The sequence below is a fragment of the Pelodiscus sinensis genome, chromosome 18 (genome assembly GCF_052426305.1).
Source record: "Pelodiscus sinensis isolate ZL-2025 chromosome 18, ASM5242630v1, whole genome shotgun sequence".
Taxonomy (NCBI): Eukaryota; Metazoa; Chordata; order Testudines; family Trionychidae; genus Pelodiscus; species Pelodiscus sinensis.
The window spans coordinates 519,394-639,704 of NC_143069.1; the positions used below are offsets into that span (position 1 = coordinate 519,394).

Here is a 120,311-nt window from a genome sequence, read left to right on the forward strand (position 1 = left end):
CTCTCCGGGGTAACACACAGCACTGGTTAACACACACACCGCCCCTCTCCGGGGTAACACACAGCACTGGTTAACACACACACCGCCCCTCTCTCTCCAGGAGTAGCACAAAGCGTGTCTGCGTTCCCTGGCTTCATTCCTACGATGAGCTCCGCAGGCCTGGTCCCTCAGGGGCCCGGCCCCTCCCACGCCTGGCGGCTCAGGCTTTCACTCTGAGTTTTTGCTGATTTCTCCTTGCTCTGCACCCGCGCTACCAATTCAAGCGGGGGGGCCTCCCCTCCCCTCCCCTCCCCAGTGGCTGAGGCAGAGTTGCTGATGCCTGTAGCTGCTTGGTGACCTGGTCTCTCAGGTGTTGGGTGGGGGGATCGTTTGGTTTTTTTAACCCCAGTGGTTGTGGCACAATAAAGCAAGATGAAAACGAGTCTGCACCCCTGGCTGCCTGCGAGTGTTGTGTCTGTTGCCTCCAGGCGGTGGTCTTGATCCTGCAAAGGGGCAGGGGGCATCACCCCCCCCCCATCACCTCTGCTTTTATTCCCGTAATGTAGCCTACCAAAATGTAGCCATCAGGGTTTCCAGGGGCCCGAGGCAGCGGAGCCTGGCCCCTCTCAAGCACGTGGGGGTGGAGCCAGGGGACTTCCCGTTTTGAAGGATTCGCCATTGACACAGCACGTTTGGGAGCCAGCAGTGGGATTTGTTTCGGTTCGATGGCCATTCTAAACAAACATCATTTGGGTAACAAACCCCATTTTCAAAACTGTCAGCAAGTTCAAACCCCCCCCCCCCCCCAAAGGTGTTTTGGGCTAAAGGGAATGTTTGGATTTTGAATGTTTGAAAGGGTTTGCATTTCCCCAAGGGAAAAACTCGTTCACCCTGCGGCACGGAGATGTTTCAGCACAAAAGGAGCCAGTTCGGTTCCATTTTTTTTCCCAGTGGGTAAAATGGGTTCAGATGCTGCAGCTGTTTTGGGGTTCCTGTATCTGCACTTTTCTCCAGCAATAGGCGATGGCTGGGGAAGGGCTTGCCCCCTTGCGGGAGGAGGCACGGTGAGGGTCTCCGCAGGGCACAGAGCTGTGGTGGAAAACGCACCAGGAAACCTTTACATCTCTCTGCTGGGTCCATGCCAGCTAGATCTGGGCTGCTCGGCTGCAGCCGTGGAGGTTGGTTGCTTGTCTACACCTGAATCCTATTCCTGGTGCTGAGATGGTGTGAAATTAAAGTGGAGTAATTAATTAACCCGCTTAATGCCTCAAGTAGACACACTGCATCTGGACTAAGAATACCTTGCTCTGGTTTCGCTGCCTGGCTGCCAAAGTGGAGCAAGCAAACGCAGAACATGACAGGCTGTGATGGAGACTGGTAGAGCTGGTACTGAGGAAAAGAGCTGATTGGCCAGATGGGCTGTCAGTTGCCCAGAGACTAGGGAAGGCATCCCTTCCCAGCAAAGGATTGTGGGTAGGGAATCCCTCTATAAAACTGGCAGCCACTGAGCTGGAGGAAGGAAGGTCTGTGAGGAACTCTGGCTGGTGACATCACAGTCGGGACGCTCCATTTTTTTTAAAAATAAATCTTAATTTTTTTTTTTTGGCACTGAAGCGTCACAGGGCAGCTTTGACCCCCCCCTCCCCCGCCCCCACAGTCTGCAAGAAAATGTCTCCCACTCAGCATTGGGCCTTCCAGATGCCTCCGGGAGGCTGAGCCACCCCATAGCCCAAGGCCCAGGCCAGGAAACCCAGGGTGGGGAGCGCTGGGAACCAGCCGCAGCCGCAATTCAGTGCTGAGACGGCCCAGTCCCTCGGCCCCAGCATGCGGCATGGCCAAGAGCACCACGTCCTTACACCGGGGCGGGAATGGGCGTGGCCGTCAAGCTCTTGTGCACCACCTCCCTGGGCGTGCCAACCCCTTTGTGTGTTTAGAATTAACGGGGGGGTGGGGGGCTGGAGGCTACCACAGCTTTGCCCTCTTGCTGCTGGCCCGGGGACAGTCCATGCTCCCTGAGGCAGGGCCAAGGGCTACCTAGAGCTGGAGCCGAAGAGGCAGAGCTACACGGCCCCATGGTGTCTGCGCCGATGAGATCCCAGTGCTCAGAGCCGGTCCAGGCAATGTGGTGCGCTACTGGACTGTACACACTGGTGAGCTGACCTGGTCCAGGCAGGACGGGTCAGCGCTGCATGATATGGACCAGAACTGAGCCGGTCCCTGCACAAAGCGAGGTGCAATACTAGGTTGTATGGCCCGGGGCTCTGGCCTGGTCCAGGCAGGACGGGTCAGCGCTGCATGATATGGACCAGAACTGAGCCAGTCCATGCACAAAGCGAGGTGCAATACTAGGTTGTATGGCCCAGGGCTCTGGCCTGGTCCAAGCAGGACGGGTCAGCGCTGCATGATCTGGACCAGAACTGAGCCGGTCCCTGCACAAAGCGAGGTGCAATACTAGGTTGTATGGCCCGGGGCTCTGGCCTGGTCCAGGCAGGGAGGGTCAGCGCTGCATGATCTGGACCAGAACTGAGCCAGTCCATGCAGAAAGCGAGGTGCAATACTAGGTTGTATGGCCCGGGGCTCTGGCCTGGTCCAGGCAGGGAGGGTCAGCGCTGCATGATCTGGACCAGAACTGAGCCGGTCCCTGCACAAAGCGAGGTGCAATACTAGGTTGTATGGCCCGAGGCCTTAGCCTGGTCCAAGCTGGGAGTGAGGGACCGCATTATATGGACTGACTGGCTGGTCCACACTGCAGGGGCTGAGGATGCCACAGGATAAGGGCCAGTGCTCTGATCTCATGGGCTGGTGATGGGAGCCAGGGAGATCCTGCTGGGTCTGGCTGTTGGCTGTTTGGGACTATTCCCTGCGGAGACTGGCAACATCCCTCCTGCTCTCTTGGACACCCAGGCGAGCACAGCGCCCCTCAGTGCTGGGACAGCACGGCAGGCCGGACGGCAAAGGTGAAGAAGCTGCTGTCCCCTGGGGCCTCCAGGGAACTGGCCATCCAAGGGGCCCTCGGGTCGGTGTCGTGGGTGCTCCCTTGGGCTGTGTCCAGGTGCGGAGCCCGCTGGTGCAGGGAATACTCAGCCATGAGCACCCTGGCCCTGGCCGCCTGCGCGTGGCTCTCCAGCAGCGTCTCAATGTGGTTCAGGAGGGCTGAGAAGAACTCCGGGACACCCTCGTAACCTGTGGAGGCCACTAGAGTGTCAGCCAGGCTGTCCCAGGGTGCCCCGGGACTCGTCCAAACGCTACGTGCTAAACAGCTGCCCTGCCCCATCCCAGAGGTGGCTGCATCTTGGTGCCGGGTGAGGGAGCCCTGTATAAACAGCTGCCCTGCCCCATCCCAGAGGTGGCTGCATCTTGGTGCCGGGTGAGGGAGCCCTGTATAAACAGCTGCCCTGCCCCATCCCAGAGGTGGCTGCATCTTGGTGCCGGGTGAGGGAGCCCTGTATAAACAGCTGCTCTGCCCCACCCCAGAGGTGGCTGCAGCTCTCTGTGCACTCTCTGTTGAAACATCGCTTGTGCCCTGCTCATTTCGACTCCTTGCAATGCAGTGCCCCCGGGCGCACCACTGGGAGACAGAGGCCTGTATCGACAGAGGGACAAGCACCCATTGCTGGGCCCCTCCCCCACTCGTAGCCACTCACCTGGGAAGGTGTTGACGTCTATGGCCGCACACCGCCCCGACTGCTTGTCCACAATCAGATCCACCCCAAAGAGCGAGAGCCCCAGGCTGGTGCGCAGGCCCCGCACAGCCCGGCTCACAACACTGTCGGAAGGGGGGGGGGGCTCCAGCGTCACATCATCTGGCTGAGAAAGGGGCAGAGAACAGCCTGGGATTGGGGGAGTCACGGGGAAGGGGCCCCAGGGCGTTCCCGGGAATGACGCTGAGGGAGGAAAGGTCTGGGCGAGGGACACGTGCCTGCTGCTAGGACGGATGAAAAAGCAGCCCCTGGCCTGCTCCCTGTAGCACAGCGCCCCCTGCTGAGCCCCATGTCTGCTCCCTGTAGCACAGCGCCCCCTGCTGAGCCCCTGGCCTGCTCCCTGTAGCACAGCGCCCCCTGCTGAGCCCCTAGCCTGCTCCCTGTAGCACAGCGCCCCCTGCTGAGCCCCATGTCTGCTCCCTGTAGCACAGCGCCCCCTGCTGAGCCCCATGTCTGCTCCCTGTAGCACAGCGCCCCCTGCTGAGCCCCTGGCCTGCTCCCTGTAGCACAGCGCCCCCTGCTGAGCCCCATGTCTGCTCCCTGTAGCACAGCGCCCCCTGCTGAGCCCCTGGCCTGCTCCCTGTAGCACAGCGCCCCCTGCTGAGCCCCTGGCCTGCTCCCTGTAGCACAGCGCCCCCTGCTGAGCCCCATGTCTGCTCCCTGTAGCACAGCGCCCCCTGCTGAGCCCCTGGCCTGCTCCCTGTAGCACAGCGCCCCCTGCTGAGCCCCATGTCTGCTCCCTGTAGCACAGCACCCTCTGCTGAGCCCCTGGCCTGCTCCCTGTAGCACAGCGCCCCCTGCTGAGCCCCTGGCCTGCTCCCTGTAGCACAGCGCCCCCTAGTGAGCCCCTGGCCTGCTCCCTGTAGCACAGCGCCCCCTGCTGAGCCCCTGGCCTGCTCCCTGTAGCACAGCGCCCCCTAGTGAGCCCCTGGCCTGCTCCCTGTAGCACAGCGCCCCCTGCTGAGCCCCTGGCCTGCTCCCTCTAGCACAGTGCCCCCTGCTGAGCCCCATGTCTGCTCCCTGTAGCACAGCGCCCCCTAGTGAGCCCCTGGCCTGCTCCCTGTAGCACAGCGCCCCCTGCTGAGCCCCATGTCTGCTCCCTGTAGCACAGCGCCCCCTAGTGAGCCCCTGGCCTGCTCCCTGTAGCACAGCGCCCCCTAGTGAGCCCCTGGCCTGCTCCCTGTAGCACAGCGCCCCCTGCTGAGCCCCTGGCCTGCTCCCTGTAGCACAGCGCCCCCTGCTGAGCCCCATGTCTGCTCCCTGTAGCACAGCGCCCCCTGCTGAGCCCCTGGCCTGCTCCCTGTAGCACAGCGCCCCCTGCTGAGCCCCATGTCTGCTCCCTGTAGCACAGCGCCCCCTGCTGAGCCCCTGGTCTGCTCCCTGTAGCACAGTGCCCCCTGCTGAGCCCCTGGCCTGCTCCCTGTAGCACAGCGCCCCCTGCTGAGCCCCTGGCCTGCTCCCTGTAGCACAGCGCCCCCTGCTGAGCCCCTGGCCTGCTCCCTGTAGCACAGCGCCCCCTAGTGAGCCCCTGGCCCCACTCCCTGTAGCACAGCGCCCCCTAGTGAGCCCCTGGCCCCACTCCCTGTAGCACAGCGCCCCCTGCTGAGCCCCTGGCCTGCTCCCTGTAGCACAGCGCCCCCTAGTGAGCCCCTGACCCACTCCCTGTAGCACAGCGCCCCCTAGTGAGCCCCTGGCCCCACTCCCTGTAGCTCAGCGCCCCCTAGTGAGCCCCTGGCCCCACTCCCTGTAGCACAGCGCCCCCTAGTGAGCCCCTGGCCCCACTCCCTGTAGCTCAGCGCCCCCTAGTGAGCCCCTGGCCCCACTCCCTGTAGCACAGCGCCCCCTAGAGCCGCAGTGGGCTCTGGTTGGGCCTGTCCAAGCTGCACCCCAGAACCAGTCATGAGCGTTCTACTGGGGCCAGTGGTTCAATCCATCCAGCCAAGAGCCATGATGGAGGCTCAGTCTCCTGCCTCCGCAGCCTCTGCTCCCTTCACTAGGGTTCCTTTGAGGCTGCCCCTGTGTCCCCTCTCAGCAGGAGATCACGGGGGGGAGGAAGTGCCCAGACACCAATGATGGGGGCCACGTCAGGCCCCTCCGCTCGGGGCTGCTGCATTGCTCTCTCCCGCTGCATGTTGAGTGGGATGGATTTGCTGCCCGCTCCTGCACCATCCTCCCTGCTGTGCTCACTCCCCCTCCTTTCCCCACCTTGGCTCTGGTACCGCGACCCAGCCGGCAGCCTCCCGGTGTCACCCGCACGCCCGTACTCACTGCAGTCAGGCGGGAGCAGGACTCCGGCTTGGAGACGCTGTGGCTGTTGAAGAAGATGCTTTTCCGGGCTGTAAGGAACAGAGCGAGGTCGTGAGTCCAGCTCAGGTGAGCTGGGGCCTTGCCGGGGCAATTCTCCTGCACGGGGGCTCAGAGACGCTGGGCTCAGTTGCGACCAGCTCAGAGCTGTGCAGTCTGTCGCTGATGGGCTCTGGTGATGCCCGTGGCGTTGACCCCGAGCTGGCCTCCCTTGACCCCAGTGTGGCGATGGAGGATTGACCCTGGCTGAGGACCTGGCTCTGACTCTGAGGGGTGAGGGCATATGAACCAAAGTTCCCTCTAATCTTTCCCAGGCATGTGCAGAATAAGTTTTTTATGTGCACCAAGGCATGTGTGAATGTGCACCCGGGCTGTCCTTACTCATATGCAGAATACACAATGGTGTAGGGCACCCGAAAATCTGGGGCACCCCCCGGGTCTCCTGCTCCCACCCGCCTCTTCCTCTCCCTGCTCTGTAGCTCTTCCTTAACGTCCAAGTCACCAAGCCTGCCAGAGCCATGCGCAGCGCATGGAGCCTGTGACAGAGCCACTGGAGTGCTAATGGGTGTTGGCCAAGCCCAGGCACAGATGGGCCGTCTCTGACGGTCCTGTGCTAGTCGACAGGCGGCGGTTTGAAATCACACCGCTGAGCACTGGGCACCGGTTTGCAGGACTGTGCAGGGCCCCTGCCTGCGCCGCCAGTCGAAACCCAGGCCCTAGCTGGGGGTGCTGGAATCCCTCCGGAGCGGCCGCACAAGCCTGGTCGCACAGCTGGGCTCCAGCTGCCTGCGGAGCAACCCCACTGCCACCCGTGCAGTGAGTGTGCTGGGGCTCAGCCCTGTTTCTCTGGTAGGATAGGAGCAGGTGGCACTGAACTCTCCACCCCAGGCCTGGCGCTAGTGGCTCCCCCACCACGCCTGAGGGCTGGAGGACCCCAGCCTGTCAATTCCCGCCCCGGGGCCCCCACGCACCTGACTGCCCTGGCGGGAAGTTCCTCAGGGACGGCCGGCGCACCACGAAGTGGGAGGAGCCCACCACGAAGACCTTGAAGAGGGTGGCGTCGTGGCTGACGAAGCTCTGCAGCAAGCAGGGGGCGCTCACCTCCTCCAGCCCCGCCTCGTTGAAGATCAGCGCCATCTGGGGGGCGGGGAGGGCAGAGAAGAGCCGGGGGATGGGCAGGGACCTGTCTGGAGGGGGCCTCTCGCGGGAGGAGAAAAGGGGAGGGGCTTCCTTAGCTCCACCCCTTCTAGCCTCCCGCCAGCCCTGGCTGCCATGGCAGCTTGCCAGCAGCCGATTACAGCTAGGGCCAGAGGTGTGGCCTGTGAGAGGGCACAGCTCCCAGCATGCAATGCTCCATGTTGGGCTCACAGCATGCAGGGAGGCATGGTCTCCCCCGACGCACCCCTGGGGCTGCAGAACAATGACTGGGAGGGGCAGAGAATGGGTGGGGAGGAGGGGCTCAAACACAGTCCTGGTGCCTCATGGGAATTGTAGTTCAGGTGCCTCATACCTCAACAGGTGGGGGGGGGCTCCTAGCTGGACTACATCTCCCATGATGAACCCAGCTCTCCCCTCCTGAGCCACAGTGGTGCATCATGGGCAATGTAGTCCACAGAATGAAAAAGAGGCCCAAAGTAGCTGAAGGAGAGCGCCCACGGTATATCCTGGTGTATCCCGGGAGAAGGAAGAAAGGTCCCAGCTGCAGCTCCCCTGTTTCCAAATAGCAGTGTGCTCCTTTTCTCCTGAGGACATTGGATTTTTCCAGTGGGAAGCAGACACATTTTGTGTGCTCGAAAACCCACATTTTCTGGCAAAAACTAATGAAATGGGAAACTTCCCAGCGGCCCCAGTGCTGACCCCACCCAGATCTCTGGCACCGCCACTCGGTGGGTTGACAGGTCTCTTCCCCCTCTTTTCTGACCCCCCAACCTCAAAGTCTCCTATTGCTTTTATACCAACCTCCCCCCCCCTGCAATTGTGGTGGGATCTGAACCCACAAACTCCCATGCCGCCATGCAGGCCTCCACTGCGTGAGCTAAATGAGCCATTCCATTAACAAGCAGCAGTAATAGGCCATTATCCTCCACAGGGGCTAGCTGCTGTGGGAAGGAGCTACAGCTGACCCTTTAAAGGCAACTTCTGGGACGCGCTGCTACTGACCTCATGGGAGCGGGGTCCGTGAGCCACCCGGGTTTTGCAGACTGAGGGAGGAAGAGGAGGAGACAACTGAGTGTGACATGACATCACCCTGCCCCTCGTTCCAGCCCTCCACGAAAGAGCCAATCGGGGCTTCCTGGACGCGTAACTTTTGACTCAAATCCCTCCCTCCTGAGCTGCTGGGGTGTGACTGAGGCCGGGCCCCCTGTGACCAGTTCTCCCTCAGGGCTGGGCATGGACACGGACTAGCCAGAGCGCAGGTTTGCCCTGCACACTGCCCCTCCAGCCCTGAGGTCCACTGTGACCCGGTACCCGCCCTGTACCCGCCACAGGCAATAAGGCCCTGACTCTGCCGTTTATCTGGCCAGAGTTGCCTTAGGGGGAAATGTAAGAACCAGCCCCGCCTAGGTGACCCCCAAGATTTGAACCCAGATCCCTGTGGCACACAAGCTGCTACTGCCAGGGCCGTCCTTACCCACATGCAGGACATGCAGCACCTGAAAATTTGGGGCACCCCTGGGTCTTAATGTCCACCCACCCACCTTGTCCCCTGCCTGGTCTGCGGCTCTGCCTCCTCTGGAGAGGGTCTAGTGAACTGAAGAGTGAGCAAGCCTGGCAGAGCCGTGAGCAGCACCCTCACCCTGTGGCAGAGCCATTCATGTGGCAATGAAGCCATTTCACAACACTGGCCAAGCCCAGGGACAGATGGGCTCTTTCTGGATTTACTCTGCCAGTCAGCAGGGCCGGAGCTGAACATTTGCTTTAAAACTATTTCATTGGTGCGTGGCTGAAGATGATAAAATCACAGACACCCACAACACACACCCACACCCACAAACACCCCCTCCCCCCGTGTGTCGGGTATCAGGGCACCAGTTTCATAGTACTGCTTAGGGCCCCATACACCCTAAGGCTGCGTCTACACTGCAGGCTTTTTGTGCAAGAACGTCTGTTCTTGTGCAAAAACTTGCAGAGCGTCTCCACTGCACGTGTGTTCTTGCGCAAGTAAATGTACAGGAAAGCGTCAGAACAGAGGGCTTCTTGCGCAAGAGTTATTCCCTCCCCACAAGGAATAAGCCCTCTTGTGCAAGAGGACAGTGTGGACGGGCAACAGTGGCTTCTTGCACAAGAGTTATTCCCTCCCCACAAGGAATAAGCCCTCTTGTGCAAGAGGACAGTGTGGACGGGCAACAGTGGCTTCTTGCACAAGAGTTATTCCCTCCCCACAAGGAATAAGCCCTCTTGTGCAAGAGGACAGTGTGGACGGGCAACAGTGGCTTCTTGCGCAAGAGTTATTCCCTCCCCACAAGGAATAAGCCCTCTTGCGCAAGAGGACAGTGTGGACGGGCAATAGTGGCTTCTTGCACAAGAGTTATTCCCTCCCCACAAGGAATAAGCCCTCTTGCGCATGAGGACAGTGTGGACGGGCAACAGGGGCTTCTTGCGCAAGAGTTATTCCCTCCCCACAAGGAATAAGCCCTCTTGTGCAAGAGGACAGTGTGGACGGGCAACAGGGGCTTCTTGTGCAAGAGTTATTCTCTCCCCACAAGGAATAAGCCCTCTTGTGCAAGAGGACAGTGTGGACGGGCAACAGGGGCTTCTTGCACAAGAGTTATTCCCTCCCCACAAGGAATAAGCCCTCTTGCGCAAGAGGACAGTGTGGACGGGCAACAGGGGCTTCTTGCACAAGAGTTATTCCCTCCCCACAAGGAATAAGCCCTCTTGTGCAAGAGGACAGTGTGGACGGGCAATAGTGGCTTCTTGCACAAGAGTTATTCCCTCCCCACAAGGAATAAGCCCTCTTGCGCATGAGGACAGTGTGGACGGGCAACAGGGGCTTCTTGTGCAAGAGTTATTCCCTCCCCACAAGGAATAAGCCCTCTTGTGCAAGAGGACAGTGTGGACGGGCAACAGGGGCTTCTTGCGCAAGAGTTATTCCCTCCCCACAAGGAATAAGCCCTCTTGCGCATGAGGACAGTGTGGACGGGCAACAGGGGCTTCTTGCGCAAGAGTTATTCTCTCCCCACAAGGAATAAGCCCTCTTGTGCAAGAGGACAGTGTGGACGGGCAACAGGGGCTTCTTGTGCAAGAGTTATTCTCTCCCCACAAGGAATAAGCCCTCTTGTGCAAGAGGACAGTGTGGACGGGCAACAGGGGCTTCTTGTGCAAGAATCCTCTGTGGCTAAAATGGCCATCGGAGCTTTCTCGCACAAGAGCGTGTCCACACTGCCATGGGTGCCCTTGCGCAAGAAGCCTGCAGTGTAGACATAGCCTTGGGGAGAGCCTGGCTACTAACTGAGCCAAAGGAACAAGCCAGCAGCAGGCTGTTCTCCCACTCCAGCCCTGCTTTGCCCTGGCTGAGCACGGCAGGGCAGGCTGGTGCACCAAGGCCTGGAAACTCATTGCAAGCCCAGCACGACGGGTGCACAGCAACTTCCTGGGTGTCAGGGCTGGGGGGGAGGCATTTTGATTGGCTTGCGCTGGTCTGGTTCAGCAGCGGCACTGAGCGCCCATGGCCTGCCCCCCCAGGTATTAAGGAGGTGCTGGGTCACTCACTTAAGGGGAAGGGGAGGCCCTGCTCCCGGATCCGTGCCACCGCGTCGTGCCCCGTCCCGCTGGGCAGCTCCACATAGGGTGGGGAGAAGATGCAGTTGTCTGCAGAGCAGGGGGGAGGAAATAAGGGAGAAGACCAAGGAAATTTGCCCCCCTGGGGCTCTTCCCCCCTGCCCATGGGGCTGGAACCCCTGGCTCCCAGTGCGCACGTTGCTGCTGCTCCATGGGCCCAGCCCTGCTAGCAGGCCAAGGGTCGATGCTTTCACAGTGGCCACCTCTCCTTAGCCGGGCCCTCAGGCCTCGGGCGCTGGGCGTGCCTCCCTCAGTCCGACAGCGCCCCCTTCTGGATGCGAGGGAGCTGCCGCCGTCAGTGATGGGGACACTTGCAGCTGGAGGTCAGAGAACCAGAGGGACCCAGCGTCGCCTACCTTGATCCTGAAGGCCCTGAAGGAGGCGATAGGATTCGAAGCGGTCCAGGAGCGGCCGGACAGCTGGCAATGGGTCGAGGAGGAGGGTGCTGGGGCAGGTTTCCACATAGGTCTGAACGGTGAAAGATAACATGTGACATTAGCATGGGGTGATGGGAGGGGTTAAAGTGATGGAGCCATTGGGGGGTTGTGTTGATCCGCTCCCTGCTCACGAGCCACTGGAGGCACATCTGAGTGCTTTGTGAAGCAGTCTGGGCGACGGAGCCCAAGAGGCCAGTCAAGCAGTCCGGGCGATGGAGCCCAAGAGGCACGTCAAGCAGTCCTGGCGACGGAGCCCAAGAGGCACGTCAAGCAGTCCTGGCGACGGAGCCCAAGAGGCACGTCAAGCAGTCCTGGCGACGGAGCCCAAGAGGCACGTCAAGCAGTCCAGGCGACGGAGCCCAAGAGGCACGTCAAGCAGTCCTGGCGACGGAGCCCAAGAGGCACGTCAAGCAGTCCAGGCGACGGAGCCCAAGAGGCCAGTCAAGCAGTCCGGGCGACGGAGCCCAAGAGGCCAGTCAAGCAGTCCGGGCAACGGAGCCCAAGAGGCCAGTCAAGCAGTCCGGGCAACGGAGCCCAAGAGGCCAGTCAAGCAGTCTGGGCGACGGAGCCCAAGAGGCATGTTAAGCAGTCCAGGCGACGGAGCCCAAGAGGCCAGTCAAGCAGTCTGGGCGATGGAGCCCAAGAGGCATGTTAAGCAATCCAGGCGACGGAGCCCAAGAGGCACGTCAAGCAGTCTGGGCGATGGAGCCCAAGAGGCATGTTAAGCAGTCCGAGCGACGGAGCCTAAGGAGCACTGTATCCTGAGCTACAGTGGGAGACAAAGACACCATGTGCTCCTACACCCCGGACACTCAAGCGTCTCTCAAGAGCTTATTTTCCCCCTGTGTTTGGCCTGGACCTCTGGGATCCTGCGTCTGGGGCTGGTGTCCTGTGATGGGTCGTACAAACCCCACAGTGGCGACATGGGATTATTCGGGGCTCAGCCAGCCCCACCCTACACACTAACTCTAAGCAATGCTCCGTCGGCGGGAATTACAGAGCTGGAGGTGAGCAGCCCCCACGCCGGCCGCACAGAGCAGCAGGACGCCTCAGGCTGTGGCACAGCTTCCCAAGGGAAGGGGGTCCCAGCCCAGAGACAGCCAGAGAGGGACCTTGGACATTGGTAACCGCCTCTGACCTCTGGGGCTTGGGGAAGGGCCCTAAGGAAAGGCCCCGGGAGGCTGTGCTTGCCAGATTACTGGTCGCCCAAAGGGCCCTGGGTTGGAGCCAGGTGCAGTGGGAGGGCCTGAGTTCCCCTCTCCACAGTCCCCTTGTCAGTCCGGGATTGGGGCTGTGACCACTAGGCCACGCTCCCCAGCTGGACCCTGCGTGAGGCTCCCGACAGACCCACTGGGCGCGGAGGATGCTGGTGAATTGGAGAAGGGCCCAGGAGAGTCACGGGAAGGAGCGAAGGGTGAGAAACCCTGCCTGGTGGAGACACGCCAAGAGCGCCGTCCATTTCGCTCACCAGAGAACCTGGCTTGAGCCGTCTCTTAGGACCTACACGGGGGCAGAGTCCTAGAGTCCTGGGGCTGGCAGGGACCTCGAGAGTCATCGAGTCCGGTCCCCTGCGCCCATGGCAGGACCCAGCACCATCTCGCCCGACCCTGGCAGGCGTGTGTCCAACCTGCTCTGCCATATCGCCAGGGATGGAGATTCCACAACCTCCCCAGGCAACTTATCCCAGTGTTTGACCCTCCCGACAGGCAGGTTTTCCTCATGTCCAACCTCAACCTCCCTTGCTGCAGTTTAAGCCCGTTGCTGCTTGTCCTGTCCTCAGCGGCCAACGGGAACAATTTTTCTCCCTCCTCCTTGTCACACCCTTTTAGACACTTGGAAGCTGCTCTCACGTCCCCTCTCAGTCTTCTCTTTTCCAGACTAAATAAGCCCAATTCAAACCCAAGACATTTGTCCGAGCTTGGCAGCTCTCAGAGGACAGTCTAACAAGACCCCGTAGCTGGAAATTGAAGCTAGAAAAATTCCGACTAGAACTAGGGCGTCTGTTTCTAACAGGGGAATTGCCCTGCTACAGCTACCAGTGGCTGTGGTGCATTGGCCGTCACGGGCCATTTTAAAAATCAAGACGGGATTTCTTAAAATCTGCTCCCGTAGCAGCAGGAGTTGTGGAGGGGAAGGTCAGGATGGCCTGGCGGGGCCAGGAGTCAGATGAGTGATCCCCATGGACCCAGCCGTCCTTACCTGGAAGTCGTGGATGAGCTGGTGGGACTGGCTGTCGTACTCAGCCTCTAGGAGCAGGTCGGAGAGTTTGTGGATGATGACGTCAAAAGGACCCTGCTCGCAGAGGGGCTTGGTCAGGTCAATCTGGAAGGGGAGGAAAAGCAGAAACTAAATCCCTTGTCTGCAGGGGGCTGGCGTGAGGCCGGGGCCCAAGGGGCCCACGAGAACGGTCAGGGTCTCCCGACATCCCCCAGCCTCACCGGGACAAAACGCAGAGAAAGGCGTCCCCTGGCCGGACAGCCCCAGCCCCTGCCCCGGAACAGGGATGTAGGATGAGAAGCGGCGAGATTTGCTCTATTTCCCCCTCTGCTCTGTGCTGCGGCCAGTCCCGTGAGACACCGAGGGCCCTGCTTGTGGGTTCGGACTCCTTTCTAAAAGCCAAGCAAAGCGGCCTGGGAGAGCGGGGAAAGACTCGCCTTCAGCCCTGGCTTTGAATATTCAGACCTTGGCCCGGTGGGCCAGCCCAGCCCCGGGAAGTGTGGCAGACGTGCTAGGCCCATAAATGGCTGGGTGGTTCTGAACAGACACGTGCCCGGGTCCGAGCTGTTCACGCTCAGAGTGGGTCTGAGAAGGAGGCAGCTGCACAGCTCCCTGCCTCAGTAGCGGCTTTAGCTGTTGGGTCCAGTGACAGCTCGGCAGAGCTCTGCGGGGAGACTTCAGCATCACCCAGCTGGCCTGCTGGCAGACTGACGTGCTGAGCCCTCGGTGGGATTTCTCAGCCAGCTCCGGCCGCGCAGGGACAGGAGCCCCGGTAAGGCTGGCAGGTGAAGGCAGATGCCTGCGGATGGGGCACAGAGGCTGCAGTTTGAACAGGGAGGGGCTCTAGCCTGGCGGATTCTCCGGTGCCCGCAATTTCAAACAGGATCCAGGGAGAGGGGTGCAGGAGGTCACACTGCAGAGCCGTGCCTGCCAGCATCACACCCCCATCTCCCCGGCTGGCTGCTTGCTGCCTCTGGCCTGACCTGAAATGCCTTACTCAGGGTACATCTCCATTTGGACAAATCAGCGTTTTGTGGGGAGAAAACTCCCCCCCCCCTCCTGAGAGCATCCTTTGACGGTCAGCCTTTGGCCCCCGCCACCAGCCTGGGCACTGCCCGGTAGCCAACACAGCTGGCTCCAAGCCACAAAGACATTCTAGCACCCGGTTCACCTCCAGGGCGGAGCACTAGTGCAGCAGAGCAGGCAAAGCGAGCAGTACGTCCCTCCCCAGAAGTGGTTGCATCTCAGGGCGAGGAACTGCCCCTTCTCAGAGGTCAATGCTCCCAAGTGTGGTCAAGTGATCCCTTTATCATCAGCTGCTCTGCCCCACCCCAGAGGTGGATGCCTTTTGGTGGCAAGGAGGAGCCCTTTGTGCTATCTGCAAGCTAGGATGATTCATCACCCCGGGAGGAGGGGGAACGGCCACACACCAGCGAACAAAGCGCCAGGCTCTTTCACGCCCACCCGCCTGGACGCCTTCTTGGATCAGCTCCAGCTAGCTCATCGTTGCCCGGTGCCAGCCGGTAACGACTCTCGCCTTATCTCTGTGGACTTTGCCAGTGCCTGTCAGTTGAAACCAGTTCTTATTGACACACGGGGCCGATCCCGGCTCCAGCAAACAAAGACGGGCACTTAAAGCCTCAGCCCTTCCGCAGAGGGAGGTGACGGGTTCCTGCCTGCTCCGACTCGGGAGCCCATCACCCTGGTGTCCAGGCAGCCTGGTCGTTGACCTGAGTTCCCCCCAGTCGTCTATCAGCGTCCTCCAGCCGGATTTGCGTTGCTCTGAGCACTGCCGCAGCGAGGAGACCGGCACAGTCGAACCGGGGGGCACCTCAGTGCTGATCCCAGTGCAGCACGATGGGGTGCAGTAGGGAGCAGATGCGGGGGCTCTCCTCTCTGGGTCCCAACCTCAGTGGAGGCAGCTTCCTCATAAGATCTGCTTCTCCATCATGCTCCTGCCCCCCTCGCCCCACATCCCCCACTCCTCCTGGGCAGCCTGTCTGGCTCAGACTCACCTCGATGACTTCATAGCCTTGCTTCCTGGGCAAACAAAAAGAAAGAAAAACAGAGTCAGGGATTTGAACCCAGGCACCTGGCTGAGAGAGGAAACTTGGTCAGCATTAGTCAGCGTACAGGATGGGGGTGCAGGTGTCACAGGATCAACCTCCTCTGCCTTTGCCACAGCCTTCCCATGCAGACTTGAGCCAGTCACTTCTTAGTCGCTCCCTGCCTCAGTTTCCCCACAGTAATTCTGTCCTTGCCTACTGAAAAAGCTGAAGTACTTTGCGTTCTTTGCCTCTGTCTTCACAGACAAGGTCAGCTCTCAGACTACTGCACTAGGCAACGCAGTATGGGGAAGAGGTGGGCAGCCTTTGGTGGGGGAAGAACAGGTTAAGAACTATTTAGAAAAGCTAGACATACACAAATCCATGGGGCCAGATTTAATGCATCCGAGGGAGTTGGCAAATGTCATTGCAGAGCCTTTGGCCATTATCTTTGAAAACTCGTGGAGCTCGGGAGAGGTCCTGGGTGGCTGGAAAAAGGCAGATGTAGTGCCCATCTTTTAAAAAGGGGAGAAGGACAATCCAGGTATGTCTACACTGCAGAGTTCTTTCGAAAAAACTTCACTTACATTCACACTGCAATCGCGTTCCTTTGAAAAAAACTCAAAAGAACAGCAGGGTTTTTCCGACATTGGTAACTCTCTTTCTACGAGGAAGAAGCCTTTTTCCGAAAGAGCTCTTTTGCAAAAAGGCGTGTGGACGGGGAAGGAGGAGTTCTTTCGAAAGAAGAGGGAAGAGGAAAAAGCACAGGTGCTCTGGTGGTCACTCCGTTCATAGCAATCACAGATACATGCGAGAGAGTGTCCATTCAATGTGGACGCTAGCTTTCGGAAAAGCAGATCACTTTTTCGATGCACTTTTGCTGTGTAGATGCTCTCTTTTGGAAGAAGTTTTTTCAGATGATCTCTTCCAGAAAAGCTTCTTCCAAAAGAAGCCTGCAGTCTAGACATAGCCCCAGGGAACTACAGATCAGTCAGCCTTACCTCAGGCCCTGGAAAAATCATGGAGGGGATCCTCAAGGAATCCCTTCTGAAGCACTTGGAAGAGGGGAAAGTGATCGGCAATAGCCAACACGGACTCACCAAGGGCAAGTCCTGCCTGACCAATCTGATTAGCTTCTATGATGAGGTAACTGGCTCTGTGGACATGGGGAAGGCAGGGGATGGGATATACCTAAGCTTTTGATACGGCCTCCCATAATATTCTAGCCAGCAAGTTAAGGGAGTATGGATTGGATACATGGACGGTAAGGTGGGTAGAAAGCTGGCTGGAAGGTCGGGCCCAACAGGTCGTGATCACTCCCTTGATGTCAGGATGGCGGTCGGTTTCTAGCGGAGTGCCCCAAGAATCGGTTCTAGGGCCGGTTTTGTTCAATATCTTTATTAATGACCTGGATGAGGGGATGGATTGCACCCTCAGCAAGTTTGCGGATGACACTAAGCTGGGGGAGAGGTAGATACGCTGGAGGGCAGGGAGAGGGTCCAGAGTGACCTGGACAAATTAAAGGATTGAGCTAAAAGAAATCTGATGAGGTTCAACAAGGACAAGTGCAGGGTCCTGCCCTTGGGATGGAAGGATCCCAAGCATTGTTACAGGCTGGGGACCGACTGGCTAAGCAGCCGTTCTGCAGAAAAGGACCTGGGGGTTCCAGTGGATGAGAAGCTGGATATGAGTCAGCAGGGGGCTCTTGTAGCCAAGAAGGCTAATGGCATATGAGGGTTGCATTAGGAGGAGTATTGCCAGCAGATCCAGAGAAGTTATTAGGCCCCTTTATTTGGCTCTGGTGAGGCCACATCTGGAGTATTGTGCCCAGTTCTGGGTCCCCCACTACAGACGGGATGTGGACACATTGGCGAGGGTTCAGCGGAGGGCAACCAAAATGATTAAGGGGTTGGAGCACATGACCTCTGAGGAGAGGCTGAGGGACTTGGGTCTGTTTAGTCTGCAGAAGAGAAGAGTGAGGGGGGATTTGAGAGCAGCCTGCAACTCCCTGAAGGGAGGTTCCAGAGAGGATGGAGAGGGGCTGTTCTCAGGGGTGGGGGATAGCAGAATGAGGACCGATAGTCTCAAGTTGCAGTGGGGGAGGTCTAGGTTGGATATTAGGAAAAACGATTTCCCGAGGTGGGTGGGGAGGCACTGGGCTGGGTTCCCTAGGGAGGGGGTGGAATCTCTGTCCCTGGAGGTGTTTAGATCCTGGCTTGACAAATCTGGGACAATTGCGTTGGGGTTGGTCCTGCTTTGGGCAGGGAGCTGGGCTTGACTCCAGATGTCTCTTCCAGCCCTGGGACTCTAGGATTGTACTCAGATCTGTAGGCTAACCAGGCTCCATTTTATCCTAAGGAGGGTCATGCTGAAAGGTCCAAGTTCCTTTGTCTGGGGTTGGTCTTGCACTGAGCAGGGGGTTGGACTAGATGATCTCAGCCCTAATCATCTCTACTCCAAAGCCAATCACAGGCCTCTCTGGGCTGAGCTCCCTGCTGCAGGCTCAATGGGAGGAGCAATGAAGCCCCTTTTCGGGCTCAAGGAAGCTGCAGACACTGGGGACTTACCACCCAAAGCACAGCAGGCCAGAGTTAAGCCGAGCCTGGTGTGGTGTTTTCTCTGGGCTGTGGATTGCTGGAAGGACGCAGAGGGATGGTTTCTTGGGCACAGGGCCTACTGGAGGGGCAGGCATGGGAATTTCTGCACAAGGCAGCTGCCTGCTGCTCTTCTGACCAGGATGCGGCTGCATTGTCGCATCCCTTTCTCCTCCCAACAGAAGTGACGTTGCAAAGGCCTGGAGCCCCAGCAAAACTGGGCAGCTTTCAAGGGGTGCAACGGCCCATGTTGAAATGTATTTCTGCCTCACCCAGGCTTCTGTCACCTCAGCTTTCATGGGGCCAGACGGAAGCTAAATCGAACAGCTTCTCCTCTCTTGGAATTCACACCTCCAGACCAGCTGCTAGAAGTGGGCCTCATGCTCCCTGATTGGATCCACCTCGTCATCCCCAGCCTGATCCTGGCCTGCATATTTCTACCTGCCTCTGGAATTTCCACTGCCTGCATCTGACGAAGTGGGTCTTTGCCAACGAAAGCTTATGCTCCTACACTTCTGTTAGTCTCTAAGGTACCACAGGACTCCTCGCCGCTTTTGCAAATCGAGCCTATGTGGCTCTTGTACAGAAATCGGTGATGTCGCCCTGGGGTTCGCCCTGCTCTCCCCGGGGCTGCTCCTGTGGATAAATCCCTGTAATGTTGTCACTCTCATATAACTTTGTATTAAGAGCTCGTCCTTTTAGATCTGTCTTTGTTCAGTGTCTTAGAGAATCTCTGGAACTTTTCTCCTAGAACTCTGCATTAAGAGAAACTTTCCTTTTTATATAGATAGATCTTGTAAGAAAAAACTGTCTTTTGAGCTCCCCCCTTTCCTTGATTGTCCTGTTGAAATGAACGAGGTGTGAATGGAGAATGGAAGGGGAGCCCCTCCAGCAGCAGTTGCCAGGGTGGAGAAGGTCTGGGAGCCAGATCCAAGCCAATACCTGTGCAGTGAGCTCATTAAGAAGACTGGACAGACAGACGCCTTGGGAGTCAAGCAGCAAGTGCTGCCCTTGGAAGAACACTCTTCGAAGCAGCATTAGGAAAGGCCAGGTGACGACTAATTGGCTGCATGAGAGGGATAAATAGGAGGCATCTTGCAGAGGGACCCCGGGTTTTCATCTTGTCAACATGGGAGCATCGATCCGGATCCGCAGAAGCCCGGCTCCACCCCTCCCCCATCTAACTCACCTGGCTAGTGTAGTTAGGGGGAGCAACTTTTGGTAACAAGATGGAGTGTGCGTGTGTGTGTGTGTGTGTGAGTGTGTGTGTGAGTGTGTGAGTGCGTGAGTGTGATGTGTCCTATGCATATGATAAGTATTGATTGATCTATGTATGTTCAATAAATGTGGCGTGTTGCCTTAGCCCTCTGAAAAAGATCCCGGGTGCTTCTTTTAAGCACAACACTCCAACGTGGATTTAAACCTTCCACATGAAGGCAAGAACCACGGCCATTAGCCTGGTGGATCTACCCAAGCTTGGTCCAAAGTATCCACAGCAGTTTCAATTCACACTGCCTCTTGTTACTTGGGCGGGTGTGTGCGAGGACAGTCATTCTGGAATAAACCTTCCGTGGCCAGCTGGGAGACTTGTATTGGGACATCAGTGGCTATATGGCCTCGCGTGAACCGACACTAGTGTAAGTTACACCTGATTTTGTTATGTCAGTGCCTAGGGTTACCAGATGGTTTAAAAAAAATACCGGATACACTTGATCTCAGATGCGGGGGGGACCGGCCAGGAGGGGAGTGGGGCTGGCTGGAGGAGATTGGAGGGCAGGAGGCAGCTGGCCGGCAGGAAGCAGGCCTGGCTGGGAGGGGGTTGGGGGGAGTGGGGCTGGCCGGGGGGGAATCGGTCAGCCGGGAGGGGAGCAGGGGGAGCGGGGCTGGCCAGAGGAGATCAGAGTAGGGGGGAACCGGCCAGCAGGAAGCAGGCCTGGCTGGGAGGGGGTTGGGGGGAGTGGGGCTGGCTGGGGGGAATCGGTCAGCTGGGAGGGGAGCAGGGGGAGCGGGGCTGGCCAGAGGAGATCAGAGTAGGGGGGAACCGGCCAGCAGGAAGCAGGGCTGGCCAGGAGGGGGTTGGGGGGAGTGGGGCTGGCCGGGGGGGAATCGGTCAGCTGGGAGGGGAGCAGGGGGAGCGGGGCTGGCCAGAGGAGATCAGAGTAGGGGGAACCGGCCAGCAGGAAGCAGGGCTGGCCAGGAGGGGGTTGGGGGGAACAGAGCTAGCGGGGCTGGCCCGGGTGCACACAGATCCCAGGGTGCTGACTGTCCCGCTCACGGTCCTGGCAGGGCGCATGGGTGAATCTGGCCCCACGGATTCCATCCCACCCCAGCCCCGCCCCTCTTGTCTCTACTGCGTCGTTGTGTGCTGCCTGGCTGGTAGACACGCAACTACGTACAGATACTCCTGATAATAATAACAACTTAATTAGAAAATACCCCACATTTCTATGTCCGGTATTTTCTCAATTTGTTTTCCGGACAGAAAGCTCAAATACTGGACTGTCCGGCTCAAAACCAGACACCTGGCAACTCTACCAGTGCCAGCTGGGGTGTAGCACGCGCTTGTGCAAAGCTCTGCACAACGGGCCCTGATCTCGGCCGGGGTCTGGGCGGCGCCTTGATACCTTCTGTGGCAACCGGGGATACACATACTAAAGAGGGACTTTCATTCGCTGTGTGTCGAAGGCCACAAGGCGATGCCCTGGGACCGGCAGAGTCAGTGTGAGGGACACAGGCAGGGAGGGAGAAGGAAAGCTGGAGATAAGGGAAGTGGAGAGATAAGATAAGGCGGGGGGGGGGAGAGCTGATCTATTCTGTGGGCCTTCATGTACCAGCCCTGAGAGACTTTAATCTCTGCACACAGGGGGGTGCTCCATGGGGTGATGCCATGAGTCACGCTGCTGTGAGCTTGAAATCACCTCACTCAAACTATCTTACCCATTACCAAGATAGCTTCCCCAATTATCACCTCTAATACCATTAGCTCACAGACATCCCACTCTCCCCACCTCTAATATCAATTCACAGACACTTACCTTCCTCCCCCCCCCCCCCCCCCCGCATCCCCCTCCGGTTCTGAAATGTGATTTGTCCTTTTCATATGTGTTCATTTTTTTAATTGTATCCTTTGGTATCTATGGTTGTGACTACTTTCTTCCACTATTTGATCTGAGGAAGTGGGTCTGGCCCACGAAAGCTCATCATCTAATAAACCATCTTGTTAGTCTGTAAAGTGCTACATTGTCCTGCATTTTGCTTCACCTCACTCTGTGCCTCAGTTTCCCATCTGTAAAATGGGGCATCAAATCCTCCCTTTGCCTGTTTAGACACTGAGTGCTTTGTACAGGGATTGCCTCTCACTCTGTGTCCGGGCAGCACCCGGCCCGACGGGCCCTGATCTCGGCCGGGGTCTGGGGGCGCCCAGCCCCACGGGGCCCTGATCTCGGCCGGGGTCTGGGGGCGCCCGGCCCGACGGGCCCTGATCTCGGGGGGGTCTGGGGGCGCCCGGCCCGACGGGCCCTGATCTCAGGAGGGTCTGGGGGGATCTCAGGGGGGTCTGGGGGCACCCTGCCTGACGGGCCCTGATCTCGGCCGGGGTCTGGGGGCGCCCGGCCTGACGGGCCCTGATCTCGGCCGGGGTCTGGGGGCGCCCGGCCTGACGGTCCCTGATCTCGGGGGGGTCTGGGGGCACCCGGCCCGACGGGCCCTGATCTCGGCCAGGGTCTGGGGGCGCCCGGCCCGACGGGCCCTGATCTCGGCCGGGGTCTGGGGGCGCCCGGCCCGACGGGCCCTGATCTCGGCCGGGGTCTGGGGGCGCCCGGCCTGACGGGCCCTGATCTCAGGAGTGTCTGGGGGCGCCCGGCCTGACGGGCCCTGATCTCAGGGGGGTCTGGGGGCGCCCTGCCTGACGGGCCCTGATCTCGGCCGGGGTCTGGGGGCGCCCGGCCCGACGGGCCCTGATCTTGGCCGGGGTCTGGGGGCGCCCGGCCCGACGGGCCCTGATCTCGGACAGGGTCTGGGGGCGCCCGGCCCGACGGGCCCTGATCTCGGCCGGGGTCTGGGGGCGCCCGGCCCGACGGGCCCTGATCTCGGCCGGGGTCTGGGGGCGCCTGGCCCGACGGGCCCTGATCTCGGCCAGGGTCTGGGGGCGCCCGGCCCGACGGGCCCTGATCTCGGCCGGGGTCTGGGGGCGCCCGGCCCGACGGGCCCTGATCTCGGCCAGGGTCTGGGGGCGCCCGGCCCGACGGGCCCTGATCTCGGCCGGGGTCTGGGGGCGCCCGGCCCGACGGGCCCTGATCTCGGCCAGGGTCTGGGGGCGCCCGGCCCGACGGGCCCTGATCTCGGCCGGGGTCTGGGGGCGCCCGGCCCGACGGGCCCTGATCTCGGCCGGGGTCTGGGGGCGCCCGGCCCGACGGGCCCTGATCTCGGCCGGGGTCTGGGGGCGCCCGGCCCGACGGGCCCTGATCTCGGCCGGGGTCTGGGGGCGCCCGGCCCGACGGGCCCTGATCTCGGGGGGGTCTGGGGGCGCCCGGCACAATCTCAGCTGAACCTCCCTAAACTCTGGCAAGTCACGTGATGAAGGAGGTTCCTGTCGTGCTTTGCAAACCAGGGGCCCAATCGGTGTCAGGGAAAGGATCCCAGCATCCCTGGCTCAGTCCCTAGGGCCGACCCCCACGCTCTGAGGCAGCTGGGGTCGGGGGAGCAGGCTCCGCAGGGAGGCGAAGGCTCCAAGCCGTCTGCCCCACGGTGAATGAGCCCTGGGGTGGGGGGAGTGACGGATGCAGAAGCAGACCTGCGAGCTGGGGGACTACGAGGGCAGCTGGTGCTTGGGGGCGAGGGCCGGGGCTGAGTCTGGGGTGGAGAGAGCTAGCGCTGCAGCCCACAGATCTGTGTTGTTTGGAGCTGTCCAGCCCCCCGGTAATGGATGTAGAGCAGGGCCATGGCCCGTCTCACAGATACACAAACACTGGTCATGACTAGGAGAAAGTCCCTTTGCTTCCTAAAGGCTAGGATGCCAGAGGCAGCGTAGCCTAGTGGATGGAGGCAGGAGCCCCTGGCTCTGTGAGTGGGGGCCAGTCATGTCCCCTTGTGCCTCAGTTTCCCCAGGTGTAAAATGAGGCTGATTATACCAACGTCCTGGGTAAAATACCTCGAGCTCTCCGGGCTGGCTGGGGCTCAGGGCAGAGAGTGCTGGCTAGGTCCAGATCCCCGTCTCCTTCAGGCCGAAGGACCCGCTGGTGTTGCAAAGAACCACACAAGCCAGAGCTGGCCTGAACCAAAGGGAAGCCGGCTCCAGCCCGCAGAGCTTGGGCCCTTTGCTTGCTGCCTGCTGTACAAACCCGCATGGGGCTGGTTTAATGCTCGGAGCTGCAATGTTGGGGAGGGGAAGCCCGGAGGAAAGTCGGAGGGAAATTGACCCGTGTTGACAGCCCAGTGCAAGATGTAAGTGGCACACCTCCAAGCCCGGGCTTCTCCCCAGCTGCGAGTAGGGGTGTGGCCAGGGTTCCCTGTGCGCTGGGAGCTTGTGTGGCTGCTCAGGAGCTGATTGGTGCCCACAGCCAGGTTTGTATTTCTCCTGGTGGTGCACATTCACTCGTGCCTCAGTGCACAGAACAAAATTTATTCCACATATGGATGCGAAACATTGCGTGTGGCCTCTGAGTTAGGAAAGCAGGCTGGAAGTCAGGGCTCCTGGGCTGTATTCCCAGCTCAGGGAAGGGAGTGGTGTCTAATGGTCAGAGCAGAGAGGGGCTGGGACCTGGGAGTCAGCACTCCTGGATCCGTTTTCTCCAGTTTAGGAAGGGCATTGTGGCCTAACAGTTTAGAATTGGGGTCTCAGCCCCCAGCTCTGCTGCTGACGCACTGTATCCCCTGTTGGGGCAAAGGGGAGCGTGTGCCTCCATGCCTCAGTTTCCCCATATGCCAGACGTGGGTAACCCTACCGACCCAGTGCCATGGAAAGGCCAAGGATCTTAGCAACTGAGTTTCTGTCTGCTGTGTTCCTCTCTCAGATCCCGGGGGGGTGGGGCAGAGATTTTCCACAGGGCCCTCAGCCAACTGTCCCATCTTCTTCCCCCAGCTAGGACATTCGTTACTGCTCACTTCTTAGGTTTCAATAGAAGCAGGAGGCTGTGGGACCTAGTTCCCCTATGGAGGTCCTGGGATGGTTACAATTAGCCGGTGTGGTGCTCCGCTCCAGAGGAGGCTGACTTTGGGTGATGCTGTGCATTTGTAAGTTGGGGGCTCATTTGGGACAACATGCCGAGGGAGGAGGCTATGGACTACGCAGTGGGCACAGAACCTGTAGCTAACATGGCTTGTGTAGGCAGCAGCAGGGCTACCCACCTAGGCTGTGGGAAAGTGGGTTTCAAGTCCCCTGTTGAGTCCATAGCCTCAGCCACATTGAGGCTGCATGGGTAGGACTGCAAGTTAGGAGTCTCCATTCCTCTGAGGGTCTGGGCCTCAGCCACACGGTGCCTCAGTTTCCCCAATGATACAATGGGGATGAATACATGAAAGGGGCGAGCTCAGCCCCTGGGGGTGGCCAGTCGACCCCTCGGCAGGCTGAGGAGGCAGAGCAGGGAGGCTGCCCAAGACAGAAGCAGCCAGGGCGGCTGCTTTTCCCAATCCATTGTGTGCACCCGGGCTCCTTTCTGAACGGCTCCCAGCCACCCCCGAGGCGAGGGCCGGAGGGCCAGCCGCCTACCTGCAGAGCTCCTCAAACCCCTGCACGTTCAGCTTCTTTTTCTTCTTGCCGTTCAGGCAGTAGCCGATTCGCTTCCCTTTGCCCCAGCTCGGCATCCTCTGGCATCCGGCGCACGCCTCAGAACTAAAGTCCCAACTCACACGCCCGGGGCGGCGATCTCCTGCCGTGTGCAGTGTGCAAATAGCGTCCCTCCAGCTCCCGGCCTCTTAGCTCCGCCAGCACCAGCCCCTCCCCGGGTGGCAAAGTCCTTGGCCAGCAGGAACTGGGCAGGGTGAAGGAGGGTGGCAGCGGCTATCTGCCTCCGATCAGCTGATGGGCCGTAAATATCGATCCGGGTTGTCTCAGAACGCGCAGCCCGGAGCCTGTTACCTGAGCTCGCAGCTGATCCTTGGCTGTGATAAACGCCGCGCCGGGGCCTCTGGCCGGGGAGGCCGCTGGCTGCGTGCGCCCCGTCCAGCTCAGCGCCTGGCAAGTGCTGAAGCTGCGGTTTCTGCTGCCCCCCCAGCATCCCTCATTCACATGCGTACCACAGGGGTCCGGCTCGCTGAGCATCACCCGGGCAGGGGCTAGGATCATATTGCTGGGGGTAGGAGCCAGGGGTTCCAGCTCCCCGCCCTCAAGCCACTGTACCGCACGCCCCGCCCACAGCTGGGGGTAGAAGCCAGGAGTCCGGACGTGCAGCAGGTCGACACTGCTTGCCCACTCATGCAGCATGCTCTGGGGAGGAACAATGCAGGCTTACACAGAGCAGCTGAAAGAGCCAGAGAGGAGGAGAGCGAGTTGATGGCAGAGACCTCAGGAATCATCCGGTCCAGCCCCCTACCCACAGCAGGGCCAGCCCCAGGGCTTTGTCAAGCAGGGACTTAAAAACCTCTCGGGACGGAGCGTCCACCCCCCCCCCCCCCCGGGAACCCTCCCTGCGCTTCCCACCGCCTAGGGAAATCGTTCTCTCTAATATCCAGCCTTCATGTGCAGTTCACCCTGGAAGGAGACAGATGGCAGGGCGGATGGTGACTCCCTGCACCTCCCTCCAAAACGCCCACCCCAGTGCCCGGCCCCCCCAGCCCCCGCGAGTGCACCGCCCTGTCCCTTCCCAGCACCCCGCTGCAGCTCCAGTTCTGCCCAATGAGCGCGGGAGTGGAAAGGGACTTTCCACGGGTGAAGTGAAAGCGAAAGGGAAAGAGGCAGGTGTCCCTGGCTCTGTGGAGGGCCCTGGTCGGTCTGTCTCCCTCCACCGCCCCCCACGGCAAAATGTCCCGCGGCTCCAGCGCTGGCTTCGACCGCCACATCACCATCTTCTCCCCCGAGGGGCGTCTCTACCAAGTGGGTCAGTCCATGGGGCCCGGGTGCAGGCCAGAGCAGGATTGGGGCCCCCAAGCGCCAGGCCTGGAATCAGCCACGGGCTGGGCTGTGTGGGGGAGGGGTAATGGCGGTCAAGACTCCTGGGGAGTGGGGTCTAGTGGTTAGAGCAGGGGGAGCGGGCTGGCAGCCAGGATTCCTGGGTTCAGTGCCTGGATCGGGGAAGGAATGTGGTTGACTGTTTTTAGAGCAGGACGGGGAGCCAGGACACCTGGGTTCTGCCCGAGTTCTGAGAGGGGAGTGAGGTTTAGTGGTTAGAGCAGGGGTGGAGAGCCGGAATACCTGGGTTCTGAGAGGGGAGTGGGATCTAGTGATTAGAGGAGGGCAGGGAGCTAGGACACCTGGGCTCTGTCCGAGTTCTGAGAGGGGAGTGGGGTTTAGTGGTTAGAGCGGGGCAAGGCACCAGGACATGTGGGTTCTATCCCCAGCTCTGATAGAGTGGGGGCTAGTGATTAGAGAAGGGTGGAGCTAAGAGTCAGAACTCCTGGGCTCATTTCCCAACACCATACTGATTTGCAGCAGAGCCTGAGACAAGTCCCTTCTGGCCCCTTATGCCTCAGTTTCCCCACCGGTAAAAGGAGGGCGGGGTGGCTGCCTGGCAGGAGCAAGCAGGTTTTTGTCTGGGAAGCTCCTGAGAAGGGCCACCCCCACCCGCTTTCTTCCCCTCCCCCCTTGCATTTACTGAGCGTTGTCTGGTTGCAGAATACGCTTTCAGAGCCATCAGCCAGGGGGGGCTGACCACCGTGGCTGTGAGAGGGGAGGAGTCTGTGGCCGTGGTCACCCAGAAAAAAGTGCCGGTAGGAGCCCAGCATGGGGGGCAGAGGCAGGAGATCGGGAGGGCTAAGGGGGGCCCATGGTGCCCAGCATTAAGGATGGCAGCCTTGGCTCTTTGCTGGCACCGACCACGGCCCCATCCTGGTGCCAGCCGATCCCATTGAGCGGGGACCCTTGGGAAGGCAGAACACGTGCACCTGAGCTGGGGTTGGGCCAGGATCCCGGGGTTCACGCCCGGGCTCTCATGCCCCGTTGTGCCATGACCAGCTGGGGTCAGGCTGAGGGCTGACTGCGTGGGGAGAGCACCCCCTAGTGCCCCCTGTGTGGTATCGGCACCCCCTAGTGTCAACACTGACTGAGGGGGAAAGCGCCCCCTGCTGAGCGTTCCGCCCCACTTCCTGCCCCACAGCACCCCCTAGTGCCCCCGGTGCCAGCACTGTGTGGTATCGGGAGAGCGCCCCCTGCTGAGCCTTCCACCCCACAGCACCCCCTAGTGCCCCCTGTGTGGTATCGGCACCCCCTAGTGTCAACACTGACTGAGGGGGAAAGCGCCCCCTGCTGAGCGTTCCGCCCCACTTCCTGCCCCACAGCACCCCCTAGTGCCCCCGGTGTCAGCACTGTGTGGTATCGGGAGAGCGCCCCCTGCTGAGCATTCCACCCCACTTCCTGCCCCACAGCACCCCCTAGTGCCCCCGGTGTCAGCACTGTGTGGTATCGGGAGAGCGCCCCCTGCTGAGCCTTCCACCCCACTTCCTGCCCCACAGCACCCCCTAGTGCCCCCGGTGTCAGCACTGTGTGGTATCGGGAGAGCACCCCCTGCTGAGCCTTCCACCCCACTTCCTGCCCCACAGCACCCCCTAGTGCCCCCGGTGTCAGCACTGTGTGGTAACAGGAGAGCACCCCCTGCTGAGCCTTCCACCCCACTTCCTGCCCCACAGCACCCCCTAGTGCCCCCAGTGTCAGCACTGTGTGGTATCAGGAGAGCACCCCCTGCTGAGCCTTCCACCCCACTTCCTGCCCCACAGCACCCTCTAGTGCCCCCGGTGTCAGCACTGTGTGGTATCGGGAGAGCGCCCCCTGCTGAGCCTCCTGCCCCACTTCCTGCCCCACAGCACCCCCTAGCGCCCCTGGTGTCAACACTCACAGCGAGGGGACAGTGCTCCCTGCTGAGCCTTCCGCCCCACTTCCTGCCCCACAGCACCCCCTAGTGCTCCCGGTGTCAGCACTGTGTGGTATCAGGAGAGCGCCCCCTGCTGAGCCTCCTGCCCCACTTCCTGCCCCACAGCACCCTCTAGTGCCCCCGGTGTCAGCACTGTGTGGTATCAGGAGAGCGCCCCCTGCTGAGCCTTCCACCCCACTTCCTGCCCCACAGCACCCTCTAGTGCCCCCGGTGTCAGCACTGTGTGGTATCGGGAGAGCGCCCCCTGCTGAGCCTTCCACCCCACTTCCTGCCCCACAGCACCCCCTAGCGCCCCTGGTGTCAACACTCACAGCGAGGGGACAGTGCTCCCTGCTGAGCCTTCTGCCCCACTTCCTGCCCCAAAACACCACCTAGGGTCAACACTGACGGCGTGGGGACAGTGGCCCCTGCTGCGACTTCTGCACCACATCCTGCAGCAGAGCGCCTCCTAGTGGTAACATCCCGCAGCACAGCGCCCCAATGGCAGGCTGAGGCTCTTGCACTGCAGAGGGAAGCGACTCAGCAGGCTCCGGTGTCTTTGCCCCCCTCCCCAGGACACGCTTCTGGATCCCAGCACGGTCACCAACCTGTATCGCCTGACAGAGACCATCGGCTGCGCCATGACCGGCATGAGCGGTGAGCGGGGCTCCGAGCACCTCCCAGGCTGAGCCCTGGCCTGGTCCTCGCGATGCCTGGGGAGCCCAGCCCACATGGGGACTGAGTCTGCGACAGCCCCAGGAACAGGGCCTGGGCTCTGCCCCCAACCTTTTCGCTCTGGAGTTCACTGGTCCAACCGCCCTGCTCCCTCCGTGTGGCAGCCTGACACCAGGTCCAGACGTGACCCCGCGGCGCTTCCAGAGGCTGCCCCACAGCCCTGGTCTAGAGCGCGGGGGTGAGCGAGGCAGGCTGCACGGCGATGTCGCTCCTCTAGCAATCCCCCAGCCTGGACGCACGGGAACACACCGCTACGGTAGCACCTGGGAGCCACAAACTGAGCTCAGGCTCCGGGCCCTGTCCAGCCCCCGCTCGGCTGAGCTCAGGGCCAAACCTCCCCCATAGTACGGTGCCAGCTGTTGCCCAGACCCCCATTCTGACCAAAATCGGGGCTTCCCCTTGAGCTGGGGGCTGCCCAGACCCCTGCAAACCCCAACCCGAGACCAGGGCCCCCTTACGCCAGGCGCTGCCCACACAAGGGCAAGCAGCCCCTGCCCTGAGAGGGTCACTCGCTAAACAGCCCTACTTTGCGGATGGGGACCCTGGGGTGCAGAGGGAGGGGGCGGCTCGCCCCAGGTGTGCAGCCCCAGAAGTGTTAGGGCTTCTGTCCTGTTTGAGAGAGCCGGTCGGTCGGGTGCAATGGAGCCACTGAACCGTGCAGTTCTGGTTCCCTCCAGCGGGGGGCAGCAGGTAGGCGTGCGCACACACACACGCACACACACACCAGGGCTCACTCCCCCCAGCAGGGGGTGACAGGAGCGCACATACACACACACACACACACACACACACACACAGAGCAGGGCTCAGCCCCTCCAGCAGGGGGCGACACACACACACCCACCCACACACACACAGAGCAGGGCTCAGCCCCTCCAGCAGGGGGCGACACACACACACACACACACACAGCAGGGCTCAGCCCCTCCAGCAGGGGGCGACACACACACACACACACACACACACACACACAGAGCAGGGCTCAGCCCCTCCAGCAGGGGGCGACACACACACACACACACACACACACACACACACAGGGCAGGGCTCAGCCCCTCCAGCAGGGGGCGACACACACACACACACACACACACACACACACACAGCAGGGCTCAGCCCCTCCAGCAGCGGGCGACACACACACACACACACACACACGCACGCAGGGGGCGGCAGGAGGGAGCAGTGCCGCGTGTACCTCGTTTGACGGGGGCTCCTTTCCCACCCAGCCGACGGCCGGTCCCAGGTGCAGCGCGCCCGGCACGAGGCCGCCGAGTGGAAGTACAAGAAGGGCTACGAGATCCCGGCGGCGATGCTGTGCCGGCGTATGGCTGACATCTCACAGGTCTACACCCAGAACGCCGAGATGAGACCCCTGGGCTGCTGTGAGTGATGGGGGCTGGGGAGAGCCACCCCGCTAGCACCCCTCTGCTACGTACCTACCCAGTCACCTCTCTTTTACCCACTGAGCCCTGCTGATCACCCCCATCCCGTGCCCCGCCCTTAACCCCTGCCTGCCCCTTTACTTAGTGCTGCCCCCTACGGCTACCCCAGCAACCCCCCAGCTTTTCCCCATTCTCCTGCCTGGGGTCCCCTTTGAGCCCCTTACCCTGGCTCTGCTCCACACATGGGTTAGCAGCTCAAGTGTGGCAACGAGCCAGATTCCAGACGGGGGGGCCAGAGCCATGGGCCTTTGCAGCATCAGCTGTTAGGGACATTCCTTTCGCTCTGGAAGTTCCCGGGGGAATTGGAGTCCGCTTTGCGCCCTGGGATCACGCTCCCTGCCGCCAGGGACTGACAGACACACGGGCTCCTGCCCCTTCCCGGATCTCCTGGCAGGTATGATTTTGATTGGGATCGACCCTGAACTGGGCCCCCAGCTGTTCAAGTGTGACCCGGCCGGCTACTACTGCGGCTACAAAGCAACCACTGCTGGGGCGAAGCAGACTGAGGCTAACAGCTTCCTGGAAAAGACTTTGAAGAAGAAACGGGACTCACCTGTGGATCCTGTAGAGGTCAGTGTGTGCCCGTGTGCGTGCCCATGTGTCTACATGCATGCCAGTGCATGTGACTCTACCTGGACACATGTCTGCTGGGTGGGACCATACACCTCTGTATCATTGCATGTCTGAGCTGACTGGGTGGATGCCTCCTCTTCCCAAAGCACCATAAGCCCTGTGCTGGCATAGATCTATCAGTCTGGTGCCGGAGTGGATGCACATGCGTACGCAGTCCTCCACCAGCTGTTCCACAGCGCAACCACTCCCAGCAGCAGCAACCGGTCTGGTGAAAGTTTGGAACTTTGCTGTCCAGCAGTCACGTTTCATTTAAAATATTAGCATAGGGAGAAGAGTGGTCCCGATTCTTCCAATGTTATGTGTCTTGGTAACATCATGTAGCAGGGAGTTCCGCAGGCTAACCACCTGTTGCCTAGATCAGTGGTGTGCAACCCGTGGGTCGCGACCCCCAAGGGGATCGTGTATGTCTTCCCGGGGAGTCACGGTGCTTAGATCCGGCCAGCCAGGGGCTGGGCCTGGCCGTTGGCGGCCCCTGCGGTACAGGAGTCGCAGATCAAAAAAGGTTACGCACCAGTGGCCTGGAACAAGCTTTTTCCTTTTCTTCCTTTGCTGCCAGCTGGCGATTACTTGCTTGTCAACAGTCCTCTCCCAGGACTTCAAGGCCAGCGAGATCGAAGTGGGGATAGTGACAATGGAGCAGCCCAGATTCCGGTAAGACCTCTTGGGCTGCACGTTCCGACTGCCCATTTCCAGAGCCACCTCCAGTTAACAGCAGCTTGTCTTGGTGGCTTGCAGGATGCTGACCGAGGAAGAGATCGAGCGGCACCTGGTTGCCATCGCGGAAAGGGAGTGAGCTCAGTGACCACTGTGGAGTCCTTCAGGTTACGGGCGTGGACAAGAACCCACTTCTGAACAGGACCCCTCGAAAGCCTGGACCTGCGTTATCCTGTTAGCAGGGGGATTTGCCCAGAGCAATGGGCTGAAGTAACACTGGCCTGCAGTACTTTTAAAAACGTTTAATTACAACCCTCCTAATCCAGGTCCTTCCTGACCCCCGTGACAGCCGAGAGCCTGGAGCATGAGATTTCGGTCTCCCTCTCGGGCCTTGTCTTTGTGAAGAAAAGAAGCAGCATTTAGACTGACATGCTTAATCTCTATGGGACGAGTGTAAAATTAAGCCCGGGCATAGGTCTTCACAGCAGTGGCCAGCCTGGTAAAACCTCACCCTGCGTCCAGTTCTAGTACCCACAACTCAGGAAGGATGCTGACAAATTGGAGGGGTCAGAGAAGAGCTATGGAAAGGATTAAAGGTTAGAAAACCGCCGTAAAGTGACAGACTCAATGAGCCCCATTGATTTAGCTTAACGAGAAGGGGAAGCGTAACTCGATCCCCGTCGATCAGTACCTGCATTAGGGATGTGAAATTGCAAGTAATTGACTAATCGAATAGTTGATGCATTTTGCCTCAACTATTCGATTAGTCGAGAGGGCGCCTCCAGCTTCCACGTGTAGCACCAGCTCTAGGGCTGTTGCTACACTTCAAGGGCGAAAACACTGCGGGGAGCCCCAGGTCAGCTGGGGGTTCCCCGCTGACCCCAGGCTCCACGTGGAGCTGTCGGTTTGAAAAGCCGCAGGGAGCTCGGTGCCAGGCTCCTCGTGGCGTTTCAAAGCGGCACTCCGCACGGAGCCTGCGGCGGAATCCCCAGTTGATCCCAGGCTCCACGGGACTCTGCCGCTTTGAAATGCTGCGTGCAGCTGGGGGACACCCCAGCTAGCCCCGAAAGCAGCAGAGCCGCATGGAGCCCAGGGTCTGGCCCCAGACTCCATACGGCACCGCTGCTTGGAAGTACCCACTCTTCCCACCCCACTTGCTGCCTCTTTCTGATAGAAGCAGCGGGGGGTGGGGGCGCGAGGGTGGAGAAACGACTAGTCCTTCACGTCCCTAGCCTGCATGGGGGCAAATCTTTACTAACTGGCTCTTTGGTCTGAGAGAGAAAGGTCTGGTTCAGTCCAAGGGCTGGAAGTGGAAACTAGACCAATTCAGACTGAAAAGGAGGTGTGAAATGGAGCAATTTACCAGCCTCATGAGGGATTCCCCTCGCTGGCTGTTTGTAAATCCAGATGGGCTGTTTACCTCCTCTGGAAATTATTTGAGGGCAGGTGTCTGGTCTGTGCTCTGTGCTCATCAGGCAATTTCCTATCTCCTCCCCCTTAGCAAAACAGAGCCAGGAAAGGGAATGATCCGTTCGCAGGTCTCCAATGGGCCCATGTGGCCTTTTACATCAGAGGCTAACTTTAATCAGCACGGCTGCGGGTGTGGGCAAGCCTGTAAAACTGTGCTTCATTTGTATGGGAGTGGTGCGTGCAGGAATTCAGTGCGTGCAGGAATGGAGCGTGAGACAGGATCCGTTACTAGGAGATCTCAGGCCTTGTCCATACACTACAGATGACACTGGTTTAGCTAGTGCCGGTGGCTAAACACCCCGTGTAAACGTGCTCAGGCCAGGGGAATAGCTTAAGCAATATGACTGCATCTTCCTCGGGAGCTTTCCCTGTACCATATGGGCTGCTGGACTGTAGCTGTACCAGCAACACAGGATTAACCTAGTGCTGTACCGAGGTTCAAGAGCTCCGGGTTAAATTTCTTGGGTTGGTTGAGTTTGGAAAGGGGAAGACCGAGAGGGGACATGGTAGCGGCTTTCAAGTACCTAAAAGGGTGTTACAGGGGGGGAAGGAGAAAAATGGTTCTTCTTGGCCTCTGAGGGTAGGACAAGCAGCGATGGGCTTAAATTGCAGCAAGGGAGGTTTAGGTTGGACATTAGGAAAACTGTCAGGGTGGTTAAACACTGATAAATGGCCTAGGGAGGTTGTGGAATCTCCACTATTGAAGATTTTTAAGAGCAAGTTAGACAGACACCTGTCAGGGATGCTCCAGATGGCGCTTGGTCCTGCTGTAAGATCTGGGACGGGTCACGCTGACCGCTCCTTCCTAGTTCATATCCCAGGACAAAATCTTATCCTACCTGATCCAGGAACGTGAACTAGTTTTGTAAGGCCCAGACACTCTGGCACCTAACTGGTTACAAAGCACACACCTGTGCTGGAACAATGTGATTCTCGCCTCTTTCTCCTCCCGCGCCTCTTCTCTGTGCGGGCTGCCGGACCGGTTTGTTGTGATGGCAACAGGGAAAGACGCGGGTGTGTTTATAAAGGAGAGGCACTCTGGTTGTGAAAACCGCACGACTCAGGGCTGTGTAGAACCCAGAGGCACGTTTACTCACTGCTAGAAACAAACTGGATTGTTAGCTAGTTTCCAAACACCAGCTATTTCACGTTGATCGTGTCCCTTTCGAACCCTGCCCCACCCATGCGAGACAGGCCTTTCCTTCTTGTGCTAAAAGCTCTGCCCCGTTGGATTTGCCACCAGCAAAGTCCCAGAGGGTTGAGACAGGGCTCCCAGCCCACTTGCAAAGGGAGAACTTTAATCTGTTAAACACCGAGCTGCACGAACTGCTCCCCGGCTTCATGAATCCACTGCGTAACCCCGTGGTGCCAACTAGCTTAGCTTTCCCCTCTGAAAACCAGGAAGGGAAGGGTTAGCGCACATGACCCCCCTGCACACACATCTGGCAGCTTGGCTCAAACCACACTGGAGAGCCAACTTTTACCCTGGGTAACTACACTGCTGCCCTGCAGGGACAGCTAGACACTAGGGGCTGAACCTTGATCCAGCGCTTTCTGCTCCAGCAAGGTCTGCGGTCTGGCCTGATCTGAGTGAACCGGGTGGCCACGTCCCCCGCGGTCCAGTAAAGTTTGTTTGCAGCCCCCAGTCAGACTCCCAGGGTTCTGGGCTGCTGTTAGCTCTAATTGACCCCTCAGAGCCCAGGAAGCAGTGGGGACGTTGCTCGACAATACTGGCCTCCCACGGGTCGGCATCGGTCAGGTGCGGAGGGTGCCGGATTAGAGAGGTTCAACCTGTAGAGCTCAGCTCGAGGAGGGTGATCTCACTCTGGGGCCATGGTGTGACCCTTTGGGGTGTCCCAGATCTGGGGTGGGGATTGCGTCTCAGGAACCCCGAATGTGGAGTAGCGGCCCTGCCCTTCTGGCAGCTCCACAATTTAAGAAAACTGAGATGCTGGCTTGTTTTGCAAACCAGGAGAAAGCCAGAGCCCCTTCCCCCTGAATTCCAGTGGTCTTTAGGAACATGCTGACTCCCCCCAGCACGTGGGTGATCTAGTCATTTCATGCTGGCGTCCAGCACTGCAGCATCTGGGCCCTGCCGTGTAAACGCAAGAGGAAATCAGGCCTGGAGGGTCTGACCCGTCTCCCGTTTGTGGCAGGGGGTCTCTGTGAAGTGGACGGCGGAACTCATTGCCACAGAACAGCACCAAGGCCAGGAGTGTGGTATGGTTCAAAGAGGGACTAGAGCTAAAGGGTGGGTCTGCCAGAACGGCTCCCAGGGGGATGCTTGTGGATCAGCCGCAGCTACTTCAATGCACCTTGTGCTGGAATGATTCCCCCAGAGGTAAGGCCTTGGATCAAACTGCTGGAACAATTAGTGAAGAGAGGCCTCACGGGCAGAGCTCAAGCTTAGCCCTAAGGAGCCAGCAGCTCCAGTCCTAGCTCTGCCACTGGCCTGGTGGGTGACCTTTGGGCCAGTCACTTCCCCTTCCCATCCCTGATCTGTAAAATGGGGATAAAATGCTGCTCACCTGGGGTGTGTCTACAGGGTTTTGTCAGCAAAACTATACCTGTGTCTACACTGCCGCTGAGTGCTAGTGACATAACATCGACAGAACGCGGCAGTTTTGTCGACAGCTGTAAACCTCATTCTACGAGGAAGAACACCTTTTGTCGACAGAGTTCTGTGGCCAGAAGCCATTTCAGCTTCTTGCTTCTGCACGTAGACCAGAGTGAACTTTGTTACCCCAGCACAGAGGTCTGCACGATGAGCTATTGAAATGTGTTAACTGAGCTGGTTGAGAAAGGAGCCTCACTCCCTAGTACCTGCCCTCTATCTTGCTGAGAATAGTTCTGCTTTCTGAGTTTAATTGGTGATTTCTGTAATTGGATGCCCTGATGTCAGACTTGTTTGGTTAAAGGTATAAGGATACTAGGATTGATTGTATTAGCCAGCCGTACTGGGCCTGGCTCTGCTGGGACCATGTTTGGCTCACTCTGTGCCTTATTGATCAATAAAGCTGTATATTAGCCGCCAAAACAGAGAGGAGCGTTTGCTTCAACAGTGTTATTGCATCTACACTGTCCTGTCAACAAAGCGGCTTGCTTTGTCGACAGAACTGGATGTAGTCTAGACGCTCTTTGTCGTCTGTCGACAAAAGCCTGTCGTCTAGACGTACCCCTGGTGTATCCAGCACTCTGAACTCTATGGCTGGGAAGCGCCACGTAGGAACCAAGTATTATGAGAGCTGGACTCTGGCTGTGATCTGCCCTCCATACAGACACGTGGTTATTACTGTCAGCCACTAACTTTAATCTCATTTCTACTCACTGGTCAGAAGAGACACAATACAGAGCATGAGCAAAGACCAGCAGGGAGAAAGACAACTACACAGAACTGTACAAAGTTAGACAGCAGCTTGTACAACACTCCCGACATAGCTTAAAACCCACGTGCTGGACGAGTAACGTGGTGTGTCCCCCGAGATACGGCCCTAGCTGGGACACGGGGACGAGCTTACGTGGAAAGAACCATCTCCCTGTCCCTGGGAGAGGAATGCTACAGGGTTTTGCCCTCGCTGCATGGTACTGGAAACTGATCAGCCAGTCCCAGTCACTTGCAGCTGCCAAACTGGGAGGCATGTGGTGAACAAAGCTGACAAAGAAGGGTCCCCTGCCCAAAGCCCCTTTGTGGGGCTGAGCATCCAAGTATGTTCAAGCCCAGAATGCCAAGTTTTGAGACCTGCCCCGTGCAGAGATGTACGTCACAGGAGGGGGATTTCTCCGTTAGTGTGGGCACAGTCAGACTGGTCTGAAGGTGCCTTCTACTGGTGCAGCCAAAGAAACTGCTTTACCTAGGGAGAGACAGCATTGCCTAGTGTGCAGAGCACGGGACCGTACCTGTTCCCCCGTCTGTAAAACAGACAAACCTCCATCATCTCGATGCACAGAGCCAAGCTTACCGAAGTGCTGCAGCGTGAGTGCCTAGACAGGCCCTTTAACGACACGGGCCTGGAGGAATCAAGCCTGGTCTGCTCGAGGGCGGGGAAGAGGATTGCCAATCCCGGAACTTCAGCCCTTCGCACCGGGGCAGGTGAACCCCCTGCGAATCTCCCTGTCCCTCCCCTACGCTGTGGCAGAGGCCGCTGCTGTCAGCCTCAGAGAATTAACCCTGCCCCCTACACACCTGAAGCCCCCAAGCTGCTGTGGCCGGGGGATTTATTGGCCAGGAGCGGGAGAACACAGAGGAGGAAACAGCAGCCTTGTGGAACAAGAGGGTTTGTTTCAAATTCAATCTTCTCCCCCTTCACCCTTCAACCCCTCCGATGGAAGGAGGGGAGGTATCCTGCACCTAATGCAGCAACGCTGCTTGGACAAGCTGAGCTCCAAACCCCTGGGGCGAAGCCAGGGTCTACTTTGTATCTACGCGGGAACAGCAGGAAGGACCCCCGGCTGCGCAAGGGACAACGGGAGCCCTGCCTCTCGGCCTCGCGAGCAGCTGGTTTGCACAAGTACCAGGCCAGCTCAGGGCATCTCTTCCCACATCACCTCACGGAAGCAATGCCACTGCTCAGCACAGGGGGGCTGAACTTGTCACATGGCCTGTTTGAATCAGGAAAGTTTCCAGTTTGGGAGTCAAAACAGCTTTGGGGTTTGCCATTTTTAATACAGCCAGCCCCAGACAATCAGGGTCTAAATCATGCAACTGACGTCGTTTTGACCTGCCACTTGTGAAAGGCTCAGATGGAGTTTTCAGCCCAATCTAGTACAGGCAAATTTTCTGCTTTCCAAGAACACTATGGGATGGGCATACTGGTTCCCACAGCTCTGGAAGAAACAACCAGGGCCAAGCAGTGTGAACAGGGCTTTGCAGCCAGTCAACGGGCAAAGAAAAAAAACCAGACTCCTCAGGTGGGGGGGACGGAAGGGGGAAGACAAAGCTGGTCCCACCGGTACTGGCAGAGAAGCAGCGGCCAGTGCGGATACGGACACAGCTTGGCCCCTATGCACAGATCCGACTCAGGACACAGCCTGTCCCTCTTTCTCCATCTCTGACCCAAATCGAACAGGTCCAGCCACATCACTCACATCTCAACTCTTTCCAGCATCTTGCTCCGCCCCCTTTGGGACGTTGAAGACCGCTCTCCCCCTCTGCTCATAACAGGCCATCCCAGTCTTTCCACCAGCCTCGTCTCCCCTCAGCTCCTCCTGCGGATTCCTCCCCGCCCCACCTGTTTCAATCCAGCAACCCCACACTCCAGCTATTCCCTCTCTGGGCTGCTGGGTCTTCTGCCAGTGCTTCGGGTCTGATTTCCAGGTGCACTCACGCACCTTTGTCCTTACAGCTAGCTGAGCAGACCACGTCTGCAGGGCACTTGCAAAACTCCTCCCGTCTCATTCAGGTGCTAGGATGGGAGCAGCTAAAAGGAATTTGGCCCCAACTACTCTGCTAGCAGCAGTTCGGCGGTGCTCAGTGCTTCTCAACATAAAAGAGGTAAACAGGCCGAGGTCTTTGAAAGGCCGCGCAAACCCTGCCAGAAACGCAGCTCGGTGCAGCTCCGCAGGGAGCTGAACTGCTTAGTTACATGAGCAACATCTGTGGGGCCCAGTGACACCCCTCATGTGGGCAGGGATACCGCTCCCGCTCCGAAAGCAAATGGCAAGCGGCTCCGCAGGGCAATCGGCCGACGCTCTAGCCCAGCTGCCGAAATGCCTGTTCTACTGTAAGGGAATCAAGGTAACTGGCTGCGACTGCCTACGTGGAGAGAGAAGGAAACGAACACGGCATTCAGCTACCGCTTCCAGGGAGCAGCTCTGTGCTGCCACAGAACTCGGCTCCTGGAGAGCCCGATCCAGCTGAGAACAAGCTTCTGCGGAGCTGCTTCCCACAAGGGCAGGGCAGGCTGCGAGTCTCTTCTGGAGGGGCTCCTCGGCCGCCAGCTCACGCTGCAGGCGCCGCAGGGCCGGCCCCATTAATTCTGATAGCGTCCACGGTTGATGACGATGTCGTCGTATTCTTCCTGAGAAACAGGAGAGCTTTGCTGATGACCTCCGAGATACGGCAAGGGCCTGTTTAGGGATCATTACGGAGCAGGTGGGGAGGGCCAGGATCAAACGGCTTCATCGGTTAAAGCCAGAAGAGACAACAGCGATCAACCGACCTCCTGTGTGACACAGGCCACACAACTGGCCTGCGTTCGCTCCTGTGGGAGCTACAGCAGATATTGGGGGGGGCTCCGATTTGGATTTGGACATTGCCAGCGATGGAGAATACACCACAGCCCTGGGAAAGTTAAGGACTAATTACTCTGTTCAGATTAACCCCTTAGAGCTAGACACATCTGCCTGTACGTAGCTTCAACTTCCAGCAACTGGATCACGGAAAACCTTTGAGAGCCAGCTACTGTCAAATTTCTCTCTGCCAGCTCGCCGGGCTTGATTTGCGCCAGGCCTCAGTCCCAGCTCCCTAGGCTCAGCAGTACCTCTGAGTCTCCTGCGTCAACTCCAGACGCAAATCACCACAGAGCCCCGGCACCCCCCCCCCCCGCAGCATAGGTACGTACAGACCGACCCAGGCAGAGCGCACCCTGCTCTGCATTAATCTACGTAGACCAGAGACTCAGGGAACTCGACCCATTTGAAAAGAGAATCTCTTGCTGGGGAAAAGATCCCTTTGGCTTCTCTGCTGTCAAACCCAATGGCAGCTTCTCCACCCATTGTGTGTCAGAGGGGAGGGGCCTGCCAGGAGCGGAGGGGGGCTGGTGGCACAGAGGACTAGGAACCAGGCTGAGACCTGCCAATTCCTACACATGGGGGACGTTGCAATGGCTTTTCAGCACTGCCCTCTAGGCCTCCTACAGGGGGAGGGGTGGCTCTAGAGCAGAGATGAGGCCACTTGCAAGCTTGGCCTGGCTTTGCCGAGGGGGTGCCTGCACTCCTCCCTCCTGCACCGCTAGGCCAGCGCACACGCCCAACCCCACTCACGTCGCTGCTGTCATCTGAACTGTCCTCTGAATCCCAGTCCGGCTCCTCCGAGCCAAACTCCCGGAGCAGCTGCAAGATCTTTTGGTTGGGCCTGTGCATGGCGCTGTAGATGGGGGTGTAACCAACATACATCCGGGCCCCCGGATCTGCTCCAGCATGCAGCAGGTACTCCACCACCTCCGGGCTCTGAGACTCCACTGCCAAGTGGAGGGGACTCCGGCCACAGCTCAGCTCCTGCCAGTGGTGGACAGACCAGTCAGCAAGAAAGAGACTTCTGAGAAGGGTAAATACCTTCTGATCCCTGGCCACCCCTCTCCATAGACGATCCGCCCTTGCACTAACCGCCTTGTTGAGACTGGCTCCGGCGCTCACCAGGAGCTTGACTGCTTCAAGATCCTTCCGCAGGACAGCCACATGCAGCGGCGTGTAACCTATGGGAACCGAGAGCAGACAATCCTGATCAACCCAAGAAGTAACTCTCTGACCAGGCCCCTCTCAGCTGGCTGTTGTCAAGGCAGTGTCAGAGGATTGGTATAGAATACACCGCACACTACGTATCTCTCCAGCATGCTGCCTTTTGGTTTTTTCACCCCCAAAGTAGTAGGCCACGCCCTAAGTTAAGCCACTTCCATATGCAAAGAAATGGGCATTGAAACTACTTCGGCAGTGGCCAAGTTCTGGGGTTCTCTGGGGCTGTTCTATTCATATTCAGCCCTTCACAGCCTTGAGGGAAATGGAGGGTAACTGGGCCACAGAGAGCTCTGGCCATGCTGGCTGGGGAAGGACACAGCATGCTCAGGACAAAGGTCCCACGTGTAACACTCCCAGGTGGGTGACGAGAGGCTCCATACCATCATAATTGGTGCAGTCCAACTGAGCCCTGGCGTCACTCCCTTCACAGGATCTGCGCATGCTCAACGATGCCAAGAGCCACTGTGCACAGTCCCGCCAGCCCTCCCGGCATGCCAGGTGCAGCGCCGTGTGGCCGCCTTTCTCCTGCACGCAGAGCCCTGCCCCGGCTGCCATCAGCTTGCGGACAAAGTTGGAGGCACCGAGGATGACTGCAATGTGCAATGCCGTCTGGGGAAGGTCAGCGAGATAGACAGGTCAGAAAGCTCTGTGGCTGATCTTCCCTAAAAAGTGCCCGGCCTACTAACACCACTACAGATCGCTTCTTTCCATGGGCTGTCACTCTAATAGCGTCACACCCCATATTCCAGACGCAGCGCTGAAAAGCAGCCACCTCTGGGCAGGCAGGCAGTGGCCAATTGCACAAGCAGGTCAGAAATTTTAGTCAAGGACACGACTATTCACACAAAAGCTGTCTCTACTACCCAGGCACAGGAGCCGACACGGTCTTGTCCTTCCTCTGCACCGTGAGCTACATGGAAGGCAGCTGATTTGCCTGGCATGAGCGCGACCACCTTACACCCTTTAAACAAAGCCCTCCCTGGCCCCGTTTACTTTGGTCCACTGCCACTGTCAATTCCCCAGCCTTCCTTACATTCCCCGGCCATATATTGGAGCAGACCAAAGCTCCAGTTAGTCCAACACCCTGTCTTCCGACAGTGGCCAGCGCCAGAGAGAAGGAACAGGTAGCCATCAGGGGATCCAGGGGAAGATGTGTTTGGATATTAGTGTCTCATTTATCAGTTGCTTGCAGGAGCATCTCCAGCATGCTAGATGCTATACAGACACAAAGCGAGGGATAGCTCCCTGCTCCAGAAAGACTGCTGTGCTCCGTAACACTCTTCCCTGCTCCCCCAACTCATTTATGATGCAGAGGAATTAATATGTGGTTGTGTTTCATCTTCCTGCCAGCAACCCAATCACTCCCTACAGGAGGTGGCATGGGCGATATCGTGTAGGAAGCTGACTAGGAGCCACTACTCCCGAGTTTTGTCCCCAACTGGCTGTACAATGTTCAGGCAAACCAATGTGGCTCTTTGTGCCTCAGTTTCCCCACTGCAATTGCCAGAGACTACAGACAGAAAAAGCTCCAGTCTTGGCCCAACCTGGCTCAGGTCATTCTGCAGATCCAAGTACTCCGTCCCGGCCGTGTACTGCAGGATAGAATCCAGAAAGGCTTCGTGTTCATGAATCACAGCCAAGTGGAGGGCTCTGGGGATGGAAGAACAGACACCACTCCAAGCAAAATAAATAAGTACCCTGCAACTGGCTGGAAATGCCACCCATGAAAGGGAAGCAATAGCAAGAAGAGGAATCGATCTAGTCAGCAAAGAGCAAGTAGCAAGGAGCTGGGGGTGCAGCAGGGAAACCAGGTGGGTGTAAAACTCCTGGGAGTGTGGGCAATAGAATAGCTGCCAACAGTGACTGAATTCCTACAGTTAATGCCTAAAGCATCCCAGAAACTGGACACCAGGGACTGCAGGCCGCGGCCGATGGAGACAGCACTGAGATATCAAGGCAGCCGGGCGGGGGGGGAAGGGGGGGGGTGTTAGGACAGGGGCACAAGCCAAGCGCCCGGAGTCCAGGATGGGGGGGGGGGGGGGTTGGACGGGGCACAAGCCAAGTGCCTGGAGTCCAGGATGGGGGGGGGGGGGGGTTGGACGGGGCACAGGCCTGGGGGGGGGGGGGCTAGGGGGCCGGGGGGGGGCCCACGGGGGCCCGGGGGGGCGGGGGGGGGGGCTCGGACGGGGGCCCAGGCCCGGGGGGGCGGGGGGCTCGGGGGGCGGGGGCCCAGGCCCGGGGGGGCGGGGGGCTCGGACGGGGGCCCAGGCCCGGGGGGGGGGGGGCTAGGAGGGGGCCCAGGCCCGGGGGGGCGGGGGCTCGGAGGGGGGCCCAGGCCCGGGGGGGGGGCGGGGCTCGGGGGGGGCCCAGGAGGGGGGGCGGGGGGGGGGGGCCCAGGCCCGGGGGGGCGGGGCTCGGAGGGGGGCACAGGCCCGGGGGGGGGGGCGGGGGGGGGGCGGAGGGGGCCCAGGGGGGGGGGGGGCCCGGAGGGGGCCCCCGGGGGGGGGGCCCAGGCCCGGGGGGGCGGGGCTCGGAGGGGGGCCCAGGCCCGGGGGGGCGGGGCTCGGAGGGGGCACAGGCCCGGGGGGGGCTGGTCCCCCACTTACGTGTCCCCGTCCTCGGTGACGAAGCGCAGCACGTGGCGCAGCCAGGCCTCGGGGGGGCCCTGGCCGGGCGGGGGGTCCGCGACTCGCACGGAGCCCAGGCCCCGCGTCACCGCCCCCAGCGCCCCGCCCCCCTCCTCCTCCGCCGCCCCCAGCGCCGAGTCCGGCCGCTCCGGGCCGCCCGCGGGGTCGGGGGTCGGGGGGCAGGGGTCAGAGGTCACGGCCAGGCCCTCCTGGATTAGGCTGAGCTGCCCCTCCCCCAGCGAGCCCAGGCCGCTGTCGCACCAGTCCCCGTCCTCGCCCGCCTCGGCCCGCGTGGCCCCGCCCGCCGGCTCCGCCATGGCCCCCCCAGCGCCCGCCGCGGGGCACGCCGGGAAGCGGGGCGGGGCGCGGGGCAGGCCGGGAGGCGCGGGGCACGCTGGGAGGAGGGGCGGGGCAGGGGCGCGGGGCACGCTGGGAGGGGGAGGCGCGGGGCACGCCGGGAGGAGTGGAGGCGCGGGGCAGGCTGGGAGCGGAGGCAGGGGCGCGGGGCAGGCCGGGAGGGGGGGGGGGCGGGGCGGGGGCAGGGGCGCGGGGCACGCCGGGAGGAGGGGCGGGGCGGGGCAGGGGCGCGGGGCACGCCGGGAGGAGCGGAGGCGCGGGGCAGGCTGGGAGCGGAGGCAGGGGCGCGGGGCAGGCCGGGAGGGGGGGCGGGGCGGGGGGCAGGGGCGCGGGGCACGCCGGGAGGAGGGGCGGGGCGGGGGCGCGGGGCAGGCCGGGAGGAGGGGCGGGGCGGGGGCGCGGGGCACGCCGGGAGATGTAGTTCTGCCGAGCGGGCGGCCCGTTTCCCTGCCGCAGTCGGGTCCGGCGGAGCCGAGCGGGGCGGGCGCCGGGGTCCATGGCCGAGCGGGACGGTGACTAGCGGGATAGCCCCGCCCCCGGGACAGCCCCCCATCCCCCAACGCCCCCCCCGCGGGCTCAGCCCCCCATCCCCCAACGCCCCCCCCCGCGGGCTCAGCCCCCCCCATCCCCCAACTGCCCCCCAGCCCCCCATCCCCCAACGCCCCCCCCGCGGGCTCAGCCCCCCCCCCCAACCCCCCCCCGCCCCCCCCCCATCCCCCAACGCCCCCCCCCGCGGGCTCAGCCCCCCCCATCCCCCAACGCCCCCCAGCCCCCCATCCCCCAACGCCCCCCCCGCGGGCTCAGCCCCCCCCATCCCCCAACGCCCCCCCCCCCCGCGGGGCTCAGCCCCCCCCATCCCCCAACGCCCCCCCCGCGGGCTCAGCCCCCCCATCCCCCAACGCCCCCCCCCGCGGGCTCAGCCCCCCCCATCCCCCAATGCCCCCCCCCCACAGCAGCGCGCCTCCCTCCCCCTTTTCGCCAGCAACTCGGGTCTCTTCTCTCCCTGCTGTCCCAGCTGCGGGGCCCGGCGGGCGCGAGGCGGAGCGGGGCGCGGACTCTCCCGTGAGTAGGGGGCGCAGCTCGGGTTCCCTTTGCAGTGCGGGGGCTCTCTGCTAACCCCTTCCCTTCTTCTCGAGCGGCCACCCACCACAGCCTGCCTGCAAAAGAACCAGGAGTCCTGGCCCCCAGCCCGCTGCTCTAACCTGCTCCACCCCATTCGCCTCCAGGGCCAGGGACAGACCCCGAGAGCCCCCACCCCACTTCCCTCCCAGTGCTGGGGCTAAAACCCAGGAGGCCTGGCTCCTCTACCATCTCCCTGCTGTATCTGGAGACCAGGCCCCTTTCCTGCAGCACAACCCAGGAGTCCTGGTTTGCCTTTGTCCCAGTCCTCAGAGGATCCTGCCACAGACACAGATGCTTCTAACACTAGCCAGTAAAACACAGAAGACGGCTTAACGGGCTGCGTTACCGGTGAACTTAACCTGCTATATTGACGCTGGCTAACTTAACCCGCTGCATTAACGTTGGCTCACGTAACCGGTGAACTTAACCAGCTACATTAACGCTGGCTTATTTAACCGACTGCGTTATCTCTGGCTTACTTAACCTATGAACTTAACCAGCTACATTAACACTGGCTTATTTAACCGACTGCATAAACGCTGGCTTACGTAACCGGTGAACTTAACCGGCTGCGTTAATGCTGACTTACGTAACCTGTGAACTTAACCGGCTGCGTTAACGCTGGCTTACTTAACCGGCTGCGTTAACGCTGGCTTACTTAACCTGCTGCGTTAACGCTGGCTTACTTAACCGGCTGCGTTAACGCTGGCTTACTTAACCTATGAACTTAACCGGCTGCGTTAACGCTGGCTTACTTAACCTATGAACTTAACCGGCTGCGTTAATGCTGGCTTACTTAACCGGCTACATTAACGTTGGCTTACGTAACCGGTGAACTTAACCAGCTACATTAACGCTGGCTTATTTAACCGACTGCGTTATCTCTGGCTTACTTAACCTATGAACTTAACCAGCTACATTAACACTGGCTTATTTAACCGACTGCGTTAACGCTGGCTTACTTAACCTGTGAACTTAACTTGCTACATTAACGCTGGCTTACTTAACCTATGAACTTAACCGGCTGCGTTAACGCTGGCTTACTTAACTGGCTGCATTAACGCTGGCTTACTTAACCTATGAACTTAACCGGCTGCGTTAACGCTGGCTTACGTAACCGGTGAACTTAACCGGCTGCGTTAATGCTGACTTACGTAACCTGTGAACTTAACCGGCTGCGTTAACGCTGGCTTACTTAACCTATGAACTTAACTGGCTGCGTTAACGCTGGCTTACTTAACTGGCTGCATTAACGCTGGCTTACTTACCCTATGAACTTAACCGGCTGCGTTAATGCTGGCTTACTTACCCTATGAACTTAACCGGCTGCGTTAACGCTGGCTTACTTAACCTATGAACTTAACCAGCTGCGTTAATGCTGGCTTACTTAACCTATGAACTTAACCGGCTGCGTTAACACTGGCTTACTTAACCTATGAACTTAACCGGCTGCGTTAACACTGGCTTACTTAACTGGCTACATTAACGCTGGCTTACTTAACCTATGAACTTAACCAGCTGCGTTAATGCTGGCTTACTTAACCTGTGAACTTAACCAGCTGCGTTAACGCTGGCTTACTTAACCTATGAACTTAACCGGCTGCGTTAACACTGGCTTACTTAACTGGCTGCATTAACACTGGCTTACTTAACCTATGAACTTAACTGTCTGATCTTTGTGTGTTTTTTCTGTTATTCAGGACTCTGATTCTGACTCGGAAAACGGTGGTGCTTCTGGAGAGTCTGAAAGTAGGTAACTTGTGCTGTATTGTAGGGGAAGGGATGGGGAGCATGGGGCGGCCGAGTAGCATGATACACAGGGGAGAGCCTGGGAGAGCCTGCTGGGTCTGTCAATCTATCCCTGTTCCTTCCTCTCAGGGGGGCCTAATGCCTCAGGTGATTAACGTGAATAGGGGTAAATCATCTGTCGTTAAACCAGCTCTTTCTGTCCGGGCTTCGAGGCAAAAATTGGTCTGTGGCTGGAATTGGGATTGAATAATCTTTCTCAATTATCTTCAGGCCCCTGTCGCTGTAGTTTCTGAAAGCCTCTGTTTCTGACATATTTGTTCCCATAACTCCCTGGGAGGCAGGGCAGTGCCACAGAAGGGGAAACTGAGGCCAGTCCGGTGACACCACCTTTGCAAAAGACGTTATTTAAACAGACAGGCACACTTTTCTGCTGTCTGCACTGCGGGTTCTGCTAAGCACGGCTGTGTCAACTAGCGGGTGTGAACACCCCCAGCCAACTGAAGCGTGTAACATACGCCAGGCCCCAGCGACTCCTCGCACGAGTAGTCAGTTGCAGAGCTGTGCCTTGAACCTAAACAATGGGCCCTTCCGTCCATGCCGGGTTCTCCTGTCGTTCCCAGTGCACTCACACACCCTCTTTTCCCTTTTAAGTCTTCAAGGCACTTTCTAAATATTAACTAACCTTCAAAACGACCTCCTTCTGTGACATTGGGAAATGGAGTCCTGAGGGGGAAACTGAGGCTCGAGGACGAGAACTGCCGTGCCCAAGGCTGCTCAGCAAATCCGTGGAGCTAGGATTAGAAACCAGGCCTCCTGGCTCTCAGTCCCCTTGCTCTAACTATTAGACCCTACTCCCTTCCCAGAGCTGGGACCAGAGCCCAGGAATACACAGCTAACTTTGCTTGTCCTCTCCCTTTCAGTGGATTTCCTGCGAAATCTCCTGTCCCGGACGCTGGGCCTGGGCAGTGAGAAACCGGAGAAGGTGCTGGATGAGCTGACACTAGATGGTGTGAGCCGCTTCATGCTGAGTGAGAAGTGTAAGCTGGGTCCCCTCTTGGGAGGCAGCTGCTCTGAGACTGAACCAGAGCGACTCTCATCCTGATTTCCCCCCTCACAGTGGGAAGGGAAAGGGGTTGAGGGAGAGGCTGTGGGCTAGCGGGGCTGTCTAGGGGCAGGCCTGGAGCAGACCAAGGGATGTGGCAGGGACTCCATGTTGGTGTAACTTACAAGCAGGGGCACAGGTGTCACTTACACATTCGTACACCCCACCCCTTCTGAGCTGCTGGGAGGGATCCAGTCTCCATGGGCTCCCTCTTGGTGCTGGGGGCAGGTTTGACAGGGGCTTGGGGGTGGCTTTAAACCTCCCTTGTGCTACTTGTATTATGGGCCCTGGTATAAGTTAGAGCGGGGCTACTCAATACGTGGCCTACGGGCGGCGGGCGGCCCATAGCCCATTTGTTTGCAGCCCGCCCCCGAGTGGGATCCTTTGAACATGGCCTCCACTGGGAACACGCTCCACAACGGCGAGTCCATAGAACGCTCGTCTGCTGAGCTGCGTTTTAGTAGTTCAATTCCTGGACTGTCGTTGCTTAGTACAAGTGCTGTCATATGGGTGGAGATCGGGTAAACGTTGCCTTTTATTAATAGCAGCAGAGCTGACTTAGATGGGGGGGGGTGTTGTGTAGTCTTGCCTTAAGCTTTGTATTCATGCCCCTCAGTGCGAAAGAAGCTATTTGCATGTATATTTGCACGTCTATGCAGCCACTCTTAAGCTGCAGCCCTCCGCATGTGCTGAGTATCATTTTGGCTCCTGGGGCTTCCAAAGTTGAGTGGCCCAGAGTCCGAGCAACCTCAAGGCTGTTCTGGGGAGTATCTGCTTCCCAAGGTGCTTGTGAAGCAGAGAATTGCCATACGTCTGGTCCCCGAGTTACGACCAAAGCTGTCGTAAATGGCGGACCCCGCGCTTACAAACGGGACCCAAGTTACGACCAAAGCTGTTGTAAATGGTGGACCCCGCGCTTACGAACGGGACCCCGCGCTTACGAACGGGACCCAAGTTACGACCAAAGCTGTTGTAAATGGTGGACCCCGCGCTTACGAACGGGACCCAAGTTACGACCAAAGCTGTTGTAAATGGCGGACCCCGCGCTTACGAACGGGACCCCGCGCTTACGAACAGGACCCAAGTTACGACCAAAGCTGTTGTAAATGGCGGACCCCGCGCTTACGAACAGGACCCCGCACTTACGAACGGGATCCATGTTAGGAACAGCGTGGTCGTGTGTAACTCTGTGGGGTCCGAATTACAAACAAACCAAGTTACGACTGATTGTTTGGTCCGTCACCGGTTCGTAAGTTGGGGAGAGGCTGTACTGCAGCGCCTGCTGCGGGCTGGGAGTGGGGCCTCGATGCCAGCTTGAGAGGCCCCCTGCTCCGCTCAGGGATATGCTGAGTCCAGAGGGGCCTGCGTGACACTGCAGGTCAGGTTCTAGCCCAGCAGGGGTCAGGAGTGCAGGGACACGTGGCTTTGCTCTTAGAGGGATAAGCTCTGGGCCGTGGGCTGCGGTGATGTCTGCCAAGAACCTGCACCGAGAGCGTGGGGCTGGTTCCCACGTGGCTTTCAGCACTCTGATCCGATGCCTCCCTCTCTGATCTTGCAGGCAGGAACATCGTCTGCATGGTGGGCGCTGGGATTTCAACCTGTGAGTACAGCTGCAGGCGTGGCGGAGCTAGGCCGTCCACGCTACAGAGAGACCAGCCTAGAGCAGTTCCCGGAGGGGCTCTGATAGTGTGTCTATCGCCCCTTCCATCCCAGAGCTGTTTGCGAGCCACGGCTGACCTGCAGCCACCTCTGGGGTGGAAGGTGGCAGCTGTTTGTACAGGCACCACTCACTCCTACACTCGTGAGTCTGGCAGATGCTTGTGTGTGCTGGGGCGGGGGAGAGTCCTTCGTCCAGTCCTGAGACACAGCCGGCTTCAGTATATGCAGGGATCGAGGCTATACTGAGGGGCCTCTGCGTCTGGGGTGGGGCGTGACGGCAGGGAAGAGGAGTCCTGTATTGCATTGGCTGCAGGAGGATGGTAGGGAGCCAGGGAGGAATAATGGTGGCTGTAATTTGACCAGAACACTTGGCCCTGGTGGGCGGAAGGGAGAGGACGTTGCCATGGGACCACGAACCCTAATTTCAGTGTTGTTTGAAAGACAGTGCCGCTGGTATCCCAGTGCCGAGCAGTCACTGGGGTTCTACTGCAGGCCCGGGGGTGCGCCTGTTCCTGGTGCGAAGACCCCGCACCCAGGCACATGGGGAAGAGCTTTCTGAAGTGTCTGCGGCCGGTGGGCACCCACCCAGTGCTGATCAGGCGCCTAGCAGACCTGTCCGAACCTGAAGAAGTGGGTGGTGCCCCCGAAAGCTCCTGCTGCCATCAGCATGTTTCCCTAGCCTGAAAGGTGCTGCAGAACTAGTCCTTGTTTCAGCTTTTCCGGGTACAGCCACCCCTCTGAAGCTGTCCTAACCTGGACTGGGCTCACTGTAAATCCTGGGACGGATTCTGTGGGGAGCTGGGGGACTTTGGGCTGATCCAAAGTCCTGGTCAGGAATCTGGAAGGGGATGTCCTTAGCGCATAATAGCTCTGTCTCCTGCTGATTGCAACATCCTTGTGGCACCCCAGAATGGGAGTGACCCTAGAAAACTGCTCCCCTGCTAGGCTGAGGGACAAAGAGGTGACCAGCCCCTTGCTAGAGGCCCCCCCACGCCTCACCGACGCATCCTCGTGAGTTTCCTAACGAGCTTGCCGTGTGTCCCTCAGCCGCGGGGATCCCAGACTTCCGTTCGCCCGGCACCGGGCTCTACGCCAACCTGCAGAGCTACAACCTGCCATACCCGGAAGCCATCTTCGAAATCAGCTACTTCAAGGTAGCACCTGGGGTTCCTCCTGCCATAGTTATCGGTCGCTTCCAAAATGTCCCCCCTCCCCCACACGTCCTAAAGAATCCCTAAAGCGGGTGCTGAGTTCAAATACTGGAGCACAGGGAAAATGGGGGGTGGCCGAAAAACTCCCCCTCCTTGCCTGAGGGCCTCATCCTGAGAAGCATCTGCCAGCCCCCCAAACTGCAGGGGCTGCTCTGAGAGGAATAGTTTTGGGGGGACCCAGGATCTGTAAGGCAAACCTAACCCCTCCCCTAACGTTGGTCTATTTCCCTTCGCACAGCAACACCCGGAGCCGTTCTTTGCCCTCGCCAGGGAGCTGTACCCAGGGCAGTTCAAGGTGAATCCGGTCGGCTGTCGCTCCGGGAGCCAGGGCTCCGGGGTTTATTCCTGGCAGCTAGCGCGGGGGCGTGGGAGCCAGGACAGCGGCGTGTCTGGAAGCAGAAGGGGCAGTACCCTGGCTCCGACGCAAAGGCCCCACTATCTTGGTATCCACACGCCCCCAGACACTTGCATCCTGTTGCAGATCAGACCGGTGGGTAGCTGGCCTGGGGGCTGCTCCCCTCTCCCCGCAAACACAAGCACACGCCTCGTTCAGGTCACAGCGCTCTCCCTCTGGAGCACGGAGCCTCGTCTGGCAGCCCCCCATGCTGGGTCAGACCTGGAGTCCTCTCCCCCTTTCCCCGCTGGGTCACGCCAACAGCCTCCTGGGCAGCCCTAAGCCTCCCCCACCCCCACTCAACCTGGGGACCAGCTGGTGTAAACACAAGGCAGGGCCGGTGGCTGTTGGCCTGCCCGGGATCCTCAGCGTTGTGCCCTGCTCCGTTCTAGCCCACCGTGTGCCACTACTTCATCCGGCTGCTGAAGGAGAAGGGCTTGCTGCTGCGCTGTTACACACAGGTGGGAGACCCGGGGGGCTACTGCATGTAACAAGCTGGGACTCTCAGCCCCTGGGTGGGGGCACCACCCCTGCTCATTCCAGCAACAGACCCCTCCCATCCCTTCTCCTGCTCCTGGAGCCTTCCTGCCCCTCTCCAGCTGAGCTACTTACTGACTTCCTGCTCTCCAGCTAATGGGTCCCGCCCCCTTTCAAGGGCCAGGCATGCTGTGATTTGGGGGGGCGGGCATTCGGGAGCCTCAGCTCAGCCTGGGGGCAGTGACATTGGCTGGCTGGCTTCACTTCCCGGGCATGGGTCCCAGCGCGCCAACGGGCAGGCGGGATGGGGGCGTGTCTGCCTTTCAGAACATTGACACGCTGGAGCGGGTGGCCGGATTGGACCAGGACGATTTGGTGGAGGCTCACGGCACCTTCTTCACCTCTCACTGCCTCGGCCCCTCCTGCAAGAAGCAGTACAGCCTGGACTGGATGAAAGGTGCCTCCGCCCCCCGCTCTTCTTAGTGACCTCCATCAGCGACCGGCCCACCTAGAGGGGCGTGAAATCCGTCAGGCCGCTAATCCCCGTCTGTTCTGGGAGCTGCCACCCCCCGGCAGGGGAAGAGGCGTGGGCTCCCCCAGCCCCAGGGGAGAGGCTCGTCCGGAGGTACGAGCTCCTGGGGGCAGCCAACCCCAGACTCTGCGGGGCTGACGATGCCTGCAGGCGGGGACGCGGGGGTGTTTGAGGTTAGTGATCTCTGGGGCTGCTTAGCAGACTCGAGGGTCAGGCTGTCGTTTGCTTTCCCTTGGGTCTCTGCCGGAAGTCGAGGCCTGAGCCAGCCCAGAGGCCCGTTCAGTTCGTCTTCCGTCTCTGAGGGCGGCCCGGTGCTGCAGAGGAAGCTGTGATCTGCCCTCAGGCTGGGTGGTTCCCTGCCCCGTGAAGCCTTAGGAATCTGCTGGGCGCTTTCAGATCTCTCCCCGAGCTTGTGGGCCCCTCTCCAGCGCATGTGGGTCCCGCCCGAGCGGTCTGCTCCCGCCCCTCCCAGGCCGAGCTGAAAATCCCGCCTCTGACTCCCGTGTTCCTTCTTTCAGAAAAGATTTTCTCGTCTCTGACGCCCAAGTGCGACAAATGTCAGAGTCTGGTGAAGCCGGGTGAGCATCTGGCCGCTGGCGATTCCTTCCTGGGGGTGGGGTGAGACTCACCTGGTCTGCACTCAGCATTTACATCGGTATAGACACGTCTCTTGGGCACGAAAAGCCCACGCTCCTGCAGAATCCACCCGCCCTCCCCTCAGCGCCCGGTTGTCAGGAGAGTTCTCCTGTCGGATTGCTGTGCAGGGGAGAACCCCTCCCATTGGTGCAGGTCATGCCTACACGGAAGCTGCTGTAACGTTTTAAGTGTCAGCCCGCGGTGTCCAACCGGTTCTGAAGCTGTAGCCACTAGAGTGTTCCTGCTGTAGCGAACTAGCCACGCTCAACCAGGCAAATCGCCATGTGTAGCTAGGGGCTAGTGTGTTGGACACCACGGGTGTAGATGTACCCTAAGAACAGGAGTCTGGATCTCTGTGTCCCGCTGGCTGTGTCAAGACTGCAGACTTCTTTTGGAAGAGAGCATCTACACAGCAAAAGCACAACAAAAAGGCGATGTGCTTTTTCCAAAGATAGTGTCCACATTCATTGGATGCTATCTCGCATTTAAGTGCTGATCGCTGTGGACGGAGTGGCCACCAGGGCACCTGTGCTTTTTCCTGGAGGCCTCCTCTTTCAAACGAAAACCCTCTTCCCCATCCATACGAGCTCTTTTGGCTTCCTCGTAGAATGAGGTTTACCCTGCGCTCTTTGACTGTCTGCCAAAAGAACACCATTTCACTGTTGACATAAGTGTCTTGTTTCCGGAAAAACTCTGCAGTGTAGACATAGCCTCTGCATGTACGTCTCTGCTCCAGCAGCGCGTTCTGAAGGAGCAGCTTAGAAGGTACTGGCGCTAGCAGAGCTCGTCTCTTCTCCCTTCGGCTCCGGGGAGCTCTGCGCAAATGCAAATGAAGTCTGGCAGCTCCCCTGCAAAGCCACAAGGAGTGTGCTCGCTGTGTCCCTGAAAATGCAGCTGTCTCTAGAGCAGAGCACTGCAGGTGTGCAGCTGTGGCTTAGGACAGGCAGGGAAGACGCACGTGTCCAGTTGAAATGATGGAGGTGTGGGGGAAGGACAGGAGGTTGATGTGAGCGAGATTCACCCAAGTATTGTACGTGTCTGGGGCTTTTCATTTCAAAAGCGATTTACAGACACAGCACAGAGCATGGCTGAAATGCAGCCACCTTGGGAGCGAGGGCAGCAGCTGTTGCAAACTGACCACCGCACGGTGCAGGGAAGGGCTCTGGGCCAATCGCCTGCTTCGGGGATACGTTCCCAATGGACAGCGTTTCATTATTTGTCTTGGGGTCACTGGGGGGGGCTCCTTTGGGCAAGGTGCCAGACGTTTCTGGTGCTGTTCGATGTATTGCGGGAGCACCTTACGGCCCTAGGCTGTGTCCTTGCCCCAAGAGCCGTGTTCACACTGAGCAGGCGGGCTGAGTGTGCTGGCGTCTCTTCTCCCTAGATATCGTCTTCTTCGGGGAGAGCCTGCCCCCCCGCTTCTTCGCACTCATGCAGTCGGTAAGTGCCCCGGCTGGACGCGCCCCTGCTTGCCTCCCGGCCTCGGGTGCACGATGGGGATGGGCAGGCTGCCCTGAAGCAGTGAGGGGACTCTCCCATGCATGCGAGAGGCCGTGTTAAATGGGCCTCTGGCTCGGAGTTCGGACAGCAGCGGGGCAGGGACCCTGGGTTGGGATGTTGAGCCGAGTGGGGGCTGGGATGGGGAAGGAGTTGCAGTGACCCCTTGGTTTGATTTGGGAGGAGGTTCTGTAGGGCCAGGTGGGCCCATTGGCCTGATCAGGATATATAGGGCTGGGAATATGGGACTGGATGGAATTGCCCAGGGGGTGGAATATATGGGGGTGGGTGGGTCCATTGGTCTGATGGGGGGGAAATGCAAGGCTGGATGGGAACATGGGTCCATAGCTGGGCTGGTCCATTGGTCTGACGGGGGGACGGGTGGGTCCACTGGTTTGATGAGGGGCATACAGGGACGGGTGGGCCCATTGGTCTGATGGGGGGGAAATGCAAGGCTGGATGGGAACATGGGTCCATAGCTGGGCTGGTCCATTGGTCTGACGGGGGGACGGGTGGGTCCACTGGTTTGATGAGGGGCATACAGGGACGGGTGGGCCCATGGGTCTGATGGCAGGGGTTGGATTTCCAGTCCCGTGGTGGCAGCCGGCAGCACAGGGTGAATGCTGCGTACAGATGTGGTCTTATCTCGGAAGAGATCTACTGCCATTAGAAAAGGTTCAGAGAAGGGCAACTGAAATGCTGAGGGGGTTGGAACAGGTCCCACATGAGGAGAGGCTAAAGAGACTGGGACTTTTCAGCTTAGAAAAGAGGAGACTGAGGGGGGATATGAGAGAGGTCTATAAAATCATGAGTGGTGTGGAGAAAGTGAACAAGGAAAAGTTATTTACTTGTTCCCATAACATGAAACTAAGGGGCAGCAGGTTTAAAACAAATAAAAGGATGTTCTTCATACAGCGCAGAGTCAATCTGTGGAACTCCTTGCCGGAGGAGGCTGTGAAGGCTAGGACTATGACAGGGTTTAAAAGAGAACTAGATGAATCCATGGAGGTTACGTCCATGAATGGCTATTGTTAGCCAGGCTGGGTAAGGAATGGCGTCCCTAGCTCTGTTTGCCAGAGGGTGGAGATGGATGGCAGGAGAGAGATCGCTTATGTTAACCGCCTGCCCCCCCTCGCTCTCCACAGGATTTCCAGAAGGTGGATTTGCTTATCATCCTGGGCACGTCGCTGCAGGTGCAGCCCTTCGCCTCCCTCGTCAGCAGGTGGGTGGGCTTTCAGGGCGGCCTGCGAGGCCCCTGGCTGTGGGTCGCCTCCCTTCCATAACCCCCCTCTCCTTGTCTGATGCAGGGTGCCCACAAACACCCCCAGGCTCCTGATTAACAAGGAGAAGACAGGGCAGGTAAGCCCGCGCCTGGGAGCCGTGGGTGTGGGTTGCTTGTGCGGGTACCGACTGCCAGGCTCCCGTGCCAGCCAGGACAGCGCCACCCTGCCCACCTTCCGTGTGGCTGCCTCCTGCAAGGGGAAGGGGGTGAAACCTGCACTGGGAGGGAGGGAGGGACGGGGTTGTGATTTGCCCCTGCCCAGTGATCTCCCAAAATCTTGGGCATCTGCCTGTGGAGCCCCGGGAGAGGAGTGGGCAGGGAACAGGATGCAAGGGTTATATAATCCACCAGGGGCCACCGAGAAACGCCCCCCTGTCCTCACCGTGGTCTGTCTGGTCTGCAGAGCGATCCCTTCATGTCGCTGATGGGTCTCGGCAGCGGCATGGACTTCGACTCAGAAAAGGCCTACAGGCAAGTTGCCAAGGGGCCAGGGCAAGTCATACAGCCCACAGGAGAGTGGGGGCTAGTGGTCAGAGCAGGGGGCTGGGAATCGGGACTCCATCTCAGGGCCATGTGTGCGGAGGGGGAGGGGTGCTGTTTAGCGGTTAGAACTGGGCATGGCTGAAACTGTATTACTTACCTTCCTGCCCTGGCTTTGATGCTGAATAAGTCATCGGAGCGCTCCGTGCCTCAGTTTCCCCTCTAGCAAAGAGGATGAGCGATCCTTTGCAGAGGGTAGATCCGTGAATGCCAGCTGTACCCTTTAGCATCCGCCAGCTCAGGATGTGAGGGACAGGCAATGAGTGGTCGGGAGGCCTGGGGGAAGACTGTCCCCTGTCCCAAAGCTATTTAACACCGGCTTGTTGGCTTCTTCCCCTGCGGGTCCTCCTTCCTCGCCCAGGGACGTGGCCTGGCTGGGGGACTGTGATGGAGGCTGCACCGCACTGGCAGAGCTGCTGGGATGGAAGGTAGTGACTCCTCTCCTGCGCGACCCTGCCACCCTGAGTCCATCCCAAGTCCCGGGTGCCCCAGCCAAAGTGGAGCTCTGGGGGCCCCACACAGCCGCCTGCGCTGTCTGTCCTGGCCCTTGTCCTGGGTCTGTGGAGAGGTGCCACGGTGCGCCCCAGAGGATGCTGCCCCGGGGAGGCTGCATCTCCTAGTGGGAGTTTAGGGTTCTGATACGAACAGCCAGCGCGCCCCACCCCGGAACTGGCTCCATCCCCACGTTGGGAGAGATCCCTGAGTCACGGCTGTCAGGTCGCGCCCAGGCTCAGCCCTTCCGTCCCAGGCAGGACCCCTCTCCAACACGGCAGCTCCTTCTCGGGGAGCCCGCTCCGGTCCAGCGACCCTCTCTTGGGGGGCCCCTCTCACCTGGGGGGTCCGCCCCTCTGCCTCCGGGACGGCGCCTCTCAGGGCCTCCAGCCTGTCTCCGCCGTGAGCCCCTCGGGGGGTCCCCTCCCAGGGGGAATAGCACCCCCCTGCTCCCCAGCGACTCCCAGACAGCCCCAAACAGGAGGGTTATGGAGCTTTGAACAGCAACGGATCCCTCAGGCCAGTCGCCTGGACCCCTCAGTCCACACGTCAGCCTCCCCTGCGGCCAGCTGAGTCCTGCCTGCCCTGCCCTCAGTCCTGAACAGCCCCCGGCTCCCAGCAGAGCCTCCAGTACCCCAGCAACAGCCCCTCCCCCGCCAGTGTCTCTCCCCAGGTAACAGGGTCACCTGGCCCCTCTTCTCCCCTCCCCTTCCCCATCCAGCTGGGTCCCCCTCTGCAGCCCGTTGTCTATTGTCTGGCCGGAGCTGGCCCTGTCCTCTGAGCAGGGCCGGGGGCACCAGGGCACCAGATGCCGGCTCCAGTTCTGGGCTGTTCTCTGCAACAACAAACTCCCCCCTTGTCACATTAACCAGTAACTTCTGGGCACTGAGCCCCCCGCATGTAACCCCCTTTGAACCCCAAACTCCCCAGTTCCTCACAGCCTGTCCAAAGCCCTGCCCCAGAGGTGGCTGCATGTCAGGGCTGGGTGAAGGCTCCCTGTGCAGGGGGCTGCATGTCAGGGCTGGGTGAAGGCTCCCTGTGCAGGGGGCTGCATGTCAGGGCTGGGTGAAGGCTCCCTGTGCAGGGGGCTGCATGTCAGGGCTGGGTGAAGGCTCCCTGTGCAGGGGCTGCATGTCAGGGCTGGGTGAAGGCTCCCTGTGCAGGGGGCTGCATGTCAGGGCTGGGTGAAGGCTCCCTGTGCAGGGGGCTGCATGTCAGGGCAGGGTGAAGGCTCCCTGTGCAGGGGGCTGCATGTCAGGGCTGGGTGAAGGCTCCCTGTGCAGGGGCTGCATGTCAGGGCTGGGTGAAGGCTCCCTGTGCAGGGGGCTGCATGTCAGGGCTGGGTGAAGGCTCCCTGTGCAGGGGGCTGCATGTCAGGGCTGGGTAAAGGCTCCCTGTGCAGGGGGCTGCATGTCAGGGCTGGGTGAAGGCTCCCTGTGCAGGGGGCTGCATGTCAGGGCTGGGTGAAGGCTCCCTGTGCAGGGGGCTGCATGTCAGGGCTGGGTGAAGGCTCCCTGTGCAGGGGGCTGCCCTGCCCCAGAGGTGGCTGCGCCTTGGGGCTGGCTATAGGCAGAGGGGCAAAGATGCTGGAGGATGAAAGTGCCCGTCCCCAAGGTAGTAGGGTGCAAACGGTGCCACTGGAGATCTTTGCTTTAGCCCCTTTCTTATCCACGGAGGCGGCTTTCCCCCTCCAGGGCAGCTCGCCGGCTTCTCCCTGCTCTGCCCCGGCTCTCTGGCCTCACTGCCCTCTGTCCTTGCGCAGAAGGAGCTGGAGGAGCTGGTGAGAAAGGAGCATGCTGCCATTGATGCTGGATCAGGGCAGGCCAGCGAGGCTGGAGCGAGCCCCTCCCCTCCCCCAGTGAAGACGGCGGGGCCCTTGCCCGAGAAGGAGGGCGGCGCTGGAAGCAAAGCAGAATGATGGAGCTGGGTGCGGCTGGAGCGGATTTCGATTTGCCGCTGCCTGGACGCGGGCGAGAGCCATCTCTGATGAAACGGGGCTGGGGGCTCGGCCCCCCCAAGGCTGCAGCTCAGGGAGGAAGGCGAGAGGCGGGGAGGGGCTGCGATTCGGGGGCCTGGCTGCGCCCTCGCCTGCCCCGTGAGCTGTGGGTTCTTGGGATGCTTTGCACTAGCCCTGTGGTTTGTTATTTCCCCACAAGGAAGTGCCGGAAGGGAGAATTGCGTTTCCTCCCTGGTGCGTTCCCCCTGCCGGGTTCAGTTTCACCCGAGTCCCGTTGGGGCCCCCCAGCCAGCGTCCCTCGATGGGCCGCCAGCGGGGTCCCGCCTGGGTAGTTGGTGCGGTGTGTGAAGTGTCTCTTGGCTATTAAACTGTAGCGTCTTGGAAGCAGGTTTGTGTTGGCCTGTGGGTCTCTCTCCCCCTGGAACGAAGGCCCCTTCATTACGGGGAATCTAATTTTGTCCCAAGGAGTAAATGGCCCTGGTGCTGCAGAGAGATTCTGTCTAAACCCAAAGCCCCCTGCCTGGCTTCAGAGAAGCCCTGTATGACCAGCTGCCCCACCCCAGAAGTGGCTGCATTTCAGGGATCCCTGTATGGAGTTACTGCTGCACCTGAGGGGTGATCCCAACTCGGTGCGCCCCAGAGGGGAAGGTGAGGGTCCCGGGGCCAGGCAATGGCAGTGACGAGACCCCATCTCTGTGGTGGCCCGTCCCTCGGCCGCTCCCTGCCTCCGTGAGATGAGGCTGAGCCGGGTTGGCGGGAGAGAGGCCGGCGGGGCTCGGCTGATGGCCGGCGCTACAGAGAAATGGTTGCGATGGTTATTCCCGGACGCCGCCCTTGTGTTCTCTGGGGGTCTGTCTACACTACCCGGCTAGTGCGCACTAGGGGGTAATGTAGGCATACCGCACTTGCAAATGAAGCCCGGGATTTGAATTTCCCAGGCTTCATTTGCATAAACTGGGCACCGCCATTTTTAAATCCCCGCTCGTTTGAACCCCGTGCAGCGCGGTTACGCGCGGCACGAAGTAGGTAGTTCGGACTGGGCTTCCTATCCGAACTACCGTTACTCCTCATTCCACGAGGGGCAGGGATTTAAAAATGGCGGCGCCCAGTTTATGCAAATGAAGCCCGGGAAATTCAAATCCTGGGCTTCATTTGCAAGTGCGGTTGCCTACATTACCCCCTAGTGCGCACTGGCGGGGTAGTGTAGACAGGCCCTGGAGCCCCTCTGCACTTACACTGAATCCAGCCTGAGTCTCCTTCCCCTTGTGGGACTCGTCCCACTGGCCGCTGGGCAGCAGGATCAGGCCCCAAGTTGGAGGTTGCAGGTTGGCAGGTAGGGCCCTTAGCTCTCAGTGCGCATCGCCTGAGCAGGGCACGCCAGGGGTGGGGAAACTGAGGCATGCCGTGAGCAGAAGGCCCTGGGTCAGAGATTGTGGCAGATTTAGGATGGGAACCACAAGTCCCAGTTTTCCGCCATGCCCCGCTCTGAACACTAGACCCCGCTCTCCCCAAGTGGGGAGGCCGATGCCGGAGCAGCCGGGCGAGCTCCTGTCAGAGGCAGCAAGTCTGGGCGAGCAGCAGGGTTACGAAAGCCTTCGGCTGCAAGACCGGAACAACGCAAACCCAAGGGCCGCCTGGCCTGGCCTGCAGGGAGGGGCCGGAGGGCTCCAGCACCCTTCTCAGCCGCGCAGCAGAACAGCTCCGGTGGCCGCGTCTGAGCAGGTAGGCGCCGAGCGGGGCCAAGCTGAGCCGCAGAAGGGAAGTGCAGCTGTCAGCAGCAGCGGGGGACAGGGGTCCCGTGGCCAGCTCCGGGGGGAGGGGGGCTGGGAGCCAGGGCAGTGGGGGCTGTGGCTGGAGCAGACCCGGGTTCTCCAGTTCCAGCTGACAGGGGGATGAGCCATCCGGCTTCTGTGAGTACCTGCATTGGGGGGCTCTGCTGCTTGGAAGGAAGAGCCCCCGCCCCACCTACTGCCGTGGGCCCCCCTTGCTTAGCCTGCGGGGCATCGCTTGGGGGGCAGCTGTATGCCGTGGGGCGAGCAGCTGGGCTGGGCCCTAGCTGGCTCCAGTTGTGCCCCCCAAGCGATGCCCCGGTGGAGGTGACGGGAAAGGTGTGCTCCCCCTCTGGATGGCACTAAGGGGGGGGGCCAGAACGTGCCAGGCCCCCATGGCCCAACCCGCGGCCGGAGGTCGTTTTTAGCCCGGGGGGGGGGGGGGGGAATGGCCTTTCTCGTCGCAGGCCAAGGGCGGGAGGAGGCGGAAAGTTACCGAGACGCAGGGGTCGGGGGCCAGGGAGAGGGGTTGGGTCGAATGGGCCCGTGGCGCTGCTGGGGGAGGGGAAGGGGGTTGTGGGGAAAGCGCAGCAATAGTCCCCCCCCCCCCAGCGAGCGCGCCCTGGGCCTGCCCCACCTGCACTTCGCTGAGCGATCGGAGCTGCGATAACGTAGGCGCGAGAGGAAACGTTCAACCTGCTCCCTGTGTGGGCCTCACAGGCGGGGCCCCGTCCCCAGCATCCCAGCAGGGCTGTGCACCTGCCCGTGCGACCGCAGGCTCCGTGCCCCCCAGCTCCGCTCTGGGCGCCCCCCGCTGTGCCGGCGCCCCCCGCTCCCGCCCCGCAGCCCCTGCCCCGCAGCCCTGCCAGGGCCCCCCGCTCCCGCCCCGCAGCCCCCCGCTCCTGCCCCCCGCTCCCGCCCCGCAGCCCTGCCAGGGCCCCCCGCTCCCGCCCCTCAGCCCCTGCCCCGCAGCCCTGCCAGGGCCCCCCGCTCCCGCCCCGCAGCCCCTGCCCCGCAGCCCTGCCAGGGCCCCCCGCTCCCGCCCCGCAGCCCCTGCCCCGCAGCCCTGCCAGGGCCCCCCGCTCCCGCCCCGCAGCCCCTGCCCCACAGCCCTGCCAGGGCCCCCCGCTCCCGCCCCGCAGCCCCTGCCCCGCAGCCCTGCCAGGGCCCCCCGCTCCCGCCCCGCAGCCCCTGCCCCGCAGCCCTGCCAGGGCCCCCTGCTCCCGCCCCGCAGCCCCTGCCCCGCAGCCCTGCCAGGGCCCCCCGCTCCCGCCCCGCAGCCCCTGCCCCACAGCCCTGCCAGGGCCCCCCGCTCCCGCCCCGCAGCCCCCCGCTCCTGCCCCCCGCTCCCGCCCCGCAGCCCTGCCAGGGCCCCCTGCTCCCGCCCCGCAGCCCCTGCCCCGCAGCCCTGCCAGGGCCCCCCGCTCCCGCCCCGCAGCCCCCCGCTCCTGCCCCCCGCTTCCGCCCCGCAGCCCTGCCAGGGCCCCCTGCTCCCGCCCCGCAGCCCCTGCCCCGCAGCCCTGCCAGGGCCCCCTGCTCCCGCCCCGCAGCCCCTGCCCCACAGCCCTGCCAGGGCCCCCTGCTCCCGCCCCGCAGCCCTGCCCGGGCCCCCCGCTCCCGCCCCGCAGCCCCCGCCCCACAGCCCTGCCAGGGCCCCCTGCTCCCGCCCCGCAGCCCCTGCCCCACAGCCCTGCTGGTGCCCCCCGCTCCCGCCCCACAGCCCTGCCAGGGCCCCCCGCTCCCGCCCCTCAGCCCCTGCCCCGCAGCCCTGCTGGCGCCCCCCGCTCCCACCCCGCAGCCCCCGCCCCACAGCCCTGCCAGGGCCCCCTGCTCCTGCCCCGCAGCCCTGCCAGGGCCCCCCGCTCCCGCCCCTCAGCCCCTGCCCCACAGCCCTGCCAGGGCCCCCCGCTCCCGCCCCTCAGCCCCTGCCCCACAGCCCTGCCAGGGCCCCCCGCTCCCAACCTGCAGCTCCGCTCCCAACCTGCAGCCCCTGCCCCACAGCCCTGCCGGCGCCCCCCAGCCCCACCGCTCTGCCAGGGCCGGTCTCTGAGCAAGGGATGCCAAAGAACCTGGCCTTTTGCCCCGCTGTCCTGGGGCGAGTCGCCCGCAGGCTCCCTGCCGGTGTCCCTGGCGCTCCTGGGCCCCGGCGGGTGCTACAAGTGAGACACCCGGACCCGCTGGTCCCTCCCCCTCCTCTCGCCTGCACACTGCGCCCCGTGGCCTTCCCCTGCGCCCGGCGTGGCTCGGGGCCACGTGATGGCTGCCGGAGGTAGAACCACAGCCCTGGCATCGGGTCTCACTCCGCCGCCGCCTCCCTCCGGCTCCCTGTGGTGCTCCGCCTGGCCAGAGATCTGCCCCCGCCCCAGGTAAGAGCCCCTGCTGGGCTCCTTCCTTGCCTGTCCCCCCCCACCCCACGCTGGCGAGGGCCTGGCTGGGCCCAGGGCAGGGAGGGCTGCATGAAGCGGGCACGTTGGGTGGCAGGAGGCTCGAATCGCCGGAGAGAAGTTCAAAGCACCTGGAGCCCGCCCCAGCAGGGCCCATGGCACGAGGTGCAGCCCCATCTGGGAGCTGGATGCCTGGCAGTGCCTGCGGGCCTCCGGCTGCTGGTGGCGAGGCCCAGGGGCTGGGGTATGAGACTGCGGGGTTCCCCCCTTGGGGAAAAGTCTCTGTGCCTCAGTTTCCCCTCCCACCCTCTGTCGGAGTCTGGAAGCTCTTTGGGACAAAGACTTCTCTCACACTGAGCGTGCCCAGAAACCAGTGCAATGGGGCCCTGATCTCGGCTGGGGGCTGGGCAGCGCCCGGCACTGGTGGGACGGGGCCCTGATCTCGGCTGGGGGTCTGGGCAGTGATGTGGGTGGAGGGCTGTGTGGTGCTACCGTAATACCCCTAAGAAATGGGGCGGGGCCCTGATCTCGGCTGGGGGTCTGGGCAGCGCCCGGCACTGGTGGGGCGGGGCCCTGATCTCGGCTGGGGTCTGGGCAGCGCCCGGCACTGGTGGGACGGGGCCCTGATCTCGGCTGGGGGGCTGGGCAGCGCCCGGCACTGGTGGGGCGGGGCCCTGATCTCGGCTGGGGATCTGGGCAGCGCCCGGCACTGGGGGGGCGGGGCCCTGATCTCGGCTGGGGGTCTGGGCAGCGCCCGGCACTGGGGGGGCGGGGCCCTGATCTCAGCTGGGGGTCTGGGCAGCGCCCGGCACTGGGGGGGCGGGGCCCTGATCTCGGCTGGGGGTCTGGGCAGTGATGTGGGTGGAGGGCTGTGTGGTGCTACCGTAATACCCCTAAGAAATGGGACGGGGCCCTGATCTCGGCTGGGGGCTGGGCAGTGATGTGGGTGGAGGGCTGTGTGGTGCTACCGTAATACCCCTAAGAAATGGGGCGGACGCGTGATCCCAACACCCCCGAGTCTCGGGGGAGCGACGCTGGGACACCCCCGGGTGCGCTTCGGGCTAGGCAGACAGGTTGCACTTACCCTGTAACTGAGCCTGGGGGTTATTTCCCCTCCCCCGGCACCCGACCGAGGCCCTGGGCGGGTGGAAACCAGGCCTGGCAGCCCCCTTTGGGAGGCAGCAGTGCCTGGGCCCTGATCCAGAGAGGGGTACACAGGCCATGGGGCTGGGCCTTAGGGCTCTGGGAAGGTCTGGGGGAGTCTCGCCCTCCTGTTCCACCAATCTCCAGAGACGTCCAGCCCCGATGCGAAGTGCGTACCTGTGCCGCTTGTGGGCCCCAAAGAACAGCTGGGCCCTGCCCGGAAGCCCTCCCACTCCAAACAGCCAGTGCCTAGGACTGGAAATATGCTGGCTCCAGTCCTACGAGCCTGTTGCCCCTCCTGAGAGCTTTAGTCGTGGAGGGTCCTCCAGAACCAGGAGGCCTGCGTGGAGAACTGCCCCCAGTGAGGTTCTCCTGCACAGCTCGCACTCCTGCTGTGTCTCACTTGTTTACCAGGGGACAGGCCCCTGCTGTGCAGAGACCCCCTAGAAACTGAAGGGAGACCTGCGAGTAACACTGCAACACGCCCCTGCTACAGAGTTGTCTCCTGCTTGCTCCCACTGCAGAGGGATCAGGTGCCTAAATGCACCCTGGGACGTGGGTTTCCAAGCAAGTGGCCTCTTCTGATGGGTTAGTTACAGCTGCTGGGTTGTGAAGGATGCCTCACATTTCTGCTGAAGAAGATGATCCTTCGGGGGCTGGGGATGACGGTAGCAGGTAAGCAAACCTCTAGGCAGGAGCAAGTCTGTGTACCCAGCCAAGTGTGGCACAGTGTGTGGGCATTGCCATGTGGCTGCAACCACTGTCCTCTGCTGGATAGCACCAAGGCTGCTTGTGTGTCATATGCCCCATACTGCTCCCAGTTAATGGGGAGTCCCCGTTGGCTCAAGAGCCAGAGGGCCTGAGCCTTTGGAGCAAGAGGAGCTGCATTGTAGCCACTTGCTAGGACAGCTGGGTGTTGGTTAGCTCCCATTGGGGGTTGTGATGAGCTTTGCTGTCTGGGATATCCTGTCTTGGGGTCATTGCTTCTCCTCTGGGTGTGAATGAGGAAACTGAGTCCCAGGACTGGGACTCCAGCTGCCCCGCTGGGACTGCCACGAATGTTCCCGTGATTCGCGGTTCTGCTTTTCCCCATGCACAAGGCTGGGTGCTCACCAGTGGAGCCGGGGGTGCGGGTTGGGATTCCCAGGTTTAGGGGCCTGCGGGAGATGCTGGCCCCTGCTTGTAGGGCTCTTGAGAGCCCGCGCAATGGGGCTCCTGGACGCTGGGGAGGCTTTCTCGGCAGGGCGCGTGGGCGGAGGGAGGTGGAGCGAGCAGGCTGCAGTCACACTGAGCTCCGCTCGCAGTGCGGGGGTGAGGCGTCGCACGCAGGAGGCCGGGGCGCGCGCGCGCGCGCGCGTGTGTGTGTGTGTGTGTGTCCCCGTCCCACACGCCGTGCGCTGCCAGGAGAAGCGATTCTCTAGTGTCTGGGGCCGTTTGGCGCCTTGGGGCACCCAAGGCAGGGGCGGAGCAGCCCTGGAAAAGGGGGCGACGCTGTGGTGATGGGGTGCAGAGACATGGAGCCCTGGTACCTCACGTTTGCTGAGGCTCCAACCCCTCCTGTTTCCCCAATTACAGACTTGGGGGCCCTGCTTGGCAGTCCCAGTGGGGTGCAATACAAACCAGGAATGTAGCACATGAGCGGGGGACCCCGAATGCCAGGCACTGCACAGACCCCCAAAGATGATCTCCTGTCATGCCAGCGCCTGCACTGAACCCCCCTTTTGATCAGGGCCCCCGCCCTGCTGGGCACAGCACAGACCCTCCCCAGGCGAGAGGGGGACCCTGCCAGGCTGTCTCACTGGACTGGGGTGGAGCGGCCCTGGGGGGCCCACCTGTCCCAGCCCTGCCTCTGCTCCCGCCACAGCGCAGGACTTTGCCCCTTCCTGCCCCGTGCCCTGCTCCGCTGCTGCTGATGGGGAGCAGAGTTGGGGGCTTGCACCCACCACCCCATGCCCCAGCCTGACTCACCTGCTGGGAGCTGGTAGGCTGAGCAGTGCAAGCCCCAAGTCCCATTCCTGGCAGGGGCACGAGGGGGCGCAGGTTTTTCTGGGGTCTCCCATACAAGGGGAGCTGGGGGCTGATCCCCCCCAGACATTGTCCACCTGTCCTCTTCCGGCTCAGACACAGGAGAAGGAGCGTTATCCCCAGTTACGGGTGGGGAAACCGAGGCACGGCGTGTTGCCATGACTGCCCCAGGGAGCCGGGCTGGGCTGGGGATGGCTCTGCCTTCGGCTGTATCTACAATCATGGGCCAGGGCAGAGGCGCGGGGCGAGGCCTGCTCTGGGGGGCTCGGCGGGGATCTCCTGCCCCCAGCCTTGCCACATTCAGCTGCCCGAACGGGGGGCCCTGCTGCCGTCAGCGGAGGAGACGCGAGCCAGAGGCCCCGCCTGGCTGTCCCCCCAGGGCCCGCCCCCGCTCAGTGCCTCTCGTGTTTGCACACAGCCCCCCACGCCCGCTGCACAACGGCCAGTGCCAGACCCCGGGGGAGGGCCAGCCCTCGGCCCCCCTGACGCTCCTGGACAAGCTCCTGCTGTCCCGGGGCCTCTGGCAGCTCAGCCTGGGCCCGGAGCAAGCCACGGAGCTGCTGAGGGGGCAGCCGCCGGGGGTAAGTGGCTGTGGAACCGGGCGGGGCTTAAGGGGGTAGGTGGGCGGGGCTTCCAGGTAGGTGGGCTCTAAAGTGGTAGGTGGCTGGGGCTTTACGGTGATGGATGCATGGGGTTCTGTGGTGAGGGGTGGGCGGGGCTGCGGGGTTTGGGGCTGGCACTGGGATGGCTGGTGCCCTGGGGCTGCACGATTCCTGGCTGGCAGGGGTCAAGCAGGGAACCACAGGTGTGGAAGACAAACAGATGCCCTCTGGGGCCTGGAGAGCCAGGCTGCCCCGGGACCCCCCTACCTGGCCTCCACCCAGCCCCACTGGCCTGCTCCCTCCCCACCCCGCTGAACTCCCTCCCCTCTCGGTCCTGCCCCAGACGTTCCTGGTGGCCGGCACGGAGCTGAAGGTGCTGTTGGTGCGGAGCGGCAGGGAGGGGCCCGGCGATGGAGCTGTCTGCCGTTTCCAGATCCGGGAGGACAGCTCGGGTAGGTCGGGGCAGCTGCCGGGCTGATCGCAGAGGAGGCCGTGGGGGGCAGGGAGCCCGTGTCTGGGCTCCCGCTGTGCATCCGCAGCAGAGCCAATGAGAGAACCCACGTGTCCTGGCTCCCAGCCCCCTGCTCTGACCACTGGACCCCACTTCCCTCCCCGAGCTAGGAGTCCCCACGTCAGACCTTCCTGCTCTCACCACTAGTTCTGACTGCCGCCACATAAAGTCCTGAGGCTGGCGACGTGGTTTCCTCCTGCTGCACAAGCAAAGGGAAGGGCCTAAGGGCTGCAGAAGCAGCTGTAGCAGAGGCCGGGAGAGGAAGGAGCCGGGGCCATGAGGGAGACCCCGAGGTGGAGCTGCCGACTAGACCCTTCCACCCCCAGGACTCAGCCAGCTGCCCCCAATGGCAGAGCTGCTCTGGCCTCCCCCCTGCCCAGCTCACACGTCCTTGGTGAGGTGCCAGGCAGGAAAGGTGAGGTCAGGCTAGTGGTTAGAGCTGGGGGCTGGGAGGCAGGACTCCGGGGTTCTTTTCTCCTAACTCTGTGTAGCCTTGAGCAACTTGGTGCCTCAGTTTCCCCCTTTTAAGACTTCTTAGTGGGGAGGTCAAGTCGTCACTATTTTTAGGATGGGTGGGGTAAACTGAGGCACGGGAAGAGGGCGGTTCTTGGCCCAAGGCCACATAGCGGGCAGGAGTGGAGGATTCCCAGCCAGGAACTCCTTGGCCTCCATCCGCCCCAGAGCAGATAGACCCAGGTGTTGGGCTCCTGTCGAGGCTGTCGGAGCTGCCCGAGTCTTGGCAGGCCCTCGCGGCTGGACGGGTGGGGGCTGTGAGCCTGCGGGGCCAGGACACAACTGCCGGAGGTGGAGGGGAGCTTGGCTTGGTGCCGAGCTGGCTGGGGGGACCTCAGGGACCCAGCGACAGCAGGTCTGGCCTCCGGGTCAAGCAGAACTGCCCCTGCTCGGATCCCTGGGTTCCATGCCCAGCCCCACCCTGCGCGGGTATCGGAGCCGCCTCGGCTCACCAGCGGTAGCTTCCTCCCTGCTTCTGGGGAAGAGCCGTGGTGGCTTATCTCTGGCCATCTCTGCCGCAGACGCACTGGGCGATGGGGCAGGGTGGGGCAGGCAGGCAGAGGGGAGCAGACCAGGGCGGCTGGAGCCAGCCAGGGCCTGGCGGGTCGCCGTGGATCAGAGCTGGAGTGCCGGCGATGCTGCCTGGGACGGTCAGGAAGTAGCCGAGGTTTGTAGCTGATTGAAATGGTGTTGGACAGTGCCAGCTAGTGGTTAGAGCAAGGAGGGGGCTGGGTGCCAGGACTCCTGCGTTCCTTTCCTGCTCTGCCATGGACTCTCTGTAACTTTGTAGCTTCATTTCTCGGAGCCCCTGATTCCCCACTGGGGACGTAGGCTCAGGGAGGGTGTCTGGGAGTGGGGTGCTATGGGGAGCACAGACCGGAGAGGGGGGGTCAGGCACTGGAGGTCCTGGAATTCAGCCTCCCCGCACTTTGGAACCAGCCAGGCCTCTGACGTGCGCCACCCCAGAACAAGCCGCTTCTTCAGAGCTGAAGAGACCTTCCTGATGGGGGAAAACTTCCAGCCGGCTTCTGCCGCCAGGCGGGCCCCTGCAGCACCCTCAGACCTCCCCACGGGGCCCAGGCCACACGGGGGCCCCGCTGTGTGTCTCAGACCCCATCTCTCTCTCCCAGCTGTTTGCCTGGAAGGATCCCAGCTGCGCTTCCTGGGCCTTGTGGAGCTGGTTGCTTTCCTCGCCGTGAGCCGGTGAGCGGGGCTGGGAGACGGGAGATGTTTTCCCTGAGTCTCCGCCCTCCGGTCCCCAGGGCTGAGCCTTCAGTTAGGGGCAAGCAGCCAGGACTCCTGGGTCCTCTCCCCTGCCTGGGGAAGGGAGTGGGGTCTAGTGGTTACAGCACGGGGGGCTGGGAGCCAGGACTCCAGGGTCCTCTCCCCTGCCTGGGAAAGGGAGTGGGGTCTAGTGGTTGCAGCACGGGGGGGCTGGGAGCCAGGACTCCGGAGTCCTCTCCCCTGCCTGGGAAAGGGAGTGGGGTCTAGTGGTTACAGCACGGGGGGGCTGGGAGCCAGGACTCCGGGGTCCTCTCCCCTGCCTGGGAAAGGGAGTGGGGTCTAGTGGTTACAGCACGGGGGAGGGAGTCAGGACTCCGGGGTCCTCTCCCCTGCCTGGGAAAGGGAGTGGGGTCTAGTGGTTACAGCACGGGGGGGGGGGGAGGGGGCTGGGAGCCAGGACTCCGGGGTCCTCTCCCCTGCCTGGGAAAGGGAGTGGGGTCTAGTGGTTACAGCACGGGGGGGCTGGGAGCCAGGACTCCGGGGTCCTCTCCCCTGCCTGGGGAAGGGAGTGGGGTCTAGTGGTTGCAGCACGGGGGAGGGAGTCAGGACTCCTGGGACCTCTCCCCTGCCTGGGGAAGGGAGTGGGGTCTAGTGGTTACAGCACGGGGGAGGGAGGGGGAGGGAGTCAGGACACCATGCAGAGGTGAGTGACTGTGTGTGATGGGGGGGCGATTTATGTCCGTTTCCCCTTCCCCCATGCCAAGCTCCCTGCAAAGGAGCCCCCGTCGGGGGTGGGGCATCCCCGACCCCCAGCCCACGGTCTGGAAAGTGGCCTGCCCTGCGTTTGAGGAAGCTGTGGCCGTGGGGGCAGGGTGGCCACAGAAACTTCCTCCTGCCGCTGCCCAGCATGGAGTGTGCCCGGCCCCTGCAGCTCCCCGGCCTCCTCCCCTCGGGGCCCCCCGGGCACTGGCAGGGCTCTCCCAGCGTGGGGGGCGCCGGGTGTGGGCATGGGGGGTCCTTGCCCTGCAGCTCCCCGGCCTCCTCCCCTCGGGCCCCCCCGGGCACTGGCAGGGCTCTCCCAGCGTGGGGGGCGCCGGGTGTGGGCATGGGGGGTCCTTGCCCTGCAGCTCCCCGGCCTCCTCCCCTCGGGGCCCCCCGGGCACTGGCAGGGCTCTCCCAGCGTGGGGGGCGCCGGGTGTGGGCATGGGGGGTCCTTGCCCTGCAGCTCCCCGGCCTCCTCCCCTCGGGGGCCCCCCCGGGCACTGGCAGGGCTCTCCCAGCGTGGGGGGCGCCGGGTGTGGGCATGGGGGGTCCTTGCCCTGCAGCTCCCCGGCCTCCTCCCCTCGGGGGCCCCCCCGGGCACTGGCAGGGCTCTCCCAGCGTGGGGGGCGCCTGGTGTGGGCATGGGGGGTCCTTGCCCTGCAGCCCTCGGCTCACCAGCTCCGTGTCTCTGGCTTGGCAGGGACGTGCTGCCCCTCCCGCTGCGGCTCCCGGCCGCCCTGCAGAGCCTCGGCAGGGCCGAGCTGGACGCCTGCGCTGCCCTGGGCATGAGTGAGTAGCCCCGGCAGGATCTCGCCCGGCCAGGGCCCCGGCAGGGACCCTCCCCGCCATGGAGGCTGTCAGTGCTGGGTCCCACTCCGTGTGGAGCCAGGAGGCTCTGACCACTACACCCCACTCCCCTCCCAGAGCCAGGGACAGAACCCAGCGCCCTGGCTTCCCGCCCCTCCCCGACTCTAACCACTAGACCCCACTCCCCTCCCAGAGCCAGGGATAGAGCCCAGCATCCTGGCTTCCCACCCCTCCCCGACTCTAACCACTAGACCCTACTCCCCTCCCAGAGCCAGGGTTAGAACCCAGCATCCTGGCTTCCCACCCCTCCCCGACTCTAACCACTAGACCCTACTCCCCTCCCAGAGCCAGGGATAGAGCCCAGCATCCTGGCTTCCCGCCCCTCCCCCACTGTAACCACTAGACCCTACTCCCCTCCCAGAACCGGGGACGGAACCCAGCATCCTGGCTCCTAGACCGTCCCTGCAGCCAGTAGCCCCAGAGCAGGCCGGCGGGGCAGGAAAGGAACCCGTGTCCCGCGTCCAGCAGGCAGCACGAGCCCTCCCTGCTCAGCGGGTGCCGCCCCGCCCGGGGCACGGGGCCGTCCCTTCCCCCAGGCTGGCTCACGTCTCTCCCTCTCCTGCTGCCCGCTGTCCTGGCAGGGTTCTGGAGCCCTCCCTTCACGCCCTCGGTCCCAGGCGAGGAGGAGGACATGGGGTCCAGCCCTGAGCCCGCCAGTCCCCCGGAGGTGAGCAGCCCAGTCTTCTCCATCCGGGTGACGTCCGAGGACGGGGCGCTGTGCGTCATCAACCCTCTGTTCCTGTCGGAGCACAGCAGCGTGGGCGGGCTGCCCGGGGCACCCCCCGCCTGCCACCTGCCCGAGAGAGGGGGCACCCTCCGGCTGACGAACGGGCAGGGGCCCGGGTTGTGGGACAAGCCGCCGGCACTCGCCGACACGGAGCCTGGCCAGCTGGGTGCCCTGGAGCCCGGGAAAGAGGAGGAGCCGTGCAAAGGTCAGCTGGTTGGGGGGAGATGCTGGGATCAGGCTGGGGGGTGCATGGATTCGGGGGGCGGGAGCGTGAGTAACACTGATCCTGGCAGGGCCTTGGCGCCTGGGCTGCTCCCCCACATTGCAGGCCCCTCGGGGGGTGGGGGAGTGGGAATTGCCCTGTGGTCAGGACCAAGGGCGGGAGGTGTAAATTCCTCACCCTAGACTCCCCCCGCAGCCAGCTAGGCCTGGAGGCAGCTGCTCCCTCTTGCAGAAGCCTTTTAGTAGGTTGTTCTCCTCCCACGAGGCGGGCAGATGGCCTCCCCAGAGAATCCCACCCTCTAAGGGGTAGGCGGGACACCCCTCACCCCTCTCGCCTCGCCCCCAGCAGGCGACGCCGCGCCGGCCTTGCTGAAACGGAAGCTGCTGCTGCGCCGCCCGGCCTGGAACATGTCCGAGGAGGCGCCGGCCTCGCCGCCCGCCGAGAGGCCGGAGGGCCCGGCGTCCCCGCACCGGGTCTCCTGGATCGAGGGGGGCCCAGGCGTCCCCTGGGCGCTGACCAGGTCGCGCTCAGAGTCCTCGCTGCTGGGCCCGGCCGACAGCCTGCTCCTGCCGCCCATCCCCGAGCTGGACTCGCTGTCCATCAGCAGCGTGGAGGAGGAGGCGGACGCCCACCCGGTCACGCCCCGCAAGAAGCACCACTCGGCGCTGCCCGGCCGGGTGCTGCACCGCCTGTCGGCCGTGGGCAGCGCCCTGACCGGCTTCCTCTCGGCTGAGCGCCGCCTGGCCAGACGGGTCCAGGAGCTGGCCCAGGAGCCGGCCTCCTACGTGGGGGGCCTGGTGCAGAACTTCCTGGGGCACGTGCTGCGCGGCGGGATGGCCCGGCACCCCAACAGCACCGACATGCTGCAGGAGATCCGCCAGATGATCAGCAACATCAAGGGCTACCTGCTGGAGAGCTCCGAGCTGCACGACACCTGGGAGTACGGGGACCTGGAGGAGATGGACCTGGGTACGGGCAGGCCGCGGGGAGGGGGCCGTGGGAGGGGGCCGCGGGGAGGGGGCTGTGGCCGCGGGGGCCGGGGCCGCGGGGAGGGGGCCGCGGGGAGGGGGGCCGCGGGGGCCCGGGGGGGGCCGCGGGGAGGGGGCCACGGCCGGGAACGGGCCAACACACTCAAGGAGGTGGGGCAATGGAGTCAAATGGGGGGGGAGTGTCTGGGTGCTGGAGATGGAGGGGCTGGGTGTGGGAGGGCAGCTGGGGGCAGCCAGGAGCCAGGTCCTGGGCGTGGGCTGCCAGGACAGGTGGGGGGATTCCCACGGTGGGGGGTGGGGGCTGGCTCCATTTCATCCAGCCCGAGCTGCAGCCCCCCCAGCTCACCTCCCATCCCCCCACATGGCCCCTTTGCATGAAACGAGTCTGCGGGTCTCGGGCCGCGTCCCGGGTGCACAGTGGGGGGGGGGGTCAGCAGAGCGTCCAAGGCCCCAGACAGATTCCCCACCCCACACACTTCCGTCCTGGGGGAGGGGAAGGTTGGGGGGCAGGCTTGGCTCAGGCGAGTGGGAGGGGAGGCCAGCTGTGGGTGAGCTAAGGGGGACCCCTCCCCGGTTATAAAAAGCCCCAGTGGGGAGAGAAGGCCCGTGGCTATAAATGCAACCGGAAGGGCCAGTGCGGTCACACGCTCCCCCGCCTGCTGCAACTTCCGCTCCCGGCCTCGGTGAGCAGCGCCTGGGCAGGAAGCCGAGGGGCGGTGCGGGGGCCCGGAGCCAGGAGAGCTCTTAAAGGGGAACTTGGCCTGCCCCCTTGATGATGGAAGGCAGCTTGGGGCTGGGGCCGGGTTCCCATGTGAGCGATGCTTTAAGGGAGACGGGGAGAGAACAAAGTGTTCTGGGTTTGGTGTGGGGTGTACAGTGCTCCCCGCCCCTCCTGGAGCTGGATGGAACCCAGCCCCCACCTCGCTCCACCCACTAGGCCCCTCTGCCCTCCTGACCCCAGCCCCCCTGCCCTGAGCCAGGAACAGAACCCAGGAGTCCTGGCTCCCAGCCCTCACCTCGCTCCACCCACTAGGCCCCTCTGCCCTCCTGACCCCAGCCCCCCTGCCCTGAGCCAGGAACAGAACCCAGGAGTCCTGGCTCCCAGCCCCCACCTCGCTCCACCCACTAGGCCCCTCTGCCCTCCTGACCCCAGCCCCCCTGCCCTGAGCCAGGAACAGAACCCAGGAGTCCTGGCTCCCAGCCCTCACCTCGCTCCACCCACTAGGCCCCTCTGCCCTCCTGACCCCAGCCCCCCTGCCCTGAGCCAGGAACAGAACCCAGGAGTCCTGGCTCCCAGCCCTCACCTCGCTCCACCCACTAGGCCCCTCTGCCCTCCTGACCCCAGCCCCGAGCCAGGAACAGAACCCAGGAGTCCTGGCTCCCAGCCCCCACCTCACTCTACCCACTAGGCCCCTCTGCCCTCCTGACCCCAGCCCCCCTGCCCTGAGCCAGGAACAGAACCCAGGAGTCCTGGCTCCCAGCCCCCACCTCGCTCCACCCACTAGGCCCCTCTGCCCTCCTGACCCCAGCCCCCCTGCCCTGAGCCAGGAACAGAACCCAGGAGTCCTGGCTCCCAGCCCCCACCTCGCTCCACCCACTAGGCCCCTCTGCCCTCCTGACCCCAGCCCCCCTGCCCTGAGCCAGGAACAGAACCCAGGAGTCCTGGCTCCCAGCCCCCACCCCGCTCTACCCACTAGACCCCTCTGCCCTCCTGACCCCAGCCCCCTGCCCTGAGCCAGGAACAGAACCCAGGAGTCCTGGCTCCCAGCCCCCACCCCGCTCTACCCACTAGACCCCTCTGCCCTCCTGACCCCAGCCCCCCTGCCCTGAGCCAAGAACAGAACCCAGGAGTCCTGGCTCCCAGCCCCCACCCCGCTCTACCCACTAGACCCCTCTGCCCTCCTGACCCCAGCCCCCTGCCCTGAGCCAGGAACAGAACCCAGGAGTCCTGGCTCCCAGCCCCCACCTCGCTCTACCCACTAGGCCCCTCTGCCCTCCTGACCCCAGCCCCCCTGCCCTGAGCCAGGAACAGAACCCAGGAGTCCTGGCTCCCAGCCCCCACCCCGCTCTACCCACTAGGCCCCTCTGCCCTCCCCCCAGCCCGGCGCCTGGCCGGAGGTCACAGGCCCTGCCGCTGCCCCACAGGTGCGGTGCTGGAGACGGCCCTGTACAAGTGCATCCTGAAGCCGCTGCGGGACTGCATCTACGGGCAGCTGCTGGATTTCCACAGCCGGGACGGGAGCCTGCAGCAGCTGCGTGAGCGCCAGCAGCACATGGGCCGCCAGCGCCCGGCCGAGCTGGGGGTGACGGCCGGCGTGCCCGACGCCCCGGCCCTGGAGCGCATCCAGGCCAAGCTGGTCCACATGCACCAGGCCTACTCGCCCAAGAAGAAGGAGGCCCAGCTGCTCAAGGCCTGCAAGCTGATCTACGAGGCCATGAACCACGGCGCCAGTGGCACTGGTAGGGCGCTGCCGGGGACTCCTCCCCCAGCTCCGGGGGGCTCCGCTAGTCGCGGGGGAAGCCACTTAGCCCACAGCCACCCCCGAGATGGTGTCCGGCCTCCCCCAGACATCCCATTTCCCCCCCAGGCGCGCCCCAGGGGGAGAGGGTTGGGGCCCCCATCCCAGGGAATAGGGGCTGACCCCTGCCGGGGGGAGGGAGGGGATCGGGGCATGGGGACTGGCCCCTCCAGGAGGGGAGGGGAGAGATCAGACCCCGGGGCTTGGGGACTGGCCACTCGGGGGTGGATCGGGCCCCAGGGCGTGGGGACTGGTCCCTCTGGGGGGTGAGGGGATTGGGCCCCGGGGCGTGGGGACTGGTCCCTCTGGGGGGTGAGGGGATTGGGCCCCGGGGCGTGGGGAGTGGCCCCTCCGGGGGGGCAGGGATCGGGCCCCGGGGCGTGGGGACTGGTCCCTCTGGGGTGGATCGGGCCCCGGGGCGTGGGGACTGGCCCCTCTGGGGTGGATCGGGCCCCGGGGCGTGGGGACTGGCCCCTCTGGGGTGGATCAGGCCCCGGGGCGTGGGGACTGGTCCCTCTGGGGTGGATCAGGCCCCGGGGCGTGGGGACTGGCCCCTCCGGGGTGGATCGGGCCCCGGGGCGTGGGGACTGGCCCCTCTGGGGTGGATCAGGCCCCGGGGCGTGGGGACTGGCCCCTCCGGGGTGGGCGGGGATCGGGCCCCAGGGCATGGGGAGTGGCCCCAGGGGGTCTCACGGCGCCCCTCTCTGCTCAGAGGTCTATGGGGCAGACGATTTCCTGCCCGTGCTGACCTACGTGCTGGCCAAGTGCGACATCGTCCCGGTGCAGCTGGACGTGGAGTACATGATGGAGCTGCTGGACCCGAGCCAGCTGCAGGGCGAAGGTCAGAGCCCCACCCCGGCGGGCTGGCAGGCTGCCCCGGAGGCCCCTGCCTGGTGCGGGTAGCACAAAGCCCACAGCCCCCCGGCTCCGTAGCTGAGCTGGGTTTGTGGGGGCGGCAGGACCCGGGGGGAACTGGTGCTGCCCATTCCCTGCTGGCCAGCTCAGGACAGGGAGAAGCAAACTGGTCTTGGGCAAGGGGCTCCCTTTGCGGGCAGCAGTAGCAGGCTGTTACCCTCCCCGCCTGGCCCTTGCCCCTGGGCCCCACTGGCTGAGCCCTGTGGCCCTCCCCCCTGCAGGCGGCTACTACCTCACCACCTGGTTCGGGGCCCTCTACCACATCAGCAACTTCCAGTCGGCCATGCTGACCCGGCAGATCAGCTCCGAGGCGCAGCACTCCATCCACCAGTGGCAGCGCCGGCGCACCATCCACCACCACCAGGGCACCCGGCGCCGCTCCCAGGTAGGGAGCTTGGGGGGCCTGGATTCTGTGCCTGCCTCAGGGGAGTGGGGGCTAGTGGTTAGGGGGATGGGAGCCAGGCCTCCTGGGTTCTCTTGCTGGTTCTAGGGAGCTAGTCGGGTCTGCGGATTACGACGGACGGGGCGGGGAGCCGGGGATCCTGGGCTCTTTGGCCCTGACTTGCTGGGTGGCCTCTGAGGTCAGTCCCCTCTCCCCCTCAAGAACGGGGGGGCCGCCCAGTGATCTCCCACGTCTGTGCAGCCAGCGGCTCCCCTGCCAGGCTGCAGCCACCACGTCTGTGGAACAAGTGACGTGTGCGGAATTATTCATTTTGGGGGCCGGATGCTCGTGGGCTCGGCCTGGGCTCGCTCCCAGCTCTGTGCGCCGGTGCCCTGCCTGAGGCCCTCAGCTCCGCCGCCTTGGCCCGTAAAGACGCCGGAGCGACAAGCTCGGAGAGGAGCCGTGTTCCGACCCGGGTTCTGGGAGGGGGACGGGGCTGGAAGGACTAAGGGGTCGGGGGGGTTGGACTGAGCTGTGGCAGATGTTTGTGCAGCTTTCCTCCTCTCCCTCTGCACAGAGGTGGAATGGCTGTGCATGGTCTTAGACCCCGTACTGGCAGCTAAAGGAGATTCTCTTTCGTCTTTAGTGCTTTGGGGGCAGAGGGGTCTGAGGTTCAGCCTCTCCCCAGCCTGGTTAGATGCGCATCCCACAGACAGGCTGGCCCAAAGAACTGAAGTGGCCACCTCCTGCCCTTGGTTATATACACACAGCGCCACCCAGTGGGCGGAGCCATAGGGCCCTGCCTTCTTAAAGGCCCAGAACCCTTATTCAGAAAGGGAATGACGTGCGGTGCCAAATAATGATTCACTCTGTATGAAGTTAACGGGTCGGTCGTGACTGCCCGCAGTGATGAACAGTCGCTCTTGAGCTGCCTGAGGTGGTTTATTAGGTGTAATACGGTAGCACCCAGGGGCTCTGTTTCAGAGAGCTTACTCCAAATGGACAGAGTGGGAGGGGAAACTGAGGCATGGGGGAAACAGGACTTGTCCAAGGTCACCCAGCAGGGACAGAGCCCACATCTCTCCAGTCCCAGTGCAGTGCCCGATCCCAATGGGCCACATCTCTCTGCCATCAGGTTTCAGTATGGTGTATACATAGAGTGCCCATCATCCTAGCCTCTGGTCTGCCTGATTTAGCCCCTCCCCCCCTTCTCTCAGGACATCCTCTACGTCTCCTTCGAAGAGCCCTTCGCCAACCAGAAGGCCATTCCCGGCCCCGCCCACATGACCGCAGCCTCCGTGTGCCTGGCCTGCAGCAAGAAGTACAGCGTCTCCAACCCGGAGGCCTACGGGCTCTTCCTGGTGACGGACAGCACCTCCCAGCTCCTGGCGGGGGACAGCCGCCCCCAGCAGCTCCGCTCCGAGTCCCTCACGGCCCGCGGCGCCTCCACCTGCTTCGTCTACAAGCTGAAGGAGCCGAGAGCTCCAGCCGAGGGCGCCGGCCCCGCTCCTGCGCAGCCGCTCTGAGGCCCAGGGGAGACGGTGCAATCGGCAGCTGGGATGTCCGGGTGGCCAGAGCCCCCGGAGCTTCCCCCGTCCCAGGGGCTCGGGAGGCGGGGAAAAGCGAACGCGACATCCCAAGGCTCTGCTGGAAGGCGTGGCGGCCCCGCTGCTCGGGACACAGATCGCCAGAGCAGCAGAGCCCGGGGCCTGCCTGGGGGGACGGGGAGCCGAGGGCGACACTGCACCCCACCTGTGTGGGGCACAGCCCCAGGGAGCAGGCGACCCAGGCGGGGAGGCCCTTTCCCACTCCGAGCTCTCTGCTGAGGCCGTTTGCTGCAGCTCCGGGTCGTGGCTGGCTCAGGACACAGAGCCCGGGCTCAGGACGCGGTTGGTGCGAGCCAGATGCCCGAGTCTCCTGCCCTGTGTGGGCGGGGGGGCTCTGCCCAGGGGGAAGGAGCTGCAGCTCTGTGGGCAACCTCTGGCAGGAGGCAGAGTTAAAACAAGCCCAGTTTCCTGTCTGCGGCAGGGCTGCCGGGCAAGGCCCATGGAGCACGATACCGGGGGGAGCCAGCTTGCCCTGATGCTCCTGTGCATCATCTTCCTTCCCTAGGACTGCACCAGGCCCCCCTGCCCCGCTGCCATCCACATGAGCTAACGGAGCCAGCCCTGTGGCCCCCCTTGGCTACTCCCCCAGAGACTGGGTGGGAATCTCGGCTTAAAGGGGAAGGGACCTGAACCCCGGTGCCTCCTGCATGCGCGAGGAGCCGTGATGATGGGACCAGGGCGACCCAGAGCGCAGGCGCTGGCCCACTTGGTTATTCATTATTTAAATAAAGAGGGACCGTCTGGAAGCACAGGCTGTGGCGCAGGGTGGGTGGGCGGGGAGGGGGCTGAGGGGTATTACGGTAGGTAGCAGGGTGCGGGGCAGCCCTGGTTCCTGAGTGCTTAGGCTTAGCCACTCACAGTGGGCGTTAACCACTTCAGTTCCTGCAGCGGAACTGGCTTCATGGAAAAAAGGAGGGGCGCGGAAACTGAGGCAGAAGGCGGGGGGAAGAGGGGTGCCCAGTCAGGACTAGAACCGAGCTGCCTTGCCTCCCACCCACCCTGCCCTGCCGCAGCGAGTTTTTCTGCAGCCGCCTCTGGGGTGGAGCACAGCCCTCACCTCCCCCCAGTAGGATTTAGTGTGTGTGGGGGGGGGGGGGGGGGGTGCCTGCGCCGTGGCTGAGAGGCGATAACGCGAGGGCCCCAGCGCCGGGGCTGTGTTTCGGCAGGTCTCCTAGTGCCTGCTGCCATGAACCCTGCCACGCTGGCCTGCTTGTGTGCTGGAGGATGGGGGCACAGCTCTCCCCAGCGGTGCAGGCTGCCCCACTGTTCCTCTATAGGGCAGGAGCAGAAAGGCAGGGGCCTCCCTAGAGGGCGTCCCCCTCCCCCAGACAAAGCCGTCGGGCTGTTGCATCTCCGTGCTGGTGCCAGGATCCCTGTATAAACCGTCCCCCATGGCTGCACCCCAGAAGCAGCTGCATCTTGATGCACTGACACATGGCCCAGTCCCTGCCTGGAGTATTCCAGGGGCGGTTTGTAGTAGCCATCCCTGATGTGTGGCTCAGCAGCAGCAACCTGCTTCCCGGCCTCTCCCCAGGCTCGGCCCAGGCACCAGTGGCCTCTCCCCCCCTCACCCCCCCACCTGTCAAACAAGTAGCGGGGGGCTGTGGCAGGGTGGGTCCAGGGGCTGCTAGGGATGGTCAGTCACGCATGGGCGATGGGGGGCTGTGGTCACTGAAGAAATCAGACCAGCGACACCTGGGCCGGAGCAAAGCTTGGGGTGGGGGCTGTAACTCCAAGCTGCTCCCCTTCCCATGGCCCGGGGACCCCGCCGGGTTTGAAGGCCCTGGAGCCCCTGGCACTGAACGGCCACTAGGAGGGGCAGCCCAGCAGATGCTGCCTGGTTATAGGGGGTGTTCTCCCACCCCTGTTCTAACCACCCATTCCCCTCTTCAGAAGCAGGCCTGGAACCCAGGAGCCCTGACGCTCATTCCGCCCCCCCCCCCCAGATCCCAGGAGGCCTTACTGACAAGTCCTCCCCCACTCTAACCACTAGACGCCACTGTCTTCCCAGAGGGCCTGAACAACAGACAGCTCTTGGTTCATAGCCCCAGCCCCTCTGTTCCTTGCAGCCCCGGGGAGGAGTCCAAGGTTGAGCACTTCTGTTCCTTCAAGGGTCTGGGCTGCTCTTCGGGGCCCAGCGTGCTTGGCTTGCTTTTCTCAGGACTCGTGCTAATTTCCAAACAGTGTTAGTGTGGGCGCTCCACTGCTGCTGTTTCGAAATAACCACTCCCCAGTGCTCCCTGGGGCGCTAGGGCGAGGGAGCGCGTCCACAGTCGGGGCGCCTGGACTCATTTCGAGGTTTCCCCGGAGTTCCGGGAGTTTTAATGTAGTTATTTTAAAATAGTTTCCTAGTGGAGATGTGGCCTAAGCACCTACCCCTCAAGAGTAAGGCAGTATACAGGCAGCACGTTTAAAATTGTAGGGAGACATTTTCAGTTCCTGCAAGAGGCAGGATTCACCCCTGGAACTCCCTGCTGCTGGATGAGCTGGTGGCCAAGTACGTAGTGGCCTTTCTTGGGTGCTTGTTGGGAGGTTGGCTTTAAGAAAAGCCCCGTGATTAAGTCTGTCTCTGCACAGCAGTTGCTGCAAGAAAACAGCCCTGGCCCTGCACCCCCCACTGCAGCACTGTAGGTTACCTTTTTTGGTCAGCCTCCCGGCATCTCCAGCGCTAGGAATTGAGGCCGCTCTCGTTTCTAGGTGTGCATGTGAGCCCCTAGGATTAGACCCGCCCTGGAAGGCTGCAGGGCTCTCGGGGATGCACCGGTCTGAGCGGGGCCCTGTTTCTTTGTCCCCGCAGGTGTAGGCAGCTGGCGGCGGCCCCAGGCCTGGCTGTGCCCCCTGCCCGCTCTGATCCGAAGGGGGTCCCCACACACGCTCTAGTTCGGGGCTGCAGGCATCTGTGTGGGGCAGGCAGAGGCTGGGAGGTTACAAGCCAGCACCTGCCCCGCCTTGGCTGATTAATCCTGGGACTGTCCCCCCCGCCAAGCCGAGGCTGCGGCCCTGGGGAGGGAATCAGCTGGGAGGGGCGTGGCAAAGGAGTGAGGGGCGTGGCTTGCGCCCAAAGGGGGCGTGGCTCACTGCCCAGCTGTTGTTGCCCGGTCTCCACGTGGCTGGCGAGTCGCTGGAGTGCCCGACATGCGGGGGGGGGGATCGCTCCGGCTTTATAACCCGGGCGCCCGGCGCCGGGGCAGCGCCCGGAGCGGACTCTGGGGGTTGCCTCGCCCCAAGCCATGTTCTGCCTGCTCTGGGGGCTGTTGCTGGGCGGCCCCGCGCTGGCGGCCCCTTTGCGATGGGATCGATCCCCGGTAAGGGGTCCTGGGGGGCTCATGTGGGGAGGAGAGTGGTAAGAGGGTGGAATGGGGGGCTGGCTCTGTGGGGAGAGGCGAGACCTTGGGGTGGGGAGAGCGCAGGGGTTGGCAAAAGGAAACAGGTAGGGGAATAGGGGCCGCCCATGGGCGGGGGAGTGTAGTTGGGGGTCTGGCTGTAGGGGTGGGGGCTGGGGTTAGCTGTGGGGGAGCGTGGTTGTGGGGCTGGGTTCTGGCTGTAGGGACGGGAGGGGGCTGTAGGGAGAGGGGCTGGGTTCTGGCTGTAGGGACGGGAGGGGGGCTGGTTCTGGCTGTAGGGACGGGAGGGGGGCTGTAGGGAGGGGGGCTGGGTTCTGGCTGTAGGGACGGGAGGGGAGCTGTAGGGAGGGGGGAGGGAAGAGACCCCGTCACCCTGCTCCTCTGTAGCCAGCTCCCCGCCCTGAGCATCACCCCAGTTGTCTGGCAAAGCAGCCCCCGCAAGTCTCCTTCCCCCGTCCCCAGCTTCTGCATGGCCCTGGGGCTCCCCGGTTTAGCCCGGTCTCCACGTGGGCGCTGGGCCAGGCCCCGGGGAACCTTAACAAGGGAGCGGGGGTGCCAGGACACCTGGGTTCTCCACCAGCTCCGTGCCTCAGTTTCCCTGTATACCTAAGGGGGCCCTCTTTGCCCTGCCCTGCGGGAGGAGAGCAGGTGCAAGTCTCGGCGCTCCTCTGCGGCTCTGAGACCCTGGCGGGACATGGCCATGGAGGGGCTGGTTAGAATCGGCCCTGCTCCCCGGCTGGGGGCCTTGGCTGGGGCGCTGGCTCTGCCTCGCCTGCTCCGGTTTCTGGTGCCTCCACCCCTGGGCTGGCGGGAGACTCTAGGGAACGTCCGTGGCCGCAGGGAGGTTTGGGTTGGACGTGGGGACGATGCGGCCTGTCGGGGCCAAGCGCTGGGCTGTTGCCTGGGGGTTGAGCTCAGGTTGGGCTGACGCCTGCCAGGGAGGGAGACGGGCTCGGCCCTGCGCGAGGGCCCTTCCCATTCGGGGACCGCAGCCGCCCAGCAGCGCGTTCGTGAGGCGCCCGGGCTCTCGAGTGCTGCGGGGGGAGCGACGCTCCCAGGCGCCAGGGGGGTGAACCCGAGCGGGGATCAGCAGGGTTACAGCCACAGCTCGGAGCCAGTGACCCCTCGGCCCACCCCCCAGTACGTCACTCGAGCGACAGGGACCTTCTAGCTGGGCTCCAACTTCAGGGCTTGCTGTGACTGGCTGGGGAGTCAGTCACGTGCTGTGCCTCAGTTTCCCCCTCTGTCAAAGGAGGGCTGCCTTTGCCCAGGTTCCCTAGGTCTGTTCCGGCTGGATCCCAAAGCTCTAGGTGATGAATCTCTCGCTGGCCGGTCTGTGTCCACCTGGAATCCAGCTTCTCCTATGGCCCCGGTGGGTCCTGCTGGGCCCGGGAGCCCTGCCCCAAAGCGCTCCCCGTCCAACTAGACCAGAGGACGAGTAGGAGGGGAAACTGAGGCGCAGGGCCGGTAAGTGACTGGCCCTAGATCACCCAGCAGGGCTAGACCTGAGAGCCCGGGTTTCCTGGGCCGCAGCTCTAACCAGCAGCCCCTGCTGCGTGGAGGCAGCGGGTCACCACGGAGGGACGATCTTTCCATCGCTGCCGTGGGGGGCCCTTCTCAGAGGGGCTTTTCCTACGTGGTAAGAGCCCTGGGGGCCGCGTTGCCCTCTAGTCCACAGTGGATACCAGCCTACTGCTGCGCCTGCTAGGAGAGCCCCAGTGGCGGCTCAGCACGAGAGCTGAAGGCCCTAGGTTCCAGTCCTGCTCTCTCTGGCAGGCGATGGCTGCGGGTGACCCGATTATTCTGCCCCACGGCAGGGTCCGGCTGTCCCCCAGGGGGCCCGTGAGAGCCAGGGCACTGTGGCTAACGGGGGCGATGGTATCCACTCAGCCAGCGCCCCTGCCCCGTGACTGCCGAGTGGGCCGGGCAGGGGAATCCAGGTGGTGGCGGGAAGTGAGGGCCGGTCGGCTGCCCGGAGGGGCTCTGCTTTCCGCTTTGCCTGGGCACCGACGTACGCGGCGGGTGGCGGCCCAGGCCAAGCATGGGGCCGGGGTAAGCGAGGCGCAGGGACAAGACCCCACAGGGGGGTTCCAAGCAGTGGCTGGGGGGGGCCGCGGGCAGGGAGGCGAAGCTGAAGCAGCCGCTACGTGGGATCGGGGGTCTCGGCTCAGACGCTGCGGCGAGCGCCAGGCGGGCAGCACGCTCCATCCGGGCCAAACTCCGGAGGGGCAGCTCCCTGGCCCGGTGCTGCCGCCAGCCCCCCCCCCCCCCGGCCTCGCATGGCGGGGCCTGAGCCATCCCAGGGCCTGGCTGGCGATCGATCGATCGGTAAGGCCTGGGCCTGGCAAGTGACTTGGGCTCCCGGGGCTGGAACAGCAGCTCTGCCCAGGGCAGGTCGGCGCGCCCCCTGCAGGCTGCCCTGGGGCCGGGCAGCTGAGGGCTGAGACATGACCCCTCGGGGCTGAGTGCACTGGCCAGCTGCCTCCCGCACCTTCATGCAATGCAGCACCCCCAGGGCTCCCGCTGTCTGGCAAGGCCCCAGGCTGCGGGGGGCTGAGGCGCCGACTCCATCAGCGTCCCCGCAGAGCAAGCCCCTTTGCTGGGCACGTGGCTTCCCCAGCCCGTCGGTTCCACCTTGGGGCGGGGGGAGCAAAATGAGTTTCAGGGATCTCGGCACATCCCGGCGCGGCAGCCCTGGGCCGGGTCCTCTCCAAACGCTCGCTCACGGGTCTAGGTGGGGACCGACCAGCGCCCCGAGCCAGGGCGGGGTTCTTGGTTGGTTGGGGGCAGAGAAACTCCCCCCCCCCCGTTTTCATTGGGTAATCCCAGTGTCCCTGGGAAAGGGAAAGTCCAACTTCTGCCCAGCTGTCACTCAGGTTCCCACCTGGCTACCGCAGAACCCTCCAAGAAGTGGGGATGGGGAGATGCCACCACGAAATCCACCTCGTGCTGCTGAGCGCAGCAGCGTAGGGCGAGTCCGGCCCCTGCCCTCTCGACAGGACCCAGCACCTAGACCGGCCCGGGCAGGGTCTGTCCAACCTGCTCTGCACGACCTCCAGGGATGGAGACTCCACACCCCCGGCGATTCATTCCGGTGACTTCATCCCCCGGACAGGCAGGAAGCGTTTCCTCGTGTCCAACCTAAGCCTCCTGGCTGCTCCTGTCCTCAGCGGCCAAGGGGAACGAGTTTGCCCCCTTAGATACCGGGAAGCCGCTGTCCCCTCCCGGTCTTCTCGGCCCTGCTCTTACCTGCGGGGCCATAGCTGGGGCAGTTGTCCCTGCTCTTACCTGCGGGGCCATAGCTGGGGGCAGTTGTCCCTGCTCTTACCTGCGGGGCCATAGCTGGGGGCAGTTGCCCCTGCTCTTACCTGCGGGGCCATAGCTGGGGCAGTTGTCCCTGCTCTTACCTGCGGGGCCATAGCTGGGGCAGTTGCCCCTGCTCTTACCTGCGGGGCCATAGCTGGGGGCAGTTGCCCCTGCTCTTACCTGCGGGGCCATAGCTGGGGGCAGTTGTCCCTGCTCTTACCTGCGGGGCCATAGCTGGGGCAGTTGTCCCTGCTCTTACCTGCGGGGCCATAGCTGGGGGCAGTTGTCCCTGCTCTTACCTGCGGGGCCATAGCTGGGGGCAGTTGTCCCTGCTCTTACCTGCGGGGCCATAGCTGGGGGCAGTTGTCCCTGCTCTTACCTGCGGGGCCATAGCTGGGGGCAGTTGCCCCCAGGTGTCATGCTAGGGCGAGCCCAGGGAGAACGGCGCGAGTTGGCTGGTTTGTGTGAAGTTAGAGCTGGCTGGGGCGTCGTCCAGTGACCCATCTGGGCAGCCCCCCTGCAGAAGTGGGGCAGGGGCTGGTCCTGGTTCCACGCTGGGGATTTTGCAATATTCCCGGCGTTGTGGGCAGCGCCGGGTTTCGGTTGGCTCTCGCCGGAAGAGCCGACCGCAGAGCGTTTCAGGAGGGCTGGAAACGCTTCCATGGGCCTCGTCTCCGACTGGAAGGGAACCGTTTTCGGGGGCGGGGGGGTCACGAGTGTTTTGCTTTGTGTGTAAATTTGATCCCCTGCCTCAAATCTCAAATATTCAGTTTCCTTCCCAACTCCCCCCTCCCATATTCAGGCTCCTAATGAACACGCTTGGCCCCCCCCCACCTGCCCCCGCTGGTTTTCCCCTCCCAACACAGGCCTGTCTCCTGGCCTCTCTGCCTGACACTCTCCCGCTGCCTCAGGCCAGCAGCTCCACAAGGGGACGGGGGAAACTGAGGCTGCCTCCCAGAGCCCAGAACTGGCTCCTCCGCCGGCCTCCACAGCAGGCCCCCCTCCCCCAGTGCACTCTGTGGGGCCTGACTTGGGACCAAGGCCCCGCTGACACCGTCCCCCTCCCCCTGGGCAGCAGGGAGCGGTTTGCTCTGGGGGCGCCTGAGGCAGGGGGAGAGTGGGTCTGGCCTGGGGCTGGGCCCCCCAGCAGAGCAGTGAGGGGTCTGGGGAGTCAGGCTGTTGCCATGGCAGCCAGCGGGCTGGGGGGGAGGCTGGCACCGGGCTAGGCCCCGCACAGGGCAGGGGCGCTGGTCTTGGCTAACGCTTGAGGGGGCAATCCAGTCAATCTGCCTGGCTTCTCCATCGGCTGTCCCCGTCCTTCCTTCTCACCCGACCCCTCCCCCAGCCAGGTCGGACTCGCTTCTCCAGGTGACTTACGGAGGGGGGCAGCACCCTTCTATAGATCAGGGAAACTGAGGCACAGAACTGCCCTGGGGTCGCTTGCGGTCCCTTAACGGCAGGGCTGGGAAAAGAATTCAGGTCTGCAGAGCCCCACTCGTGCACTAGCCACTAGGCTGAGCACATGGGAGCGTCGGCTCAGGCCGGCCGAGGGACCCACCCCCCAGGGCTGGGGCGAGGCAGCCTCGTCCCCAGGCCAACCTGGCAGACACGTCCTGCGCCCCTCTCGCCCCGCTGCTCCGGGCCGGGGGGGCTAGCTGCGGCGAGGGGGCAAATCCCCTTCTATTGCATCCATGGGGCAGGGACCTGGCTACAGCCCGTGGGGGAGGGGAAGGTAGAATCTAAACCTTGCTGGGGGGGACTGGGCTGTTGTGTTGGGAAGAGCCCCCCACAGGGTGGGGTGCTGGGGTCCCCCGAATACTGCCGGGGTAGCAACAGACCCCAGCCCGGTGGGCTCCACCCGGCGGTGCAGGGCGGGGCAGGAGGCACTTGGGGAGGGGGTGGGAGCCGGATTCCCCCCTCCCCTTTCCAGCACAGGCTGCGGGACCCACCCAGGCGGCCCTGCCCCCCGGCAATGAACTCGCTGTCCTGGGCCCCCAGCCAAGGAGCCAGAGCAGGGTGTGAGGGGGCTGCCAGCCAGGCCCCAGCCCGCCCCCAGTCCTGCCAGTGCCCCCCACTCCCCACCCGCAGCCCCCCAGCCCCGCCCCCCAGCCCTGCCAGTGCCCCCCACTCCCCACCCGCAGCCCCCCCAGCCCGCCCCCAGCCCTGCCAGTGCCCCCCACTCCCCACCCGCAGCCCCCCAGCCCCGCCCCCCAGTCCTGCCAGTGCCCCCCACTCCCCACCCGCAGCCCCCCAGCCCGCCCCCAGCCCTGCCAGTGCCCCCCACTCCCCACCCGCAGCCCCCCAGCCCGCCCCCAGCCCTGCCAGTGCCCCCCACTCCCCACCCGCAGCCCCCCCAGCCCCGCCCCCCAGCCCTGCCAGTGCCCCCACTCCCCACCCGCAGCCCCCCAGCCCGCCCCCAGCCCTGCCAGTGCCCCCCACTCCCCACCCGCAGCCCCCCCAGCCCCGCCCCCCAGCCCTGCCAGTGCCCCCCACTCCCCACCCGCAGCCCCCCAGCCCGCCCCCAGCCCTGCCAGTGCCCCCCACTCCCCACCCGCAGCCCCCCCAGCCCCGCCCCCCCAGCCCTGCCAGTGCCCCCCACTCCCCACCCGCAGCCCCCCCAGCCCGCCCCCAGCCCTGCCAGTGCCCCCCACTCCCCACCCGCAGCCCCCCCAGCCCCGCCCCCCAGCCCTGCCAGTGCCCCCACTCCCCACCCGCAGCCCCCCAGCCCGCCCCCAGCCCTGCCAGTGCCCCCCACTCCCCACCCGCAGCCCCCCAGCCCTGCACCCCCCAGCCCGCCCGCGCCTCAGGTGCCAGGGAACGCGGGGGGGCCGGGTCACCTGCCCCCTTCTCCTTCGCCCCAGGGAGCCCGGTGCTGGCCGAACCCCTCCCTGCTGCAGCCCCAGCACCTCCCCCAGGCTCCCCGGCCCGCTGGGGCCCTCACGCACCGGGGGCGGAATAGACTCCGAGGGGGCAGCAGGTGCATGGGGCTGGGAGCTGCCAATGGAGCCTGGGGGAGGCAGGGCCTGGCGGGAGGGGACCCTCCATGGGGGCGCGCGTAGCCCCCAGGCTGCCCAGGGCAACCGGGCAAAAGCACAGGGGGCCGCAGTGCGATAGATCCAGCAGCCCCTGCCCCGCCCCCCCAGCCCTGCCAGTGCCCCCCACCCGCAGCCCCCCAGCCCCGCCCCCCACACCCCACCCGCAGCCCCCCCAGCCCCGCCCCCCACTCCCCAGCCCCACCCCCCCAGCCCTGCCAGTGCCCCCCACTCCCCACCCGCTGCCCCCCCAGCCCTGCCAGTGCCCCCACCCGCAGCCCCCTAGCCCTCCCAGCCCCGCCCCCCACTCCCCACCCGCAGCCCCGCCCCCCCAGCCCTGCCAGTGCCCCCACTCCTCACCCGCAGCCCCCCAGCCCTGCCAGTGCCCCCCACTCCTCACCTGCAGCCCCCCAGCCCTGCCAGTGCCCCCCACTCCCCACCTGCAGCCCCCCAGCCCCGCCCCCAGCCCTGCCAGTGCCCCCCACTCCCCACCTGCAGCCCTGCCAGTGCCCCCCACTACCCACCCACAGCCCCCACAGCCCTGCACCCCCCAGCCCTGCCAGTGCCCCCCACTCCCCACCCACAGCCCCCCAGCCCTGCACGCCCCAGTCCTGCCAGTGCCCTCACTCTCCACCGTCAGCCCCTTCCCCCCCCCAGCTCCCCCCTGCTGCCCCCCTTCTGGCATAGGGGGCTGGGGGTTTGCCCGTCAGGTCTGGCTGTGAACACTCCACCCTCCTCTTCACTGGCCCTGCCTGGCGAGGGGGGGTCTCCCGTTTCCTTTGCAAGCCTGCGCCCATTTCAGCCCCCAGGGTTAGCTGCCCGCCCCGCCCCCGTCCCCTCAGCCTGCTGCCCTTCCCGGGGCGGCCGTGGACAGCGAGGGCCCTTGTTGTCTGGGGCGCGGCGGGCGGGGGCGGCGCGTGGCAGGGACACAATGGCCCTTTGACGGGTGGCAGGGCCCTAACGAATTCCCCCGGCTGACAGCTGGCTGGGCCCGGCTGTGTGTGTTGGCAGGCGCCGGGAGGCAGCGTGGGGGGGATCAGCCGCAGGGCCTGGGACTAGCAGCGGGGGGGGGGCAGATGCACACGCCTGAGACCCCAGGAGCAGGCTCAGCGGCCCCCCGGGAGGCAGGGAAGGCGACTAACCAGAGCCGGGTGTTTGACCTTGCTGGCTGGGGCTGCAGGGCCCCCCGGGGCGGCCGTGGCTGCGGGCTATTGACACAGCTGGGGGGCGGGGGGGCCGGCTCCCGCTGCCAGAAGGAAACGGAAAATAGCGCGGCCGCCGGTCGATTATCGATGCGCAATTCGCTTCGGTGCAGGGATTGCGGCTGAGCGTGGAGCCCCTGCCAGAGAGCGGGGGGGGGGGGGGGCAGGTCCCTCAGGGGCTGCCCCTGGCAGAGAGCGGGGGGGCAGGTCCCTCAGGGGCTGCCCCTGGCAGAGAGCGGGGGGGCCAGGTCCCTCAGGGGCTGCCCCTGCCAGAGAGCGGGGGGGCAGGTCCCTCAGGGGCTGCCCCTGCCAGAGAGCGGGGGGGCCAGGTCCCTCAGGGGCTGCCCCTGGCAGAGAGCGGGGGGGCCAGGTCCCTCAGGGGCTGCCCCTGCCAGAGAGCGGGGGGGCCAGGTCCCTCAGGGGCTGCCCCTGCCAGAGAGCGGGGGGGCCAGGTCCCTCAGGGGCTGCCCCTGCCAGAGAGCGGGGGGGGGGGGGGGCAGGTCCCTCAGGGGCTGCCCCTGCCAGAGAGCGGGGGGGCAGGTCCCTCAGGGGCTGCCTCTGCCAGAGAGCGGGGGGGGGGGGGGCAGGTCCCTCAGGGGCTGCCCCTGGCAGAGAGCGGGGGGGCCAGGTCCCTCAGGGGCTGCCCCTGGCAGAGAGCGGGGGGGCCAGGTCCCTCAGGGGCTGCCCCTGGCAGAGAGCGGGGGGGGCCAGGTCCCTCAGGGGCTGCCCCTGGCAGAGAGCGGGGGAGCCAGGTCCCTCAGGGGCTGCCCCTGGCAGAGAGCGGGGGGGGGGGCAGGTCCCTCAGGGGCTGCCCCTGCCAGAGAGCGGGGGGCCAGGTCCCTCAGGGGCTGCCCCTGCCAGAGAGCGGGGGGGCCAGGTCCCTCAGGGGCTGCCTCTGCCAGAGAGCGGGGGGCCAGGTCCCTCAGGGGCTGCCCCTGGCAGAGAGCGGGGGGCCAGGTCCCTCAGGGGCTGCCCCTGCCAGAGAGCGGGGGGGCCAGGTCCCTCAGGGGCTGCCCCTGGCAGAGAGCGGGGGGGCCAGGTCCCTCAGGGGCTGCCCCTGGCAGAGAGCGGGGGGCCAGGTCCCTCAGGGGCTGCCCCTGGCAGAGAGCGGGGGGGCCAGGTCCCTCAGGGGCTGCCCCTGGCAGAGAGCGGGGGGGCCAGGTCCCTCAGGGGCTGCCCCTGGCAGAGAGCGGGGGGGCCAGGTCCCTCAGGGGCTGCCCCTGGCAGAGAGCGGGGGGGCCAGGTCCCTCAGGGGCTGCCCCTGGCAGAGAGCGGGGGGGCCAGGTCCCTCAGGGGCTGCCCCTGCCAGAGAGCGGGGGGGGCAGGTCCCTCAGGGGCTGCCCCTGCCAGAGAGCGGGGGGGGCCAGGTCCCTCAGGGGCTGCCCCTGCCAGAGAGCGGGGGGCCAGGTCCCTCAGGGGCTGCCCCTGGCAGAGAGCGGGGGGGCCAGGTCCCTCAGGGGCTGCCCCTGGCAGAGAGCGGGGGGGCCAGGTCCCTCAGGGGCTGCCCCTGGCAGAGAGCGGGGGGCCAGGTCCCTCAGGGGCTGCCCCTGGCAGAGAGCGGGGGGGCCAGGTCCCTCAGGGGCTGCCCCTGGCAGAGAGCGGGGGGGCCAGGTCCCTCAGGGGCTGCCCTTGCCAGAGAGCGGGGGGGCCAGGTCCCTCAGGGGCTGCCCCTGGCAGAGAGCGGGGGGGCCAGGTCCCTCAGGGGCTGCCCCTGGCAGAGAGCGGGGGGCCAGGTCCCTCAGGGGCTGCCCCTGGCAGAGAGCGGGGGGGCCAGGTCCCTCAGGGGCTGCCCCTGCCAGAGAGCGGGGGGGCCAGGTCCCTCAGGGGCTGCCCCTGGCAGAGAGCGGGGGGGCCAGGTCCCTCAGGGGCTGCCCCTGGCAGAGAGCGGGGGGGCCAGGTCCCTCAGGGGCTGCCCCTGGCAGAGAGCGGGGGGGCCAGGTCCCTCAGGGGCTGCCCCTGGCAGAGAGCGGGGGGGCCAGGTCCCTCAGGGGCTGCCCCTGGCAGAGAGCGGGGGGGGGGGGCCAGGTCCCTCAGGGGCTGCCCCTGGCAGAGAGCGGGGGGCCAGGTCCCTCAGGGGCTGCCCCTGGCAGAGAGCGGGGGGGCCAGGTCCCTCAGGGGCTGCCCCTGGCAGAGAGCGGGGGGGCCAGGTCCCTCAGGGGCTGCCCCTGCCAGAGAGCGGGGGGCCAGGTCCCTCAGGGGCTGCCCCTGGCAGAGAGCGGGGGGGCCAGGTCCCTCAGGGGCTGCCCCTGGCAGAGAGCGGGGGGGCCAGGTCCCTCAGGGGCTGCCCCTGGCAGAGAGCGGGGGGGCCAGGTCCCTCAGGGGCTGCCCCTGGCAGAGAGCGGGGGGGCCAGGTCCCTCAGGGGCTGCCCCTGGCAGAGAGCGGGGGGGCCAGGTCCCTCAGGGGCTGCCCCTGGCAGCTCACAGTCTCATTCTCCCCATTTTACAGCTGGGGAAACCGAGGCTCAGGACGGGTCATGGAATCCAGGTGGCCCAGAAGAAGCCTCCAGTTCTCTGCTAAGTGAGCCCATCTTGGGCCAGCTCCACCAGCCACCCACCCGCACAAGCCCTGAACCGCTGCCCGGGCAGCCAGGCCCCCATCTGGTGGCCAAGGGGGGCACATTAGCCCGGTGTGTCCTCCCCCAGCCTTGCGGCCGAGGGGCAGGGGCCGCCCAGCTGCTGCTGCTTCCCTGGGGGCGGTTTGCCCTCCTGCGGGGGAGAAGCTGCGGCAGGGACCGGGCGGTCGGTGGGGCCCTGTACCGAAGTGGCGCCTGGGGGCCTCGCCCGCCCCAGAGTCATGAGCCAGGTTTCCTGAAAGTGCCGAGATCTGCAGAGTCGCTGGGGCCCGTTTATTGCCCCCTGCTCTGGGGGCCCTGGGCCCGCGGCCATGAGGCTGGAAACCTTCAACGGAGGCAGCTGCCCTCCCTTCCTACCCGCCCAGGCCAGACCCGGCCATGAAGCCTGAGTTGGCCCCGGGGGGCCGGCTCGGATCCAGGTGCCCGGCTCTGGTGCGAGTGGGGGGCCGGATGCGGAGGGAGAAGAGCCGGTCTGGTCCTGGGTGGAGCTGCGAGCTCCCGTGCCAGGGCCGTGGGGCTGGGCTCAGGCTGCGGGGGGGGGGAGGGGGAAGACGAGGGGGCCGGAAGGAACGGCCCAGGCTGGGAAACGTGGCTGTGGCTGGGGCCCCTACCTGCCTGCAGCCCAGCCCGGTTCACAGGAGCTGCCAGCCACCGCCGACTAACGATCCTGGGCGCAAGTGGCAGGTGGGGGCCCAGTGGCTCTGAGCTTAGCTGGGAACCGCAGGGCAGCGGCCAGGAAAAGCAGGTGTCCGCACAGGGGGTTCAGCCCCCAGGCCAGCTTCACCCAATGCGGCTACTTCTGGGGTGGGGCAGCAGGAGCCCTCAGCCGGTGCTGCGATGCGGCTGCCTCTGGGGTGGGACAGCAGCTCCTGCAGCAATCACCCCAGTACAGCGAAGGGATGAGGGCTAGCAGGAGCCAGGGCTCCTGGGTTCCCTGGTGAATGGCAGAGTCAGACGCTTTCGTTCCCTCCCCATGACACTGAGATGGCTGGCGGGTGACGCTAGCCGCTCTCCTGGCCGGGGGAGGGGGGCTGATGTCCTTGCCCCTCCTCCAGCCTCCTCTGCCCCTTACATCAGGCGAGAGCTGGAGGGGACTGGAAGGCAGCAGGGGGTGCTAGTGGAGGCGGGCGGGGAGCCCTGAGGCTCACGTATGTTCCTAAATCTCATGCTTCAGGGCATCCACTGGCCAGGGTCAGGAAGGGATCCTCCGTGGGGCCGGGCAGGGTTTGAAATCCCCTTCCTCGGGGCGGCCGTTCTGGCTCTGAGGCTCCCCGATCGCCCCAGGTGGAATTTCCCTTCCTGCCGAGTTCGGGGGGTCGCCTTCCCCTGCCGTGGGGCAGAGGAGCCACTTGTGGGGGTTACCGGGCCGAGCTTGCGGGGCCATTTCCCTGCCGTGGCCCCTCGCTCCCCGCTGGCCTGTCTGCGGTGCGTTGGGGTGCTTTGTCTCGGGGAGGGGCTCTGGCGGCCTGTGATGCCCGGCTCTGGCCAGCTGCCTGAGGAGTGGGGGTCTGCAAAGGTCCAGCCCTGGCCTGCCTGTGAGGGGCGGTTATTGGGGAGCGGTCAGGGCGCTTCCCTGGCTAACGACCCCCCCGCCGTCTGTGGCTTTAGTGCCGTGGGTGAGGCAGGGTGGCTGAGCGGTGGCGCTGCTGCATGCTGCAGGCCCAAGCCTCAGCCCCTCCCTGGTGTATTGTTGGGAAGGTGGAGGACACAAAGGGGGGGGGTGACTCCTCTGTGGGGTGGGCAAGGGAGCTGAACTGGGAAGGGGAGGCCTGGTCCATGAATAGGGGCTGTGCTGGAGGGACATTCTATAGTCAGGTTCTTCTAGCGTGCCCATCCCCACGGCCTCTGGGCTGCTACCAGCATCACGTCCCCTAGCAGCTTGCAGTGACTAGGTCTGCTGTGTGGGAGGGAGAAGCGCAGACTCAGCCAGGGATGGGCTGGCAGCTGGGGGCGTGGAGGTGGCTTGGGGGGGCGAGTCGGTGCCAGCTGTCCCAGCTCCTAGGGGAGGCAGGAGGAGTGATGTCACGTCTGGGCCGCTCAGAGGCGCCTTTGATGAAGAGACCTCGGTGTGTGTATTGGGGGGGCCCAGGCTGGAGCAGGCCGCTGGGCCGGGAAGCGCCGTGTGTCTGGGGCTCGTCTCTGCAGGAGGGTTTGGCGCTTCGGCCCGTCCGCGCCCGCCCCCGCCCCGGCTCATGTCCCCGTCCCGTCATCCTGCCAGCAGCTCTGCCCTTCCCACCGCAGCCAGGGCGCCTGGCGCCGGGGGGTCTGTCTGGGGAGCAGGGGTGGCACCGTCGGCGGCTGGCACGGGCCGGGGCCTGAGGCCGAGTTCAGACCCTGCTCTGCCGGCAGCCGAGTGGCAGGGGCTGGGAGCTGGATTCCCACCAAGCGGCCCCCCCGGCTCTGCTGCTGGGACGGCAAGCGCTGGGTGGAGCTGCAGGGTGAGGACTGAGGGGCACCCGGGGTGGGGGGCTCTGGCCGGCTTACCCCTCCGGATGGAGGCCAGGCCCGACCTGCCCTTTGAGAGAGACTTGCCCCCGGCTGCCCCGATGGGAGGCGAGGGGGCAGGGCCGTGGTGCGAGAGGGGGTCCTGGAAGCAGTTCTACGGGAAGGAGGGTGCCGTGGCCGGGACCCCTGCTATGGCTCAGGCTTTCTGGGTGGGTGTGGCCAGGCTTCTTAGCCGCTCCGTGCCTCAGTTTCCCCCACTGTACAGTGGAGCCAGCAGCCCCGGGAGGGGCTCATGTACTGCCAGACTGGGGGGCCTCAGAGCTTCTTGGGAGAGCCCCCACGTGACAGCTGCCCAGGCCCTCGGGGGGGTGAGAGGATGGAAGGACTCTCGCCCCACTGCTCCCCTCCCCGTGGCTAAGGGCGGCCCATGTTTATGGCTTGTAGGTGTATTACTGTAATACACCTAAATGCGCAGCCCCGGTGCAGTGGATGACTCAGGACTCTGGGGTCTCGTGGTGCCAGGTGCTGTCCGTTTGTATTGCTATTAGGTGTACTACGGCAGCACCCAGGCGCCTGTCATGGCCATGATTGGTCAAACCGAGAACCCAAAACAACGTCTTTGGGGCCTGCCCCACGTTGCCGACCCGGGGCAGCCTCGCCGTGGGGCCGGCCGCCAGGCACTGCGTGTGGGGACAGCCAGCCCCCCGGCTCCGGGGGAGCTCAAAGGTTACCTGGCTCCAGCCTGTGGGGCATGGGGCACCCCCAGACAGGGCGTGGGCACAGACCCATTGCCCGCACGTGGGGGCTGTGTCCCGAGTGGGGATCCAGGGACATCCATGGGGCTGGGATAGCAGGAGCCGGGGGACTCGAGCTTTCCCCCTTTCTCCCAACACACCCGGGCCTGGAGCGCTCCCGGCACAGCGGCCAGCCGGGCACCCTGCGGACCCAAGGCCCGGGGACTGCAGGGGCCCAGGCCGACGCGCTCCCGGTTTCCAGGCATACACGACGCCCTGCCCATGAGTCTGCGCGAGGCCTGTGACGCCGCCCGAGGCGCTGGCCTGGCTCCCCCAGTGTGCGGCGCACAGAGGGGATTCTTGTGTGGGGCTCAGCCTTGGGGCTGGGGCTCGCCCTCTGGCCCAGCGCCTTGGGGCTGGGGTACCGGTGCCCGCACCCCGGGCAGCTGCGGCTCTTCCCACAAAGTCTCCTCTGGGAAAAGGCGGCCACTGGTGAGAACCTGGCCCCATGGGGGTGGGAGCAGACCTGGGGAGAGGGGGCCCCCGCCCCTGGGACTGACGGTGGGGGGCAGGACACCTGGGTCCCATTCTTGGCTCCCTGCTGTGACTTCTTACAAGTGCTGCTTTTCCCTTGCACCTCGATCCCCCCCCCCCCCCGCTAACTGGGGCTTGACTCCTCCGTGCCCCAGGGCCCCAAGGAAGCCAGGCAGGGGAGAGCGGGCGCGTGCCCACTGGGACCTCAAGGGTTAAGGGGCTGGGCACCCGCGTGGGACACGCGAGGATGAAAACCTGGCGGCTGTCACTGGCCCCACGGCCCCGGGGTGCAATTAGTTCCATCGGCTCCTGCCCCCGCAGGGAGCTCGGACCCCCGCCAGGGCCTGCCTGAGCGATGCCCCGGGGCGGGGGCGCTGGGTCTATGAAGTATCCCAGGCCAGGGCTCCCTCTTCCCTGGGGGCGGCTCCAGCGCTGACAGGCAACACCCTCGGCTCTGCCCAGCCCCCTTGCTGCTAGAGCCAGGGCCCCGCACCCTGGGCCAGTGACACGAGGGGGGCCGTGCAGGGTGGGTCTGGGGGACGAGGGGGGCCGTGCAGGGTGGGTCGGGGGGACGAGGGGGGCTGTGCAGGGTGGGTCTGGGGGGACGAGGGGGGGCCGTGCAGGGTGGGTCGGGGACACGAGGGGGGGCCGTGCAGGGTGGGTCTGGGGACACGAGGGGGGGCCGTGCAGGGTGGGTCGGGGGGACGAGGGGGGCCGTGCAGGGTGGGTCTGGGGGACGAGGGGGGCCGTGCAGGGTGGGTCGGGGGGACGAGGGGGGCCGTGCAGGGTGGGTCTGGGGGACGAGGGGGGCCGTGCAGGGTGGGTCTGGGGACACGAGGGGGGGCCGTGCAGGGTGGGTCTGGGGACACGAGGGGGGGCCGTGCAGGGTGGGTCTGGGGACACGAGGGGGGGCCGTGCAGGGTGGGTCGGGGGGACGAGGGGGGCCGTGCAGGGTGGGTCTGGGGACACGAGGGGGGGCCGTGCAGGGTGGGTCTGGGGGGACGAGGGGGGGCCGTGCAGGGTGGGTCTGGGGGACGAGGGGGGCCGTGCAGGGTGGGTCGGGGACACGAGGGGGGGCCGTGCAGGGTGGGTCTGGGGGACGAGGGGGGCCGTGCAGGGTGGGTCTGGGGGGACGAGGGGGGGCCGTGCAGGGTGGGTCGGGGGGACGAGGGGGGGCCGTGCAGGGTGGGTCGGGGGGACGAGGGGGGCCGTGCAGGGTGGGTCTGGGGGACGAGGGGGGCCGTGCAGGGTGGGTCGGGGACACGAGGGGGGGCCGTGCAGGGTGGGTCGGGGGGACGAGGGGGGCCGTGCAGGGTGGGTCTGGGGGCACGAGGGGGGGCCGTGCAGGGTGGGTCTGGGGGACGAGGGGGGGCCGTGCAGGGTAGGTCGGGGGGACGAGGGGGGCCGTGCAGGGTGGGTCGGGGACACGAGGGGGGCCGTGCAGGGTGGGTCGGGGGGACGAGGGGGGCCGTGCAGGGTGGGTCGGGGACACGAGGGGGGGCCGTGCAGGGTGGGTCGGGGGGACGAGGGGGGGCCGTGCAGGGTGGGTCTGGGGGCACGAGGGGGGGCCGTGCAGGGTGGGTCTGGGGGCACGAGGGGGGGCCGTGCAGGGTGGGTCTGGGGGACGAGGGGGGCCGTGCAGGGTGGGTCTGGGGGCACGAGGGGGGGCCGTGCAGGGTGGGTCTGGGGGACGAGGGGGGCCGTGCAGGGTGGGTCTGGGGGCACGAGGGGGGGCCGTGCAGGGTGGGTCTGGGGGACGAGGGGGGCCGTGCAGGGTGGATCTGGGGGCACGAGGGGGGGCCGTGCAGGGTGGGTCTGGGGGCACGAGGGGGGGCCGTGCAGGGTGGGTCTGGGGGCACGAGGGGGGGCCGTGCAGGGTGGGTCTGGGGACACGAGGGGGGCCGTGCAGGGTGGGTCTGGGGGCACGAGGGGGGGCCGTGCAGGGTGGGTCTGGGGGCACGAGGGGGGGCCGTGCAGGGTGGGTCTGGGGGACGAGGGGGGCCGTGCAGGGTGGATCTGGGGGCACGAGGGGGGGCCGTGCAGGGTGGGTCTGGGGGACACGAGGGGGGGCCGTGCAGGGTGGGTCTGGGGGACGAGGGGGGCCGTGCAGGGTGGGTCTGGGGACACGAGGGGGGGCCATGCAGGGTGGGTCTGGGGACACGAGGGGGGGCCGTGCAGGGTGGGTCTGGGGGACGAGGGGGGCCGTGCAGGGTGGGTCTGGGGACACGAGGGGGGGCCGTGCAGGGTGGGTCTGGGGGACGAGGGGGGCCGTGCAGGGTGGGTCTGGGGGACGAGGGGGGCCGTGCAGGGTGGGTCTGGGGACACGAGGGGGGGCCGTGCAGGGTGGGTCTGGGGGACGAGGGGGGGCCGTGCAGGGTGGACCTGGGGGCACGAGGGGGGGACGTGCAGGGTGGGTCTGGGGACACGAGGGGGGGCCGTGCAGGGTGGGTCTGGGGGACGAGGGGGGCCGTGCAGGGTGGACCTGGGGGCACGAGGGGGGGACGTGCAGGGTGGGTCTGGGGACACGAGGGGGGCCGTGCAGGGTGGATTCGGGGACACGAGGGGGGCCGTGCAGGGTGGGTCGGGGGGACGAGGGGGGGCCGTGCAGGGTGGGTCTGGGGGACGAGGGGGGCCGTGCAGGGTGGGTCTGGAGGACGAGGGGGGGCCGTGCAGGGTGGACCTGGGGGCACGAGGGGGGGACGTGCAGGGTGGGTCGGGGACACGAGGGGGGCCGTGCAGGGTGGGTCGGGGGCACGAGGGGGGCCGTGCAGGGTGGGTCGGGGACACCAGGGGGGCCGTGCAGGGTGGGTCTGGAGGACGAGGGGGGCCGTGCAGGGTGGGTCTGGAGGACGAGGGGGGCCGTGCAGGGTGGGTCTGGGGGACGAGGGGGGCCGTGCAGGGTGGGTCGGGGACACGAGGGGGGGCCGTGCAGGGTGGGTCGGGGACACGAGGGGAGGCCGTGCAGGGTGGGTCGGGGGGACGAGGGGGGCCGTGCAGGGTGGGTCTGGAGGACGAGGGGGGGCCGTGCAGGGTGGATTCGGGGACACGAGGGGGGCCGTGCAGGGTGGGTCGGGGACACGAGGGGGGCCGTGCAGGGTGGATTCGGGGACACGAGGGGGGCCGTGCAGGGTGGGTCTGGGGGACGAGGGGGGCCGTGCAGAGTGGGTCGGGGGGATGAGGGGGGCCGTGCAGGGTGGGTCTGGGGACACGAGGGGGGCCGTGCAGGGTGGGTCGGGGACACCAGGGGGGCCGTGCAGGGTGGGTCGGGGGGACAAGGGGGGCTGTGCAGGGTGGTCGGGGACACGAGGGGGGCCGTGCAGGGTGGGTCGGGGGGACGAGGGGGGCCGTGCAGGGTGGGTCGGGGACACGAGGGGGGCCGTGCAGGGTGGGTCGGGGGGACGAGGGGGGCCGTGCAGGGTGGGTCGGGGACACGAGGGGGGCCGTGCAGGGTGGGTCGGGGGGACGAGGGGGGCCGTGCAGGGTGGGTCTGGGGGACGAGGGGGGCCGTGCAGGGTGGGTCGGGGGCACGAGGGGGGCCGTGCAGGGTGGGTCGGGGACACCAGGGGGGCCGTGCAGGGTGGGTCGGGGGGACAAGGGGGGCCGTGCAGGGTGGGTCGGGGACACCAGGGGGGCCGTGCAGGGTGGGTCTGGAGGACGAGGGGGGCCGTGCAGGGTGGATTCGGGGGCACGAGGGGGGGCCGTGCAGGGTGGATTCGGGGACACGAGGGGGGCCGTGCAGGGTGGTCGGGGACACGAGGGGGGGCCGTGCAGGGTGGGTCTGGGGGACGAGGGGGGCCGTGCAGGGTGGATCTGGGGACACGAGGGGGGGCCGTGCAGGGTGGGTCTGGAGGACGAGGGGGGGCCGTGCAGGGTGGGTCGGGGGGACGAGGGGGGCCGTGCAGGGTGGTCGGGGGCACGAGGGGGGCCGTGCAGGGTGGGTCGGGGGGACGAGGGGGGCCGTGCAGGGTGGTCGGGGGCACGAGGGGGGCCGTGCAGGGTGGGTCGGGGGGACGAGGGGGGCCGTGCAGGGTGGGTCGGGGGGACGAGGGGGGCCGTGCAGGGTGGTCGGGGACACGAGGGGGGCCGTGCAGGGTGGTCGGGGGGACGAGGGGGGGCCGTGCAGGGTGGTCGGGGACACGAGGGGGGGCCGTGCAGGGTGGATTCGGGGGCACGAGGGGGGCCGTGCAGGGTGGGTCGGGGGGACGAGGGGGGCCGTGCAGGGTGGGTCTGGGGGACGAGGGGGGCCGTGCAGGGTGGTCGGGGGCACGAGGGGGGCCGTGCAGGGTGGGTCGGGGGCACGAGGGGGGCCGTGCAGGGTGGTCGGGGGCACGAGGGGGGCCGTGCAGGGTGGTCGGGGGCACGAGGGGGGCCGTGCAGGGTGGATCTGGAGGACGAGGGGGGCCGTGCAGGGTGGTCGGGGGCACGAGGGGGGCCGTGCAGGGTGGTCGGGGGGACGAGGGGGGGCTGTGCAGGGTGGGTCGGGGGCACGAGGGGGGCGTGCAGGGTGGGTCGGGGACACGAGGGGGGCCGTGCAGGGTGGTCGGGGGGACGAGGGGGGCCGTGCAGGGTGGATTCGGGGACACGAGGGGGGCCGTGCAGGGTGGATTCGGGGACACGAGGGGGGCCGTGCAGGGTGGGTCGGGGACACGAGGGGGGCCGTGCAGGGTGGTCGGGGGCACGAGGGGGGCCGTGCAGGGTGGTCGGGGGTACCGGCATCTCACATCCCCCTGCCCCTCCTTTCCTCGCAGTTTCTCATCTCGGAGCGGGAGCGGGGGCTGCCGTGCCCGGCTCAGTGCCCCCGCGAGCGCCACCGCCCGGTCTGCGCCTCTGACGGGAAGCTGTACAAGTCCCCCTGCGCCTTCCAGCGCGCCCGGTGCCAGCAGCCCCTCCTCGAAGCGCTGCCCCGCCCCCGCTGCGGGGGCGCCCCCCAGGACCCCTCCAGTAGGTAGAGCCAGGGCCGGGCCGGGGCACCCAGCAGCCCTGGGAGAGGGCAGGGCCCAGGCCTGGCCCCGGGAATTCTCTGCCCACCTGGCAGGGGGCCGAGGCCTTGTGTCTCTGTCCCCCTCGCCGGGCAGCCCCGGGGCCCCCGGCAGCCTGGCCTCTGCCCCCGGGGTGCCCTCCAGCCCCAGCCTTTCCCCCCGCAGGCCTGAACCTGACCCGCTGCCAGGAGGACCGTGCCGCTGCCCTTGCCCAGGCCCGGCGCCAGGCGGACTCCACCTACGTCCCCGAGTGCAGCGAGGACGGCTCCTACCTGCAGGTACGGGGGGTCGTGTCCCACCCCCTCCCTGGGGTCCATCTGTGCGCTGCAGCCTGCCCAGAGAGCCCCCCCGCCAGCTCGTCTCTGCGGCAGGAGGTGGGCACGGGAACCCCCCGCTGCGCCCCCACATCCCCTGCGGGTAGCCCCGGCCGCTCCCGCTGGCATGGGGGCTGGGCACGGGGGTGCCCTGCCAGGCAGCACCCCGAGGGGAGGTGCCCTGCAGGACGGGGGGCGCCTGGACGGGAATGGGGGGGCTGGGCGCTCGGGGGGCAGCGGGGTCGCTTCCCTGTCCTGGGAATTTCTGAGCGGCTAGATTCTGCCCCCGCGCTGCCCCCGAACATCCCCAAGGCCCCTCTGGGTCACGGCCCGTGCGTCTGTCCCGCCCAGGTGCAGTGCCACAGACAGACAGGCTACTGCTGGTGCGCCACGGCCGAGGGCAAGCCCGTGAGCGGGACGTCCGCGCTCAACCAGGCGCCCAACTGCACAGGTACCCCCGACAGCCCCCCCCCCGAGGTCCGCTTCTGCCTGGGTGCTAGGCGGGGACAGAGTCCCCTGTCGGGCAGCATCCTGCCATGGGGCTGGTCTGAGCCCTTCGCCAAAGAGCTTCAAAGTTAGGAGCCTGGAAAGTTTCCTATGCAGGCAGGGGCCTGGGAGCCGGGACTCCAGGTTCTATGCCCAACTCTGGGGGTGATGTCTAGTGGTTAGAGCAGGGGCCTGGGAGCCAGGACTCCAGGTTCTATGCCCAACTCTGGGGGTGATGTCTAGTGGTTACAGTAGGGGCCTGGGAGCCAGGACTCCAGGTTCTATGCCCAACTCTGGGGGTGATGTCTAGTGGTTAGAGTAGGGGCCTGGGAGCCAGGACTCCAGGTTCTGTGCCCAACTCTGGGGGTGATGTCTAGTGGTTAGAGTAGGGGCCTGGGAGCCAGGACTCCAGGTTCTATGCCCAACTCTGGGGGTGATGTCTAGTGGTTACAGTAGGGGCCTGGGAGCCGGGACTCCAGGTTCTATGCCCAACTCTGGGGGTGATGTCTAGTGGTTACAGTAGGGGCCTGGGAGCCAGGACTCCAGGTTCTATGCCCAACTCTGGGGGTGATGTCTAGTGGTTATAGTAGGGGCCTGGGAGCCGGGACTCCAGGTTCTATGCCCAACTCTGGGGGTGATGTCTAGTGGTTAGAGCAGGGGCCTGGGAGCCAGGACTCCAGGTTCTATGCCCAACTCTGGGGGTGATGTCTAGTGGTTACAGTAGGGGCCTGGGAGCCAGGACTCCAGGTTCTCTGCCCAACTCTGGGGGTGATGTCTAGTGGTTATAGTAGGAGGCTGGGAGCCAGGACTCCAGGTTCTCTGCCCAACTCTGGGGGTGATGTCTAGTGGTTACAGTAGGAGGCTGGGAGCCAGGACTCCAGGTTCTCTGCCCAACTCTGGGGGTGATGTCTAGTGGTTAGAGCAGGGGCCTGGGAGCCAGGACTCCAGGTTCTATGCCCAACTCTGAGGGTGATGTCTAGTGGTTACAGTAGGGGGCTGGGAGCCGGGACTCCAGGTTCTATGCCCAACTCTGGGGGTGATGTCTAGTGGTTACAGTAGGGGCCTGGGAGCCAGGACTCCAGGTTCTATGCCCAACTCTGGGGGTGATGTCTAGTGGTTACAGTAGGGGCCTGGGAGCCGGGACTCCAGGTTCTCTGCCCAACTCTGGGGGTGATGTCTAGTGGTTAGAGCAGGGGCCTGGGAGCCAGGACTCCAGGTTCTATGCCCAACTCTGGGGGTGATGTCTAGTGGTTACAGTAGGAGGCTGGGAGCCAGGACTCCAGGTTCTATGCCCAACTCTGAGGGTGATGTCTAGTGGTTAGAGCAGGGGCCTGGGAGCCAGGACTCCAGGTTCTATGCCCAACTCTGGGGGTGATGTCTAGTGGTTAGAGCAGGGGCCTGGGAGCCAGGACTCCAGGTTCTATGCCCAACTCTGGGGGTGATGTCTAGTGGTTACAGCAGGGGCCTGGGAGCCAGGACTCCAGGTTCTATGCCCAACTCTGGGGGTGATGTCTAGTGGTTAGAGCAGGGGCCTGGGAGCCAGGACTCCAGGTTCTATGCCCAACTCTGGGGGTGATGTCTAGTGGTTACAGTAGGAGGCTGGGAGCCAGGACTCCAGGTTCTCTGCCCAACTCTGGGGGTGATGTCTAGTGGTTACAGTAGGGGGCTGGGAGCCAGGACTCCAGGTTCTATGCCCAACTCTGGGGGTGATGTCTAGTGGTTACAGTAGGGGCCTGGGAGCCAGGACTCCAGGTTCTATGCCCAACTCTGAGGGTGATGTCTAGTGGTTACAGTAGGGGGCTGGGAGCCAGGACTCCAGGTTCTCTGCCCAACTCTGGGGGTGATGTCTAGTGGTTACAGTAGGAGGCTGGGAGCCAGGACTCCAGGTTCTCTGCCCAACTCTGGGGGTGATGTCTAGTGGTTACAGTAGGGGCCTGGGAGCCAGGACTCCAGGTTCTATGCCCAACTCTGGGGGTGATGTCTAGTGGTTACAGTAGGGGCCTGGGAGCCGGGACTCCAGGTTCTCTGCCCAACTCTGGGGGTGATGTCTAGTGGTTACAGTAGGGGCCTGGGAGCCAGGACTCCAGGTTCTATGCCCAACTCTGGGGGTGATGTCTAGTGGTTACAGTAGGGGCCTGGGAGCCAGGACTCCAGGTTCTATGCCCAACTCTGGGGGTGATGTCTAGTGGTTATAGTAGGGGCCTGGGAGCCAGGACTCCAGGTTCTATGCCCAACTCTGGGGGTGATGTCTAGTGGTTAGAGCAGGGGCCTGGGAGCCAGGACTCCAGGTTCTATGCCCAACTCTGGGGGTGATGTCTAGTGGTTACAGTAGGGGCCTGGGAGCCAGGACTCCAGGTTCTATGCCCAACTCTGGGGGTGATGTCTAGTGGTTATAGTAGGGGCCTGGGAGCCAGGACTCCAGGTTCTATGCCCAACTCTGGGGGTGATGTCTAGTGGTTACAGTAGGGGCCTGGGAGCCAGGACTCCAGGTTCTATGCCCAACTCTGGGGGTGATGTCTAGTGGTTACAGTAGGGGCCTGGGAGCCAGGACTCCAGGTTCTATGCCCAACTCTGGGGGTGATGTCTAGTGGTTACAGTAGGGGGCTGGGAGCCGGGACTCCAGGTTCTATGCCCAACTCTGGGGGTGATGTCTAGTGGTTACAGTAGGGGCCTGGGAGCCAGGACTCCAGGTTCTATGCCCAACTCTGGGGGTGATGTCTAGTGGTTACAGTAGGGGCCTGGGAGCCGGGACTCCAGGTTCTATGCCCAACTCTGGGGGGGGATGATGTCTAGCGGTTAGAGTAGGGGCCTGGGAGCCAGGACTCCAGGTTCTATGCCCAACTCTGGGGGTGATGTCTAGTGGTTACAGTAGGGGCCTGGGAGCCAGGACTCCAGGTTCTATGCCCAACTCTGGGGGTGATGTCTAGTGGTTACAGTAGGGGCCTGGGAGCCGGGACTCCAGGTTCTATGCCCAACTCTGGGGGTGATGTCTAGCGGTTACAGTAGGGGCCTGGGAGCCAGGACTCCAGGTTCTATGCCCAACTCTGGGGGTGATGTCTAGTGGTTAGAGCAGGGGGCTGGGAGCCAGGATTCCAGGTTATATGCCCATCTCGGGGGGGGGGGGGTGATGACTAGTGGTTAGAGCAGGGGGCTGGGAGCCAGGATTCCAGGTTCTATGCCCATCTCGGGGGGGGTGATGTCTAGTGGTTAGAGCAGGGGGCTGGGAGCCAGGACTCCAGGTTCTATGCCCAACTCTGGGGGGGGGGGTGATGACTAGTGGTTAGAGCAGGGGGCTGGGAGCCAGGATTCCAGGTTCTATGCCCATCTCAGGGGGGGGGGGGGTGATGACTAGTGGTTAGAGCAGGGGGCTGGGAGCCAGGATTCCAGGTTCTATGCCCATCTCAGGGGGGGGGGTGATGACTAGTGGTTAGAGCAGGGGGCTGGGAGCCAGGATTCCAGGTTCTATGCCCATCTCGGGGGGGGGGGGGGTGATGACTAGTGGTTAGAGCAGGGGGCTGGGAGCCAGGACTCCTGACGGGGGCAGAGAACCAGCTCTGGGTGGGGAGTGGAGCGTAGTGGTTAGCGCGGGGGGCTGGGAGCCAGGAGCCTGGGCAATGGGGATGAATTCTTTCTCACTCCTCCCCCAGGCTCCTACGTGGTGCGGCCACCCTGGCAGGACCCCGACTCCTCCCGGAGAGGTAACCCCCCAGCCCCCCATGCTGGATTTCCCCACTGCTCCGTGCCATGGCTCCTGCGTCCCACCAGGCCCTGCAGTGCCTAGCGCCCCCGCAGGGCAGCAAGGGGAGACCCCAGCCCCTCCCCCCGTGCCTGCAGCTCCTGCCCCACTGAATCCCCCAGCCAGTGGGGAGCAGTGAGTGGGTCCCCTCTAGAGGGAGACCTGGGTACTGCAGCCTGCTTCCTGTGGGGGTCCCTGCCCCACATGCTCGCCCTGCAACTGGAGGCTGTCCAGCTGCCCACCAGCTCCTTAGAACTGTGAGCCCGGGCGCCTGGGTCCCATTCCCCGCTCCATCGCTACAGTCCCTGCCAGGTGCCTCAGTTTCCCTCTCTTTGCTGGGGGGAGGGGAGGTGCTAACTGTGGCACACGCTGGGCGCACAAGGCTGAAGGAGCCTCGGGAAAGGGCCCGACGGGCAGGGCCAAGGCGGTGCGCGCCCGACGCCCTGGCGGTTGTGATAACGGGGGACCCTGCCCCCCGTTGCCCTAGCAGAGCTGCTGGCGCTGGGGCCTGCGCTGTGAACCCCACTCCTTGGGCAGAGCAGATGACACTAAGACCTCTGTAATAGTGGCCTTCGAACTCTTTTCCTCCCTGAACGCAGAAGGTGGGAGACCCAGGCCTAGCGCCCCGCCCCCCAAGCAGGAAGGTAAGTGACCCCCGGTCCCAGCCATAGGGCGCGTGTGCCAAGGGGGCTTTCACCCCCGGGACCCCCAGCAGCCTGCTCCCTGCTGTGAACCCGCATGGGCAAGTGGCTGATTTCCTGCTCCATTAGCCCCGCGGGGGCTCACGTCTGGCCCGGCCCCCCCCATGCTGTTCCTCCGGGGGGCTGGCCCCCTAGACATACGGGGCTGTGACGGGTTGGATCACAGGAGTCCCTGGGGGGCTGATCATACCGCTGAGCCGCCTACCCGCCCTCTGGGGTGCTGCACCCCTGCCCGCCGGGCCAGACCCTCTGGGCTCCCCCCGCCAGGCCCAGAGCCGGGGGCACGGACACAGAGAACAGGGGGCCACACGGCCCGGGGGCCAGAGCCCAGCCCAGCCCCCTCGCTCGGCGTGAGAGCGCCACACGGAGCCAGGCCAGGACCCCTGGATCGGAGAGCAGGAGGCCCCCCCCGTAGCTGTGTGCTGGGCTTGCTAACAAGCAACGGGGTCTTATTGCCAACTGGAGGGTTTACCTGGCGTCGCTGGGGGGCGCCTGGGCCCCACCTGTGCGGGTCAGAGCCCCAGAAGCGGGTCTGTGGGAGGAGGGTGCTTGCTGCCCTGTGAAGGGCCTGGGGTGTGTTTGGGGGTAGGAGGAGGGGCTGGCAAGGGGAGTTCTGGGGGATTCCCTCCCCTGCCACCCAAACCTCTCTCCGCTGCTTCCAGAGGGCACCTCGCTGCCGTTCCTCATGCCCATCATCGTCCCCGACTCCCAGCCCAACCACACGGGGAAGCGGACTCAAGGTAACCGGGAGGGGGTGACTAGCCAGCCCTGTTCCCGGCCTGCCCCCTGGGCCGAGGTGCTTGGGGGCTTCTTCGCAGGCCTGGCCCCACTCCCCGGCTTTGCCCTGGGGTGCAGAGAGTGTGGGGGGGGTTTCAACCAGGGATCGGGCCTTTGGGTCTCCCTAGACCGGCGACGTCTCTGACTTTGTGCCGTGCCGGGCACCGTGGGCCTGGCCGGGCTCCGACGCCTGCAGACGGTCGTCCCAGAAAACCAGCTCTGGCCAGGGCATTGACTGGCATTCGGCAGGGGCGGGGAGCGAGACTGGGCTAGTTCCGCTGCGGCCGGGGGCCTGGGTTCTGATCCCAGCCGCGGCGGGGCCGGGGGCAGCCGGTGCCAGGAGAGTTACAAAGCCCCTGGAACCCCGCAGAGATCCCCCCGTCCTGCGAGCAGGAGCGGCTGGAGGCCCTGGGAGAAATGCGGCAGCGCCAGCAGGAGGGGACTTTCGTCCCAGAGTGCGAAGGCGACGGCTCCTACAAGCCCGTGCAGTGCCACCAGGCCACGGGCTACTGCTGGTGCGTGCGGGCCACCACCGGCCGGCCCGTCCCCGGCACCTCCAGCAGGTCAGTGTCCCGCGCCCGAGACAGCCCGCAGCTTGGCTCAGCCTTCCTCCTTCCCTGCCACCTGGGAGTGGGAGGGGCTAAAAGCAGGGGGTGGGGCTAAATGCAGAGGGCGGGGCTAGCGCTATGACACCCATTCTTTAAAACGAGGGAAATATTCATTTTTATTTGAGCTTTCTGTGGAAAATGTCAGGGAGCTTCTGGCGGAAACTGGAACGTTTAGTGAGGAAGTAAAATGCCAAGTGAAGCAAGTGTCCACGGAGTCTCTACGGCACGTCGTGCCGCGCTCCGCCAGGGGCTGCGCCCGCCTGAGCAGGCAGCGACAGTGACTGAGAACTGCTAAGGCAACTGAGACGACAACCCCTGGAATCGCTGGGTTCAGCGAGCCCCGTCCTGCCGGCGGCACGGCCACTCGGGCAGGGGCAGAGAGAACGTTTCTGGACACCTTCAGTGGCTGCTTCTTGGAGCAGCTGGTTGTGGAACCCGCGAGGGGAGAGGCCGGTCCTGGCTGAGACCTAAGTGGGGCGCAGGGTCTGGCCCACGAGGAGTGAGATCTGGGCCGCCTGGGCTCAGTGAGCATCGCGCAGTAGCCCTGCGGCAGGAGAAACAGCTCGGCCCGGTGGCACTCAGCGTCCGAAGGGGGAACTGCGCCCGCGTCAGGAGGCTGGTTGGACAGAGGGAAGGCTCAGGGCCCTGGGAACTGCAGACGCGGTCCCAGAGCCCCACGGCCCCAGCCGCAGTAAGGACCGAACGCGCCCTCGGGCCGAGCGCCCAGCACAAGGCCGAGGCGCCGTATGGACGGTAAAGCCCGGGAGGGAGAGAAAGGAGCCTGCGCTGTCCGGCGAGGGGGCGAGAGGGGGCCGAAGGCCGAAACGAGTCTGAAGAGCAGCGAGCCAGAAACTCAGGAGCTAGCGTCCATCGAAGCAGGAACCTGCCAGAGGCCGAGGGGCGAGGGGGAGGTTGGGGGAGGGGTGCGGGCGCTGGGCACCCTGGGCACCACCCCCCTTGCTGCAGACCGGCCGCCCCGCGGGTGAGCACGGGGCGTGGGCCAGGCCTGGCGGGTGCATGCGGCTGCCGGCCAGGGATGTCGCGGGACGCCGCCGAGCCCCTGCTGACCCGGAGCTGCCTGGGAGCAGGGCCCGGGAGGGGCTCTAGCGAGGGAGGGTGTGACTGTAGGGCCGCGCCCCCCCTCCCAACGCCGCGGCTTTCGGAGCGGCAGCGCCACACGGAGCAGCAGAGCCCGGGCTCCCTCGTCCCCTCTTCTCCCCGGCTGCCTCTGCTCTAGAGCTTATGGGCTAGGACTGCTCCGTCACACCCTGATAGCGCTGCTCCTGGCCAAGGCTACTGCTCGCTCACGGCGCCTCCTGGGGAGCAGTGGCCAGTGGGGCTGGGAGCCAGGACTCCTGGGTTCCGTCCCCGGTTCTGGGGAGAGGCGTCTAGTGGTTAGAGCAGTGGGGCTGGGAGCCAGGACTCCTGGGTTCTGTCCCCGGCTCTGGGGAGAGGCGTCTAGTGGTTAGAGCAGTGGGGCTGGGAGCCAGGACTCCTGGGTTCCGTCCCCGGCTCTGGGGAGAGGCGTCTAGTGGTTAGAGCAGTGGGGCTGGGAGCCAGGACTCCTGGGTTCCGTCCCCGGCTCTGGGGAGAGGCGTCTAGTGGTTAGAGCAGTGGGGCTGGGAGCCAGGACTCCTGGGTTCCGTCCCCGGCTCTGGGGAGAGGCGTCTAGTGGTTAGAGCAGTGGGGCTGGGAGCCAGGACTCCTGGGTTCCGTCCCCGGCTCTGGGGAGAGGCGTCTAGTGGTTAGAGCAGTGGGGCTGGGAGCCAGGACTCCTGGGTTCCGTCCCCGGCTCTGGGGAGAGGCGTCTAGTGGTTAGAGCAGTGGGGCTGGGAGCCAGGACTCCTGGGTTCCGTCCCCGGCTCTGGGGAGAGGCGTCTAGTGGTTAGAGCAGTGGGGCTGGGAGCCAGGACTCCTGGGTTCCGTCCCCGGCTCTGGGGAGAGGCGTCTAGTGGTTAGAGCAGTGGGGCTGGGAGTTGAGACTTGTGAATTCTAGTCCTGGCTTGCCATGTGGCCTGAGCCTCGTCCTTCCCTCCACCCACCCCTGTGGTGCCTCAGTTTCCCCTCCTACAAATAGGAGTTGCCTGCGGCGTGGAGGGGGGCCGCCCCTTTCCGCCCCCGCCCCATCGCTCAGAGCTGCCTACGCCATGTGCTGACCAGCAGAGTCCTGGCCAGCGCTGACTCGTTTCTCCCCCAGGAACTTCCCGCCGGACTGCGAGGCTGATGCCGCAGCCAAGAGCGCGGAGATGGGCTCCCTGTTCCGGGACAGGCCGCTGCCAGGTGGGGAGGCGGCACCGGGGCCACCAACGGCCCGGGCACTGTCAGGCCGAGGGGCAGCCTGGGGCCCCAGCACTCGGCCATCCCCTGCCCTGCGGATGACAGAGCCCAGGCAGCAGGGGGTCCCCTTGGCCTCTCAGAGGCTGCCCACGAGGGAGCCGAGCGGAGCACCTGGGGCTCGTTCGGGGAGGAACAGGGCGGGTCCCCCAGCTGGGCAGGGGGCGAGAGCTCACAGCCTCCCCTGACAATGCACTGCTGCTCCCCGCAGGGGGACAGGCTCCTGCCCCACGTCCTGCCTCCTGGAACCAGCCAGCCCCCCCTAGAGCCACATGGGACCCGGCGCCCCCTAGAGGGGACAGGCCCCACGCCCTGCCCCCCGGAGCCAGCCGGCCCCCCTAGGGCCGCATGGGACCCGGCGCCCCCTAGAGGGGACAGGCCCCACACCCTGCCCCCTGGAGCCAGCCGGCCCCCCCTAGAGCCACATGGGACCCGGCGCCCCCTAGAGGGGACAGGCCCCACGCCCTGGCCCCTGGAGCCAGCCAGCCCCCCCTAGAGCCACATGGGACCCGGCGCCCCCTAGAGGGGACAGGCCCCACGCCCTGCCTCCTGGAACCAGCCAGCCCCCCCTAGAGCCACATGGGACCCGGCGCCCCCTAGAGGGGACAGGTCCCACGCCCTGCCCCCCGGAGCCAGCCGGCCCCCCTAGGGCCGCATGGGACCCGGCGCCCCCTAGAGGGGACAGGCCGCACGCCCTGCCCCCTGGAGCCAGCCGGCCCCTCCTAGAGCCACATGGGACCCGGTGCCCCCTAGAGGGGACAGGCCGCACGCCCTGCCCCCTGGAGCCAGCCGGCCCCCCCTAGAGCCACATGGGACCCGGCACCCCCTAGAGGGGACAGGCCCCACGCCCTGCCCCCTGGAGCCAGCTGGCCCCGCCTAGGGCCGCATGGGACCCGGTGCCCCTAGAGGTGACAGGCCCCACGCCCTGCCCCCTGGAGCCAGCCGGCCCCCCCTAGAGCCACATGGGACCCGGCGCCCCTAGAGGTGACAGGCCCCACGCCCTGCCCCCTGGAGCCAGCCGGCCCCCCCTAGAGCCACATGGGACCCGGCGCCCCTAGAGGTGACAGGCCCCACGCCCTGCCCCCTGGAGCCAGCCGGCCCCCCCTAGAGCCACATGGGACCCGGCGCCCCTAGAGGGGACAGGCCCCACGCCCTGCCCCCTGGAGCCAGCCGGTCCCCCCCTAGAGCCACATGGGACCCGGCGCCCCTAGGGGGGACAGGCCGCACGCCCTGCCCCCTGGAGCCAGCCGGCCCCCCCCTAGAGCCACATGGGACCCGGCGCCCCTAGAGGTGACAGGCCCCACGCCCTGCCCCCTGGAGCCAGCCGGCCCCCCCCTAGAGCCACATGGGACCCGGCGCCCCTAGAGGGGACAGGCCCCACGCCCTGCCCCCTGGAGCCAGCCGGCCCCCCCCTAGAGCCACATGGGACCCGGCGCCCCCTAGAGGGGACAGGTCTCCATGCCCCATCCCTTGATCCACCCAACCATCCCCCACGTTTCCCTCCCGGCAGCAAGGGGAGAACGTGGGGGAGCAGCAGGGTGCTGGCCGTGGCTGGGGGACCAGGCCTGAATCCGCTGGCTGCCCCTGCCCCCGAGCATCGCACGAACACGGTCTCTCTCGCCCGCCTGGGGTTTTTGGAGAGGGCCCTGAGATGCCCCAGGCATGACCTGCAGGGGGGAGGAGTCCTGGGGGGCAGCTCCCAGAGCCCCACGTGACACCCCGCCTGCAGGCTGCCCGGGGCCCAAGAAGGCGGAGTTCCTGGCCAGTGTGCTGGAGACCTTGGTGTCCGACATGACCCCGTCCCGGCTGACGCCCGTCGCACATCACAGGTGAGCAGGGCTGGAGCGGGGGCCAGCGAATTCAGAGGGGAAGCAGAGGTGGGGGGGGGCTGGTGTGTTGCACTACACTGTAGTGACCCCTGCTGGCTGTTTGGGGGCTAATCACCCCCTAAGGCAGAGGATGGGCTCCTGTTCCCAGTTTAGCTGATGAGTCTGGACCCCCCCAGGGGCAGCAGGAGGTTGGGGTGCAGACTCCAGCTGGGTGGGGCTGTCTGCCCCCCGCAGGTCCTCAGCCCGCGTGTGCGCTGCCAGTTCATGGCCGAGCCCTGCACACCGAGGTACAGGTTTGAGTCCCGGCTGGTGACCGCGGAGTGGGGGGTTCAAGGCCTGGCCGGTGACCGGGGGGGGGGGGGGGGTGATTGAGGCCTGGCTAGTTACTCTGGGGTGGGGGGTTCAAGGCCTGGCCGGTGACCGGGGGGGGGAGGGATTGAGGCCTGGCCAGTTACTCTGGGGTGGGGGGGGTCGAGGCCCGGCCAGTGACCGTGGGGTGGGGGGGGGTCCAAGCCTGGCTAGTTACTCTGGGGGGGGTCGAGGCCCGGCCGGTGACCGTGGGGGGGGGGGGGTCCAAGCCTGGCTAGTTACTCTGGGGGGGGGGGTCCGTGGGGTGGAGGGGGGTCCTGGCCGGGGGGGGGGGGTGACCCTGACCCTGGGTGGGGTCGGGGCCTGGCCGGTGACCATGGGGTGGGGGGGGTCGAGGCCCAGCCGGTGACCGTGGGGTGGGGGGGGTCCAAGCCTGGCTAGTTACTCTGGGGGGGTCGAGGCCCGGCCGGTGACTGTGGGGTGGGGGGGGGGTCCAAGCCTGGCTAGTTACTCTGGGGGGGGGTCGAGGCCCGGCCGGTGACCGTGGGGTAGGGGGTCGAGGCCCGGCCGGTGACCGGGGGGGGGGGGGGTCGAAGCCTGGCCAGTTACTCTGGGGGGGGTCGAGGCCCGGCCAGTGACCGTGGGGGGGGAAAGGTCGAAGCCTGGCCAGTTACTCTGGGGGGGGGGGGTCGAGGCCCTGCTGGTGACCGGGGGGGGAGGGGTCGAAGCCTGGCCAGTTACTCTGGGGGGGGTCGAGGCCCGGCCAGTTACTCTGGGGGAGGGGTCGAGGCCCGGCCGGTGACCGTGGGGGGGGGGGGTCGAAGCCTGGCCAGTTACTCGCGGGGGGGTCGAGGCCCGGCCGGTGACCGTGGGGGGGGGTCCAAGCCTGGCCAGTTACTCGGGGGGGGGGGGGTTGAGGCCTGGCCAGTTACTCTGGGGTGGGGGGGTCGAGGCCTGGCTGATGACCCTTGGGTGGGGTCGGGGCCTGGCCAGTGACTCTGGGGTGGGGGGGGGTCGAGGCCCGGCCGGTGACTGTGGGGTGGGGGGGGGCCAAGCCTGGCCAGTTACTCTGGGGTGGGGGGGGTCGAGGCCCGGCCAGTTACTCTGGGGGGGGTCGAGGCCCGGCCGGTGACCGTGGGGGGGAAGGGTCTGTGACGGCGCGTTGGGGGTTCCCCGTCTCCTGCACCCCGAAATGGCACAAACAGACTGCACCAGCCAGTGGAATTGAGGGTGGTTTATTGCTCCTCCAGCACAGCGCAGCACAGATGTAATCTGGTCACAGGAACTTGGCTAGGATGCCTCAGGCCCCCTTGAGATGGGGGAGACTGGGCCCCTAAACTCCAGCCCCTTCTCCTAGGCTCTCCTCCATGCCCTCCGACAGCCAGCAACCCACTCACTCACTTCCAGCCCTGCCCCCCAGCCAGGCCAGCATTCCACCTTCCTTTGTTCCTCTCCATGGGGGGTGTCTGGCCACTGGTTTGCATAGTGACTCATCCTGTTTTGCTGGGTCGTGGTACCCACGGCAGCCAGTGGGGGTTCCCCCAGAGCCAGCAGCATAGAAACCAGCCAGGTACCCCCACTACGTCACAGGTCGAAGCCTGGCCAGTTACTCTGGGGGGGGTCGAGGCCCGGCCGGTGACCGTGGGGGGGGGTTCGAGTCCCGCCCAGTAACTGGGGGGCTCTATCCCGCAGGCCGCCAGCCCCCACGCCGGCCCCCAGCCCGGAGGCGCGAGCGGTGCTCTGGCACTTTGTGCGCCTGGACAAGGACTCCAGCGAGGGCCTGAGCGAGCCGGAGCTGCGCCCCTTCAAGCTCTACCTGAGGCAGCACACGCGGCCCAAGCGCTGTGTCCGCAAGTTCCTGGAGTTCTGCGACCTGGACGCCAGCCGCCTCCTCTCCCTGCCCGAGCTGCGCGGCTGCCTGGGCCTCAGCTAGCCCCGGGTAGCCGAGGCCCAGGAATGGAGGGAGCAGGCTTGGGGGGCTGGCGGGAGGAGGGAGCGGGGGGCTGGTGGTATTGGGGGTGCTGGTGGGAGGAGGGAGCGGGGGGGCTGGTGGAATTGGGGGTGTTAGCGGGAGGAGGGAGCGGGGGGGCTGGCGGTATTGGGGTGCTAGCAGGAGGAGGGAGCAGGGTGGGGGGGCTGGCGGTATTGGGGGTGCTAGCAGGAGGAGGGAGCAGGGTGGGGGGGCTGGTGGAATTGGGGGTGCTAGCGGGAGGGGGAGCAGGCGTGGGGGGGCTGGTGGAATTGGGGGTGCTAGCAGGAGGAGGGAGCAGGGTGGGGGGGCTGGTGGAATTGGGGGTGCTAGCAGGAGGAGGGAGCGGGGGGGCTGGTGGAATTGGGGGTGCTAGCAGGAGGAGGGAGCAGGGTGGGGGGCTGGTGGAATTGGGGGTGCTAGCGGGAGGAGGGAGCAGGCGTGGGGGAGGGGGTTGGCTGTGGGGGAGGCAGATCATGGGGAGGGGAGGGGGAGAGGGTTGGCACCTGGCTTTGGACACAATCTCTGGGACAAACTCTGCTCTTTCCAGCCACGGGCTGGCGCTAGGCCTGGGCCTGCTCGGCCGGTGTGAACGCCCCCGCCGGGTACTGATCGCCTGGGATCAATTTGCCCTGGTGCCACCCAGGCTGAGCTGAAAGCTCCCCCTCCCAGGCAGGTTTTCCAGCTCTGGCCTGTCCCTGCCGCTCTCTGAGCCTTCTGCAGGGCTGCGTGCAGAGCTGCCTTCTGGGGTTCTGGCTTTGGAGGAAGCATGGTCTAGTGGTTAGAGCAGAGGGGGGCCGGGAGCCAGGACTCCTGGGTTCTGTCCCCAGCGCTGCATGACCTGGGGTCCGTCTCTGGCTTCAGTACCTCTGCTGCACAAACTCTGGGGCCGGGCCCTGCTCCCAGCCAGTCAGCCCCCCTGCGTCCAACGGGCGTTTCTCTCTTCCCAGGAGTGCGCCCCGCTCCTCCCGTCACCCCCCAGGGGGCGCTGTCTCGCCCCGCCTGCACTCCCGCTCCGATTGCAGACCGTGGGCACTGTGAGCTGCAGACCGTGGGTGTCGGTTTTACTTCCCTTTCGCTGAAGCAAGTCGGACAAACCTTTCGTGAAGAAGGCGGCCAGGCGGCCTGGGATGTGGCCGGGTTGGGCCATTTACTTGCACCTGGGCTACTCCCCTGCAGTTCGAGCCCTCTGTGCTGTAGCTCAGAGAATTGTGCACAATGCAAAGCGCCGGCCGGGCTATTCTCACTTAGCGCCCCCCTTCTCTGTGCTTATTTGTACTGGTTACCCTGCCGGGGAACGGCTCCAGCTGCTTTATATTCCCGCCACTTCCATAGAAAGCATAAAACGGTCAGAAAACCCCCAACCACCCTGTGATCCGTGTCCTGAATCAAGAAATTACAGGCCGCTCGGGATGGTGCCTTTGGGGCTTTTTCACTCACAAGGTAACGAGCGGCTGCTCCCCTCCCAGCTGGACATTCGATGCATTTTGAAAAGTATCAGTCTCTGGGCACTGGTGCCTAGTGGTCAGAGCAGGACAATTGACTGGGGGAGGGGGAGCACCCTGGGCACCTTTCCCAGTATTGGGCGTGGGGAGCAGGTGCCCGGGAAAGTGGTTTGCCCAAACCCACCCAGCAGTTAGAGGCAGGAGGGTCACTGGGCCCTGCCCTCGGGTCACTGGGTGCTTTGTTCAGTGGGGCCCTGTGTCCGGGCCAGCCGGGGCGCTTGTCTCCGGCTCACAATCCCAGCCTGTAGGAGCCAGAGCGTGCAGCGGGAGCAGACCCCGGCCCCGGAGAAGGGGAAACCAAGGAGAGCCGTGGCAAGGCCGTATGCCTGTGTAACCCTCACACTTATGCGTCTACACTGCGTCTACACTGCGTCTACACTGCAAAAACTCCCGGAGCCTCCACACTACAAGCCCGTTTCTGTGCAAGAAGAAATACAGACGATCGTCAGAAGCCAGGGCTTTCTGCGCAAGAGTTAGTCCTCGTCCGACGAGGAATAAGCCTTTTTGTGCAAACGCTCTTGCACAAAATGGCGTGTGTGGCCGGACACCAGGGGTTTCTTGCACAAGAAACCCCATCGGTAAAAGCACAGGTGCTCTGATGACCACTCTGTGAATGGCCATCAGAGCTTTCTTGCACAAGAGCATCCATGGCCGTGAGGACACGCTCTTATGCAAAAGCACATGGCAGTGTGGGTGCTCTCTTGTGCAAAAGCACCTGGCAGCGTGGACGTGCTCTTGTGCAAAAGTACACGGCCGTGCGGCTGCTCTTGTGCAAAAGCATATGGCAGCATGGATGCACCCCTGTGCCAAAGCACGTGGACATGCTCTTGTGTAAAAGCACATGGCCACGTGGACGCACTCTTGTCCCAAAGCACATGGCCATGTGGATGTGCACTTGTTCAACAGCACATGGCAGCGTGGACACACTCTTGTGCAAAAGCACATGGCAGCGTGGACACACTCTTGTGCGAAAGCACATGGCAGCGTGAACACACTCTTGTGCAAAAGCACATGGCCGAGGGGACGCGCTCTTGTGCAAGAACTTTTTGTGGAAGATCTCTTCTGCAAAAAGTTCTTGCGCCAGAAGCCTGCAGTAGCCCTAGTGTGGGTCACTGTCCCGTGCGGTGGCTCCTAGACCAAAGCAACAGATAAGATCAAGAGACCTCTGCAGCCTGGGAGGAGCCAGGCGGCTTTTAGCTCACAAGGCAGCAACTCCTACACGAAGCTCCCAAGGTCCCAGGTTCAAATCCACCCGGTGGCCGTTGCACCCACGCTCAGGAGCCTGGGCACAAGGCTGAGACAGACGCCGGCACCTGGAGTGCCACCCGCTCTCCCATCTGTCTTGGAACGTGCAGAGAGCACCTGCACTGCTGGTGCCCAGGGAAAGGCACAGAACGCAGCCTGTGTCGGTGGCTCGTCCTGCACCTGCAGTATTGGGTGTATGACACACGCAGCAGAGCACGGCCATAGCAAGTACCCCCCCTGCCCCAGGTGGGAGCTGGGCTTAGCCCTCCCTTGGGGAAGCAGCTTTTGAGAACAATATTGATGGATCTGGGGCCATTTCACAGCCAGGGGATAGGGACAGTGTGAGCTTCCCCCGCAGTAGTGCCCTACTACTCCCAGCCCCCAGGCTCTGGCTGTGGTGAGCTTCCCCCACAGCAGTGCCCTGCTACTCCCAGCCCCCAGGCTCTGGCTGTGGTGAGCTTCCCCCACAGCAGTGCCCTACTACTCCCAGCCCCCAGGCTCTGGCTGTGGTGAGCTTCCCCCACAGCAGTGCCCTGCTACTCCCAGCCCCCAGGCTCTGGCTGTGGTGAGCTTCCCCCACAGCAGTGCCCTGCTACTCCCAGCCCCCAGGCTCTGGCTGTGGTGAGCTTCCCCCACAGCAGTGCCCTGCTACTCCCAGCCCCCAGGCTCTGGCTGTGGTGAGCTTCCCCCACAGCAGTGCCCTACTACTCCCAGCCCCCAGGCTCTGGCTGTGGTGAGCTTCCCCCACAGCAGTGCCCTGCTACTCCCAGCCCCCAGGCTCTGGCTGTGGTGAGCTTCCCCCGCAGCAGTGCCCTGCTACTCCCAGCCCCCAGGCTCTGGCTGTGGTGAGCTTCCCCCGCAGCAGTGCCCTGCTACTCCCAGCCCCCAGGCTCTGGCTGTGGTGAGCTTCCCCCACAGCAGTGCCCTGCTACTCCCAGCCCCCAGGCTCTGGCTGTGGTGAGCTTCCCCCACAGCAGTGCCCTGCTACTCCCAGCCCCCAGGCTCTGGCTGTGGTGAGCTTCCCCTGCAGCAGTGCCCAGGCCCCAAACAAGCCAATGTTCCTAGGTTGTCAGCTCCGGGGGTGGCCAGAAACTGGGGTGGCCATCCCAGGCCTGCCCTGCCCTGCCTCTCCTTCCTGTCCCCTGCTCCAGGCTGCAGGGGGGCAGGGACGAAGGAACCTGCAGCAGCCCCCCCCCCCCGGAGCACCCACCTTCTAGGCTTTGTGTTTGCTGAACAACTCGGGGCCCTGCCAGCTGGTCCCCAATGGCCATTTACAGCCTGGTTGGGCCTCTTGTTCCCAGGAGAAGGGCGACCCCTTGTGTCTGGTTCTGGCATTAACTCCCCATCCCCACCCCGCCCCACATGCAAAGCGGGGGAGTTTTATGGCAGCAGCTGCAAAAATCTGGTTTTGGCCTTGTCTCACACACACAGAGACACACACACACCCAGCCCCCGGGCCTCCAACAGAATCCTCCCCCCGCACTTTGCACAACCTCTGCCAGCTGGAAATAGAACCCAGGCGCCCTGGCCCCTAGCTGCCCGCCCACCCGCTCTAACCACTAAACCTGCCTGTCTCTCCAAAGCAGCCCTCAGCGCTGGTGCTTTTCCATGCCTGCGTTTTTCACAAAGGGCTCCTGGGGGGGGGGAGCGGTGACCCGCTGGGACATTTTTAAAGGGCAGCTGCTTACGCTGGGGTGAGGTTGGGGAAGGGAACATGTGCTATGCAAATTGGCTTGGTGGGTTTTGTGTGTGCACGTGTGCATGTGTGTGTGTGCACTAGCATGTGTGAGACAGACACACATGGCTGGGGGTGATGCATCGGGGGACGCTGAGTGTCAGTGTGCGGGGCATGGTGTGTGTGTTCACGTCACATGCGATAACCCTCTGCTGTCAGAGAAGGCAAACCCAGGCCTGGCTCAATTGCTATTCCACTGCCCCCAGGCTCTCCGGCAAAGGAACCCAACTGTCTCCTTCATCCGGTCACCAATGGGGCAGCCAGCAGTGCCAGGGATATTATTGCTATTAGGGATAATATGGTAGCACTTGGTCAGCCCCCCCGCTCTGCCCCCGCCCCCCCCCCCCCCCGCCCCAGTGCCAGGCGATGTTTTCATTGCTATTAGGGATAATATGGTAGCACTTGGTCAGCCCCCCCCCGCCCCAGTGCCAGGCGATGTATGGCTTTATTGCTATTAGGGATAATATGGTAGCGCTTGGTCAGACACCCCTCTCCCCCCCCCATGCCAGGCGATGTTTTCGTTGCTATTAGGGATAATACGACAGTGCTTGTGTCAAAGCCCCTCCTGCCCCGCAGTGCCAGGCGCTGCAGAAACAGGGACACAGAGTCGCTCCCCACCCCAAAAGCGTGGCCTGCGCTAGAGTCGGGACACAGCTCCCAGGGCAGGCAGTGTGCCAGAGTTCGAGAGGCGGGCGGGAATTTAATGCCACTTCCTTTCCAAACTCCAAGCCAGCATTCCCCCGGCTCGCTGCTGGCAGAGCTGGGCCCGCCTGAGCCGGAGAACATGCTATTCCGGTACCAGGCATCTTTGCCCTGCTCCCCAAGGACATGTTGTGGGGGTGACCCCATGCCACTCAGCTCAACGGTGGGGAAACTTGCTGGCCCCGAACGGCCGGATCGCTGGGGCGAGACCCAACTGCCGAACACCTTGCTCCCCTCTGGCCACCCAGCCTGACATGGCAGCGATAAAAACAAGTCTGGTGCCTTCGGCTCCCAGGGCGGGGTGCTGACGGGACAGTAAATAAGTTAATTACATGCAGAATTCAGGGTGCACGTGTGGGCGTCTGTGTAGGGCTGCTGGGGGATCCACACACGACAGCTCACACACTTGCCGTGGCAATCGAGGTGGGTCACTGTGATAAGGGATCAAACGATAATTCACAGGTGTGGGCCTGTTGCGGTGTCTCGCCCCACCTCTACTGCACGGCCCCAAACTATTCCTGGGGCAGGTCCCTTCGGAAAACATCCAGTCTTGATTTACAAACAGGGAAAATCCACCAGACTGCTTGGTCAGCAGTTCCAATGGTTAATGCCGCGCCCTCCTTCCAGGCTGAATTTGTCTCCCAGCCATTGCATAAAAGGGGGCCAAGGCTGGGTCTGTCCAGCCATCTGTCCTCTTGTGCACTTCTGGAGTGAATCCAGACACCTCTCTATTCCCTGCACTCCCAGGTGTGATACCGAGTGCACGGTCTTATCTCCCATCTCTGTGTTTTAAAACAGTCTCCAGCGCCTGTGGCTGGCTCCCCCACTTCCTCCGGATGCGACAGCAGCGAGATGGGCTGTTTGTGCCGGGTGTGGAAGGAAATATGTGCAAATGCAAGACCGGCACCTGGCTCTTCCACTTCCCCTTTCTCCTCGCCACCCCCCACCAGATGAAAGGCTGAGAATCTGCTTTCAAGCTCCCTGGGGAAGGGGGGAGGTGCATATGAGAAACAGAGAGGTGGGGGCATGCAGGGGGCTCCTATAGCCCCCACCCCCACCTTGAGAATCTGAGCCACTCTGCAGAATTGTCTTCTTACTGTTGCTTTTTTATTATTATTACAGCTCCTAGACACAGGCCTGACTGGAATCAGGGCCCTGTCCCAGACCCCGGCCGAGATCAGGGCCCGTCGGGCCGGGCGCCCCCAGACCCCGGCCGAGATCAGGGCCCGTCGGGCCGGGCGCCCCCAGACCCCGGCCGAGATCAGGGCCCGTCGGGCCGGGCGCCCCCAGACCCCGGCCGAGATCAGGGCCCGTCGGGCCGGGCGCCCCCAGACCCCGGCCGAGATCAGGGCCCGTCGGGCCGGGCGCCCCTAGACCCTGGCCGAGATCAGGGCCCGTCGGGCCGGGCGCCCCCAGACCCCGGCCGAGATCAGGGCCCGTCGGGCCGGGCGCCCCCAGACCCCGGCCGAGATCAGGGCCCGTCGGGCCGGGCGCCCCCAGACCCCGGCCGAGATCAGGGCCCGTCGGGCCGGGCGCCCCCAGACCCCGGCCGAGATCAGGGCCCGTCGGGCCGGGCGCCCCCAGACCCCGGCCGAGATCAAGGCCCGTCGGGCCGGGCGCCCCCAGACCCCGGCCGAGATCAGGGCCTGTCGGGCCGGGCGCCCCCAGATCCTGGCCAAGATCAGGGCCTGTCAGACCGGGCGCTTCCGAGACCCCAACTGCTGGCTGCTGGTAAGAGGGAATCTTTGCCCCAAGCATTTTACAGCCTAGAGAAGTGAAATAAAGGAGGAATCACTGCTGTCATTTTACAGGTGTGGAAACTGAGGCACAAGGCCACATAAGTGCCTTGCCAAAGTGCTAGGATCGAGCACTAGTTACCAGCCCAAGAGCAGCCGCTAGTTGAAGAACCAGTCCCGCTGCCAGCAAGACCAGAGTCACACCCTGCTCACAGGGTGGCTGGCTTGCAGCTGACTCAGCCCTGCCCTCACACCCCATCTGGTGTGTGACTGGTCACATGTTAGTGTCACACGTTTGATCAGTGAGTGGCTGGAGCGTGAGGCCCACCCTGGTGTATAACTAGCTCTTGTGTGTGCCACACATGCACCATGTATGTCACGCTGACCTTCCATTCACGCCAAACCCCCGCCCTCGTGGGCTCTTGCTAGGAACTGGAGTGCGAAGGACAGGAATTGAAATTAGGGGGGTGTTCAAATTTACAGGGGAGTCAGGGCCGATGAGGGGTGAGACCGAGAGGTGGGACAATGCAACACACCTGCAGGGTGGGGCCTGAGCAGGGATGGTCCGGAACAAAGACCCCTCGCAGGATTCTGCAGACCTGACAATAGCCCAGCCCGTCCCGCCAAGACCTGGTTACATCAGCCATGGTCAGTAGGAGGGATGGCTGGGGGTAACAACACTGCCATGCTACACACACACACACGTGTGCATTAGCACAGCAGCCTGACACACACTTACACAATGACACACACATGCGCACACACACACGGATTAACTCAGCAGCCCGATACACACTAACACACACACATGCGCACACACGGATTAACATAGCAGGCCGACACACACACACAAACACACACTAACACACACACACATGGATTAACATAGTAGGCCAACACACGCATACACACTAACACACACGGATTAACATAG

At 64.2% G+C, this 120,311-nt stretch overlaps 6 protein-coding genes across 17 annotated transcripts; 4 read left to right on the forward strand and 2 right to left on the reverse strand.

Annotated features, from left to right (window-relative positions):
* Nucleotides 1-556: 556 nt before the first annotated feature.
* LOC112546611 (inositol-tetrakisphosphate 1-kinase-like) lies at nt 557-24,860 on the reverse strand. Its single transcript, XM_089770379.1, has 10 exons — nt 24,770-24,860; nt 15,436-15,512; nt 13,403-13,525; nt 11,123-11,234; nt 10,698-10,796; nt 8,145-8,185; nt 6,956-7,121; nt 5,949-6,016; nt 3,624-3,786; nt 557-3,162 (listed from the first exon to the last, which is right to left on the reverse strand). Exons 1-10 carry the CDS (start codon nt 24,858-24,860, stop codon nt 2,900-2,902), a joined length of 1,203 nt encoding a protein of 400 aa, XP_089626505.1. The 3' UTR covers nt 557-2,899.
* Nucleotides 24,861-25,922: 1,062 nt separating this feature from the next.
* On the forward strand, nt 25,923-36,920 carry LOC102445083 (proteasome subunit alpha type-6-like). The gene is made up of 7 exons (XM_075917245.2): nt 25,923-26,092; nt 26,827-26,921; nt 28,633-28,714; nt 30,022-30,177; nt 30,632-30,807; nt 31,427-31,521; nt 31,606-36,920. The coding sequence occupies exons 1-7, from the start codon at nt 26,017-26,019 to the stop codon at nt 31,661-31,663; spliced, it is 738 nt and encodes a 245-aa protein (XP_075773360.1). The 5' UTR covers nt 25,923-26,016; the 3' UTR covers nt 31,664-36,920.
* On the reverse strand, nt 36,281-43,492 carry NFKBIB (NFKB inhibitor beta). Of its 3 annotated transcripts, none has more exons than XM_075917244.2 (6): nt 43,053-43,473; nt 41,991-42,096; nt 40,827-41,055; nt 40,318-40,406; nt 39,976-40,209; nt 36,281-39,011 (listed from the first exon to the last, which is right to left on the reverse strand). In XM_075917244.2, exons 1-6 carry the CDS (start codon nt 43,388-43,390, stop codon nt 38,964-38,966), a joined length of 1,044 nt encoding a protein of 347 aa, XP_075773359.1. In that variant the 5' UTR covers nt 43,391-43,473; the 3' UTR covers nt 36,281-38,963. The 3 variants fall into 3 exon arrangements, with proteins under 3 accessions (XP_075773359.1, XP_075773358.1, XP_075773356.1); XM_075917243.2 differs by lacking the exon at nt 36,281-39,011 and adding an exon at nt 39,030-39,274 and having other exon boundaries at nt 40,348-40,406; nt 43,053-43,492; XM_075917241.2 differs by lacking the exon at nt 36,281-39,011 and adding an exon at nt 39,035-39,274 and having other exon boundaries at nt 43,053-43,483.
* A 306-nt stretch (nt 43,493-43,798) lies between these two features.
* On the forward strand, nt 43,799-58,467 carry SIRT2 (sirtuin 2). Of its 6 annotated transcripts, none has more exons than XM_075917240.2 (16): nt 43,799-43,942; nt 44,446-44,492; nt 46,253-46,301; nt 47,222-47,338; nt 48,962-49,003; nt 50,110-50,216; nt 50,512-50,568; nt 51,060-51,128; nt 51,472-51,601; nt 52,195-52,254; nt 53,697-53,752; nt 54,955-55,031; nt 55,117-55,168; nt 55,443-55,562; nt 55,993-56,059; nt 57,889-58,026. In XM_075917240.2, exons 1-15 carry the CDS (start codon nt 43,927-43,929, stop codon nt 56,017-56,019), a joined length of 1,026 nt encoding a protein of 341 aa, XP_075773355.1. In that variant the 5' UTR covers nt 43,799-43,926; the 3' UTR covers nt 56,020-56,059; nt 57,889-58,026. The 6 variants fall into 6 exon arrangements, with proteins under 6 accessions (XP_075773355.1, XP_075773354.1, XP_075773351.2 ...); XM_075917239.2 differs by having other exon boundaries at nt 43,800-43,942; nt 57,886-58,023; XM_075917236.2 differs by having other exon boundaries at nt 43,801-43,942; nt 55,495-55,562; nt 57,889-58,467.
* Nucleotides 58,468-59,231: 764 nt separating this feature from the next.
* Nucleotides 59,232-77,968, forward strand: RINL (Ras and Rab interactor like). 3 transcript variants are annotated; one of them, XM_075917195.2, is made up of 12 exons: nt 59,232-59,802; nt 63,901-64,051; nt 65,820-65,982; nt 66,347-66,455; nt 68,158-68,230; nt 69,714-69,802; nt 70,462-70,812; nt 71,176-71,799; nt 73,965-74,279; nt 75,051-75,179; nt 75,475-75,638; nt 76,853-77,968. In XM_075917195.2, the coding sequence occupies exons 2-12, from the start codon at nt 63,993-63,995 to the stop codon at nt 77,159-77,161; spliced, it is 2,385 nt and encodes a 794-aa protein (XP_075773310.2). In that variant the 5' UTR covers nt 59,232-59,802; nt 63,901-63,992; the 3' UTR covers nt 77,162-77,968. The 3 variants fall into 3 exon arrangements, with proteins under 3 accessions (XP_075773310.2, XP_075773309.2, XP_075773311.2); XM_075917194.2 differs by lacking the exon at nt 59,232-59,802 and adding an exon at nt 61,903-62,215; XM_075917196.2 differs by lacking the exon at nt 59,232-59,802 and having other exon boundaries at nt 63,123-64,051; nt 71,179-71,799; nt 76,853-77,967.
* A 53-nt stretch (nt 77,969-78,021) lies between these two features.
* On the forward strand, nt 78,022-113,818 carry LOC142825303 (SPARC-related modular calcium-binding protein 1-like). Of its 3 annotated transcripts, none has more exons than XM_089769828.1 (12): nt 78,022-80,547; nt 99,161-99,353; nt 99,557-99,669; nt 100,057-100,156; nt 103,839-103,889; nt 104,527-104,571; nt 105,291-105,368; nt 105,776-105,968; nt 108,211-108,293; nt 110,077-110,176; nt 112,178-112,424; nt 113,405-113,818. In XM_089769828.1, exons 1-11 carry the CDS (start codon nt 80,473-80,475, stop codon nt 112,416-112,418), a joined length of 1,272 nt encoding a protein of 423 aa, XP_089625954.1. In that variant the 5' UTR covers nt 78,022-80,472; the 3' UTR covers nt 112,419-112,424; nt 113,405-113,818. The 3 variants fall into 3 exon arrangements, with proteins under 3 accessions (XP_089625954.1, XP_075773314.2, XP_075773313.2); XM_075917198.2 differs by lacking the exon at nt 78,022-80,547 and adding an exon at nt 93,960-94,370; XM_075917199.2 differs by lacking the exons at nt 78,022-80,547; nt 104,527-104,571 and adding an exon at nt 93,955-94,370.
* Nucleotides 113,819-120,311: the final 6,493 nt, after the last annotated feature.

Bases quoted from the DNA above. Each gene is read 5' to 3' on its own strand.
- LOC112546611 (XM_089770379.1), bottom strand. From the start codon at position 24,860: ATGCCGAGCTGGGGCAAAGGGAAGCGAATCGGCTACTGCCTGAACGGC. The intron at 13,526-15,435 runs GTGAGTCTGAGC...CTCCCCTTCCAG, and splicing joins AAGGCTATGAAGTCATCGAG to ATTGACCTGACCAAGCCCCT. The intron at 8,186-10,697 runs GTGAGTGACCCA...TTCCTCCCTCAG, and splicing joins GGGCCTCCCCTTCCCCTTAA to TCTGCAAAACCCGGGTGGCT.
- LOC102445083 (XM_075917245.2), top strand. From the start codon at position 26,017: ATGTCCCGCGGCTCCAGCGCTGGCTTCGACCGCCACATCACCATCTTC. The intron at 26,922-28,632 runs GTAGGAGCCCAG...CCCCCTCCCCAG, and splicing joins TCACCCAGAAAAAAGTGCCG to GACACGCTTCTGGATCCCAG. The intron at 28,715-30,021 runs GTGAGCGGGGCT...TTTCCCACCCAG, and splicing joins CGCCATGACCGGCATGAGCG to CCGACGGCCGGTCCCAGGTG.
- NFKBIB (XM_075917241.2), bottom strand. From the start codon at position 43,390: ATGGCGGAGCCGGCGGGCGGGGCCACGCGGGCCGAGGCGGGCGAGGAC. The intron at 42,097-43,052 runs GTAAGTGGGGGA...TTCCATCCCCAG, and splicing joins GTCACCGAGGACGGGGACAC to AGCCCTCCACTTGGCTGTGA. The intron at 40,407-40,826 runs GTATGGAGCCTC...CGGTTCCCATAG, and splicing joins GGACTGCACCAATTATGATG to GTTACACGCCGCTGCATGTG.
- SIRT2 (XM_075917235.2), top strand. The intron at 51,129-51,471 runs GTGGGAGACCCG...TCTGCCTTTCAG, and splicing joins TGCTGCGCTGTTACACACAG to AACATTGACACGCTGGAGCG. The intron at 55,563-55,992 runs GCAAGTTGCCAA...TTCCTCGCCCAG, and splicing joins GACTCAGAAAAGGCCTACAG to GGACGTGGCCTGGCTGGGGG.
- RINL (XM_075917195.2), top strand. From the start codon at position 63,993: ATGCCTCACATTTCTGCTGAAGAAGATGATCCTTCGGGGGCTGGGGAT. The intron at 69,803-70,461 runs GTGAGTAGCCCC...CTGTCCTGGCAG, and splicing joins CTGCGCTGCCCTGGGCATGA to GGTTCTGGAGCCCTCCCTTC. The intron at 75,180-75,474 runs GTCAGAGCCCCA...TCCCCCCTGCAG, and splicing joins GAGCCAGCTGCAGGGCGAAG to GCGGCTACTACCTCACCACC.
- LOC142825303 (XM_075917198.2), top strand. From the start codon at position 94,161: ATGAGTCTGCGCGAGGCCTGTGACGCCGCCCGAGGCGCTGGCCTGGCT. The intron at 105,369-105,775 runs GTAACCGGGAGG...GGAACCCCGCAG, and splicing joins CACGGGGAAGCGGACTCAAG to AGATCCCCCCGTCCTGCGAG. The intron at 105,969-108,210 runs GTCAGTGTCCCG...TTTCTCCCCCAG, and splicing joins GTCCCCGGCACCTCCAGCAG to GAACTTCCCGCCGGACTGCG.